This window comes from Ylistrum balloti, unplaced genomic scaffold, assembly GCF_031769215.1.
Source record: "Ylistrum balloti isolate Yb309-2 unplaced genomic scaffold, AGI_CSIRO_Ybal_v1 Utg369728, whole genome shotgun sequence".
Classification (NCBI taxonomy): Eukaryota; Metazoa; Mollusca; class Bivalvia; order Pectinida; family Pectinidae; genus Ylistrum; species Ylistrum balloti.
The window spans coordinates 3,143-147,321 of NW_026781944.1; the positions used below are offsets into that span (position 1 = coordinate 3,143).

At 36.4% G+C, this 144,179-nt stretch overlaps 4 protein-coding genes across 4 annotated transcripts; 2 read left to right on the forward strand and 2 right to left on the reverse strand.

The window, feature by feature from the left end:
- Positions 1 to 3,321: 3,321 nt before the first annotated feature.
- On the reverse strand, positions 3,322 to 40,017 carry LOC132565625 (MAM and LDL-receptor class A domain-containing protein 1-like; the record flags this gene model as incomplete). The annotated part of the gene is made up of 24 exons (XM_060230271.1): positions 39,923 to 40,017; positions 39,658 to 39,733; positions 39,000 to 39,194; positions 38,476 to 38,602; positions 37,951 to 38,067; positions 36,988 to 37,108; positions 26,414 to 26,556; positions 24,040 to 24,150; positions 22,920 to 23,011; positions 22,535 to 22,664; positions 21,995 to 22,218; positions 20,491 to 20,572; positions 19,395 to 19,511; positions 17,959 to 18,053; positions 15,492 to 15,621; positions 10,103 to 10,281; positions 9,901 to 9,979; positions 8,519 to 9,121; positions 7,769 to 7,866; positions 6,140 to 6,269; positions 4,949 to 5,139; positions 4,668 to 4,749; positions 4,060 to 4,173; positions 3,322 to 3,416 (listed from the first exon to the last, which is right to left on the reverse strand). Coding segments are annotated over exons 1-24 (3,426 nt in total), but the record flags the coding sequence as incomplete, so codon positions are not given.
- An 18,674-nt stretch (positions 40,018 to 58,691) lies between these two features.
- LOC132565623 (exostosin-like 3) lies at positions 58,692 to 75,957 on the reverse strand. The gene is made up of 9 exons (XM_060230269.1): positions 75,908 to 75,957; positions 75,383 to 75,492; positions 72,403 to 74,769; positions 71,861 to 71,962; positions 71,583 to 71,737; positions 71,296 to 71,423; positions 67,901 to 68,045; positions 63,534 to 63,662; positions 58,692 to 63,048 (listed from the first exon to the last, which is right to left on the reverse strand). The coding sequence occupies exons 3-9, from the start codon at positions 74,405 to 74,407 to the stop codon at positions 62,839 to 62,841; spliced, it is 2,874 nt and encodes a 957-aa protein (XP_060086252.1). The 5' UTR covers positions 74,408 to 74,769; positions 75,383 to 75,492; positions 75,908 to 75,957; the 3' UTR covers positions 58,692 to 62,838.
- LOC132565624 (ras-related GTP-binding protein C-like) lies at positions 72,412 to 87,315 on the forward strand. The gene is made up of 10 exons (XM_060230270.1): positions 72,412 to 72,490; positions 76,231 to 76,328; positions 78,185 to 78,327; positions 78,838 to 78,932; positions 79,529 to 79,644; positions 79,990 to 80,189; positions 81,798 to 81,912; positions 83,191 to 83,333; positions 83,907 to 84,046; positions 84,484 to 87,315. The coding sequence occupies exons 2-10, from the start codon at positions 76,326 to 76,328 to the stop codon at positions 84,618 to 84,620; spliced, it is 1,092 nt and encodes a 363-aa protein (XP_060086253.1). The 5' UTR covers positions 72,412 to 72,490; positions 76,231 to 76,325; the 3' UTR covers positions 84,621 to 87,315.
- Positions 87,316 to 108,180: 20,865 nt separating this feature from the next.
- LOC132565616 (uncharacterized) lies at positions 108,181 to 122,580 on the forward strand. Its single transcript, XM_060230261.1, is given in 6 exon segments — positions 108,181 to 108,687; positions 109,583 to 109,802; positions 118,246 to 118,305; positions 118,723 to 119,652; positions 120,252 to 120,524; positions 120,527 to 122,580. Coding segments are annotated over 6 exon segments (3,330 nt in total). The 3' UTR covers positions 121,867 to 122,580.
- The last annotated feature ends 21,599 nt before the right edge of the window (positions 122,581 to 144,179 follow it).

Here is a 144,179-nt window from a genome sequence, read left to right on the forward strand (position 1 = left end):
TGTATAAACATGACACTGATAACTCGCCAGTCAAAGTCACGTGATGTGTATACATTGTATAAACATGTCACTGATAACTCCCCAGTCAAAGTCACGTGATGTATATACATTGTATAAAACATGTCACTGATAACTCCCCAGTCAAAGTCACGTGATGCGTATGCATTGTATTAACATGGCACTGCTAACTTCCCAGTCAAAATCACGTGATATATATACATTGTATAAACATGACACTGATAACTCGCCAGTCAAAGTCACGTGATGTGTATACATTGTATAAACATGTCACTGATAACTCCCCAGTCAAAGTCACGTGATGTATATACATTGTATAAAACATGTCACTGATAACTCCCTAGTCAAAGTCACGTGATGCGTATGCATTGTATTAACATGGCACTGCTAACTTCCCAGTCAAAGTCATGTGATATATATACACATTGCATAAACATGACTGATAACTCGCCAGTCAAAGTCACATGATGTATATACATTGTATAAAACATGTCACTGATAACTCGCCAGTCAAAGTCACATGATACATTGTATAAACATGACACCTATAACTCCCCAGTCAAAGTCACGTGATGTGTATACATTGTATTAACATGACACTGATAACTCTCCAGTCAAAGTCACCTGATGTATATACATTGTATAAAACATGTCACTGATAACTCCCCAGTCAAAGTGACGTGATACGTATGCATTGTATTAACATGGCACTGCTAACTTCCCAGTCAAAATCACGTGATATATACATTGTATAAACATGACACTGATAACTCGCCAGTCAAAGTCACATGATACATTGTATAAACATGACACCTATAACTCCCCAGTCAAAGTCACATGATGTATATACATTGTATAAAACATGTCACTGATAACTCCCCAGTCAAAATCACGTGATATATATACATTGTATAAACATGATACTGATAACTCCCCAGTCAAAGTCACGTGATGTATATACATTGTATTAACATGACACTGATAACTCCACAGTCAAAGTCAAGTGATGTGTATACATTGTATAAACATGACACTGATAACTCTCCAATCAAAGTCACGTGATGTGTTTACATTGTATAAACATGTCACTGATAACTCCCCAGTCAAAGTCACGTGATGTATATACATTGTATAAAACATGTCACTGATACTCCCCAGTCAAAGTCACGTGATGCGTATGCATTGTATTAACATGGCACTGCTAACTTCCCAGTCAAAGTCACGTGATGTGTATACATTGTATTAACATGACACCTATAACTCTCCAGTCAAAGTCACGTGATGTATATACATTGTATAAAACATGTCACTGATAACTCCCCAGTCAAAGTGACGTGATGCGTATGCATGGTATTAACATGGCACTGATAACTCCCCAGTCAAAGTCACGTGATGTGTATACATTGTATAAACATGACACTGATAACTCACCAGTCAAAGTCACATGATACATTGTATAAACATGACACCTATAACTCCCCAGTCAAAGTCACGTGATGTATATACATTGTATTAACATGACACTGATAACTCCCCAGTCAAAGTCACGTGATGTGTATACATTGTATAAACATGACACTGATAACTCCCCGGTCAAAGTCACGTGATGTGTTTACATTGTATAAACATGACACTGATAACTCCCCAGTCAAAGTCACGTGATGTGTTTACATTGTATAAACATGACACTGATAACTCCCCAGTCAAAGTCACGTGATGCGTATGCATTGTATTAACATGGCACTGCTAACTTTCCTTTCAAAGTCATGTGATATATATACATTGTATAAACATGACACTGATAACTCCCCAGTCAAAGTCACGTGATGCGTATGCATTGTATTAACATGGCACTGCTAATTCCCAGTCAAAGTCACGTGATATATATACATTGTATAAACATGACACTGATAACTCGCCAGTCAAAGTCACATGATACATTGTATAAACTATAATGTCAAAGTCACATGATGTATATACATTGTATTAACATGACACTGATAACTCCACAGTCAAAGTCAAGTGATGTGTATACATTGTATAAACATGACACTGATAACTCTCCAATCAAAGTCACGTGATGTGTTTACATTGTATAAACATGTCACTGATAACTCCCCAGTCAAAGTCACGTGATGTATATACATTGTATAAAACATGTCACTGATACTCCCCAGTCAAAGTCACGTGATGCGTATGCATTGTATTAACATGGCACTGCTAACTTCCCAGTCAAAGTCACGTGATGTGTATACATTGTATTAACATGACACCTATAACTCTCCAGTCAAAGTCACGTGATGTATATACATTGTATAAAACATGTCACTGATAACTCCCCAGTCAAAGTGACGTGATGCGTATGCATGGTATTAACATGGCACTGCTAACTTCCCAGTCAAAGTCACGTGATATATATACATTGTATAAACATGACACTGATAACTCACCAGTCAAAGTCACATGATACATTGTATAAACATGACACCTATAACTCCCCAGTCAAAGTCACGTGATGTATATACATTGTATTAACATGACACTGATAACTCCCCAGTCAAAGTCACGTGATGTGTATACATTGTATAAACATGACACTGATAACTCCCCGGTCAAAGTCACGTGATGTGTTTACATTGTATAAACATGACACTGATAACTCCCCAGTCAAAGTCACGTGATGTGTTTACATTGTATAAACATGACACTGATAACTCCCCAGTCAAAGTCACGTGATGCGTATGCATTGTATTAACATGGCACTGCTAACTTCCCAGTCAAAGTCATGTGATATATATACATTGTATAAACATGACACTGATAACTCCCCAGTCAAAGTCACGTGATGCGTATGCATTGTATTAACATGGCACTGCTAATTCCCAGTCAAAGTCACGTGATATATATACATTGTATAAACATGACACTGATAACTCGCCAGTCAAAGTCACATGATACATTGTATAAACATGACACCTATAACTCCCCAGTCAAAGTCACATGATGTATATACATTGTATTAACATGACACTGATAACTCCCCAGTCAAAGTCACGTGATGTGTATACATTGTATAAACATGACACTGATAACTCCCCAGTCAAAGTCACGTGATGTGTTTACATTGTATAAACATGTCACTGATAACTCCCCAGTCAAAGTCACGTGATGTGTTTACATTGTATAAACATGACACTGATAACTCCCCAGTCAAAGTCACGTGATGTGTTTACATTGTATAAACATGACACTGATAGTTCCCCAGTCAAAGTCACATGCTACATTGTATAAACATGTACTTACACTGATTACTTCCCAGTCAAAGTCATCATCATCGGCCTGACGTAGGAAACATGGCGCGAATTCCTCAAATGTACAGATGACGTCTTCACCTGGAACTGGAGAAGTTAATTAATTGGTTAGCAACGCTACCGTATTTGTACATTATTAAGCGACATTACCTGATTAGCTAGTTACAAAACCTGTAAGTTAGAAAAATTACCTGGATGGTTAGCAACATAACCTAATTGGTAACCTTATCGGTTAGCAACAATGTTATATTAGGTGGAACGGGGCTGAGAGTAATTAGTCAGGGTCATTGAGAAGTTTTTCGTTCACGTCACAATGCTTACGACGCCATAAAATTATGACGTCACGCAAGAAACCACAGAAACCTTCAGCTAATCACAGATCCACTGGGTCACATTACAAATGAGTAATAACAAATAAAATTACGTCTGTCATTACACTGAAAATAGGATGTTTATATGTGATGACAGAGTCCGTTATCACTTCAGTGAAACCTGTGATAAAAATGAACACAGATTTTAACTTCAGTTAAGAATGTAAGTTGTTGGCAGAGTTGAAAAAGTACTAGACCTACTAATCTACTAAACGCATCATTCATGGTACCTCCGGCCGAGGAAGGTCGACATTATTGTCACCATTAAAAGTTTATCATATTTGCTTTGATCAGGATTTATATTTTGCTCATGAATGATATTCTCATACATCGGTTAAACCTGTGTTGCTATGACATACCGATGTTCTCGCATAATGATCCTGTGTAGCCAGACAAGCAGAGACACTCCGTGTCAAAGTTGGCGTTAACGGTTATACAGAATCCACCATTCCAACAAGGATTTGGAGTACAACCTATGATAGAATAACAAAATAGGTCAAGGATAAGGACGTGAAATAATAAAGGTCAAGGTCACACAGATTCCACAATCGAAACAAGGATTACAATCATAACAGCATAAAGATAAGGTCAGGTACGACACATAAAACACAAAGGTCAAGGTCATACAGTTCCCAACACTTAAACCAGAATCGGAGTTAAGGCATTTGTTGTACATACCAAATGTCATAAATGACTCTTAAAATCATCTGAAGGTCAAGGTCAGCCATGTTTCACATTTACATATGAAAACATCAATGATAAATCAGGAATATAGATAAAGTTTTTAAAGTAAACAAAAAGCCAAATGAGGCAGATATACATACATTTGTAATTATAAATAGCATATTATCCTCTATCAAAAGGCAATAGGTAAGAGTATTCAAGGTGTCACAATTTCACTGCATACTTTCTGAAGTTCGTCAGTAAAATCTCCAGAGCACGACAAAATGTAGGGTAGATCACTTACCACAGGAACCATCAGTTAACAAAATATCATCCAATGCTATATCTCCTTCAGCGCTAGAACCGCGAACAGCCTCAAAAGTGATCTGCAAATATACACATGAAATTATATTATTTGAAAAAAATATCAGTCTCAATCTACTTTTTGTTATTATTTTTTTCTGATTTTAAGCAGAAAATTTAAAGCTGATTGCTTTTCAATAGTTCTCAAAATTTAAGGATATTGAAACATGAAATTTTAATTTTCATATGAAATTAGAATTCATGATCAGTAAAACACGACACCTGTGGATCTGACAATGCTGGTATATCAATAGCTCCTGCTTTCCATCCTGGTCCCTGATCACCAGAACGGACCCAGTCGGCACTTGCTCCAGAAATTGTTGATACAAACAGCTCTCCCATACCAGAACCATACATAGAGTATTTGAATGTGAGGCAGCGGTCGCTTGAAGATGAGGAGCCAAAGGTACCGCCTGTAAACATAATGATATATTTTCTATCTATGGTTTAATTTTTCATGATGTCGTCAAAAGATGTAGTAGCAATAGATGTAGTCATATCATGCGTGTTATTACAAAGAGAGAAGGTTTCTCTACCAATATTTAATGTCCCTGCATTTATTCTTTAACGTGCACCCTTGAAAATAACGAAAAAAAAGAACGCTCGAAAATCACAACATTTCCATTATAAAAATATGTTGTCTCTGCCCTTGGAAAAGTACAGGGAGGAAATATGTAAAAAAAAATACTGTATCTTTAATAAAAATGGCCATCCATTGTGATGATACCGTAGACGTTACAGAGCTCTGATGATTCTGATAATGATTTGCATTCCTTGTGATAACCGTTATGGGGTCGTTTTTATTAATTCTGTACCGCCGTTATTGGTGCGTCGCGTCGTTGGTTTTTCCGCGTCGTCTTCTTAACCACTTGTGCATGTATAAATGTTGTGTACGCATGTCCAGTTTACCTATGTGACGTTATACGTATATGTGTGCCCAGGTATTGTCTCGTTCTTGTTTGATGGTCTTTGTTGGTCATTGGCGGGGATTTAGTGGACAATAGATCTTTCATGGTACAGACGGAAAAATATTGGTACAAGACCATAGGGACCCTTGACCCATTGTCAGGGGTCTTTGTCTTAATCTAGATACAAATAAAGATAAAGTGAAACCGGACAAAAGCGTTCGCCCCTTATTACACCATTATTACAGTTAGATGCCGCGCCCCTGTTAACTTCTATTTTATCCCTGTCAATATCATTCATATATTTGTGCATGTAAAGATGCACAGGCCTTAAACTATGTTTTGTTCACCTGTGAAATAACATGTTATATGCATTTATAATATAACTATATCATAATATTATATTATATTATATTTCAATATAATAATTATAATATTTCTCGTGTGCGTTAATGAAATTGATATTTGTAGTATATGTAGACTATAGGTATAGGGGTTGAAAACTTACTTGATGTAGGGAAGTTAGAAATAAGTCTAGCTCTGTCTCCTTGTTGACGTGGAAATGACGTTTCCGCAAAAATGTAGTTGCTGCCCTTAGCAGCGCCAGCAGGACCAGTGTTTCCTGACGGCGTGCTTCCCTTTAATGATAAAATACAAATGACAAATATCTTAGAAGTTGTGGTGCGGTCGGCAAGAATTCCATGATGACATACTGAGTAGGTGAAGGAACAACAAAACCAGCTAATAATAACTTGATCCATCACATTTGTGAAGTGTATCAGAAAAATATATTTTCCATAGCAATCATAAGTAGAACCCTTAAAAAATACAGTCTTCATTAATCTTCCTTTCAAGAATCTCCATATGTTTCTGTCAACATTTGTTATGGTCGGGTTGCGCAGTGGTAACACACTCATCTTTCACCTAGACGTCTAGGGTTCGATTCACGGAATGGACGTGTGAAGGTATGGGATCATCGGCCCGACCACGTGGGTTTTCCCTGTGTACTCCGGTTAACTCCCACAGAAAGACCTTTCACACGTTTCCATTTGAGCCAAAAAAAGTGATTATTATAGGTTGGAAAAACTTGTTTCACGATTGTTGTAAAATAAATAAAGTTTATATCTTTTATTTGTTAGACATTTTAGAAATCGTGATTATAGGAACAAACTATATATCATCACATCAATTAGAAACAGGGAAGACTGAACACCAGCATAATAGGAACTGAAGTCCATTATCATCTATTTATTCACTAAATCAAGTTACAACCTATGTTCTCAAAATAATAACAGAGTTTTTGAATTTTCTACCCAACCTTCTCGGGTTTGCTCCATCACATAACCAAAGTGTAAGCACCACAATAAAAGGATAGAAAGCACTGCAGGATACGGCTTCTCCGGTACTCAAAATATCTCTTGTTGAAAAGGTGTGCATATCAGTTTTCGATAGAATCATATTTATTTGTGTGTGATTGCTAGGAAAAGGCAAAATTGTGCATAAACACCAGTCTTCTATAGAATCATATTCATTTGTGTGTGATTGCTAGGAAAAGGCAAAATTGTGCATAAATATCAGTCTTCTATAGAATCATATTTATTTGTGTGTGATTGCTAAGAAAAGGCAAAATTGTGCATAAATATCAGTCTTCTATAGAATCATATTTATTTGTGTGTGATTGCTAGGAAAAGGCAAAATTGTGCATAAATATCAGTCTTCTATAGAATCATATCTATTTGTGTGTGATTGCTAGGAAAAGGCAAAATTGTGCATAAACACCAGTCTTCTATAGAATCATATTCATTTGTGTGTGATTGCTAGGAAAAGGCAAAATTGTGCATAAACACCAGTCTTCTATAGAATCATATTCATTTGTGTGTGATTGCTAGGAAAAGGCAAAATTGTGCATAAATATCAGTCTTCTATAGAATCATATTTATTTGTGTGTGATTGCTAGGAAAAGGCAATGTATTCGGTAGACAAAATTGTCATTTCCATTATGTATAACGAATGGGACGATTTCTATTCATTTTCTTTACCGACTTTACATAATATGCAGACGTTTAGATTCACTGTACGCACTACTTTAACTATGATTATATAAATCCACTAATTACTATTAGATATTGTTACTTACCGAACGTGCCGTAAATGTAAAATTAGCTGTTAGATCATTCTCCAAAAAACAGCTACCAGATTCAAAGTCACAGTCAAATACTGGTCCCAGAGTTAATGCTGCAATATCAGGATGAAAATTTCACTGGAGGTAATGTTAAAACATAGAAAAAAACACCTTTAGGTCAACAGAATCCTAATTCAAACTGAAATTCGGCAAAATATGAACAAAAGTAGGTTTTAGATGGAGATTCACAAAAGCGTACAAGGGGAATAAGCAAAGGTAAACGTCTTCTGTTTCATCAAATATTGGTCAATCTAAATAAGTAATGTCACGTTCTCAAATGAGAACAAGGTACACAACAAAGGAACCAACAGACATACTAACGACCATCAAACACATTACACAAGGAAACAACATCATTATGACGATCATATTTTAATTCTCATCAACAGTTTCAGATTTATAAAATTCCCACTGGAATAAAGCTCTCCAATATTGGTTTTACCTTTATTGGGAAATGTTTAATCAAGATACATAAAGTTCAATGTGTGAAAAACAATTTGACTACACACCAAATGACAACTACATATATCGCAAGGGCAAAAATCCACTGTTTAGTAAGGCTCACCATGTACAAATAAGTAACCAGTCGATAAGAAAGCATTACAATGCTTCGTTGGGGTTTTACGTCGAATTGGGAAATTGAACTTTTTTTCAAGCGGAAAACGTAGTTCATTATTACTTAAGATATTTCCATTAACAACATACCGATGGAACAGTTTCTGCCGACAAATCCCAAAATACAGTCACACAAATACTCTAACCCAATCAAGTCATAACATGTTGCACCATTCTGACAAGGATCTGGGTTACAAGGGCCAGGCGGTCCAGTTGTAGTGGGCGTGGTTGTTGTGGTGGGCGTGGTGGTAGTGGTGGGTGTGGTTGTTGTGGTGGGCGTTGTTGTAGTGGTGGGTGTGGTTGTTGTGGTGGGTGTGGTTGTTGTGGTGGGCGTTGTTGTTGTGGTGGGTGTGGTTGTTGTGGTGGGTGTGGTTGTTGTGGTGGGCGTTGTTGTAGTGGTGGGTGTGGTTGTTGTGGTGGGTGTGGTTGTTGTGGTGGGCGTTGTTGTTGTGGTGGGTGTGGTTGTTGTGGTGGGTGTGGTTGTTGTGGTGGGCGTTGTTGTTGTGGTGGGTGTGGTTGTTGTGGTGGGTGTTGTTGTAGTGGTGGGTGTGGTTGTTGTGGTGGGTGTGGTTGTTGTGGTGGGCGTTGTTGTTGTGGTGGGTGTGGTTGTTGTGGTGGGCGTTGTTGTAGTGGTGGGCGTTGTTGTAGTGGTGGGAGTGGTTGTTGTGGACGGTGTAGTTGTACTGCCATCACCTAAATAAAGACAAAACACTGTTAATTATGGGAACACTTTGTACCATGTAAAACCTATCTATACTCAAGTATATACTCTATCAACACGCCATAAACACGATATATTTGCATGATACATAATCATTGACATCCAATAATTATGAAGACAACAAGACAATGCTGATTTGAATTGGCTATTTAACACATTTTTAATAACCTGCAATAAACACAAAAAGGACCTGGTGAAAACCTACTTATTCAACCTTCGTTTCATCTGGCAACAACTGTTTGTTGGTTTTATCGCCCCGAGAACAACTAGGGACATTTTGAGAAAGGGGTTTCCTTGAAGTAGTGGATGACTTCCTCACTGAACATATTTGCGACAGACACGACATCCAAAGCAATCTGACCTGTTTCTAAGCATCCTGAGATACAAACCGTTGTGGGTACGCAATGTCACACAGCGTAACTCGTGTCTTCACATGAGGCTGCGCAGGTGAACGCTCTAACCAAGTGAGATTTCATGGCTCTTTTTGTCTTATAGAGAAATTGGCCCATTCAATGATTAGAAAGCATCCTTCTACACTTGTTTCGATTGAACAAAAATAATAATATGAATATTTTTCTTCTATTTCACACCACCATGTGATATAGGTGTTCTATCATAACCCTAGCATTAACGGTTTCCTTCAATAATATCATATCAACAAGTCATTATATAGTTATTGATATCCATTAATAGATGAGCTAAATTTAATCACTAACATTATTACTCTTCCAAAATATTAAGAATAACTTACATGTGCCGGCCGATAAGGTAATATTGTCCAAACACACATCAGAGGTGAAAGAAGAACCGACGATGCCATGAAGCTCAAGCTGTAAAATAAAAGTTTGTATATGCCAGATAACACTGTAAAATTTAGAGCCAATATTATTACTAGACTTCGGATAAATCTTATAATTCAATACTATAACCGATTGCTTAACATATATACTTACTTTTAATCCAGCTTCCGCTGGAATGTCCACAGTGTGATGGATCCAATTGTTGCCTTGATCACCAGATCGAGTAAACAACACTTCCGGAGTGGCGGTGACGTCACTTTCCTTGTAAATTGTAAATGTTCCCATAGTTGATCCATACATGTGTAGCCAAAACTGCAAGCATTGAGCTTGTTCTGGAAAGAAACCCCACAGATATAGATACAAAACGAAGTAGTGACATATGGTCCACCTAATGGTTAAATATATCCATTTCCTCAGAACTTAGGAAACGTTAAACAGTAATGTTAACGTTTAATTGATATATATATAAACATGTTTTTACATGAATCCTCACCATTATCACCACCACCACCATCATCATCATCATCATCATCATCATCATCATCATCATCATCATCATCATCGCCATCATCATCATCATCATCATCATCATCATCATCATCATCATCATCATCATCATCATCTACATATATAGCGATATAGAGATTATCAATAATATACAGACACTCCTTCTCCAATCTATACACACACAAACAAGTCATACTCACACTCTTTAACCTTACAGTAAGAAATATATAACATATTGAATTTGTATATCAAGATTCGTATCCATGTATTTAAAAATTTGCCATGATGTTCACGTCGAGAATTTCCAGATATATATCTCATTTTGATATTTTGGGACATTGTCACACAATTGAAGGACGACAATTTCTACTAGTGCCCCTCTTGGGCATCAGATTCACGATCTACGTCATCTATTTAAGAAATTCCAGTCTGCCTAACCATAACATCACCACCACGACATCCACAAAAAGAATATTTGAAATGAAATTCCAGTGTGCCTAACCATAACACACCCACCACCACATTCACAAAAGGAATATTTGAAATGCTGTACTGATATACAGCTGGAAATTGCCTACATGATCATAGTGTTAAATTGTCTAATTCATGCATCATAAGATTTTTGTCATATTCAAATTCAGTTTGTTGACCAGTTCAGGTATGTAACATGAGATTATATTTTTAATGATGTTCATATCCAATTTTTTTCTTAAAAATATGTGTTAGTTTATTGCGAATTGAGTCCAATGTACAATTGCAATGTGCTACTTTCAGTAATTCCGAGATTGCTAGTTAGGCATGATATGTTGTATAAATAGTTTGACCTCTTATAGTTAATACTTTTTAGAAATACAAATTAGTGGGCATTACCTTGTAAAATCAATCAATATTATCTACTTGTGTTCGTGCTGGATATGCTATTAAAGAATATGTAATGCCATAAATATGAAAATCATCGTCGATGTATTTGTGCATGAAATTGATAATAATAGTGAGTAATTTTAATCACTCTCTAACTTTATAGTTTTGTTAAAAAACTTTTAAAACAACACCAAAATCAAAATGTTTACTTTTCAAATTACGGTTTGATAATGATATCACAGAAAACACCTTAATGAAAAAATAAAAAAATAAATAAATAAGGTTTCCACACTTTAAAGACCTCTTGTTATTTCCATTGTGAAATGAGTGGCAGTGAATCATAAGTCTGGCTATAATCATGTTCCAGAAGTACACGTGCTATTTATCATACATCTGGCTATAATCATGTTCCAGAAGTACACGTGCTATTTATCATACATCTGGCTATAATCATGTTCCAGAAGTACACGTGTTATTTATCATACATCTGGCTATAATCATGTTCCAGAAGTACACGTGTTATTTATCATACATCTGGCTATAATCATGTTCCAGAAGTACACGTGTTATTTATCATACATCTGGCTATAATCATACATCTGGCTATAATCATGTTCCAGAAGTACACGTGTTATTTATCATACATCTGGCTATAATCATGTTCCAGAAGTACACATGTTATTTATCATACATCTGGCTATAATCATGTTCCAGAAGTACACGTGTTATTTAACATACATCTGGCTATAATCATGTTCCAGAAGTACACGTGTTATTTATCATACATCTGGCTATAATCATGTTCCAGAAGTACACGTGTTATTTATCATACATCTGGCTATAATCATGTTCCAGCAGTACACATGTTATTTATCATACATCTGGCTATAATCATGTTCCAGAAGTACACGTGTTATTTATCATACATCTGGCTATAATCATGTTCCAGAAGTACACGTGTTATTTATCTACATCTGGCTATAATCATGTTCCAGAAGTACACGTGTTATTTATCATACATCTGGCTATAATCATGTTCCAGAAGTACACATGTTATTTATCATACATCTGGCTATAATCATGTTCCAGAAGTACACATGTTATTTATCTACATCTGGCTATAATCATGTTCCAGAAGTACACGTGCTATTTATCATACATCTGGCTATAATCATGTTCCAGAAGTACACATGTTATTTATCTACATCTGGCTATAATCATGTTCCAGAAGTACACATGTTATTTATCATACATCCGGCTATAATCATGTTCCAGAAGTACACATGTTATTTATCTACATCTGGCTATAATCATGTTCCAGAAGTACACGTTATTTATCATACATCTGGCTATAATCATGTTCCAGAAGTACACATGTTATTTATCTACATCTGGCTATAATCATGTTCCAGAAGTACACGTGTTATTTATCATACATCTGGCTATAATCATGTTCCAGAAGTACACGTGTTATTTATCATACATCTGGCTATAATCATGTTCCAGAAGTACACATGTTATTTATCATACATCTGGCTATAATCATGTTCCAGAAGTACACGTGTTATTTATCATACATCTGGCTATAATCATGTTCCAGAAGTACACATGTTATTTATCATACATCTGGCTATAATCATGTTCCAGAAGTACACGTGTTATTTATCATACATCTGGCTATAATCATGTTCCAGAAGTACACATGTTATTTATCATACATCTGGCTATAATCATGTTCCAGAAGTACACATGTTATTTATCTACATCTGGCTATAATCATGTTCCAGAAGTACACGTGTTATTTATCATACATCTGGCTATAATCATGTTCCAGAAGTACACGTTATTTATCATACATCTGGCTATAATCATGTTCCAGAAGTACACGTGTTATTTATCTACATCTGGCTATAATCATGTTCCAGAAGTACACGTGTTATTTATCATACATCTGGCTATAATCATGTTCCAGAAGTACACGTGTTATTTATCATACATCTGGCTATAATCATGTTCCAGAAGTACACGTGTTATTTATCATACATCTGGCTATAATCATGTTCCAGAAGTACACATGTTATTTATCATACATCTGGCTATAATCATGTTCCAGAAGTACACGTGTTATTTATCATACATCTGGCTATAATCATGTTCCAGAAGTACACATGTTATTTATCATACATCTGGCTATAATCATGTTCCAGAAGTACACATGTTATTTATCATACATCTGGCTATAATCATGTTCCAGAAGTACACGTGTTATTTATCATACATCTGGCTATAATCAGTAGTACACGTGTTATTTATCATACATCTGGCTATAATCATGTTCCAGAAGTACACATGTTATTTATCATACATCTGGCTATAATCATGTTCCAGAAGTACACGTGTTATTTATCATACATCTGGCTATAATCATGTTCCAGAAGTACACGTGTTATTTATCTACATCTGGCTATAATCATGTTCCAGAAGTACACGTGTTATTTATCTACATCTGGCTATAATCATGTTCCAGAAGAAGTACCATTTATCATACATCTGGCTATAATCATGTTCCAGAAGTACACGTGTTATTTATCATACATCTGGCTATAATCATGTTCCAGAAGTACACATGTTATTTATCATACATCTGGCTATAATCATGTTCCAGAAGTACACATGTTATTTATCATACATCTGGCTATAATCATGTTCCAGAAGTACACGTGTTATTTATCATACATCTGGCTATAATCATGTTCCAGAAGTACACGTGTTATTTATCATACATCTGGCTATAATCATGTTCCAGAAGTACACGTGTTATTTATCATACATCTGGCTATAATCATGTTCCAGAAGTACACATGTTATTTATCTACATCTGGCTATAATCATGTTCCAGAAGTACACGTGTTATTTATCTACATCTGGCTATAATCATGTTCCAGAAGTACACGTGTTATTTATCTACATCTGGCTATAATCATGTTCCAGAAGTACACGTGCTATTTATCATACATCTGGCTATAAGCATGTTCCAGAAGTACACGTGTTATTTATCTACATCTGGCTATAATCATGTTCCAGAAGTACACGTGCGTGGTATTTATCTACATCTGGCTATAATCATGTTCCAGAAGTACACGTGTTATTTATCATACATCTGGCTATAATCATGTTCCAGAAGTACACGTGTTATTTATCATACATCTGGCTATAATCATGTTCCAGAAGTACACGTGCTATTTATCATACATCTGGCTATAATCATGTTCCAGAAGTACACGTGTTATTTATCTACATCTGGCTATAATCATGTTCCAGAAGTACACGTGTTATTTATCATACATCTGGCTATAATCATGTTCCAGAAGTACACGTGTTATTTATCATACATCTGGCTATAATCATGTTCCAGAAGTACACGTGTTATTTATCATACATCTGGCTATAATCATGTTCCAGAAGTACACATGTTATTTATCATACATCTGGCTATAATCATGTTCCAGAAGTACACATGTTATTTATCATACATCTGGCTATAATCATGTTCCAGAAGTACACGTGTTATTTATCATACATCTGGCTATAATCATGTTCCAGAAGTACACATGTTATTTATCTACATCTGGCTATAATCATGTTCCAGAAGTACACGTGTTATTTATCATACATCTGGCTATAATCATGTTCCAGAAGTACACGTGTTATTTATCATACATCTGGCTATAATCATGTTCCAGAAGTACACATGTTATTTATCATACATCTGGCTATAATCATGTTCCAGAAGTACACATGTTATTTATCATACATCTGGCTATAATCATGTTCCAGAAGTACACGTGTTATTTATCATACATCTGGCTATAATCATGTTCCAGAAGTACACATGTTATTTATCTACATCTGGCTATAATCATGTTCCAGAAGTACACGTGTTATTTATCATACATCTGGCTATAATCATGTTCCAGAAGTACACGTGTTATTTATCATACATCTGGCTATAATCATGTTCCAGAAGTACACGTTTGTATTTTTATTTTGTTACTAAATCTGGTAAGTGATGTAAACAGAAAATAGGAAATACTTGTGTCTTTTTCATATTTTTGTCTTTCTTCTCTGTTGCAACATACATCTACAGATTACAAAGTTTACAAATAAATATTACCTGCGATGTTGAAAGATGTTGTAAGTATGGCTGTGTCTCCTGGGACTCGTGGACTGGACGCCTCGATGTACAGGTAATAATGACCCACTTGGGCAGTGAGAGGACCGGTGTCAAAAGATGGTGTCTCCCCCTACATTAAACAAAGTTACAAATCTACACAAAAGGGAGACAGAACTCTTCATAAGGATGTGAATTGGCCATATGATTTTCTACTTTCTAATAATAGACGCATATTGTTTGATACTTTGTATGATTTAGACGTACATTTTTATAAAGAGACTATCTTATGTGGTGACAGTGGTGCTTACTCCTATGAAACTAATTGTAATATTGTTAAATCTGTTCAAAAGTTTATCAAACAAACAAAGCGTTTTAACAATACCTAATTATGAACTGTTTGTAGTCGGCACTGAATTGATACTGAATTAATATAACATTTATACTATATCTTTTTCTCTTCTTTTCTTTCTATCCTATCATCTCATTTTTCCCTCCTTTTGACAAAATGATTTAAACTTACAATTGTACGTCTGCGAATTACTTATCTTCATATTTATAGTATAAATGTGTCACGTGCAGTATGTTAATTATTTGTAATTTCATTTATGGAGAAGGGTTCATAAGTTGCTAGAACTTGTCTCTGATCCATTTATCTCATACTAATAATAAAATATATTTAAATCAATATAGAAAGATTTTAAAAGTATGTCAAGTTCACGTTCTGCTCTGAGTTTACATAACGTAACAGCTGTGTTATGGACCTTACATGTGCACATAACAAATCCACGGATATGATGTTCACAGCTCACTTGTAAATCCACGGATATGATGTTCTCAGCTCACTTGTAAATCCACGGATATGATGTTCACAGCTCACTTGTTAATCCACGGATATGATGTTCACAGCTCACTTGTAAATCCAGGGATATGATGTTCACTGCTCACTTGTAAATCCAGGGATATGATGTTCACAGCTCACTTGTAAATCCAGGGATATGATGTTCACAGCTCACTTGTAAATCCAAGGATATGATGTTCACAGCTCACTTGTAAATCCAGGGATATTCTTCAGTGCATCTTCCATATAGATAATTACGACGGGTGTGTTTTATAAAACCAGTGAACTATTGCAAAGATATCTGTCATTTTTTATCTCTGGTGAGCTGTGTACAAGTGGTAAAATCATCGAATATTTGCAGTGAAAATATCTCTGTATTAATTTTGAATCAATATTTAAAAATGTCCTCACTCAACGAATCGTTACAAAAATATTGACATTTGTTTTCGTAATGACCAATGCTATATTTGAAAGCCAATGAGAAAACCGGTGTTATTTTCTAGAGATAAAGTAATTTCACTAATTATTATCAGTTTTGTTTCCCCAAATGGTACTAATATTCTGAAAGTGATTCAATACTTTGATTTTTAAACACCTTAGTATTATCTGCAATCGACGAATATGATAAATATGACGTCAGAACTTGGGAAGATATCTCGTCGTCATCGCTAATAACCGATATAAACCGATGTCCTTGACAAAGGTATATTTTTTCCATCCAAGGGATTCACTTGAGAGATAATTTTGTAATGAATGTTTGTCACAGTAAAATATAAATCCTCGTAATTTATCGATTCTTCTCTCTAGATCTGGCAGAATGTGTTTCAGTCCTTTCAAAGCATTTATGTCATATGGTACTGACGAGGAGATGTCTACATTTCAACATAATCTGAATTCGAACTCAAAAGCAACACACGAAAGGTTAAGGTACAAAGAATAGAACTACTAAGAGAATATGCCAATGTGTTCCACATAGTTCCGAAGAATGTCTTCTGCTTCATCAACAACACAAGCTGTATTGATTAACTGATCTTCATTCCTTTGTTTCTGATTTCAGTTTCTACACAAAATGCCGGTTTTGGATCCAATTAGCATACCCTGTTTTGAACATGGCTACGTTGTTAAAAGCATTTATCGGAATCGGGTCATCTGTTATACTGTCTATTCCCCTCTACTACGCAGATATCCATTTGTGCCTGTTTTTTCACATTTCTGAATTCAGTTTTTTTTGTCCTCGAAACAGCCAGGGTTTTATCAAAACGGATTCAAGCATGATTTCAGAGATACAGCGCCACCTGTGAATCCGTTAATTCTTCATGATTGGTAGCATTTTTGCGAATAGAATCTGCACCATGTTGGACAAATTTGAATTTCCAGTTTTCGATGTTTGAGTTTCGCTTAAACTTCACTAATGTATTCGTGTTCTTTTCGCAGTTTTTTGTGGTTAATAGAGAGGCTTATTATTCCTACTAGGGATTAATTGAAGTAATTTATATAACTAGGCATCACTTTGATAAATACACACAGAGGCAAAATTTCACAGACGTTTCTGGTGCAATGTCTTTAGATATGATTATTGGTCGAAAGTGTAATGTAAGTTTAATGGTGCAAGTAATACATAATACTTACAGAAATCCTTGTCCATCCGAAAGTCCCATCGTTAGAATTGCTCAGAAAGCAATCAGTTGCTGTCTCGGCGTCGCATGTCAAAGTTGCACCAGGGACTGGAGGTAAAATGTGTTACAGTGGTTTTACAACTTTAAGAAACTAACAAAACATTCTGTTGTATGTTATATACATTGTGTGTACATAATTCGCTTTTATTTGTATGGAACAAGCCTTCAAAGCAAAATGTCGCAGTCCAATTCAGGTTTGTATTTATTTTTTTTTTTTTTTGCTTTAACTCTCTTGTACTGCAACAGATATTACTGAAATGTAGAGCAAAGTACCAACAAGTGTGTTTAATAACATGTCCGCTTTAGTTTTAATTATAGTACAGTTTTTAAGTCGCACTGGATCAACTGATTTCGACACATTGAACCTGTCAGGGTATTGTACACATTGTTAATTTAAACACGATAATACCATTTGACAAGGAATTTTGCTTTCATGAACATCGTTTTGTTGCCATAATTTTGGAGTTACTTCCCTTGTTTTTAAATTTGTCATTTTTTTTTTTCAGAGATCTCCTTCCTCGGTATTCAATTTATTTCCTCGCACTTTGTTCGTTTTCACAAATTGCATTTTAATCTCGTTCAGACAGTTCTTCTTTCAGATAAGACTGAATTCTTTTATCATCAAACCCATAAAACCATTACCTTAAGCTGCATTGACTGTACAAATGAAAGAGTTAATGTCGTTTGTACTTCTCGGTACTATTTTGTTAAGAGAAACTCTCCATCTATTTTACTTTCACCCATAACACTGGGTAGCCTTTGTTATGGTGACATAAGACTGCGCCTCATTAGTAGCACTATGGTCAGAAGTAATGGTTTCATTTCTTACAGGGATCCAAAGTGGGAGACTGGTTACAATAAAAACAAGCCAAAAGGTATCCAGTGTGCCCTTTTGTCTTTACAGATTGGATTTTTTTCCTAATCTCTTTTCTATTGTTTGTTCTTTATGATATGAAATTTGAACATTCCTCTAAAGAAATAATGATAATTATCTTTAATTGTCAAATCAAGGATTGTCGTCTGTCGACCATTTTGCTTTTCTGACCAATATCACAGGGCATCAAAAAGGGACCAACAGAATCCTGCATATAAAATTTGGAATCAGTTCATCCAGTATGGACATGTATCAAAATGATCCAATATTATTTTAAAACGGCACTTTACTAGATAATGACGTCGCTATCCCACCAAACGTTCCACTTTTGCAGGTAAAATTCTCTTAATGAAATCCGCCGCAATATAAGAAAGCTATAGCTAAAACGCGTGCCGACATTTTGTTTTTAAGTGTGTATGAAAGTGAAATGTCACGTGGGATCCCCACACTGGTATTTGCATAAATTTAGGAATCCTACAATCTCTATGCTGATATACTAGGGTTCAAGTTCTTACCCTGATCCGAACACGTAATCCCTGTGAAGCTTGATTTACATTGGCAGGTGAACGAACCTCCGTTGTTAACACATGTACCACCGTTCAAACAAGGTGAAGAATCACATGGTAATGTCACTGCAAAAAAGGTCGCCAAGGTCATCAGTGGTCAAATAAGAGAGTAATTTGGTAATTAATAAACATGTAATTTGATAAACAACATGCACATACCTTCTACTTCTAATTCGAAAAAAGCAAACGACTACCTGTAATTTTGAGAGATAACAGAGTTTACCTGTAATTTTGAGAAATAAAGAAGAATTTACTTAATATTTTTTTATTATAAATGAAAAAATACCTGTAAGTGTGAGAGGTAAAGGAGAGTTTACCTGTAATTTTGAGAGAGTGAGAAGTCAGAAGGACCTCAAATCATTAGTTATCTAACCGTTCTTTGCATTGCCACCCCTCTACTGATATATCAATAACATTACCATTAAAAACTGATGGGTTTAAGTCTATATTCCTCTCCCTCAAGACGAATTATAAAATATACGCATATTAAAACACACGTACATATATAATAAATTACATAATTCAAGTTATAAAAATAACGATGATAACAAAATTGTCCATTTTCTCCATCTTTTTAGTGTGACATTAATGTATATGTAAATATAATCCTATTTCTGTTCTAACAATATTTAGGAAATTATGATTAAAAAAACCACTTTAGTATCAATAGGTACTACAGAAAAAGCATCGCTTTGTTCATGGTGGTGTACAAATCATACAGTCTATAAGAATATGGTAGGTGTGGTCGGTTAGAGAAAGGCATTGCAACAGATCATATATGAAAATTTCATTCTATGATACACCTGTTGTATGTACAGTATGATACGCCTGTTGTATGTACAGTATGATACACCTGTTGTATACCTTTATGTACAGTATGATACACCTGTTGTATGTACAGTATGATACACCTGTTGTATACCTTTATGTACAGTATGATACACCTGTTGTATGTACAGTATGATACACCTGTTGTATGTACAGTATGATACACCTGTTGTATGTACAGTATGGGGATGAAAGCAGTGTGTCGACTTTTACTTACCACAACCCCCTGGTTGTATACGTAGCAGATCAATGGCAATGTCACTGTTCCAGCTGGGTCCTGTCACGGCCTCAATCATTATCTAAAATAGGTTACCGTGCATTAAATGTTTCAATTTTGTTTAAACAAACTACAAAAATATGTAAATAAACGAAAAATTTGATAATGATAATAGAGGACGCAATACGTATAAACAAACGAAAACATGGATAATAAATTAATTGATTTCAGACTGGGAAATATCGGTAGATTCATTGACGTCACCCCATGTAAATAAAACTTAATTCAATTAATGTCATGTTCTCAAAGTGTGATCGGGGGTAGTTGTCCCAAACACGTTAAATTTCTATATTGCACAAGAAAACGGGAATATGTCATATCTAGAACATAATGACAATATTTTTTATCATTTATTAGTTTATCCAATATATATATAAGTTGCTACTAACCACATGACTTTTATTGTGAAATGTTTTACTCTCAACAAACATCATATACTCTATATTTTTTTTATCAAAATTCTCAATTTTCTTAATGACATTTCAAAATGAGAGGTTTGGAATATCTTTTTAACATCAGTTTTCATAAATCCTGTAATGCCATTTTAAGATTTGAAATGAAAGTCACAAGTTATTAAAAATATGAAAAAATATAAGAATTCTATCTAACTTCCTACTGATTAGCTAGAACTATCTGCTTGTGCGATTTATTAAGGCAAATGATACTTAACTGATTTGACTACCAACATAAATTGAATACCATTCACAAGTTATAATTGTTACACAGACCGTTACATATGTCTCCCAAACTCTCCTTGCTTTCGCAAAATGATGCTAACTGAAAGAGGAAATAATTCTACTCAACAGCCTATCATACTCATGAACAGAGGGGAAGTCATGCATGACTCGGGTAAACCAGTGTCCAGTCAGCAGACTTATAGCAGGCGACACTGGAGAACAGATCGCTTATACACCTACATACTTATCTTCATAGGAAGGGTTGGAAGAGACATACACCATTAACAATATTAAAATTTCAAAGTTTAAACATTTTTGATGGCAATGTTTGTTGTTTGGTAAAAACAAAACTGATTGCATGCACATGTGTGGTCCTTATATGAAACAACTCCTATGTGTGCATTTTCATCAAAATTGGACAACATTTAAATTCACTTCCCCTGCCGGGCGACCATCTTGGATTTTTTGGAAAAAATGTGTCAAACAAATCTTCAATTGGTCATCAATATTCACACATTTCAATCGGACCAACACTTTTCATGTCATAACATGTTATATCTTAACACATTAGAGGCTCTTGATGTCATATTTGATGTCTACACGAAAAAACGAAAGCTTTGAGAATGTGACATTACTTACTTGAATTGACCTCTCTCTCTCTCTCTCTCTCTCTCTCTCTCTCTCTCTCTCTCTCTCTCTCTCTCTCTCTCTCTTTATTTCTCTCCCCCCGTCTCTCTCTCAGTTTCAGTTTTAAGTATTCTGCCTACTTTTAAATTGGTTAATGCTGGAAGCGTCACTTTGGTAGTTTGCCAAACATCTCCGGAATTTCCAGTTTCTGACCAAAGCGTTTGGTCGACGTCTGCAGAAAAATGTTCTTGATCACGTCCATCCTCTCCAAATGGGCTGGAGGTTGTACCTGTAACCCTGACCCTCAACGTGTCCACATTCGGTCCATTCATGTTATACCAAAAAGAGAGACATTTCTCTGACACTGTAAAAACCAGCATGTTTCTTCACGTTATTTGTTGTTTACAAAATTAACATAAATTATAGAAAGTTTCACTTATAAGGATTATCGACAAAAAACAATTAACTTGGCTGTATGTCACTGAGAGAAAAAATACCCACTCAATCGTTTACAAAATATTTCGAAGGATTTGAACTTAATGCATAATTGAAAAATTGAAAAATGATTTCCTATTATTATAAAGTTTTATTTTTCATTTTATTCCAATCATTGACTGAATTTTCACAATTTCAGTGTTGTAGTTTTTATATTAGAGATTTATAACCGAAAGTCATATTACCTGGAAAATTCAGGTTGGATTGCAGTCTGGCGATATCTCCTTGTACTCGTGGGCTGGACATTTCTGCGTATAGATATTGCGTTCCTGAGTAGGCTGCAGACGGACCAGTGCCGACAGATGGCGTGGAACCCTAATATAAAAATGTTATCATACCATTATATAATGTGTTTCAAACTGGCACATTTCTTATTTACAAAGATTGTGATATCAACAAGCCGTTTCGTGTAATTTATTCCATTATAGCAATGTACGGAAGAGTAAGAAAACGTCATCAAACCACAAATATAGGAAGCGATTTTATTTTTAATTGTTGATACTTAAACATTTATCAATCAATTAAAATCAATCATCATCTTTAAAAGCAAAAACATGATTTCTTACTAACCGTATTTATCGTGTAATCGAATTGGTCATCCATAACGTCCACCATGAAACACGATTCACCATGTTCAAAATCACACGTAATGTCCGGATCACCTGTGAATGAAAGGAATACTGTAGCAGGGGGATACTGTAGACATACAGGACAGACTGTTACCGGGGGATACTGTAGACATACAGGACAGACTGTTAGGGGGATACTATAGACATACAGAGTGTTACAGGGGGATACTATAGACATACAGGACAGACTGTTACCGGGGGGATACTGTAGACATACAGGACAGACTGTTACAGGGGGATACTATAGACAGACAGACTGTTACAGGGGGATACTATAGACATACAGGACAGACTGTTACAGGGGGATACAATAGACATACAGGACAGATTGTTACAGGGGGGATACTATAGACATATATACTGTTACAGGGGGATACTATAGACATACAGACTGTTACAGGGGGATACTATAGACATACAGAACAGACTGTTACAGGGGGATACTATAGACATACAGAACAGACTGTTACAGGGGGGATACTATAGACATACATACTGTTACAGGGGGGATACTATAGACATACAGGACAGACTGTTACAGGGGGATACAATAGACATACAGAGTGTTACAGGGGGGATACTATAGACATACAGACTGTTACAGGGGGATACAATAGACATACAGGACAGATTGTTACAGGGGGGATACTATAGACATACAGGACAGACTGTTACAGGGGGAAACAATAGACATACAGGACAGATTGTTACAGGGGGGATACTATAGACATATATACTGTTACAGGGGGATACTATAGACATACAGACTGTTACAGGGGGATACTATAGACATACAGAGTGTTACAGGGGGGATACTATAGACATACAGACTGTTACAGGGGGATACTATAGACATACATGACAGACTGTTACAGGGGGATACTATAGACATACAGTACAGACTGTTACAGGGGGTATACTATAGACATACAGACTGTTACAAGGGGTACGGGGAATACTATAGACAGCCTGACACCGCCGACATATTTTTGGTTTATTCGTTTATAGGAAAACTGTTATTCTGATCATTCAAAGCAATTCATTGCAATTGATATACTTACTAATAAGAGTGTCACAATTAACACCTGTGAAGCCGCTGTCACATGTACATGTGTATGTGCCTCCGGCTCCATCAACGCACGTGCCGTAAACACATGGATTGTTCAGGCAACCTGTCAAGGAAACAGGGTAAGAATGCTAGGTATACAACATCAAATAGCACACGTTTTCTACAGATTCAACAAATGATATAGGAATTAAAAGCCTTTTCAATACAAGAAACAAGGAAAAGACTCACATGTAAACATAATCTAATTCAATTCTAATGACACGACGGCGAAATACAAATAAAATACCGATGTACAAGGAGACTGCTGAATATGTACATAAAGAATAAAACAAGGTGTTAATGAAGAGTGAGCGCCATTTAAATCTTTGTCTATTCAAATAAATACTGTTCGAGTTTCCAAATTGAGAACAATTTACACAGAAACCAGTAGGTATAGTAATGACCATACACGTCCGACTTCATATCGCTCCTACACTATGACGATATCCATCAGAATCTTAATCAACCTGTGTTTATTGAAACCTTGTGTTATCGGTTTGTTCGTCAGTTAATGACAATTTGCACGAAAACTTTGACACATTGAGAACATGTGGCCTTGAATAGCAAATAAACAATGGCAGGTAAACACTATCAGTTTCGGGTGTATTATTATTCTCTTTATTGCCTCCAAAATGAAGAGTACAGAGAGTATAGAACATGGATACAAAACATTTGATAGTATAAATATATTTGCACATTTTGTAAACATACGTGATTGATATTAATCTAAAATCGATCAACTCTTCTTCGCTAATATTGTGGTTAACCTTTCCTCCAATCAATATATGTAGCATTTCGGAGTCTGATAGGGAGTGTAAATATACACTAAACAGTATATCCTTGACATTAATTATACTGCACCATAGTTGATCTCTCAACTCTAAAGTATAGTTACACTGTAGTACTAAATGTGTTATTGGGTCATGATATAGAAACCCACATTTATGACATAATTCCATTTTCGTCAAGTTTCGAATAGTTACTACTATTTTCATTATATATTGTAAACTTTCCCTGTATTGGGGAAACTGAAGCTGGAGCTGATTCCCTTGTTGAGATAACTTCCCTGTCCTTTCTAATTCTGTATAATTTACTGACTCCCTTGTCGAGATAACTTCCCTGTCCTTTCTAATTCTGTATAATTTACTGACTCCCTTGTCGAGATAACTTCCCTGTCCTTTCTAATTCTGTATAATTTACTGACTCCCTTGTTGAGATAACTTCCCTGTCCTTTCTAATTCTGTATAATTTACTGACTCCCTTGTCGAGATAACTTCCCTGTCCTTTCTAATTCTGTATAATTTACTGACTCCCTTGTCGAGACAACTTCCCTGTCCTTTCTAATTCTGTATAATTTACTGACTCCCTTGTCGAGATAACTTCCCTGTCCTTTCTAATTCTGTATAATTTACTGACTCCCTTGTCGAGATAACTTCCCTGTCCTTTCTAATTCTGTATAATTTACTGACTCCCTTGTCGAGATAACTTCCCTGTCCTTTCTAATTCTGTATAATGTACTGACTCCCTTGTCGAGATAACTTCCCCGTCCTTTCTAATTCTGTATAAATTACTGATTCCCTTGTCGAGATAACTTCCCCGTCCTTTCTAATTCTGTATAAATTACTGATTCCCTTGTCGAGACAACTTCCCCGTCCTTTCTAATTCTGTATAATTTACTGACTCCCTTGTCGAGATAACTTCCCTGTCCTTTCTAATTCTGTATAATGTACTGATTCCCTTGTCGAGACAACTTCCCTGTCCTTTCTAATTTTGTATAATGTACTGACTCCCTTGTCGAGACAACTTCCCTGTCCTTTCTAATTCTGTATAATGTACTGACTCCCTTGTCGAGACAACTTCCCTGTCCTTTCTAATTCTGTATAATTTACTGATAACTCCTTGTCCCTTTAATTCTGTATAATTTACTTCCTTGTCCCTTTAATTCTGTATAATTTACTGACTCCCTTGTCGAGATAACTTCCCTGTCCTTTCTAATTCTGTATAATTTACTGACTCCCTTGTCGAGACAACTTCCCTGTCCTTTCTAATTCTGTATAATTTACTGACTCCTTGTCGAGATAACTTCCTTGTCCCTTTAATTCTGTATAATTTACTGACTCCCTTGTCGAGATAACTTCCCTGTCCTTTCTAATTCTGTATAATTTACTGACTCTCTTGTCGAGATAACTTCCCTGTCCTTTCTAATAATTTAATGAAGCCCTTCTCGGGATGACTTCCATGTCTTATTAATTCTGTATTATTTAATGAAGCCATTGTTAAATTATATATCTAAAACATTTACCGAGCCTCTTGCCGGAACAACTAACCTGCCCCCTGACTTTCCACTGTTAAGTTGAATCCTTTACTCGGGGCTCTACCACTGACAAAGTCAGCATCGAAGATGAGCATCATTGTGTTTTTGTTGTCTATTGCTGTCATGTAGGAGAGTCCCTGTATATTTCCGCAGTGTCTGTAAGAATAAACAGCAAGCGTATCAGTGAAACTGATGAGTACTACCAAAAAAACCAACATTAATGGACACAAAATTTTAACAAAGGGCAATAATTCTGTCGTTAAGTGGTTGCATACCCTGAATTGGCTCCACTGCACCTTGTTTTTGAATGACTGATGTATATATCACGTTTTAATATTTTAGTTTAAATGCAGGGAAAGTAATGATACAGACACAAAATTTTAACAAAGGGCAATAATTCAGTTATTAATATTATATTATTAATGGGTTGCAGGCTCTGACATTGGTACTCTGCATACATACTTATGCTATGGACAAGATATTTTGAACAAAAGGCTATAACTCTGTAATTGAGTGGTCGAGGCCACTGAATTTGGTACACAACACATTAGTATGATCAGTGTATACATCAAGTTTCCTTGCTTACTAGTGAGCAAATTTAGGCTACGGACAAGACTTTTTAGCAATGGGCAATAATTGTGTGATTATGTAATTAAGGGATTGCAGGACCTCAATTTGGTACACTGCACATTATCTAAGAACGATCAATGTATACACCAAGTTTCATTACCCTTACTTAACTGTTGACAAAGTCATGCTCCAGACAGGAAAGGACGAACGGACGGACGGGAGCATAAAAATAATGACATATCAATAGAATCTTTATTCAAGCCAAAATATGTTGAAACTAGGGCAAAATATGACCAAGATGTACTGAGAAAGGCTTTTACTATTTCATAGTCGTAACAAGTTTCGTGTATAAAGGACCATAAACGAGCTTTCCTTACATGTCATATTTGTAAAACAAATTCAATCAATCAAATGAAAATCAAACAAAAATGTAAGATTCTGTTTATCAGATAAATTAGACAAAATTGAAAGCTTGTGTTATTTAAGACTGATATGAAATTTATTATCTAGTGCTAAAGTCTTCACCTTATGTAGATATGTCTATTTGATGTAGGTATATTTATCTGATGTAGGTATCTGATGTAGGTATATCTATCTGATATAGGTATCTGATGTGGGTATATCTATCTGATGTAGGTATATCTATCTGATATAGGTATCTGATGTGGGTATATCTATCTGATGTAGGTATCTGATGTAGGTATATTGATCTGATATAGGTATCTGATGTAGGTATAATTATCTGATGTAGGTATCTGATGTAGGTATATCTATCTGATGTAGGTATATCTATCTGATGTAGGTATATCTATCTGATGTAGGTATATCTATCTGATGTAGGTATATCTATCTGATGTAGGTATATCTATCTGATGTAGGTATCTGATGTAGGTATATCTATCTGATGTAGGTATATTTATCTGATGTAGGTATATCTATCTGATGTAGGTATATCTATCTGATGTAGGTATATTTATCTGATGTAGGTATCTGATGTAGGTATCTGATGTAGGTATATTTATCTGATGTAGGTATATCTGTCTGATGTAGGTATATTTATCTGATGTAGGTATATCTATCTGATGTAGGTATATGTGTCTGCTGTAGGTATATCTATCTGATGTAGGTATATCTATCTGATGTAGGTATATCTATCTGATGTAGGTATATTTATCTGATGTAGGTATATGTGTCTGCGGTAGGTATATCTATCTGATGTAGGTATATGTGTCTGCTGTAGGTATATCTATCTGATGTAGGTATATCTATCTGATGTAGGTATCTGATGTAGGTATATTTATCTGATGTAGGTATCTGATGTAGGTATATATCTATCATGTAGGTATATATTCTGATGTAGGTATATATATCTGATGTAGGTATATATATCTGATGTAGGTATATCTGTGTGATGTAGGTATATATATCTGAAGTAGGTATATGTATCTGATGTAGGTATATATATATTCTGATGTAGGTATATATGATGTAGGTATATATATCTGATGTAGGTATATATATCTGATGTAGGTATATATTCTGATGTAGGTATATATCTCCACCCCATATATATTCTGATGTAGGTATATATCACAGCCCACATATATTCTGATGTAGGTATATATCACATTCCATATTTATTCTGCTGTAGGTATATATCACACCCCATATATATTCTGATGTAGGTATATATCACAGCCAATATGTATACTGATGTAGGTATATATCACAGCCCATATATATTCTGATGTAGGTATATATCACAGGTATATATATTCTGATGTAGGTATATATCTGATGTAGGTATATATCTGATGTAGGTATATATCTGATGTATATATATTCTGATGTAGGTATATATCTGATGTAGATACACCCCATATATATTCTATATATGTAGGTATATATCACACCCCATATATATTCTGATTTTGGTATATATATCACACCCCATATATATTCTGATGTAGGTATATATCACACCCCATATATATTCTGATGTAGTATATATATCACACCCCATATATATTCTGATGTAGGTATATATCACACCCCATATATATTCTGATGTAGGTATATATCACAGCCCATATATATTCTGATGTAGGTATATATCTCCACCCCATATATATTCTGATGTAGGTATATATCACAGCCCATATATATTCTGATGTAGGTATATATCACACCCCATATATATTCTGATGTAGGTATATATCACACCCCATATATATTCTGATGTAGGTATATATCTCCACCCCATATATATTCTGATGTAGGTATATATCACAGCCCACATATATTCTGATGTAGGTATATATCACATTCCATATATATTCTGCTGTAGGTATATATATATCACACCCCATATATATACTGATGTAGGTATATATCACACCCCATATATATTCTGATGTAGGTATATATCACACCCCATATATATTCTGATGTAGGTATATATCACACCCCATATATATTCTGATGTAGGTATATATCACAGCCCATATATATTCTGATGTAGGTATATATCACACCCCATATGTATACTGATGAAGGTATATATCACATCCCATATATATTCTGATGTAGGTATATATCACACCCCATATATATTCTGATGTAGGTATATATCACAGCCCATATATATTCTGATGTAGGTATATATCACACCCCATATATATTCTGATGTAGGTATATATCACACCCCATATATATTCTGATGTAGGTATATATCACACCCCATATATATTCTGATGTAGGTATATATCACAGCCCATATATATTCTGATGTAGGTATATATCACACCCCATATATATTCTGATGTAGGTATATATCACAGCCCATATATATTCTGATGTAGATATATATCACACCCCATATATATTCTGATGTAGATATATATCACACCCCATATATATACTGATGTAGGTATATATCACACCCCATATATATTCTGATGTAGGTATATATCTCCACCCCATATATATTCTGATGTAGGTATATATCTCCACCCCATATATATTCTGATGTAGGTATATATCACTCCCCATATATATTCTGATGTAGGTATATATCACACCCCATATATATTCTGATGTAGGTATATATCACACCCCATATATATTCTGATGTAGGTATATATCACAGCCCATATATATTCTGATGTAGGTATATATCACACCCCATATATATTCTGATGTAGGTATATATCACACCCCATATATATTCTGATGTAGGTATATATCACACCCCATATATATTCTGATGTAGGTATATATCACACCCCATATATATTCTGATGTAGGTATATATCACACCCCATATATATTCTGATGTAGGTATATATCACACCCCATATATATTCTGATGTAGGTATATATCACACCCCATATATATTCTGATGTAGGTATATATCACTCCCCATATATATTCTGATGTAGGTATATATCACACCCCATATATATTCTGATGTAGGTATATATCACACCCCATATATATTCTGATGTAGGTATATATCACAGCCCATATATATTCTGATGTAGGTATATATCACACCCCATATATATTCTGATGTAGGTATATATCACACCCCATATATATTCTGATGTAGGTATATATCACACCCCATATATATTCTGATGTAGGTATATATCACAGCCCATATATATTCTGATGTAGATATATATCACACCCCATATATATTCTGATGTAGGTATATATCACACCCCATATATATTCTGATGTAGGTATATATCTCCACCCCATATATATTCTGATGTAGGTATATATCACAGCCCATATATATTCTGATGTAGGTATATATCACACCCCATATATATTCTGATGTAGGTATATATCACACCCCATATATATTCTGATGTAGGTATATATCACACCCCATATATATTCTGATGTAGGTATATATCACACCCCATATATATTCTGATGTAGGTATATATAACACACCCCATATATATTCTGATGTAGGTATATATCACACCCCATATATATTCTGATGTAGGTATATATCACACCCCATATATATTCTGATGTAGGTATATATCACACCCCATATATATTCTGATGTAGGTATATATCACAGCCCATATATATTCTGATGTAGGTATATATCTCCACCTCATATATATTCTGATGTAGGTATATATCTCCACCCCATATATATTCTGATGTAGGTATATATCACAGCCCATATATATTCTGATGTAGGTATATATCTCCACCTCATATATATTCTGATGTAGGTATATATCACACCCCATATATATTCTGATGTAGGTATATATCACACCCCATATATATTCTGATGTAGGTATATATATATCACAGCCCATATATATTCTGATGTGGTATATATGTTGATATATATGTTGGTGTGTGTAGGTATATATCACAGCCCATATATATGGTGTGTTGATGTATTGATGATGTAGGTGTGTTGGTGTGTTTATATATTATCTGATGTAGGTATATTGACCCCATATATGTTCTGATGTAGGTGTATATATGTGTATATGTGTTGGTGTATATATTCTGTGTGTAGGTATGTTGATGTATATGTGTCTGATGTGTATGTTGAGGTATATATCACACCCCATGTGTATGTGTGTAGGTGTGTATGATGTGTTGGTGTGTGGTATGTGTCACATTGATGTGTGGGTGTGTAGGTGTGTTGATGTATTTCTGTGTAGGTGTGTTGGTATATTTCTGATGTAGGTGTGTTGCTGTGCTATATCTTGATGTGTTATATATGTGAGTGTGATATGTGTTGATGTGTTATAGTGTGGATGTGTATGATGTCTTGATGTGTTGGTGTGTTGGTGTGTTTGTGTGTTGATGTGTTATATGTTGATGTGTATGGTGTGTATATGTGTTGATGTGTTATATGCTGATGTGTTATGTATTCTGTGTTGGTGTGTTGATGTGTGATGTGGTGTGTTGATGTGTAGTGTCTGATGTTATGTGTTGGTGTGTTGTGTGGTTGTGTGGGTGTGCTGATGTGCTGATGTGCTGATGTGTTGATGTGTTGATGTGCTGATGTGTTGATGTGTTGATGTGTTGATTTGTGGGTGTGCTGATGTGCTGATGTGTTGATGTGTTGATGTGCTGATGTGTTGATGTGTTGGTGTGTTGATGTGTGGGTGTGTTGGTGTGTGAGTGTGTTGATGTGTTGGTGTGTGGATGTGTGGGTGTGTGGGTGTGTTGGTGTGTTGATGTGTGGGTGTGTTGATGTGTTGGTGTGTTGGTGTGTTGTGTGTGTGTGTTGGTGTGTTGTGTTGTGTGTGATGTGTTGTATGTGTGTGTGTGTGGTGTGTTGATGTGTTGATGTGTTGGTGTTGTGTTGATGTGTGTGTGGTGTGTTGGTGTGTTGGTGTGTTGTGTGTTGATGTGTGTGTTGATGTGTTGTGTGTTATGTGTTGATGTGTTGATGTGTTGATGTGTTGATTTGTGGGTGTGCTGATGTGTTGGTGTGTTGATGTGTTGATTTGTGGGTGTGCTGATGTGTTGGTGTGTTGATGTGTTGATTTGTGGGTGTGCTGATGTGTTGGTGTGTTGATGTGTTGATGTGTTGATGTGTTGGTGTGTTGCTGTGTTGATGTGTTTGTGGGTGTGTGAGTGTGTGTTGATGTGATGTGTGTGTTGGTGTGTTGGTGTGTTGGTGTGTTGATGTGTGTTGATGTGTTGTGTGTGTGTGTGTTGATGTGTTGTGTGTGTGTGTGTGTGTGTTGATGTGTGGTGTGTTGATGTGTTGATGTGTTGTGTGTTGGTGTGTTGATGTGTTGTGTGTTGGTGTGTTGATGTTGGTGTGTGTGTGTTTGTGTTGTGTTGGTGTGTTGATGTGTTGGCGTGTTGGTGTGTGTGTTGTGGTGTGTGTGTGTGTGTGTGTTGGTGTGTTGATGTGTGTGTGTTGATGTGTGTGTGTGTGTGTGATGTGTGTGTGATGTGTGTTGATGTGTGTGTGTTGATGTGTTGATGTGTTGAAGTGTGGCTGTGTTGATGTCTTGATGTGTTGGTGTGTTGGTGTGTTTGTGTGTTGATGTGTTGGTGTGTTGATGTGTGTGTGGTGTGTTGTGTGTTGTGTGTTGTTGTGTTGGTGTGTTGTGTGTTGGTGTGTTGATGTGTGGTGTGTGTTGTGTGTTGGTGTGTGTGTGTTGTGTGTGTGTTGATGTGTTGTGTGTGTGTGTTGTGTTGATGTGTGATGGTGTGTTGATGTGTTGGTGTGTTGATGTGTTGATGTGTGTGTGTGTGTGTGTGTTGATGTGTTGTGTGTTGATGTGTGTGTGTTGTGTTGTGTGTTGGTGTGTTGTGTGTGTTGATGTGTGTTGGTGTGTGTGTTGGTGTGTTGGTGTGTTGGTGTGTGTTGATGTGTGTTGGTGTGTGATGTGTTGTGTGTGTTGTGTTGATGTGTGGGTGTGTGATGATGTGTTGATGTGTTGTGTGTTGATGTGTGGGTGTGTTGATGTGTTGGTGTGTTGATGTGTGTGTGTTGATGTGTGTGTGGTGTGTTGGTGTGTGGTGTGTTGTGTGTTGTGTGTTGATGTGTTGTGTGTGTGTTGTGTGTGATGTGTTGTGTGTTGAGTGTGTGTTGGTGTGTTGTGTGTTGTGTGTTGATGTGTGTTGATGTGTTGGTGTGTGATGTGTGTGTTGGTGTGTGGTGTTGTGTGTTGGTGTGTTGATGTGTTGGTTTGTAGGTGTGTTGAGGTGTTGGTGTGTTGATATGTTGATGTGTTGGTGTGTTGATGTGTTGTGTGTTGTGTGTGATGTGTGTGTGTTGTGTGGTGTGTGTTGTGTGTGTGTGTGTGTTGGTGTGTTGGTGTGTGGTGTGTGTTGGTGTGTTGGTGTGTTGATGTGTTGGTGTGTGTTGTGTGTTGTGTGTTGTGTGTTGTGTTGTTGTGTGTGTGTGTGTGTGTGTTGTGTGTTGATGTGTGGTGTGTTGTGTTGGTGTGTTGATGTGTTGGTGTGTTGTGTGTTGTGTGTGTTGTGTTGTGTGTTGATGTGTTGGTGTGTTGGTGTGTTTTTGTGTTGATGTGTTGTTGTGTGTGTTGGTGTGTTGATGTGTTTGTGTGTTGTGTTGGTGTGTTGATGTGTTGGTGTGTTGTGTGGTTGTGTGGGTGTGTTGCTGTTGTGTTGGTGTGTTTGTGTGTGAGTGTGTTGATGTGTTGGTGTGTGGTTGTGTGGGTGTGTTGGTGTGTTGATGTGTGGGTGTGTTGGTGTGGGTGTGTGGGTGTGTAGATGTGTTGGTGTGTTGTTGTGTGGATGTGTGGGTGTGTAGATGTGTTGGTGTGTTGGTGTGTGGATGTGTGGATGTGTTGATGTGTGGGTGTGTTGATGTGTGGGTGCGTTGATGTGTTGGTGTGTTTGGTGTGTTTGTGTGTTGGTGTGTTGATGTGTTGGTGTGTTGATGTGTTGGTGTGTTGATGTGTTGGTGTTTTGAGTGTGTGGGTGTGTTGATGTGTTGGTGTGTTGGTGTGTGAGTGTGTGGATGTGTTGGTGTGTTGGTGTGTTGATGTGTTGATGTGTTGCTGTGTTGGTGTGTTACTGTGTTGATGTGTTGGTGCCAGAGTGTGTGGATGTGTTGGTGTGTCTATGTGTGGGTGTGTTGGTGTGTTGGTGTGTTGATGTGTTGGTGTGTGAGTGTGTTGGTGTTTTGATGTGTTGGTGTGTTGATGTGTTGGTGTGTTGGTGTGTTGGTGTGTGAGTGTGTTGATGTGTTGGTGTGTGGATGTGTGGGTGTGTTGGTGTGTTGATGTGTTGGTGTGTGAGTGTGTTGGTGTTTTGGTGTATTGGTGTGTTGCTGTGTTGATGTATGAGTATGATGATGTGTTGATGTGTTGAAGTGTGGATGTGTTGATGTCTTGATGTGTTGGTGTGTTGGTGTGTTTGTGTGTTGATGTGTTGGTGTGTTGATGTGTTGGTGTGTTGAGTGTGTGGATGTGTTGATGTGTTGGTGTGTTGGTGTGTTGATGTGTTGGTGTGTTGATGTGTTGGTGTGTTGATGTGTGAGTGTGATGATGTGTTGATGTGTCGAAGTGTGGATGTGTTGATGTGTTAGTGTGTTGTGTTGGTGTGTTGATGTGTGAGTGTGTTGATGTGTTGGTGTGTTGAAGTGTGGATGTGTTGATGTGTTAGTGTGTTGTGTTGGTGTGTTGATGTGTGAGTGTGTTGATGTGTTGGTGTGTTGATGTGTTGGTGTGTTGTTGTGTTGTGTGTTGTTGTGTTGGTGTGTTGTGTTGGTGTGTTGATGTGTGAGTGTGTTGATGTGTTGGTGTGTTGATATGTGAGTGTGTTGATGTGGTGGTGTGTTGATATGTTGATGTGTGGGTGTGTTGATGTGTTGATGTGTTGGTGTGTGGGTGTGTAGATGTGTTGGTGTGTTGTTGTGTGGATGTGTGGGTGTGTAGATGTGTTGGTGTGTTGTGTGGATGTGTGGGTGTGTTGATGTGTTGGTGTGTGGATGTGTAGATGTGTTGATGTGTGGGTGTGTTGATGTGTGGGTGCATTGATGTGTTGGTGTGTTGGTGTGTTTGTGTGTTGGTGTGTTGATGTGTTGGTGTGTTGATGTGTTGGTGTGTTGATGTGTTGGTGTGTTGATGTGTTGGTGTGTTGAGTGTGTGGGTGTGTTGATGTGTTGGTGTGTTGTTGTGTTAATATGTGGGTGTGTTGATGTGTTGGTGTGTTGTTGTGTTGTGTGTTGTTGTGTTGGTGTGTTGTTGTGTTGGTGTGTTGATGTGTGAGTGTGTTGATGTGTTGGTGTGTTGATATGTGAGTGTGTTGATGTGGTGGTGTGTTGATATGTTGGTTTGTCGGTGTGTTGATGTGTTGGTGTGTTGATATGTTGATGTGTGGGTGTGTTGATGTGTTGATGTGTTGGTGTGTGGGTGTGTAGATGTGTTGGTGTGTTGTTGTGTGGATGTGTGGGTGTGTAGATGTGTTGGTGTGTTGTTGTGTGGATGTGTGGGTGTGTTGATGTGTTGGTGTGTGGATGTGTAGATGTGTTGATGTGTGGGTGTGTTGATGTGTGGGTGCGTTGATGTGTCGGTGTGTTGGTGTGTTTGTGTGTTGGTGTGTTGGTGTGTTGATGTGTTGGTGTGTTGAGTGTGTGGGTGTGTTGATGTGTTGGTGTGTTGTTGTGTTAATGTGTGGGTGTGTTGATGTGTTGGTGTGTTGATGTGTTGGTGTGTTGGTGTGATGATGTGTGGGTGTGTGGATGTGTTGGTGCGTTGATGTGTTGGTGTGTTGGTGTGTTGGTGTGTTTGTGTGTTGATGTGTTGGTGTATTGGTGGGTTGATGTGTTTGTTTGGTGGTGTGTTAATGTGTTGATTTGTTGGTGTATTGGTGTGTTGAGTGTGTGGGTGCGTCAAATCACTCGGCATATCCTTCCCTCAAATATATATTGATTACCATGTACACTTTCTGTCCAACACGTAGTTACCAGGGTGATATGAAGTTTATACGTAAGGGAGATAACAGTTATATATTAGTTACACTTATGGCCCGACCCGTAGTTACCAGGGTGATATGAATGAAGTTTATACGTAAGGGAGATAATAATTATATATTAGTTACACTTATGGCCCGACACGTAGTTACTAGGGTGATATGGAGTTAATATGTAAGGGAGATAACCGTTATATCTTAGTTACACTTTCTGTCCGACACGTAGTTACCAGGATGATATGAAGTTTATACGTAAGGGAGATAACCGTTATATCTTAGTTACACTTTCTGTCCGACACGTAGTTACCAGGGTGATATGAAGTTTATACGTAAGGGAGATAATCATTATATATTAGTTACACTTTCTGTCCGACACGTAGTTACCAGGGTGATATGGAGTTTATATGTAAGGGACATAACCATTATATATTAGTTACACTTTCTGTCCGACACGTAGTTACCATGGTGATATGAAGTTTATATGTAAGGGAGATAACCATTATATATTAGTTACACTTCTGTCCCGACACGTAGTTACCAGGGTGATATGGAGTTAATACGTAAGGGAGTTTACCGTTAAATACCAGGTACACTTCTGGCCCGACACGTAGTTGCTTGGGTAGTTTGGGGACAAAATTGTCTGCGGAACTCCGGCGACCAACGTGATATCTCCACCACATCCTGTCAAACAAATAACCCGAAAACACTATCTCAATAAGTACTTAATAGTGATAGATGTTATATAAACACTGTAACTATTTATATGTTGTCAAGGTTACTGTTTTACAATTACTCTAACTATTTATATGTTGTCAAGGTAACTGTTATACAATTACTGTAACTATCTATATGTTGTCAAGGTCAGTGTTATATAAACACTGTAACTATCTATATGTTGTCAAGGTCAATGTTATATAAACACTAACTATCTATATGCTGTCAAGGTCAATATTATATAAACACTGTAACTATCTATATGTTGTTAAAGTCAATGTTATATAAACACTGTAACTATCTATATGTTGTCAGGTCAGTGTTATATAAACACTGTAACTATCTATATGTAGTTAAGGTCAATGTTATATAAACACTGTTACTATTTATAGGCTGTCAAGGTCAATGTTATATAAACACTGTAACTATCTATATGTAGTTAAGGTCAATGTTATATAAACACTGTTACTATTTATAGGCTGTCAAGGTCAGTGTTATATAAACACTGTAACTATCTATATGTAGTTAAGGTCAATGTTATATAAACACTGTTACTATTTATAGGCTGTCAAGGTCAGTGTTATATAAACACTGTAACTATCTATATGTAGTTAAGGTCAATGTTATATAAACACTGTTACTATTTATAGGCTGTCAAGGTCAATGTTATATAAACACTGTAACTATCTATATGTAGTTAAGGTCAATGTTATATAAACACTGTAACTATCTATATGTTGTTAAAGTCAATGTTATATAAACACTGTTACTATTTATATGTAGTTAAGGTCAGTTTGTATGTAGTTTACCTGGATCTGTGATTATAGTTTCACAGTTAGCGCCGGTTACATCCCTTGGACAAACACATTGACAGGTATGATCAAGGAAACCCTTATGTTGACATGTTGGGGAATTCACGCAACTGGCTGTAAAGGACACAAAACGTCACCAAAAAATCAAATCAAATTGGAAATGAATAAAGAAATAAAAAAATAATAACAATAAATACAAAACAAAAATAATAACAAGAGGCCCATGGGCCTTAACGGTCATCTGACATAAAATACAAGATTTCAAATTTTCAACTTATTTCACTTGGATTTAAGAACCAAGGGCAATCAAGGGTCATGGTGGCCATCTTGGATTTCGGACCAACCCGAAATTAGCAAACTTTGATCAGGACCATGTCACAATCATTTCAGGTAAGTTGCAGCTCAATGTCACAGGCAGAACTAGAGAAGAAGCTGAAAATGTAAATTGTTTACGACGTACGACGGACGACGCCGGACAAAAGGCGATCGCAATGAAAACAATAGAGACAGGAAATGACGTACATGTGCACGAGTAAGAATCAGTAACATCCTGTACGTCATAAAAGCTGAGAACTGAAGCGGAGTCAGCCAGAAAATTTAGTCGCGGGTCCAACAGGCGTATTGTCGGTTGGCCGTTGATCGAGAATGCCTGAAAATATAAATATATATCCGTCATTCCATCAGTTTTATATGTAATTGTTTTGTTGTCTTGTTTATATTTACATATAAGTCAAACTTCTGATTGAATCTCCTCTCTCTCTCGCTATCTATCTATCTCTCTCTCTCTTCCCCCTCTCTCTTTCCCCTACTCCTCAATCTCTATCTCTCTCTCCCTCCCTCTCTCTCTCTCCCTCCCCTCCCCTCCCCTCTCTCCCCCTCCTCCTCTCTCTCTATCTCTCTCTCTCTCTCTCTCTTTGATATATCTCCTCTCTCTCTCTCTCTCTCTCTCTCTCTCTCTCTCTCTCTCTCTCTCTCTCTCTCTCTCTCTCTCTCTCTCTCTCTCTCTCAGAAATCATGTTGTCTGCTGAGTTCCCTGATCCACTTACATAAAGAGAATACTGCATGACTGATGCCACATCGTACGGTTTTACATCGTCCGTCGTCATCTTCTGCATGTTAATGTTTCCCTGACCACCGTTCACGTTCGCCCACAAGATTTCCACGTAATTATCACGATCCGTCCTGCTCTGCTCGTGTTGTCCACCCATCGCGTGTAACATCTCGTGTAATGTAATACTGTTCTGTATGGCAAATAAACACACACACATCTCATGTAGATATATACAAAGAGAATGTGCATAACAACACCTGGGCACGTGATCATGTAGATTTATATAGAGAGAGTGAATGACAACACCTGGACACGTGATCATGTATATGTATATATAGAGAGTGCATAACAACACTTGGGCACGTGATTATGTAGATGTATATAGAGAGAGTGAGGTACAAAACCTGGGCACGTGATCATTTAGATATATATAGAAAGAGTAAGTACAACACCTGGGGCACGTGATCATGTTGATGTATATAGAGAGAGTGCATAACAACACCTGGGCACGTGATTATGTAGATGTATATAGAGAGAGTGAGGTACAAAACCTGGGCACGTGATCATTTAGATATATATAGAAAGAGTAAGTACAACACCTGGGGCACGTGATCATGTAGCTATAGAGTACAAGCCAACATATATGAACTCACCGTTACACAATATGGAGCTTGTAGACTGAGATCTTGTCTGCCTTGGAACACTCGTCCAACATAGGAATAACAGCCACTGAGGTAAGCAGATAGAGCAGTAACTAGATAGCAATATGATAAACAGAACATACATTTGTAGCCTGTGTGATACTCAGATAGAGGCTTTAACTTAAATACATAATTTGATCTTATGCTCGATAAAGATTTGTATAATTAACTTAGTGTGTCACTACCGGTAACTATGACGTCACCTCTGTCAATTCACCTGTCACTAAAGATGTACACATAAGACTGATGGCCGAGTTGGGTGGCTAGCGCTGCCGATCTAGGAAGCCACTGTACGCATGTCTTAGTCGCCATTTCCTGAATCGCTCCCAGGATCGTGTTTCTTTGAGACGTAGCTGTTATACACAAAATAACCAATAAGCTAATTTAGATATTCAGTCATTTAATAAAGAATTTCAAATATGACATGCAATTTATTTTTTATATAATTACCATAATGAGTCACTCTGCTTGTGGTCAAAACTTACATTCCCCCAATTTAGCCCTCCCTTCCCGCATTGGGGGCTGGGATGCACTGTTTATACAGAACTCAGTCTTCTTCACCCAAGAATACCTCAGACCTAATTTGGACAATATCCATTTATTCTCCTTAGAAAGTGTAAGTTTTTAAAGAACTTAAAGTTTAACTTTAAACTTAAAGGCTCCCCGAGAACTGAGAACCAATCCTTACACAAACTTTGTGCCATATCTAAGGATTTCTGATGGTGAAATAAGTGTTTAAGGAATTTGCTCTATGTCCCCACTTGGGCCCCATCCCTTCCACCACAGGGGGCTGAAATCCACTGTTTTATACACAAATGATTCTCCTTTACCAAATAATACTTCAGACTACATTTGGGCAAAATCCAATCATTGCTATAGGAGAAGTATGATTTTTAAGAATTTGCCCCATCACCCCTATGGGACCCCATCCCCCCTATGGGGCCCAATCCCTAATGCCCCAGGGATCGATACCTACCATATATACAAAAATTGCTTCTCAGTCATCTAACAATGCTTGAGATCATTTTTGGTAAAAATCCAATCATTTTTACAGGGGGAGTAGAATCTTGAAGAATTTGCTCTATATCCCATATTGGGCCCCGTCCTCAGGCCCCATGGTACTAAGACATGCAATTTGTACAAGATTGATTCCTCTTCACACAAAAAATGCTTCAGGCCAATTTTGGGCAAAATCCGATCATTCCTACTGGAGGAGTAGGATTTTAAATAATTTTGTCTTTTTCTGTTATTGGGCCTCGCCTCTCAGGCCCAAGGGTGCCTGGACCCACCGTTTATAGAGAATTGATACCTTTTCATTCAACAATGTTTCAGAACAAATTTCGCCAAAACACAAACATTTCTACAAAAGTAGTAGGATTTTGAAGGATTTGCTTGATTACCCCTACAGGGCCCCGCCTTCAGGCCCAAGGGGGACGAGACCAACCAATTATACACAATTGCTTCACCCTTACTCCGCAATGCTTCAGATCAAAATTGGGCACACTTTTTTAATCATTCCTACAAGAGAAGTAGTTTTAAACAATTTGCTCCATCACCCCTAATAGGGGCCCTTTCAGGGCCAGGTGAGCTAAACTCATATTAACTTCAAGGAAACACCGACACAATTCATGTATTTTCAAACATCTACAATGGTTTGTGACCACGGCACCGACATGTGCTATTCTACTTAACGTAGTATGGTATAAATAAAACACCAAAAATATAAGCAAAAGTTGTGTAATTTCCGTTCAGTAATTAATGCACCAAATGTATTTTTGAGTTCATTTCTACACGGATAAAATGAATTCTACTCATTTTGCAGAAGAGGGAATACTTTCCTTTTGAACCGCACATTGCTATCTTAATGTGTAAATCACAGTGTTTTTGTCCTGTTTTCTTTATCTTGATGTTAGCCGATACGAGGCAAACGAGAAATGGTTACATAAAGCTGGTCCTGTGACAAGTTGTTTTTTTATCCTTCCTCACGTTTAGCGTTTTTCTGCTCTCTATTTCTTAAGATACTGCTTTTTTCTTGATCGTATTAAAAATTTCGCGGTTTCAGCAAAAGTTAGAACCAAAAGCATGAATGGCTTCACAGAAGTGATCAGACTGATTTTTTCTAAGTTATACCATAAATAATATTTTCAACGATTTTTTTTTCGCAGTTCTTGAAAATATCTAGATATGAATACTCCAAAACTGAAATCATTCGCAGTATGGTAGCGAGGTTACACAGGTACTTACTGAATGAGGTCGATAACTCATAGGGGACGATCGCCTGTTCCCATAAAGGACTAAATATGAAGTTATCCATTCTGCCTTCAGTATCTTGCTACAATTGAACAAAAGAATTGTAAAATTAAATTCAGACCGAATTTCTACTTTACCTCTATATTTAAGGTACAGCGTCCTTCTACTCAGAAATGAACTGAGAAGTTTGTTTCATATAACATGAGTAGGTGGTCCCCAAATAAGGAATTCTCAATACGGAATGTGTTTTTTTACTTTGACTATCTCCCTTCCCTCCCAATCCAGCTTTTGACAAGTATGAAGTCACCCTAGGCCTCGCAATTTAGGTCCCTAGCATCAATAACGAGTTATAGAAGGGTGATGCAGTTGTATGATGTAGCATTACTGACGAGTTATAGAAGGGCAAAACAGCTGTATGATGTAGCATCACTGACGAGTTATAGAAGGGTGATACAGCTGTATGATGTAGCATCACTAACGAGACATAGAAGGGTGATATAGCCGTATGATGTAGCATCACTAACGAGACATAGAACGGTGATATAGCTGTATGATGTAGCATCACTAACGAGACATAGAAGGGTGACATAGCTGTATGATGTAGCATCACTGACGAGTTATAGAAGGGTGATACAGTTTAATTCATTATTTGTCAAAAAATAACATGTAACTGGAGAACGTTACAGTGACGGTCGTGTTCTGGTGTACAGTCGGACTGGAGAACGTTACAGTGACGGTCGTGTTCTGGTGTACAGTCGGACTGGAAAACGTTACAGTGACGGTCGTGTTCTGGTGTACAGTCGGACTGGAGAACGTTACAGTGACGGTCGTGTAAGGGTGTACAGTCGGACTGGAGAACGTTACAGTGACGGTCGTGTTCTGGTGTACAGTCGGACTGGAGAACGTTACAGTGACGGTCGTGTAAGGGTGTACAGTCGGACTGGAGAACGTTACTGTGACGGTCGTGTTCTGGTGTACAGTCGGACTGGAGAACGTTACAGTGACGGTCGTGTTCTGGTGTACAGTCGGACTGGAGAACGTTACAGTGACGGTCGTGTTCTGGTGTACAGTCGGACTGGAGAAAGTTACAGTGACGGTCGTGTAAGGGTGTACAGTCGGACTGGAGAACGTCACAGTGACGGTCTTGTTCGGGTGTACAGTTGGACTGGAAAACGTTACAGTGACGGTCGTGTTCTGGTGTACAGTCTGACTGGAGAACGTTACAGTGACGGTCGTGTTCTGGTGTACAGTCGGACTGGAGAACGTTACAGTGACGGTCGTGTTCTGGTGTACAGTCGGACTGGAGAACGTTACAGTGACGGTCGTGTTCTGGTGTACAGTCGGACTGGAGAACGTTACAGTGACGGTCGTGTTCTGGTGTACAGTCGGACTGGAGAACGTTACAGTGACGGTCGTGTTCTGGTGTACAGTCGGACTTGAGAACGTTACAGTGACGGTCGTGTAAGGGTGTACAGTCGGACTGGAGAACGTCACAGTGACGGTCGTGTTCGGGTGTACAGTTGGACTGGAGAACGTTACAGTGACGGTCGAGTTCGGGTGTACAGTCGGACTGGAGAATGTGGATGTGGACCTTCTTCCTTTTTATGACTATAAAGTTCAATCTCCATTGACCAATTGTCTAATTTACTGTCTAAAGAAAAACATATCACACATCGTTTCGGGCATGAATTTATAAACTCAACAGGTGGAATATAGAAAGGATTTGCGTGCGTGTGTAAATCACAATTTCAGATTTTTCTTAAATCTGAAAATACATGCCAATATAGTTTAGACTTACCAGCTCAGATTCCAGACCTAGTTCGACACTTTGTCTGTGTGTGAGTTTGTGGAAGTCCCTGTTTTGTCCCAGTAGGCTGCTTCTGTGCTTCTCCAGATATTCAGCACCTTCCGCCTGTAACAGGAGTACAACATTACCTTAATTTGTATGTCACAATGATAAATGGTTAAGTCATAACCTACATATGCTGGAATCTCTCCAGACCAAAAACTGAATACGTCGAAAAATTGAAATATATGATATTTGAATAAAATTATCAGAAAGTAAAAAAAAATTAAAAAAAAAAAAAAAAAAAAGATCGTGGATGTAATGGTGAAGGTAGATTCAGGGAGAGGCTGTCCATATTTGATTCTGGAGATATGAAGCGCCCTATACTAGGGGTCTTTTAAAGCATTCTTACCCTGTGTGGTTTCCCGTCATAGTGGATCAACATACTTTCCAATGCAAGAGCCAGTTCGGAGTCTGGGTCGACATCCTGTAATAAAATGCAAAAGTTTATTTCAAAAGTTAAAGAAATGAGGAATGGTGGGAACGCATAATATGAAACACGTTATTTTGGTTAAAACGGCGAAATCCTTTCCCAACAAGCTCGTCCACTCGGAATACCCTCTGCCGCTACCGGTCTTCCCAACGGCAACTAAATCTTCTCTCTCTCACTAACTCATTTTACTCAAAACATTTTCTCAGTCATCTCCTCACATCCCAAATAAATCCGTTTCCGTCCAGCTCTCCAATCCAAACACCCTCTGCTCTTACTGTCCTATCAAACAGCTAAATCTGCTTACACCCAGCTCTTCCTTCCGAACACCCTCTGCTCTTACTGTCCTATCAAACAGCTAAATCTGCTTACACCCAGCTCTTCCTTCCGAACACCCTCTGCTCTTACTGTCCTATCAAACAGCTAAATCTGCTTACACCAAGCTCTTCCATCCAAACACCCTCTGCTCTTACTGTCCTATCAAACAGCTAAATCTGCTTACACCCAGCTCTTCCTTCCGAACACCCTCTGTTCTTACTGTCCTATCAAACAGCTAAATCTGCTTACACCCAGCTCTTCCTTCCGAACACCCTCTGTTCTTACTGTCCTATCACCCAGCTAAATCTGCTTACAGACAGCTCTTCCATCCAAACACCCTCTGTTCTTACTGTCCTATCAAACAGCTAAATCTGCTTACACCCAGCTCTTCCAACCAAACACCCCCTGTTCGTACTGTCCTATCAAACAGCTAAATCTGCTTACACCCAGCTCTTCCTTCCGAACACCCTCTGTTCTTACTGTCCTATCATCCAGCAAAATCTGCTTAAAACCAGCTCTTCCACCAAAACACCCTCTGCTCTTAACTGTCATATCACCCAGCTAAATCTACTTAAACCCAGCTCATATTCTGTAAAGGTTTCGTCCCTGACGCCTCATTTCATAACCTCTCCAACCTAGGTCGTTCCTTCAAAAAGCTTCCCTGTTTTCCCTTTTCATTCCAGACGAATCTACTCCCAACCTACTTGTCCCTTCGAAAAACTTCATTTTAACGTCTCTCTCAATTAAAAGCTCTCATTCTCTCTCATCGCTGTGTAGTCATCTAACGCCCATCTCAACTTTCTGCAATACAATAAAAGTATACAGTATAGGATATGTTGGAGGACTGGTAATTTATATGTATATTGTTTTATATTGTACAATCTTGTGTTGTATATTGTACAATCTTATGTTTTATATTGTACAACCTTGTGTTGTATATTGTACAATCTTGTGTTGTATATTGTACAATCTTGTGTTTTATATGTACAATCTTGTGTGTTATATGTACAATCTTGTGTTTTATAATGTAAAACTTTGTGTTTTACATTCCACAACTTTGTGTTTTATATTGTACAATCTTGTGTTTAATATTGTACAATCTTGTGTTTTATATTGTACAATCTTGTGTTTTATATGTACAATCTTGTGTTTTATATTGTACAATCTTGTGTTTTATATTCCACAATCTTGTGTTGTATATTGTACAATCTTGTGTTGTATATTGTACAATCTTGTGTTTTATATTGTACAATCTTGTGTTTTATATTTTACAACCTTGTGTTGTATATTGTACAATCTTGTGTTTTATATTCCACAACTTTGTGTTTTATATTCCACAATCTTGTGCTTTATATGTACAATCTTGTGTTTTATATTGTACAATCTTGTGTTTTATATTGTACAATCTGATGTTTTATATTGTACAATCTTGTGTTTTATATTGTACAATCTTGTGTTTTATATTCCACAATCTTGTGTTTTATATGTACAATCTTGTGTTTTATATGAACAATCTTGTGTTTTATATGTACAATCTTGTGTTTTATATTCCACAATCTTGTGTTTTATATTTTACAACCTTGTGTTGTATATTGTACAATCTTGTGTTTTATATTCCACAATCTTGTGTTTTATATGTACAATCTTGTGTTTTATATGTACAATCTTGTGTTTTATATTGTACAATCTTGTGTTTTATATTGTATCTTGTGTTTTATATTGTACAATCTTGTGTTTTATATTGTACAATCTTGTGTTTTATATTGTACAATCTTGTGTATATTATATTGTACAATCTTGTGTTTTATATTGTACAATCTTGTGTTTTATATTGTACAATCTTGTGTTTTATATTGTACAATCTTGTGTGTATATTGTACTATATTGTACAATCTTGTGTTTTATATTCCACAATCTTGTGTTTTATATTGTACAATCTTGTGTTTTATATTGTACAATCTTGTGTTTTATATTGTACAATCTTGTGTTTTATATTGTACAATCTTGTGTTTTATATTCCACAATCTTGTGTTTTATATTGTACAATCTTGTGTTGTATATTGTACAATCTTGTGTTGTATATTGTACAATCTTGTGTTGTATATTGTACAATCTTGTGTTTTATATTGTACAATCTTGTGTTTTATATTGTACAATCTTGTGTTGTATATTGTACAATCTTGTGTTTTATATTGTACAATCTTGTGTTTTATATTGTACAATCTTGTGTTGTATATTGTACAATCTTGTGTTTTATATTGTACAATCTTGTGTTTTATATTGTACAATCTTGTGTTTTATATTGTACAATCTTGTGTTTTATATTGTACAATCTTGTGTTTTATATTGTACAATCTTGTGTTGTATACTGTACACTGACTATAATCTGAATGAATTGCATCAATATAAATCCTTAAATATTGCATATGATATTTAAATTTTTCGAAGATAAGTTACAAGAAATTAGAACGTTGTAATAACCTGCCTTTATAAATAAGTTGACTTACCTTTGGGTCAAAGTCTGATGAACTAAGATTGAAAGTTTGGTGATTTGTTGATCGCACCACCCGATCCTGCGGAGACAACAATGTTACAATATAGAGATATTGTTGTTGAGATAACGCACTTACATTGACAAAGGATGCTTTTTATAATATAACAAACTATACCATTGATGATGAAAGAACTGACATTGGCTCAGGGCGTTATCTTGGTAATGTTATCAAGGCTATGGACGTGTTTTGATGTTGTAACAGATATACATCGACAAAAAGCAGAAAGTTGATGTTATAACGAATTTACATCGACAAAAGCAGAAAGTTGATGTTATGACGAATTTACATCGACAAAAGCAGAAAGTTGATGTTATGACGAATTTACATTGACAAAATAGACAGTAGATGTTATAACGAATGTTCATTGACAAAATAGACAGTAGATGTTATAACGAATGTTCATTGACAAAAATAGACAGTAGATGTTATAACGAATGTTCATTGACAAAGATAGACAGTAGATGTTATAACGAATGTTCATTGACATAGACAGTAGATGTTATAACGAATGTTCATTGACAAAAATAGACAGTAGATGTTATAACGAATGTTCATTGACAAAGATAGACAGTAGATGTTATAACGAATGTTCATTGACATAGATAGACAGTAGATGTTATAACGAATGTTCATCGACAAAATAGACAGTAGATGTTATAACGAATGTTCATTGACATAGATAGACAGTAGATGTTATAACGAATGTTCATTGACAAAATAGACAGTTGATGTTATAATGAATGTTCATTGACAAAATAGACAGTAGATGTTATAACGAATGTTCATTGACATAGATAGACAGTAGATGTTATAACGAATGTTCATTGACATAGATAGACAGTAGATGTTATAACGAATGTTCATTGACAAAATAGACAGTTGATGTTATAATGAATGTTCATTGACAAAATAGACAGTAGATGTTATAACGAATGTTCATTGACATAGATAGACAGTAGATGTTATAACGAATGTTCATTGACAAAATAGACAGTTGATGTTATAACGAATGTTCATTGACATAGATAGACAGTAGATGATTAACTTCAATGCATTTTTTGTCTGAATTATTGTGTACCTTGGATTGCAAAGCAGTGTCAGTTGTCTCCCTTTTCCTCCGTTCTTCAGATCGCCCATTGAGTATTTTGATCATTTCCTTTATTCTGTATTTGTTCTCATTATCTGAAAGCAATAATTTAACCTAATTAGAAGTTTGCAACCTCGGTATTGTTGTGCCTCCTCATCGTTGTAGCCTCGTTAAGGATTTTGGCCGTGTTAATAACGGAATCTCGTTATCGTTGTAACCTCGTTAAGGGTTTTGGCCTTGTTAATGACGGGATCTAGTTATCGTTGTAACCTCGTTTAATGTTTTGGCCGTGTTAATGACGGGATCTCGTTATCGTTGTAACCTCGTTTAATGTTTTGGCCGTGTTAATGACGGGATCTCGTTATCGTTGTAACCTCGTTTAATGTTTTGGCCGTGTTAATGACGGAATCTCGTTATCGTTGTTACCTCGTTAAATGTTTTTGCCTTGTTAATGACGGGATCTAGTTATCGTTGTTACCTCGTTTAATGTTTTGGCCGTGTTAATGACGGGATCTCGTTATCGTTGTAACCTCGTTTAATGTTTTGGCTGTGTTAATGACGGAATCTCGTTATCGTTGTTACCTCGTTAAATGTTTTTGCCGTGTTAATGACGGAATCTCGTTATCGTTGTTACCTCGTTTAATGTTTTTGCCTTGTTAATGACGGGATCTAGTTATCGTTGTAACCTCGTTTAATGTTTTGGCTGTGTTAATGACAGAATCTCGTTATCGTTGTTACCTCGTTAAATGTTTTTGCCTTGTTAATGACGGGATCTCGTTATCGTTGTAACCTCGTTAAATGTTTTTGCCGTGTTAATGACGGAATCTCGTTATCGTTGTTACCTCGTTAAATGTTTTTGCCTTGTTAATGACGGGATCTCGTTATCGTTGTAACCTCGTTTAATGTTTTGGCCGTGTTAATGACGGGATCTCGTTATCGTTGTAACCTCGTTTAATGTTTTTGCCTGGTTAATACGTTATCGTTGTAATTTCGATATCCTTGTTATTGACAGAACATTGTTATCGTTGTATCTGTAATTACGTCAATGAAGTGTCCTCATTAAGGTTAGAACCTCGTTTAATGGTGTGATTTGGTAAACCAAACAAATCTTTACAACGAAACCCCATTAATGATGAGATAAAGTCATTATTAGAACCTCGTTAATCTTATAACTTTGTTTAATGCAGAGAACGACGGACCATAAGATTTAACTCAGAACGAAGCTGATTAAGATGGGTCAATCTTAATCTTAAATGCAAAGGGGACAACCTATGTGACCGAAAGTGAATTTTTTGGACGGTAAGCATCCGCTTGGGGTTAGTATTTGTATCTGATCCGTAACATTCATATTTCTACAGTATTCTGGGGACATGTATTTATAGATATCCATAATTTATTTTTGAATATCCATAATCTATTTATTTGTGTATATTCTAAACTCGCTGGGAGACCCTAAAAGGTACTGACGTCATTAATGTTGTTTTTCAAAACGATGTTGTTCGCAGCTAACAAAACAAGGAACAGTCTCGAGATGACCATTGGGCAGCTCATACAATGGTCACTGAACCGTGTAAGGACATACACAAATAGAAACGCCTTATCAGACTCAATCCACGTTTCACTGTAACGGGTTAACAGTGTGATGAACCCCTTGTGACAACAAACCGTCGTGAAACGTATGTAGCTTCGATTGAGACTCTCCATCCCTGTTTCAAGAAATATTCTTACATGTTAATTGAAACATGACCAAGTAGGACAACAACGACAACCGATAGCCATCACATCGTCACGGCCCGGGGACAAACTTACATCAGCAGAATAGTTTGTTATTCTTTCAGTGTGTCCAGTATTTGAACTCTTCAATGTAAGACGTAGAATTCGTTATGCCTTAGGTAGGAAAGATTCCTGTTTAGAGAATTACTTAGGTTAGTCCTTTTAAATTTAATGTCATATTGTTGATCGGGTTACATTGAAATCAACATCAAAGATTATTCCTTTTAGTAAAGCCTTGTTGCTCCGTATCTCGGTGGTCATTGTGACGAAGTTCTGGAAAAGTAGGCTTTTAACATTAAGGAATACCGGAATGTTACAAATGAGCAGTTGAAGGCCGCCATTTAAAGCACGTTGTAATTGCTACCTTCCGGGTTTTGTTTTGATTTTTCACATTAATTCAGCCTTCACTGATATTAAAATTATATACAAGAAATAAACCCTGGTGATACAATTTATTTCCATAGCAACTGTAAATGTTAAAAAAATAATAAACTTGGCTTCGTATTTCTGATATGTCTACTAAATCAAATTTTTGTTAAATATACTGTCAGTTTCAAAATTCATCAACAAATAAATCGATTTGAATTATCGGATGAGGAAGGAAGTACGACAATAGTAAATCAGGGGAGGTAGTACGATAACAGTGAATCAGGGGAGGGAGTACGATAACAGTAAATCAGGGAGCTAGTACCATTACAGTAAATCAGGGAGGGAGTACCATAATAGTAAATCAGGGAGGTAGTACGATAACAGTAAATCAGGGGAGGTAGTACGATAACAGTAAATCAGGGAGCTAGTACCATAACAGTAAATCAGAGAGGGAGTACGATAACAGTAAATCAGGGGAGGTAGTACCATAACAGTAAATCAGGGAGAAAGTACGATAACAGTAAATCAGGGGAGGTAGTACGATAACAGTAAATCAGGGAGGAAGTACGATAACATTAAATCAGGAAGGTAGTACGATAACAGTAAATCAGGAAGGTAGTACGATAACAGTAAATCAGGGAGGTAGTACGATAACAGTAAATCAGGGGAGGTGGTATGATAGCAGTATATCAGGGAGGTAGTACGATAACAGTAAATCAGGGAGGTAGTACGATAACAGTAAATCAGGGGAGGTAGTACGATAACAGTAAATCAGGGAGGGAGTACGATAACAGTAAATCAGGGAGGAGGTAACAATCAGGGAGGTAGTAACAGTACGATAACAGTAAATCAGGGAGGTAGTACGATAACATAAACAGATAACAGTAAATCAGGGAGGGAGATAACAGTAAATCAGGTACGATAACAGTAAATCAGGGAGGAAGTACGATAACAGTAAATCAGGGAGGTAGTACGATAACAGTAAATCAGGGGAGGTAGTACGATAACAGTAAATCAGGGGAGGTAGTACCATAACAGTAAATCAGGGGAGGTAGTACCATAACAGTAAATCAGGGAGGTAGTACGATAACAGTAAATCAGGGGAGGTAGTACGATAACAGTAAATCAGGGAGGTAGTACCATAACAGTAAATCAGGGAGGTAGTACGATAACAGTAAATCAGGGAGGGAGTACGATAACAGTAAATCAGGGAGTGAGTACGATAACAGTAAATCAGGAGGTAGTACGATCACAGTAAATCAGGGAGGTAGTACGATAACAGTAAATCAGGGAGGTAGTGCGATAACAGTAAATCAGGGAGGTAGTACGATAACAGTAAATCAGGGAGGTAGTACGATAACAGTAAATCAGGGAGGTAGTACGATAACAGTAAATCAGGGAGGTAGTACGATAACAGTAAATCAGGGGAGGTAGTACGATAACAGTAAATCAGGGAGGTAGTGCGATAACAGTAAATCAGGGAGTACGATAACAGTAAATAACAGTAACAGTTAATCAGGGAGTAAGTACGATAACAGTAGATCATGGAGTACGATAACAGTAAATCAGGAAGTTAGTACGATAACAGTAAATCATTGAGGGAGTACGATAACAGTAAATCAGGGAGGTAGTACGATAACAGTAAATCAGGGGAGGTAGTGCGATAACAGTAAATCAGGGAGGTAGTACGATAACAGTAAATCAGGAAGCTAGTACCATAACAGTAAATCAAGGAGGGAGTACGATAACAGTAAATCAGGGAGGTAGTACGATAACAGTAAATCAGGGGAGGTAGTACGATAACAGTAAATCAGGGAGGTAGTACGATAACAGTAAATCAGGGAGTACGATAACAGTAAATCAGGGAGATAGTACCATAACAGTAAATCAGTGAGGTAGTACGATAACAGTAAATCAGGGGAGGTAGTACGATAACAGTAAATCAGGGAGGTAGTACCATAACAGGAAATCAGGGAGGTAGTACCATAACAGTAAATCAGGGAGGTAGTACGATAACAGTAAATCAGGGAGTGAGTACGATAACAGTAAATCAGGGAGGTAGTACGATAACAGTAAATAAGGAAGCTAGTACCATAACAGTAAATCAGGGAGGGAGTACGATAACAGTAAATCAGGGAGGTAGTACGATAACAGTAAATCAGGAAGGGAGTACGATAACAGTAAATCAGGGAGGGAGTACGATAACAGTAAATCAGGGGAGGTAGTACGATAACAGTAAATCAGGGGAGGTAGTACCATAACAGTAAATCAGGGAGGGAGTACGATAACAGTAAATCAGGAGGTAGTACGATAACAGTAAATCAGGGGAGGTAGTACGATAACAGTAAATCAGGGAGCTAGTACCATAACAGTAAATCAGGGAGGTAGTACGATAACAGTAAATCAGGGAGGTAGTACGATAACAGTAAATAAGGAAGCTAGTACCATAACAGTAAATCAGGGAGGGAGTACGATAACAGTAAATCAGGGGAGGTAGTACCATAATAACAGTACCATAACAGTAAATCAGGAGGGAGGATAACAGTAAATCATGGTAACAGAGGGAGAGTACGATAACGATAACAGTAAATCAGGGAGGTAGTACGATAACAGTAAATCAGGGAGGTAGTACGATAACAGTAAATCAGGGATAACAGAGGTAGTACGATAACAGTAAATCAGGGAGTAGTACGATAACAGTAAATCAGGGAGGTAGTACGATAACAGTAAATCAGGGGAGTAAAGTACGATAACAGTAAATAAATAGGGGAGGTAGTACCATAACAGTAAATCCGGGGAGGTGGTATGGTAACAGTAAATCAGGGAGTAAGTACGATAACAGTAAATCAGAGAGGTAGTACCATAACAGTAATCAGGGAGTACGATAACAATAAATCAGGGAGGTAGTACCATAACAGGAAATCAGGGGAGGTAGTACAATAACAGTAAATCAGGGGAGGTAGTACGATAACAGTAAATCAGGGAGTGAGTACGATAACAGTAAATCAGGGAGGTAGTACCATAACAGTAAATCAGGGAGGTAGTACCATAACAGTAAATCAGGGGAGGTGGTATGATAACAGTAAATCAGGGAGGTAGTACGATAACAGTAAATCAGGGAGGGAGTACGATAACAGTAAATCAGGGAGTGAGTACGATAACAGTAAATCAGGGAGTGAGTTCGATAACAGTAAATCAGGGAGTGAGTACGATAACAGTAAATCAGGGAGGGAGTACGATAACAGTAAATCAGGGGAGGTAGTACGATAACAGTAAATCAGGGAGGTAGTACGATAACAGTAAATCAGGGAGGGAGTACGATAACAGTAAATCAGGGAGGGGTAGATAACAGAGGGAGTACGATAACATAACAGATAACAGTAAATCAGGGGAGGTAGTACGATAACATTAAATCAGGGGAGGTAGTACGATAACAGTAAATCAGGGAGGGAGTACGATAACAGTAAATCAGGGGAGGTAGTGCGATAACAGTAAATCAGGGAGTGAGTTCGATAACAGTAAATCAGGGAGTGAGTTCGATAACAGTAAATCAGGGGAGTGAGTTCGATAACAGTAAATCAGGGAGGTAGTACGATAACAGTAAATCAGGGAGGGAGTACGATAACAGTAAATCAGGGAGGGAGTACGATAACAGTAAATCAGGGGAGGTAGTGCGATAACAGTAAATCAGGGAGTGAGTACGATAACAGTAAATCAGGGGAGGTAGTACAAGGGAGTGAGTACGATAACAGTAAATCAGGGAGGGAGTACGATAACAGTAAATCAGGGAGGGAGTACGAGAACAGTAAATCAGTGAGGTAGTACGATCTCAGTAAATCAGGGAGTACGATAACATTAAATCAGGGAGTGAGTACGATAACAGTAAATCAGGGAGGGAGTACGATAACAGTAAATCAGGGAGGGAGTACGATAACAGTAAATCAGGGAGGTAGTACCATAACAGTAAATCAGGGGAGGTAGTACGATAACAGTAAATCAGGGAGGTAGTACGATAACAGTAAATCAGGGGAGGTAGTACCATAACAGTAAATCAGGGGAGGTGGTATGATAGCAGTATATCAGGGAGGTAGTACGATAACAGTAAATCAGGGAGGTAGTACGATAACAGTAAATCAGGGAGAAAGTACGATAACAGTAAATCAGGGGAGGTAGTACGATAACAGTAAATCAGGGAGTGAGTTCGATAACAGTAAATCAGGGAGTGAGTTCGATAACAGTAAATCAGAGAGTGAGTACGATAACAGTAAATCAGGGGAGTGAGTACGATAACAGTAAATCAGGTAGTGAGTACGATAACAGTAAATCATTGAGGTAGTACGATCTCAGTAAATCAGGGAGGGAGTACGATCTCAGTAAATCAGGGAGTACGATAACAGTAAATCAGGAAGGGAGTACGATAACAGTAAATCAGGAAGGGAGTACGATAACAGTAAATCAGGAAGGGAGTACGATCACATGAGGAAATTCAGGTCCATTAATTATTAAGCGTAATATCATTCACCATAAAGTTGGTGTGCCAATTTTGTCTTCCGTCCTTTTAGAGTTGTATTCTATACTACATTTAACATTTAAACCTAAACATTTCATCCAATTATCCGTTACCTAACTTCACACCTGGAATATATTGATAGACATGTACAGATGTACGAACAGAAAAATCCACAATATCTTTGGAATAGATAAGGAAGTAAATCTGAAATAACTTATAAACTCTTACGTCATAATGCACCAAAATTATTTCTTCCTTGAAGAAGTCGCCAAAATCCGATAACAAAATCATTATGATAAAACATTGTTTATTTCTACAACGACTTTGAAATAAGCTTATATTAATCGCTCATGTTGGATGGAATCGCGAGAGGTCTTACTGAGAGAGAAAAGCGAAGTAATCGAGGAAAACCCACGTGGTAATTACTTTTTCTTGTCAGATAAAGGAGTCGAACACCGGTCACCTGTGTGAAAAGCAAATGTTAAACCACTGCGCTATGTGATCATGTAAGAATAAAAACGAATCAAATAAAAGAAAAAGGCTTAGATAAAAAAATTCGTTAAATCCCTTACCTTTAACAGTTCGGGACTTCTGAAATCCTTTTCTAGTACCGCTCACATATACAAATATAGAAAAGACAAGGATGATTAATGTTAACTTCATATTGACCACTTGTCTGTAATATCGTGTCGTTCTGGTGACCAGCGCCCGCACTGACAACTAAATTAAGATAGTTACAGTCTATATAATCTGTCAAATAAGCCGGAAGCAAGATGTGGTCAGTGAACGGATAGAAATTACTGATCTATCAGTCCCGTGGCTATATTTCGGTTGAATGGTCAGTTTAAAATCGTGATAAACATTTTATTTCGGACACCCTGACGTCACACTCTCAAAATCTAAACAGAGACAATGTATTTCGTGACACTGTCCCGTGTGTCTTCAGTGTTGGTGTACCCGACCGAGACTATCTCCCAGGTCCCACAGCAATTTCAAAACTACGAAAACAAGAATAGACGAAATTTAGCATCATCATCATATCCGTGTTATACGCCTTCTCAGTCGGATCCGACCCAAGTTGTTTTCAAGGAGGCATAGATATTTTAATTTGATTTTGTTTTGATTTTAACAACTTAATGCAAATAAATATTTACAACAGAATTGGACACAGGTTTTTACAATTTACTTCAAAATACAATGATACAAGCAATAAATTAATAGTGTATTTTCAGCAATATAATCGATAATATCGTGAAATTGACAGGTGGGAGAAGACGTATTAATGATCTTAACTTTGATTTCTTTCCACGGAGGGTCAGTATTTCTGTTGGTCACTATGGCGCGTTACAACGAGTCATGTATATTACGTCAATATTCAGAACGAAAGACTTTTTTTCATCTTTTGTGTTATCTACGCTGAAATACTAAGCAATACTTAGCGAAATTTAAAATAATAAAGTTTGTAAAACGCTATGAAGGCGTATTCAATAATATACCAATATACCAATAAATAAACTTGAGTGCAGTTCTGCAGACAACACGTACACACGTGTCTAGCGACAGAGAATGAACAAATCTGGATACGATTCAATACATAACCATTATGACATCAGTGGTGTCTTTACAACTACATGCCGTACATTCACCTGTTATCCAGAGTGAAAAAAAAATCATGAGAGGGATCGATTGGTCTTTACTTGTCCTTTAAAAGTTGGATTTTTGCTGCTTATCTTTTTCCTTCCTCTGTTTTTAGTAAGAATTACATGACAAAAGTGATAATAACCTTTTAACTGTCAAATCCAAGATGGTGGCTGTCGGCCGATTCGTTTTCCTGGTCAGTCTCAAAATTTAAAGGGCTCAATTAGAGAACAGGGAAACCTACATATACAAATTTGAGAAGAAATAGTGATAGCGTCGGAAGGAAGAAGGACAGACCACTGCGCGTGCCGATTTCAACAGTAGGTCAGTTCACGTTGTCAGTCGATAGCATAAAGGCAAAGTCGAGGATTCTGATCAAAAGAAAATATCGAAGATGCGGGTCAAAGCCAAGGTCGTGGAAAGCGATCAAAGACCAAGGTCATAGGCAGTGAGCAAAGGCCAAGGTCTAGGGTTGGGATTAAAGGCAAAGGTCGTGAGTAGCACTAAAAAGTCTGGGTCGTCGGTAAGGTTAAAAGGCCAAAGATAAGGACAAAGGTCAAGAGTGAAGACGCAAGAAGGAATTAAAGGGTATGGTTGTAAATGAGACGTAATCAAAGGTAAATGTGGAAAGTTATGATCAAAGTGCAAGGTCTCCGCAATGGATCAAATGCCAAGGTCGTTGGTAGAGGTCGTGAATCAAGTTCGTTGCCAAGGAAAAGACAAGGACCTGGATGGAAATAAATGAGTGTCGTCGAAGTCCTTGTATAGAAACAGGACTTATTATTACCATGTACTGACAGAACAGAGACAAGACTTACTATCACCTTGTACTGACAGTATAGAGACAAGAATTACTATCACCCTGTTCTGACAGTACAGAGACAAGACTTACTATCACCCTGTACTGACAGTATAGAGACAAAAATTACTATCACCCTGTACTGACAGTATAGAGACAAGAATTACTATCACCCTGTACTGACAGAACAGAGACAAGACTTACTATAACCTTGTACTGACAGTATAGAGACAAGACTTACTATCACCCTGTGCTGACAGTATAGAGACAAGACTTACTATCATCTTGTACTGACAGTATAGAGACAAGACTTACTATCACCCTGTGCTGACAGAACAGAGACAAGACTTACCATCACCCTGTACTGACAGTATAGAGACAAGAATTACTATCACCTTGTACTGACAGTACAGAGACAAGACTTACCATCACCCTGTACTGGCAGTATAGAGACAAGAATTACTATCACATTGTACTGACAGTATAGAGACAAGACTTACTATCACCCTGTGCTGACAGTACAGAGACAAGACTTACTATCACCCTGTACTGACAGTATAGAGACAAGACTTACTATCACCTTGTGCTGACAGTATATAGACAAGACTTACTATCACCCTGTACTGACAGTATAGAGACAAGACTTACTATAACCTTGTACTGACAGTATAGAGACAAGACTTACTATCATCCTGTACTGACAGTATAGAGACAAGACTTACTATCACCCTGTACTGACAGTACAGAGACAAGACTTACTATCATCTTGTACTGACAGTATAGAGACAAGACTTACTATCACCCTGTTCTGACAGTATAGAGACAAGACTTACTATCACCCTGTTCTGACAGTATAGAGACAAGACTTACTATCACCCTGTACTGACAGTACAGAAACAAGACTTACCATCACCCTGTACTGACAGCATAGAGACAAGAATTACTATCACCTTGCACTGACAGTATAGAGACAAGAATTACTATCATCCTGTGCTGACAGTACAGAGACAAGACTTACTATCACCCTGTACTGACAGTATAGAGACAAGACGTACTATCACCCTGTACTGACAGTATAGAGACAAGAATTACTATCATCCTGTGCTGACAGTACAGAGACAAGACTTACTATCACCCTGTACTGACAGTATAGAGACAAGACTTACTATCACCCTGTACTGACAGTATAGAGACAAGACTTACTTTCACCTTTTACTGACAGTATAGAGACAAGACTTACTATCACCCTGTACTGACAGTATAGAGACAAGACTTACTATCACCCTGTACTGACAGTACAGAGACAAGACTTAGTATCACCCTGTACTGACAGCATAGAGACAAGACTTACTTTCACCTTTTACTGACAGTATAGAGAAAAGACTGGAAGTAAATTAAAAGAAAGATGATATGAATATTTGATGACATTTATTTGAAGCAATCATAAAATACTTTACAATATTTTCACAATACTGCATAAATCTATGACCTTTGTTTCCTGTTTAAATGCTCTTTGTGAAATGTCAATCAAAGGTGATAACAGAAACTGGTATGATGTACATGGATGTAACTCACCTGAATATGACTAAAATGAAATGGACAAATTTCTTAACTGGAACAAGGATGTTGAATTTTCAATAAATAACAAATTCCAAATTTTTACTTTTTTTTTTACAAATAAGACAAATCTAAGGATGTTCTCAGGCGAGAAGTAATATAGAACCTGTATTTCTCATCTGGTTTAGTGTGCTGAATTGTTTCATTAAAACTAAAGGAAACAATTAAAGAGACTTGTATCTTTTAACTTAGTAGACTCCAAAAGGAGTAAAATGCACAATTTATTTAAAGCTGAATCCTTTTCATCCAAGGATTCTTCAGATCTCATTTGGACAAGCAGAATTATTCACATCTATTTCCCCTATTGGGCCCAGCCCTTTCACTGTAGTGGGCCAAAACCCACTATTCATACAAAGTTGATTCCCCTTCAACAAAAGATATTTCAGACCAAATTGGGTAATAATCCATTCATTCCTACAGAAGGAGTAAGATTTTAGGGGATTTCCTAAATTTCTTATATTGGTCCCCACCCTCCCACACCAGGAGGTCAAGACCCAACATTTAAACAAAATTGATTCCCCTTCATCCTTCATCTCCAAGTATGTTTCAGACCAAATTTGGGGAATATTTATTCACGACTACAAAAGGAGAGGGTTTTAAAGAATTTGCTCTGTTTCCCTGACTACGCACTGCCCCCTCCTGCCCCAAGGGGCCAAGATGCACTGTTTAAATAGTACAAATTTCCCTTCGCCTGAGAATGCTTCAGTTCAAATTTAGACAAACTCCAATTATTTCTACAGGAGGGGTAAGGTTTCATAACATTTTCAAGAGGTCCTCCATTGGAACCCGTCCTTCCTGCCATAATGGAGCTGAGACCCATCTTTATTCAAAACTGATTCCACTTCACCAAAGAATATTTCAGACCAAATTCAGTTATAATCCAATTGTTCCCACAGGTGGAGTAGGATTTTACACTATCTTCTCAATTTCATCTTTTAGTCCTCAACCCTCAGGGCTGGTACCAACTGTAATACAATATTTATTTCTTTTCATCAAATAATACTTCAGAGCAAATGTCGGCAATATCCATTAATGCTTAAAGGAAGAATAGGATTTTAAAGAACTTGGGGCCCAGGGGATCAACATCAACCATTTAAATCTAATTCCTTCAACCAAAGATGCTTCTGACCAAATTTGGTAATGTAACAATATGATTGGTGGTTTATAACTTGAAGGAAAAGATGACAGACAACAGACGCTGTGGTATGGCATAAACTCTTCAGTCCTTCAGACCGGGTGAGCTGTAAAAAACAAGAGTGTCAGTAAAACCAATGAGTGCTCCTGAAAACATCTTAATTTGACAAAAAATTTTAACAATTGGTAACAACTAAGTATTTAAGGGGTTTCAGGCACTGAATTTGGTACGTCCTCTTAGTATGAGTAATGCATACACCAAATATACACCCAAGTTTCATTATCTAAGTTTTAATAGAAGCATTTTAAATTATGCATCAGACAAAAACAAAAAAAAAGATGAAATTTACAAAGGGCAACAACTCTGTAATTAAGGAGTTTTAGGCTATGAATTTGATACAATGCACATTTTCTTTGCATGAACAACGAATACACTAATTTTCATTATCCTAGTTTAAATGCAAGCAAAGTTACGGTCGAGACACAAAAAAACACAGAACATAATTACTGAGGGGATGCTGGTCCTTAATTAGGCACACTGCACTTTTTCTTTGCATGACCAATGTATACATCAAGTTTCATGATCCTCAAATAACTGTGGGCAAAGTTATGTTCTGGATACAAAAATTCTAACAAAGGGCCACACCTCTGTAGTTAAGGGTTTGTGGGCTCATTGTACATAGTCTTTGTAGGATCGATGTATACACCAAGTTTCATTATCCTAATCTAAAAGTTATGTCCATGATACAAAATTTTAACAAAGGGCAATAACTCTGTAATTACCATCAGAAGGGATTGAATAACTATGTAATACTTAATAAACAAAGTCATGGCATATTTATATATTATGAGATAAACACTATAACATTACCATAAGGTTATCTATTATAATTTTCTGATAAATCAATATATCATGGTATATGCCAGTAACTACGTTATAAGTTGTAATTTTTATGAATATTCTCCATAACAGATTTTGATATCATAATATTCGTTGTGATATTTTCATTAAATGATATCTTATTGACATTTCAGTAGATAACAGTGGAAAAGAGATGTTCCAGTAAAAAACAGACATCTTTTTCATATCGAAAACTAAAGTGTAAAATCCTTTACAGTGTACAGTACATGACAATGTAAAGCAAAATCCGGTAATACTTCTGTATCTGATAATCAACCATGTCTTTATTTTCAATTCTGCAGAAATGAAAAAAAAAACTGAAATATAAAGAATTCATAGGACTCAGAATTTCTGGTGATTATTTGTTTTAATTAACAATGACAGCGTAATATATTTTTCAATAATTCAATAATTGATTTATATGTAAACAGAGTCAGATATCCTATAATCAGATCAAAAATACCTAACCTAGGTCATAAATTAGACCATACAAAACTATTCTAGGTCATGTATATTAAGTAGACAGTTTAACTAGGTCACATATGAAAATTTGATCATGTATAGAAACTACGAGGTAAGTCACATACGTTTATCTAGGTCACATTTATGCTGGAGTCATATAAAAATCAAAGTGAAAATATCAATACAGGTAAACAAGGTCAGAGAAACACATGATTGTGTATATGGATAAGGTCACACATATGGATAAGGTCACACATATGAATAAGGTCACACACATAGACCAGGTCACACATATGGATAAGGTCACACACATAAACCAGGTCACACATATGAATAAGGTAACAGACATAGACCAGGTCACACATATGGATAAGGTCTCACACATAAACCAGGTCACACATATGAATAAGGTCACACAAATAAACTGCAGTGATGATAAAAGAAATCTTTAATGAGAACTAGTGATGATACAGCTCTCCTATTTTTGACCAAACAGATGGGTGCTTTGAAGTCACTGCATTGAAATTCTCCAATTTTCCTGTTCGGACACAAAGCAAGCTTAGGTTGAATAAGTTTGTTTTCCATCAAATAATTTCCATGTACATTACTGGCTTTCTCTAACTTGGTATATAAAATCAGTTTTGTAAGCGATTCTTAGCAGATAACAGCATAAAATGGTAAAATACCACATAATGCAGCCTATTCACAATGGCGTCGTCTTGTTGTCAAGTTAAACATCAAACTATCTGAAGGTAAAGAGCACACCAATATTTCTTGGACTTTTTTTAACACTGCTTTATTTGATATTTGGAGTCACTTTTCTTTGGTTTTCCTTTAAAAATGTACAAAAAAAAAGTTTAATGGTTTTCAGTTAAATTTCATAAATATTTCTCTTGAATGACATAATGTATCTATATTTTTCACTCGTGAGAAGATTTAGATATTCTGTCATACTTTTGAATTATATAGGATATTAAAGGGGAAACCACTTAATATCATATTCTATATATATCTTAAACTAGGTCATGAATGAGGTTACATACTAAACTAGGTCATGAATATAAGGTCACATATATAAACTAGGTCGTGAATATGAATAAGGTCACATATATAAACTAGGTCGTGAATATGAATAAGGTCACATAAATAAACTAGGTCATGAATATGAAAAATATCATTAACATTACAACTTGTTAACAAACTGGGACGGCTATTGTAGCCATAAAGCATTAAATTCCTGATTTCAAGCTCACCTGTTAGAGAGTTTTCAACATCTTTCCTGAATTAACATTTCAATTACGAAATGCAAATAAGTAATACAATTTTCTGTTTTAAATCCCACAATGTCAGAAAACCATTATATACCACAATGAATCCTGTAGGAAGGGCTACATCACATGGTTCAACTTTATGTGAGCAAAGTTCTCAGGTTACAGATTACAAGTTAAATAAACTTGAAGCACTTTTGTTTGTCATGAGGAAGGCGAGTTTTGAAGAGCACTGAGTCCACCCGATACTGAGTGTATAGCAATGGCATATAACCATATACTTTTACAAAAAAATTAATACACTTGTGGCGTTCATCAAAGTGTGAACTGTCATTAGACAGAGTCCGTGGGCAGCCAGGACAACGAAATGTCCAACGTGAGGTCACCTGTGAAAAACCAAAGTTCAACTGTTATAATTACAAATCTTACATTAAATTATTGTTATACAGATCTAATAAATTTGCATTGTGGTCATAAAAATTGGTTTGCCACAAGAAAATTAAGGTGCCCTAACAAAAAAATGTTGTTTTAAACTGATCCCATTTTCAATAAATCTGTGTTAGTGTGTAAATTGTACACCCAATGATTGTGAGCTACATAGAAATTGATACATAATGCAGAAAATAATCATAAATGTTTAGACAAAGTTGATAACAAAGATGTGCCAAGAAATAAAAGTATGTAGACTTGACTACAAAGGATAATGAGGATCTTGTGGCATTAGAGAACCAACAAAAATGTGAATTTATCTCACAATAAACCCATACCCAGTAATAAGCCCACCCATGTATATTGTAGAAAAGATGCTAATTAAATACGTTGATGATGTTTTCACCCCATTGGAAACCACAAGATAAATAGAGCAATCTACCTTTATCGGCGGTTTCCTTGTGATGTGAGAAACCAAGAAGTTCATGGCAATGTCTTCACAGTTGATAAACTCATCTACTTTATTGCGGATTGCTTGAGGCATGGAGTAGGTGTAGAGATAGGAATAATACTGAAATAGACCATAATGTAGGTGATATCTGAAGTTTAAACAGAAGAAAGATACTGAAACATATTACTGTATTTTACCGCAAATATGCCTCCACACCCAGTTAAAAAAAGACTGTCAAAAGAGGGGAGGGGGCTTATTTGCAGGCAACCCCCCTATTCACGAGATGTACGTGTGTCTGCCATCTTGGATTTTTCATCATAAGGAACGATAACTTGGCCTATCTGTCATCAAAAATAACCCAAAGACGAAAATAGGGCCGATAATTTTATTAACAATATAACAAAATATACTAAATAGCTAATCCTTCGGCCCGAATCCTCCGAATAGGAGAGTCTCGTCATCGGACTCGTCTGAATCAAATAAGATGCTGTGGGCCTGTGTCACATCAAGTTCCTGCTGTAGGACCTCATCGATCTTGCGGAAGTCCATGACGAAGACGGCGTGACATCCTAGACAGTTACAGGCCACACACCTGCCCAGAATACGATGCACATCATCCGTGTTTGGTCCCCACACACGTGTCACTCTTGCGACTTGTCTCCCCTTGGACTGCAGTTGATAACCGGAGACGGCTCGACCCTGAGCGCGTTCCTCAACGAACCAGTCAAACACGGCGTCGTCAATCTTAATGGCCTTGGGTGCTGGGTTAGTGTCAAGCTTCTTCTTCTTGAAGTCTGTTCCTTTTCCATGGCCAAGGAGTTTCTCCAAGTCTCTGTCCCACTGTCTGACGAGTTTCCTGTCGACGGAGAATTCTCGTGTTGTCTGATGGAGATTTCGGCAATTGTCCCGGAACCAGTTGACGATGTCCAACTTCTCCTTTACTGTGTAACGTCTTCGTGTAGCAGGCATGATGATTTGTGTCTTGGTTGGATTTTCACTCTCTATTTAACAGAGACATATATATCACATCTCTGCTATCTAACGACACTGATATGGCTTGGGACTCAACGTGTAAAAGTCTTGTGTTGTTTAAGCGTGTTTTGAGCGAGGCCCTCTCGCTCAGTCGCTGTGATTGTTACCTAATTATCACCAGTTAAAATAACAAAAAAGTGGCCACCTGTAAACACTACAAAAACAAGCCCCTCATAATTACATCTGGCAATTAAATGTAAGTACTGCTTTATCGTCGCGCATGTTGTCTTTTTTTTTTCAAAAAAAAGTGGGGGAAGGGGGGGGAAATTAATTGCAAATACCACCTATTCCTGGCAAATTGGAAAAAGTGGTGGGGGGCTTATTTGCGGTGAAATACGGTATAATGTAGGTCATATCTGAAGTTCAAACAAAGAATGATACTGAAACAGACTATAATGTAGGTCATATCTGAAGTTTAAACATAAGAAAGAAACTGAAACAGACTATAATGTAGATCATATATGAAGTTTAAACAAAGAAAGATACTGAAACAGACTAAAATGTAGCTCATATATGAAGTTTAAAAGAAAGATACTGAAACAGACTATAATGTAGGTCATATCTGAAGTTTAAACATAAGAAAGAAACTGAAACAGACTATAATGTAGATCATATATGAAGTTTAAACAAAGAAAGATACTGAAACAGACTATAATGTAGGTCATATATGAAGTTTAAAAGAAAGATACTGAAACATTTTATAATGTAGACCATATATGAAGTTTAAACACAAGAAAGATACTGAAAAAGACTATAATGTAGGTCAAATATGAGGTTTAAACAAAGAAAGATACTGAAACAGATTATAAAGAAGGTTGCATGTGAAGTATAGAGATTGGAATAGTACTTAAAGGATTTAATGTGTGGCTATTAAATAAAACATAGGTAACCGTGCTTACAATTCGGCTCACTTTTTGGAAGTCGGCAACTTTGAAGTTTGGCTGACATTCAGGTGTGACTAAAGTTGAGTTGGGCTTGACTTTTAGTTGTAGTGAAATTGCAGTGTGGCTGAGACTTGGAGGAGAGGGTGACCTTACTGTGTGGGTGGTGTGGGTGACTTGGAGGAGAGGGTGACCTTACTGTGTGGGTGGTGTGGGTGACTTGGAGGAGAGGGTGACCTTACTGTGTGGGTGGTGTGGGTGACTTGAAGGAGAGGGTGACCTTACTGTGTGGGTGGTGTGGGTGACTGGAAGGAGAGGGTGACCTTACTGTGTGGGTGACTGGAAGGAGAGGGTGAACTTACTGTGTGGGTGGTGTGGGTGACTTGGAGGAGAGGGTGACCTTACTGTGTGGGTGGTGTGGGTGACTTGAAGGAGAGGGTGACCTTACTGTTTGGATGGTGTGGGTGACTTGAAAGAGAGGGTGACCTTACTGTGTGGGTGACTGGAAGGAGAGGGTGACCTTACTGTGTGGGTGGTGTGGGTGACTTGAAGGAGAGGGTGACCTTACTGTGTGGGTGGTGTGGGTGACTTGGAGGAGAGGGTGACCTTACTGTGTGGGTGGTGTGGGTGACTGGAAGGAGAGGGTGACCTTACTGTGTGGGTGGTGTGGGTGACTTGAAGGAGAGGGTGACCTTACTGTGTGGGTGGTGTGGGTGACTGGAAGGAGAGGGTGACCTTACTGTGTGGGTGGTGTGGGTGACTTGAAGGAGAGGGTGACCTTACTGTGTGGGTGGTGTGGGTGACTGGAAGGAGAGGGTGACCTTACTGTGTGGGTGGTGTGGGTGATTTGAAGGAGAGGGTGACCTTACTGTGTGGGTGGTGTAGGTGACTTGAAGGAGAGGGTGACCTTACTATATGGTTAACAAAGAGGTGAGGGCAACTTTACAGTGTGGGTGACTTTGGAATGAGGGTTACTTCGAGGTGAGGGTGACCTTATTGAGTGGGTGACTTTACAGTGTGGTTGATGTAAAGGTGAGGACAACTTTACAGTGTGAGTGACTTTGGAATGAGGGTTACTTGGCCATTAGGGTGACCTTACAGTGTGGGTAACTTGGAGGTGAGGGCGACTTTACAGTGTGAGTGACTTTGGAATGAGGGTTACTTGGCCATTAGGGTGACCTTACAGTGTGGGTAACTTGGAGGTGAGGGCGACTTTACAGTGTGGGTAACTTGATGGTGAGGGTGACTTTACAGTGTGAGTGACTTTGGAATGAGGGTTACTTGGCGGTGAGGGTGACCTTACAGTGTGGGTAACTTGGAGGTGAGGGCGACTTTACAGTGTGGGTAAATTGATGGTGAGGGTGACTTTACAGTGTGAGTGACTTTGGAATGAGGGTAACTTGGCCATTAGGGTGACCTTACAGTTTGGGTAAGTTGGAGGTGAGGGCGACTTTACAGTGTGCGTAACTTGATGGTGAGGGCAACTTTACAGTGTGGGTAACTTGGAGGTGAGGACGACTTTACAGTGTGGGTAATTTGGGGGTGAGGGTGACCTTACAGTGTGGGAACTTGATGGTGAGGGTGACTTTACAGTATGGGTAAGTTGGAGGTGAGGGCGACTTTACAGTGTGCGTAACTTGATGGTGAGGGTGACTTTACAGGGTGGGTAACTTGGAGGTGAGGACGACTTTACAGTGTGGGTAATTTGGGGGTGAGGGTGACCTTACAGGGTGGGAACTTGATGGTGAGGGTGACTTTACAGTGTGGGAACTTGATGGTGAGGGTGACTTTACAGGGTGGGTAACTTGGAGGTGAGGACGACTTTACAGTGTGGGTAATTTGGGGGTGAGGGTGACCTTACAGGGTGGGAACTTGATGGTGAGGGTGACTTTACAGTATGGGTAATTTGGAGGTGAGGGTGACCTTACAGTGAGGGTAACTTGAAGGTGAGGGCGACTTTACAGTGTGGGTAATTTGGAGGTGAGGATGATTTTACAGTGTGAGTGGCATTGGAATGAGGGTTACTTGGCGGTGAGGATGACCTTACAGTGAGGGTAACTTGAAGGTGAGGGTGACCTTACAGTGAGGGTAACTTGAAGGTGAGGGCGACTTTACAGTGTGGGTAATTTGGAGGTGAGGATGATTTTACAGTGTGAGTGGGTTTGGAATGAGGGTTACTTGGCGGTGAGGATGACCTTACAGTGTGGGTAACTTGGAGTTGAGGGTGACCTTACAGTGTTGGTAACTTGGCGGTGAGGGTGACCTTACAGTGTGGGTAACTTGGAGGTGAGGGTGACCTTACAGTGTGGGTAACTTGGAGGTGAGGGCGACTTTATAATGTGGGTAACTTGGAGGTGAGGTTGACTTTAAAAGTTTATATGGCTTTGAGGTTAGGGTGACCTTATGACAACTCCTATTGAGTATGTACAGGTATATTTAACTTACCTTATGAAAGAATGCTGCTCCGGTTAGAACCATTGACAGCTCACAGGAGTAGTTAGAATTGTAGAGCCAGGCGTTGGAGTGTACATCCCAGGCATGGAACCGCCCCGGAAATCCAACAATCCGGTCACGCTCCTCTCTCCATACCCTATAATGTACCTTACATTGTTATTCCATACATGGTGTATCCGCAGACTATTTTGTTGGTAAAATATGAAGTTGTAGTGAAACTTCAGGTATTCAAAGTCACATGATTTAATTTTTTTTTTGTATTCATTATTTTTATTGGATGGCATTTTCTAATGACAAATTACAAACTCGTTCTGACAAAAGACAACATATCTGTAATTTTTCGAGGAAAGTCTTACTTACAACCGTACCAAAAGAAATCAAATAATCAAGATTTGAATCTGCAAACATCTGTCTGACATATAAAGAAAGCTGAATTGCTCTGTTATCCTAAAAGGCCCATTGATTGCTTTATTTTCTGTTACAATATTTATGTTGTATATAACCTCCATGTTTTTCTATCAGTGATCTCTGCGTCTTTTGCTAAAATCTTTTTAGTTTTTGTTATAATCTCTAGGTAAATACAAAAAAAATATAGAGGTAAAAAACATACAGGTAAATACAGAAAAAATATAGAGATTGTAAAGGGATACATAAATACAGAAAAAATATAGAGATCATAAAGGAAAACATACAGGTAAATACAGAAAAAATATAGAGAGTGTAAAGGGAAACATACAGGTAAATACAGAAAAAATATAGAGATTGTAAAGGGAAACATACAGGTAAATACAGAAAAAATATAGAGAGTGTAAAGGGAAACATACAGGTAAATACAGAAAAAATATAGAGATTGTAAAGGGAAACATACAGGTAAATACAGAAAAAATATAGAGATTGTAAAGGAAAACATACAGGTAAATACAGAAAAAATATAGAGAGTGTAAAGGGAAACATACAGGTAAATACAAAAAAAATATAGAGATTGTAAAGGGAAACATACAGGTAAATACAGAAAAAATATAGAGATTGTAAAGGAAAACATACAGGTAAATACAGAAAAAATATAGAGAGTGTAAAGGGAAACATACAGGTAAATACAGAAAAAATATAGAGAATGTAAAGGAAAATATACAGGTAAATACAGAAAAAATATAGAGATTGTAAAGGAAAACATACAGGTACATACAGAAAAAATATAGAGATTGTAAAGGAAAACATACAGGTAAATACAGAAAAAATATAGAGATTGTAAAGGGAAACATACAGGTAAATACAGAAAAAATGTAGAGAGTGTAAAGGAAAACATACAGGTAAATACAGAAAAAATATAGAGAGTGTAAAGGAAAACATACAGGTAAATACAGAAAAAATATAGAGATTGTAAAGGAAAACATACAGGTAAATACAGAAAAAATATAGAGAGTGTAAAGGGAAACATACAGGTAAATACAAAAAAAATATAGAGATTGTAAAGGGAAAAACATACAGGTAAATACAGAAAAAATATAGAGAGTGTAAAGGGAAACATACAGGTAAATACAGGTAAACATACAGGTAAATACAGAAAAAATATAGAGATTGTAAAGGGAAACATACAGGTAAATACAGAAAAAATATAGAGATCATAAAGGAAAACATACAGGTAAATACAGAAAAAATATAGAGATTGTAAAGGGAAACATACAGGTATATACAGAAAAAATATAGAGAGAGAGGTAAATACAGAAAAAATATAGAGATTGTAAAGGGAAACATACAGGTAAATACAGAAAAAATATAGAGAGTGTAAAGGGAACACATACAGGTAAATACAGAAAAAATATAGTAAATACAGAAAAAATATAGAGATTGTAAAGGAAAACATACAGGTAAATACAGAAAAAATATAGAGATTGTAAAGGGAAACATACAGGTAAATACAGAAAAAATATAGAGATAGAGATGTAAAGGAAAACATACAGGTAAATACAGAAAAAATATAGAGAGATTGTAAAGGAAACATACAGGTAAATACAGAAAAAATATAGAGATTGTAAAGGGAAACATACAGGTAAATACAGAAAAAATAAATAGAGATCATAAAGGATACAGGTAAATAAACATACAGGTAAATACAGAAAAAATATAGAGATTGTAAAGGGAAACATACAGGTAAATACAGAAAAAATAAAAGGTAAATACAGAAAAAATATAGAGATCATAAAGGAAAATATACAGGTAAATACAGAAAAAATATAGAGAGTGTAAAGAAAATATAGAGATTGTAAAGGCGGACAGAAAAAATATAGAGAGTGTAAAGGGAAACATACAGGTAAATACAAAAAAAATATAGAGATTGTAAAGGGAAACATACAGGTAAATACAGAAAAAATGTAGAGATTGTAAAGGGTGACATACAGGTAAATACAGAAAAAATATAGAGATCATAAAGGAAAACATACAGGTAAATACAGAAAAAATATAGAGAGTGTAAAGGGAAACATACAGGTAAATACAGAAAAAATATAGAGAGTAAATACAGAAAAAATATAGAGAGTGTAAAGGGAAACATACAGGTAAATACAGAAAAAATATAGAGATTGTAAAGGGAAACATACAGGTAAATACAGAAAAAATATAGAGATCATAAAGGAAAACATACAGGTAAATACAGAAAAAATATAGAGAGTGTAAAGGGAAACATACAGGTAAATACAGAAAAAATATAGAGAGTGTAAAGGGAAACATACAGGTAAATACAGAAAAAATATAGAGATTGTAAAGGGAAACATACAGGTAAATACAGAAAAAATATAGAGAGTGTAAAGGGAAACATACAGGTAAATACAGAAAAAATATAGAGATTGTAAAGGAAAACATACAGGTAAATACAGAAAAAATATAGAGATTGTAAAGTGAAACATAAACATACAGGTAAATACAGAAAAAATGTAGAGATTGTAAAGGGTGACATACAGGTAAATACAGAAAAAATATAGAGATCATAAAGGAAAACATACAGGTAAATACAGAAAAAATATAGAGATTGTAAAGGGAAACATACAGGTAAATACAGAAAAAATATAGAGATTGTAAAGGGAAACATACAGGTAAATACAGAAAAAATATAGAGATCATAAAGGAAAACATACAGGTAAATACAGAAAAAATATAGAGATTGTAAAGGGAAACATACAGGTAAATACAGAAAAAATGTAGAGATCGTATACCTGTATGTCTCTTCTCCTTAAGATTCATGATTTTTTAACTTCTAAAGTGAGGACTATAAAAATATTGCTGTTTTCCAATGCTCTTTCTAGGCAAGTATTTAAATTTCAAGATTAATGCTATATTGATAAGCAAAATTTTAAGTATTGCAAATACCATATCTGTCAAAAACTAATTACCTAAATCCAAATATGATTTCATCATGACGGAGATGGGCATCATCATCTATACTCAAAATGGCCTCTGTTTCTATAGCATCAAAGGGCAAGAAGCGGTTGTTGAGGCTATTTTTGGCAGTTCTGATAACCTGAATGAAACAAAATAAAAAAGAAAAAAAAAAGATACAATTTTTCAATTTGCCATTACTTTCGTATTGTATGTATATATTTTTTAATATATCAATCTAATTTGAAGACATTATTACCTTTACTCTGTGATATACATATTACACACTAAACACACTCACCAATATGGGAACATGTATTTCAGGCCATCTGAGTTCTGGAGAAGGGGCTACTGGGTTATTCCACACAATAAGGACTTTATTGAGGAACGGCAGTCCCTTCAGCCTCTGTATAGCACCAATCAGGACAGCCTCTCGCTCATAGGTCAACATCACAACTGCATCAAAACACATCATTATAAAGAGATGACTATGTAAGGGAGACAATCCATGACTGATTAGGGGAGACAACCCATTAAAGCTCATTAACAACATCTATACTCATATATGAAATGACTTACTTGTAAACTGTTCCCGAGGAATGTTACCTCCTAAGGATTCACTGAATTCCCTTCCAGCTCCCCCTTCACCTTTATTGACCGGCCGGAAGCCATACCCTGACCCTACAATGGACACAAAATTTTCAATACATAACAGGAAATACATAGTAGAACTAAATAAAAAAGCGAACATTATTTGTTGATAACTCGAATGTAGTTGCTTTTTCAACAAGTTAAACTAGGTCAATCAATAATTACATTGTAGCATAAAATATATACATTACAAATATTAATGTTTCAAAACACCAATACATTTAATGAATTTTTAAAATCTCAGTGGGAATAACGGGCATAATTTTTGTCCATAATTCCAGGTTTACTTTCTGATAATTGTCTACACAATAATATTACTATTGATATAATGTACAACATTTTTGTCAACTTAGAACTGTGTATATTTTTCATCTTTGATGCTATGTTTTAACAAGTGTCCTCACTACTAACAAAACCATGTATACTGTTGTATTATACATATTATATATAAATATATGTTGATTTGTTACCTAGGAATTTGGCTTCTGAAGGAAGTATTTCTTCAAATGGCGTGTTTGGGAACATACGTAAAGGATCTCCTGGATGCTGAAACATTTGGTAGGCAACATATTGAGTGAAATTCTGTTTAAATTTGAGGGAGCCAAAAGGATTTTCCAATGGCCCCAGCACCTCATCGGTCTCTGGGTTTGGTTCCGGTCCCTCCAGTTTTAGGGTAAGGAATGTAGTGTTGAAGACACTGGGGGAGGGTACGTCTGGCACTGGTACAGCAGGAATGGTGAGTCTAGTTCGTAGTATGGCTAACACAGTATTGAATATGTTGTAGGATGTACCAAAGTAAGTCTCGTACACAAATCTGCCTTGTCTCCGCATCAGAGCAATATCATTATCTGTATATGTCCTTAAAATGAAATGAACTTCAGCCAAACGAGCCCTCGGAAGAATAATGGCTGCTTTTTTCCAATCTAGGATTTCATCAAACGGTAATTGCATGTAATTGCCTAAAACAACAGGCACTGCCCCATATTTTAAACTCTCATACAAACGAATCTGAAAGACTGCTGTTGATACATAGCTAGTGTTCAATGGTGCAAATATAAGAGCAAATGTTGATTGCACTAGTAAGTCTCGTCGTTCGCTGGCATCCCCACACAAGGCCCACTCACCAATCACTGCACCAGGTACAGGGTTATCACAGGAGAACTGTGTATACTGATCATGATCAGTCGCCTTTTCCATCCCTTTTAAATATTCTACAATAGTTTTTTCAAAGTCTAACTCCTTCTCTTCTTCTTCTCCTTCCTCTATATTATTCACATCATTGATTGATTTTAAGTTACGATTTTGATAATTAACATCATCAGACCCATGACCATTCTCAAACAAATTGTTCAATTCATTAGACTCAATATTCACATTTGAATTCTGATATATCACTGGTTTACTCTGTAAAACACCATTATTATACACACCAACAAATGACAGGAAATATTTCCGTCGGATAGGAGAACACGGTGGAAGATCTTGCCAGATATCTCCGGACACTTTGCCTAAACTGGGTGGGATTAAGACATCAAAATTGGCCCTGTAATTGGTTTCTGTGAAAGCAGTCTGAGCGATGACAGCTCGTCCAGTATTTACGCCACTGAACATGTTGGCATTTCCGGGCTGTCGAAGAATATTCATAATTACATGATTTCTGCCATCTCCATGCCAGTATGGCAAACTATGCAGGGCTTTTTCTAAAGATTTTAAATCAGTGCTTTGAGATTTCGTCTGACCTACAACTGCTACATATATACAGGAAGATGTTGGATCATATGTTCTATACTGATTTTTGCCAAGAATTTCTGATACAGAACTTTCGATAAAAGAATCTATGGTTCCAAAATCTAGAAGTTGTTTTCCAGTGTAAAAATACACAGGGAATCTTGATAGAACAGAACAACGTGAATAGTCAAAACATGAATGCATATGACAAGATACAGAAGATACTGGAGGAACTATGTGAGTATTTGCGTCAGGTCCTAACAGTATTTGTTGAGGAGCTTTTAATATCGGAATGTAACGCTGGTCAAGCTCATCTCTCTCTAGTCGTAGTTGATCCAGACTTAACTGAGTCGTTTTTATATCCTTCTCCAAGTTATCTTTTTCTGCACGTAATTTTTCGATGTCCATGTGATATTTCGATATCTGGGATTGTAATTTCTGACGTTTACTCTCTAAGTCACGTAATTCATTACTAACTGATGTTTTGATCCTGTGTAATTCACTCAACTGTGTTTTCACATCTGTTGTATGAAATGGGTCTTTTCTATCAAGAGGGTTTTTCCGTTTCAGTTTCGGGTCTGGTGTGCCACCATCAACATCACTTGTTATCTTTGAGAGGTAGTAATGGGCTACTAGAGGAGCAGCAATCAAAATAACAAACAGAGTCATGATGAGACGAGAAAGACGTACATGAGTGAGTTTATGAAAAAAGCTATTCCTTTGGTTTACAATACCAGTCACCTCCATTTTGTGTGAGGTTAAAGTCAACACAGCTCTATATACTACATTATTAATGTCTCAGGGATGAAATCACTTGTCACCTTGTGTGTTCCTGTATGTCTCTGTATCATCTCACAAATCCAACCTATCTCCATCCCATGGAAAGTATCCAATGGGACATCAGTAGAGTAAAACATTTCATCCCATGTCTGATTTACACAACAGCAATCTAAACTATTTACTTCCTCTGTGCCTCTGAGACAAGTCTGCAACATGATCCCATCACATAAGTGGGATTGTAGATTCTCATCATATGACTGAAACTGGATCAAATCTCATCATAGAAGTGGAACTACGGGCAGTCATCACAGATCTCAAAGCATATCCTCCTGTGACCAAATAAAGAATACAAATAAATTGTCAAGCACAACAAAAGTATGGCCTGTAACATACTACAAATCACATTCTTTGCTGTATATTTAAGTTATCAGGAAGCTCGGTTGTTCAAAATTATGTTGAATTTTGAATCTATATTTATCTGCTGATGATTAAATCAAGGGAGGAGAACATGCAAGAACAAGGAAAATACACATTCGTGATGAGTACCCAAACCAGGAAACAAACCCAGGTCTCTGGCATGATAATCTACCAACTGAACAGAAGAGACATGCTCTGTCAGCTGAGGGACAGAGACAATATTTAACACTGTATGTAAGTCACATTAACTCACTCCATTTCCACATGTACATATATAAGAGAGTTGATTTTCAATTCTGTATATGTTGTTAACCTAGTTTCTGATTTACATATTAGAATTAATATCATTAGATCTGAGAAGATGCATTGAAACTCTAATTGCAATATGAACTAAAATCTCAGAGGATATACATGTACACACACCCGCGCGCATACACGCACGCACACACACACACACACACACACCCACACACCCACACATATATATATATAATGTTAATACACAAGATGGTGGACTGTACTTACTGGAAAATGAAGATATAAATTCCCTCAAACCATCCTTTCAAATTCAAGGATACTTCCATCAAACCAATCTGCTACATCTGTAGTGGTGTTGCTAGCCGAATGCTTTCATCCTATGAATAAAGTATAACGTTGTCTATTTCACATAAATTTATACGTTTTTTTTTATTTTTAAAGAATTATGCAGTAAAATTTGTACTTGTAAAAAAATAGTTATTTTATCAATGTTATTCATCAGCTTTGATACTCATAATGTTTTCCGTTTCTTTAAATGACTAAACTGTCGCATTCATTTTTAATTCAACAATTCGTCTAATTTTGTCGAGGATTATATTCTCGATTGAACAGCTGTACTGTAAAACCGAACCCATGCCTGTGGCTGTATCAGGGTAAGATCTGATCATCAGCTGCTTCAATGCAGTTGTCTTGTAAAATCATTACGTACAGATGACTGTTGGGTATAAGCTTTTTAAAACGCTGATAAAATTACCAATTATGTACAAAATGGGCTTTCCCTAATAAACTTACACGTTAGGAGTCTTCTGATAAAAAATGTTTCCAAAAATATCTTTTTGGGTCGACGATGTGTTTTCAGCGGAAACTCTTTAAATCTTTCGTGATTCTCTAGACTTTACCATTATAATGTAAATATAATGATGACACGAAAGAAACTCCGAATATAAAAAAAAAACACGACATAATACTTGCAGCTACAATACAAGACCACCATTAATTGTGTGGATTTTTTTATCAGAAGATACATCAACAGTATTTTTCTATTTTTGTCATTCTTAACTGAATTCGTGGAAGGTCTGTTTCACGGTCGGGCAATATTATTTTTTCCATGACAGAAGGGGTCACATGATTTTCCCGGAAGTGTCAGGAACGTGATATCCAAAACAAGGCTAATCAGAAAGTAACAGTTTTGGTGAAGTGATTGACGCACATGGTAAATATGCATTTATCGCATAATGGTTTACACTGTTCCCTGATGTTCTACATCCCGTTAGCCATTTGCTCGATGTTGTTCTGATTGTTTGCATGATGCAGAATTTATATGACTTTGATTCAGTTCAGTATAGTCACATGCCTGTCATAGGATACAGAGATTATTATCTTTCCAATATTTCATTAGTCTCTACGATAACTATAAAATTGTAATTATTCTTTGTGATTATTTCCCTCCGTCGCGGGAAGACCTTGAACACAAAACTCTAAGGACCCAAGTTGGACCATGTTTCGCTTATCAGACTCTGATGGGTTTACGTTGGTGCATGGAACAGTACAGCCCAAACGATGTATCTTATACTTAATGGACTTGTCACAAAAAGTAGTTTTATAATTCGGGATACATTGCTTTATGATCAGGTAACTAAAGCACGGAGCAAAGCAAAAAAATAAATATAAATATCTTTGTAGTAGACTAAAACCATAAACCACTTGAGCAATATTTTTATGGAAACTTAGAATTGTCTTCATAAGATGAAGCTAGTCATTACCAGAGACATATATACGTCTCTGTCATTACCAAACAATTTATTTCCAAGATACTACTGAAAATGCATATCAATGGCTAGTTTTGTTGAACAGAGTTGAAGTAGTTATGTAAGATACAGTTGATGCAAACTATTTACAATCTTGCATTAAACCATAATCACCCAGCTGAAGACACTGGCCTGTACAGGACCCACTTTTCCACCAAAGTTCCAGCTTACACCTGCTATAAAGAAATGTTCTCACAGCACACAGCTAAGTTACAGTTCTAGTGACTGGTATCACTTATTGGCCATGGCAAGCACTCCCAACCCAGACAATTGGGCACTTGTGTATACAGAGTAGGTGTGAACCACCTTGCCTAACACTTTAGGGCAAGAGGATATGTGGGGGTGCCCAAGTCTGGTGATTAAATGGACAGTCAAATACTAATTATCCTGTGACTATAATCAGAGTCTGCCACTTTGAGAAACAAATAATGGTTATAGCTGTCATTCTTTTACATACACAAAGAATTTTTTTACCTGTGAACATTGTATACGTACCTGTCAGTTTTGAACTAACCACCATCTTAGTAAGGTAACATAAAGGAAACAGAAAGTGGAATGAGATCTGAATTTTAGCATATATAGTTAAGAATGTGAAAAAATTGCTAAATGTGTGAGGATAATACTTATTAAAACAATCAATAGGTAATCTTAATTTCATATAACAAGATACCAGAAAGATTCGTGAAAAACAACTTTTAAATGACAAATATCGCATTTTGTAGTATTGAATATAATTTCATTAAGCTGTTTTCTTTTACAAAATTATTGATTATAATCACTATATATAATTATTAAGAAGGATGACAGGATTATAAAAGTTTGACTAAATTTGCATCATAATTTGTTGATGATGTTGTCACTTATTTAAGAATTTCTTGACAAAATAAAGAATGAAGTCCACGTCTTATGACCAGTTTGGGAGTGACCATCAAACTGGGGTCATCCCCGTTTTGGTCACCATGAACCCTTAACAGGTATGGTGGAGGATGAAATGTTAATTGAAGAATGTAGTTCTTGTGAAAAATGAATTGTTTGCATGATAGGGTTCTTCTGACTGAGTTATAAGGAAACTATTAGTAATGTATATGAATCTACAACAGAAAATGTTTGCTATACATTTAAAACCTACAACACTACCACTCCTCAAATAATGGGGACTAATAATGTTGCTCTAATTCATCGACATATATATCATATTATATAATTATGGAAAATTTTGTAAAACCTTTTAATTTTTCTGTGTTTTCCTTTTTTCTTGCAGTCTTCATACTCTGACGATAAGGTGGCAAGCTCCTTTGGCTCGTTTCCAAAGGGCTTTGGCTATGGCCCAGATGAGAATGACACGGAAATACAAGCATCATCATCAGAATACAAACCAAGAATTCTGCTTATGGGGCTAAGAAGGTGAATTGTGAAAATTAATTGATTGAATTAATTGCTGTTGAATGGCATTATATTTGATTTAATCTGATTATACATAACAGGAGAAACGGGTTTAGTCCCCTGTCTTATAAGTGCACTCAATAGTTTATGTAACAAATAACCAACCAAGCCAGTTCTGTAATAACATACTATCTGTGTTTAATGATAGATGTGTATCCAGTTGACCCATAATTAAAGAGGTCAGTCAGTACAAGGTGAAGGTGATATTGTAATGTATTTCACATGACTACAAAATTGAAATATGATAGATATGTGACATTTTGCAAGGCAAGGTTATTTAACACCAGATGCCTTCTTTGGATGTCCTTAGTAAATACTATATCAAAATAAGAAAAATTATTGCCTAATTACCTACCATTTTGTTTTTTGTTTTTTTTTTGCTGACAATAAATAATAATGATATAATTATAAGCATAATTTCTTTAGCTGGATTATATACTGAATGTATCTTTTATCATTTAATTTCTACAGAAGTGGTAAATCTTCCATACAGAAGGTAGTGTTTCACAAAGTGTCACCAAATGAAACCCTCTTCCTAGAAAGTACAAATAAGATCGTTAAAGAAGGTAAGTTTTCAAAACCTAATGATTTTATGTTAACACTTTTTGTGTAAAAACATCAGTTGTACTTTAATATATCATATTTGTTATGTTGAAATTGGAGATAATTTACTGATGTGTGTGATCTATGTAAAATAGGACTTTTTCTGAGGGCTTAATGGGGCAGAATATGGACCCTGATGTCATTTGGATTCATTTCAAGATATGGCCAATGTCTGTCCCTAAATGTACAGTTTACTCTTAAAAAACTTCCTTCCAAAACAATCCATTTTCTTTCCAAAATAAGATATTTATACCCTTTCCCAAATGAGTGAATAATAGTCCTTACTCTTAGATGTAACACTTCAGGCATAAATTTGGATGGATGTGCAGTTATAAAACACTGCAGGTCTCTAAAACTTTGATAAGACTTCTGATAAAAAAAAACAAAAACAAAAATAAAATCAGCAGGTTTATCTTTGGTTCTTACTTACCCTGGTTCAACTGATAAATCAAAGCAAAAATGGACTAGCTTCTAATGCTTCTCATAAGGGTGAATAATTGGTTAAGGATCTTTTGTTAAAGGGAGATAATCATATTTTATGTTTTGTTTATCTCTGCAGATATCACCAATTGCTCATTTGTGAAGTTCCAGGTGTGGGATTTACCAGGCCAGATTGACTTCCATGATTCTATTTATGAAGAATGTGAAGCCATTATATTTGTCATAGATTCACAGGTGTGTAGTCACCTGTTTCTGACATTTATCCCCTGTAGTTTCAAGAGTAATACTCAATCAAAAGATTAATTATCAAATTAGAACCAACAATGTATGTTTGATCAATGAATCTTAACACTTTATGTTTACATGTTGTGCGAGTAATATATATGTTATGTTTGTTACATTTTCTTTATCGAAGATATGGGATGAATATCTAATTGTTGGTTGAATTTAATTGATTTAAACAAAGGTTGAAAATGTATTAATTGATCATGAGGTTTTGGTGTAAGTTTTGTAGAGTTAAAAAGTTACTCAGTATTTGACTGAAGTTGGATTGTATTAACATAAATGATCTCCCCACAGGATGAATACATGGACGCATTGGCCAAACTCAATGCCACTGTATCCAAAGCTCACCGTATCAACCCAGGCATCAAGTTTGAAGTCTTCATCCATAAAGTTGATGGTCTGTCAGATGATCATAAGATTGAAGCCCAGCGGGATATCCATCATAGGGCATCTGATAACCTCGCTGAAGAGGGCCTGGAAAATCTCCACTTAAGGTACACATAAACACGTAGGGTTGAGAAAACATGGAAGAAATTGAATAAACCTAGGTTAAATTCACTTGACACATGTCATCAGACTGAAGTATTGAGTCTTTTCATCAGACTATAGCATTGAGTCATGGCATCAGACTTAGGCATTGAGTCATGTCATCAGACTGGAGCATTGAGTCATGTCATCAGACTATAGCATTGAATCATGTCATCAGACTGAAGCATTGAGTCATGTCATCAGACTATAGCATTGAGTCATGTCATCAGACTGAAGCATTGAGTCATGTCATCATACTGAAGCATTGAGTCATGTCATCAGACTGACGCATTGGGTCATGTCATCAGACTGAAGCATTGAGTCATGTATCAGACTGAAGTATTGAGTCATGTCATCAGACTGAAGTATTGAGTCATGTCATCAGACTGAAGCATTGAGTCATATCATCAGACTGAAGCATTGGGTCATGTCATCAGACTGAAGCATTGATTCATGTCATCAGACTGAAGTATTGAGTCATGTCATCAGACTTAGGTATTGAGTCATATCATCAGACTGAAGTATTGAGTCATGTCATCAGACTGAAGTATTGAGTCATGTCAGCAGACTGTAGCCTGGAGTCATGTCATTAGACTGAGGCATTGAGTTGTGTCATCAGACTGAAGCATTGAGTCATGTCATCAGACTGAAGCATTGAGTCATGTCATCGTACTGAAGCATTGAGTCATGTCATCATACTGAAGCATTGAGCCATGTCATCATACTGAAGCATTGAGTTGTGTCATCAGGCTGAAGCATTGAGTCGTGTCATCAGGCTGAAGCATTGAGTTGTGTCATCAGACTATAGCATTGAGTCATGTCATCAGACTGAAGCCTGGAGTCATGTCATCAGACTGAAGCATTGAGTCTTGTGATCAGACTAAAGCATTGGGTCATGTCATCAGACTGAAGTATTGAGTCATGTCATCAGACTGAAGTATTGAGTCATGTCGTCAGACTGAAGTATTGAGTCATATCATTTGAGTGAAGTATTGAGTCATGTCATCAGACTGAAGCATTGAGTCGTGTCATCAGACTGAAGTATTGAGTCATGTCATTTGAGTGAAGTATTGAGTCATGTCATCAGACTGAAGCATTGAGTCGTGTCATCAGACTGAAGTATTGAGTTGTGTCATCAGACTATAGCATTGAGTCATGTCATCAGATTAGCATTGAGTCATGTCATCAGACTGAAGCATTGAGTCATGTCATCAGACTGAGGCATTGAGTCTTGTTATTTGAGTGGAGTATTGAGTCATATTTTAACATTCATGCAGACCAGATAGTAATGAGAGTCTGTTCAGATACAGCTTAGGACATGTGTAATTAATTATGAGGGGAAAAATAAACTAATTGTTAGATAAAGATATGCTGCATGAAGAGGATATTTTTCACCGCTGTATAGAAGGAGTATTTTAAATATTCTCATGTTTGCATAACCAGACAACAGAAATAATACATTGCATATAATATTGATAGAAGTATTACTTATGGAGAGGCCTTATCACACCATATGTACTATTCTGGATAGGTAGTAGAGACACAATATAACCTACCTTTCCTTTCTTTTTCAGTTTTTATCTTACCAGTATATATGACCACTCCATATTTGAGGCATTTAGCAAAGTTGTACAGAAATTGATTCCCCAACTCCCTGTAATGGAGAACCTGTTAAATATTCTCATTTCTGTAAGTATTTCAAATGACTCTTTAAATATTTGTTTGGTTCATATTTTGCCCTTTTTTTTCTATGAACAACTTGAGTGAATGGATAAGCTAGTATTTTAAATTTTCCTACTTTGCAATCTCCTTGACATTTTCATTGCTATAAGATATGTTTACTAAAAGATTACTGATAATACTACATCGTTCATTTCACTCCAATGATTGTTTACATTACACCCATATTGCAGACAGTTGCTTAAAAGTAACCCTTTTTCTTTCAAAAATGATTTGTTAGCTGTGAATAAGCTTTGAGCAATCATGGCCTGACACATAAAACATTAACACAAAGTCACACATGTGTCTACTCAATAGGGAAGGTTGTTAAAAAATCTTTCATATTTTTCAAAACATTTTTGCTAAAATACATGATAAAGGAATCTTGGATGCGATAGTGTTTCCTTGAAATAGTTGGGTTAATGGAAACAGATGATTTTTTACACCCCTCTCAACAGGTTTGGTCCACATTTTCCCCATAATATAGGGTTTTCCATAATTTTGTTAGTAGTAGGCTGTGTAGTGAAAGTAGGAGGCTGGCCTGCCGTGTACGTGTAGTCGTGTACGGAACATTATTACGGAACTGGATTGGTGTAGGCGTCCAAAAGATCAAAGTAGCCGGTCAAATTGGCCGACAACCGGCTCTTATGGAAAACCCTGATAATATCATAACATCTAGTTATATACTTTATTACAATGGTTATCGATGAATTATAGGGTCAAAGGTCACTTTTACTACTTCCAATGTGGGGAGTTAATTACTGTGGTCAGACTTTCTCCTGTGTATAAATATGTTATTTAAATTGTCTACAAGATGTATGTGATTTTTCATTCCTGTATATAAATACGCTACTTAAATTGTCTACAAGATGTATGTGATTTTTCATTCCTGTATATAAATACGCTACTTAAATTGTCTACAAAATTTCTATGATTTTTCATTCGTGTATATAAATACGCTACTTAAATTGTCTACAAGATGTATGTGATTTTTCATTCCTCTGTATAAATACGCTACTTAAATTGTCTACAAGCCGTATATGATTTTTCATTCCTGTATATAAATACGCTACTTAAATTGTCTACAAGATGTATGTGATTTTTCATTCCTGTATATAAATACCCTACTTAAATTGTCTACAAAATTTCTATGATTTTTCATTCCTCTGTATAAATACGCTACTTAAATTGTCTACAAAATTTATATGATTTTAGTGTGAATTGTTGACATTATTTTTGCTTGAACAGAATTCTGGTATTGAGAAAGCGTTCCTGTTTGATGTGATCAGTAAGATCTACATCGCCACAGATAGTTCACCGGTGGACATGCAGACATATGAAATCTGCTGTGATATGATTGATGTAGTGATAGACATGTCCCATATATATGGGTAAGTAAAAAGGCTCCAAACAATGAATATGTGTTTAATCTAGGTATCAGTGAACATCTCTGTGGTGAAATACATATATAGACATGAGGACATCACTATGGGTATGTCTATATATAGATATGAGGACATTACTATGGGTATATCTATATATAGATATGAGGACATCACTATGGGTATGTCTATATATAGATATGAGGACATCACTATGGTATGTTTATATATAGATATGAGGACACCACTATGGTTAAGCTTTATATCGAGGTGAGAAATCACATCTATTTGGGTATGATTAGTTAGCTGCCATCATCAGATGACAGGCTTTTCAATTTGCTTCTCACCTGTGGTTTGTTGTGCATTTGTCTGTCATGGCAGAGAAGGTATGTGAAGTCTGTAAGGCACTCATTAAAAGGAGATATGAGCTTTCTTTAGGGTACTAATTCTGATATTGGACTGTAGTTAAATTTTCCATGAGAGGAGGAGAGGTGACATATATGTCAGACTGATATTTCTAGTTATATTCTTTATTGACTGTATGAGTAATCAAATATTTCTAAACATTTTTAACTATTATAGTGTAAAAGATGATGCTGCATTTGACACCAAGTCAGCTTCAATAATCAAACTGAACAACGGGACAGTGATGTACTTGAGAGAGGTCAACAGATACCTGGCTCTCGTCTGTATCATGAGGGAGGACAGTTTTGAAAAACAAGGTACTTCATGACTTTATATATTTTGTTTTGTTAGACTCATTATAACAAGCTATTTTCTTTGCCTCATTCACACAAATTAAAATTTTGATCTCTTTCATATGTCTTTTCAACACGTTAAGTTAATATATTCTATTTTTTCTCATTTGAATAACTTTTTCACTTGATTACATTCTAAAAAGCTTAAACACCATGAAGTTTATTTGATTAGTGTTCCAAAATTTATTTTTAGTCGAGTAAAACATTTCATCCCATGTCTGATTTCCACAACAGCAATCTAAACTCTTTACTTCCACTATGCTTCTGAGACAAGTCTGCAACATGATCCCATCACATAAGTGGGACTGTAGATTCTCATCACATTAATGATATCCTATTCAAAGACTACTTTCACTGACAACAACTTCCTGTATAGAAAAAAATATTGTTCTCTTTTTCAGGTGTGATAGATTACAACTTCCTGTGTTTCCGACAAGCTATTCAGGATGTGTTTGAGGTCAAACCTAGTTCTAAACAAGCTGCCATGGCTTTGACCTCTTCCAGTGACTTTCCACAAGCAAATGGGGCCATTAAGTGATTAATGATAGGGTCGGATAACTCTGTTTTTGTAATACATCGAGATGTACAAGTATCCAATTATCAGGGTGTGCATGGCTAAGCAAGGATGAATCTTCTGGGTTCCAAATGGATAGCATGAGGTGTTGAATTAATTGTTAATTAAGTGCTTTATCCATTGTGTATTTATAATGATGGGGATAAATAATGATGTAAATTAAAGATATTAAAAAGGAATATTGATGCAGAGTGCTCTGTATCCATTGTGTATTTATAATGATGGGGATAAATAATAATGTAAATTAAAGATACTAATAAGGAATATTGATGCAGAGTGTTTTATTGGCACTATGTGAAAATACAGACAATATCTGAGTTTTCCTTAATGGGTAAGTGATTACAATATATATGAAATGTTTTCGGCCTCATGTAACCTCAGTATCTCACCTGCCCAAAGGACAAGTGAGTAATGTCATGGTGCTGCATCCTTTGTTTGTCCATCTTTGTCATCTACCTGTTTGGTGTTAACTTTTTGGATGCAAAGCTTTCCAGTTTGTTCAAATGCATAAACTTGACCTACTTTGAAGTTCACAGGGTTTAAATTTGTTGTAATCTTTTAAAAACTTTTTCTCAGTTACAAAGATGCATATGATTGTGGTAAAGTTTGTTATGATATTCTGAATAACCAAGTAGATGATTGGTTTTGCCTATAACATATGATAAAGAACAAATACTGAGGTTGGGATGAGTGTGAAAGTTACCAGAATACACAACACAATTAATGTCTTCTGTTTGTAAGATACAGAACTGGTAAGAGTTAAGGCCCTATAGACCTTTTGTTTTGAATGAGTAGTTTTGATGGTAGATAGCCCCAGTCATATAAAGTCATCTTGTACAAGCGTTTGTGGTTTAAGAGATGTACAGGTCATGTGACTCTATTTTGTATGAGTGGATTTGTTAAGGAGATGTCCAGGTCATGTGACTCTATTTTGTATGAGTGGATTTGTTAAGCAGATATCCAGGTCATGTGACTGTTTTGTATGAGTGGATTTGTTAAGCAGATGTCCAGGTCATGTGACCCTATTTTGTATTGAGTGTATTCATTGTAAGAATTTTCCTTAGTGGATATTTTCACACCTCTGACAGTATATACCCTGCAAAAATCTGTGTTAGATTTTTTCTTTCTAAGCCAGTCTGTCTGTCACCTTCATCTGACATCTGGTGCCATATTTAACATGCTTACACATTTGTTGTGCTAGAGAAAGTTAACAGTGCCTAAATTATTGTTAATTGGCATGCTTTGATGTGAATAACTTAATCCAAATGGCACTCAAGTGAAAACTTTCCAAAGTATACTGAGTAAAGACTGTGCAGTGGATGTATTGATTTGATGCCTTATGAAATGGTTTAGATATCAACAGATTACAAACCTATGTTGCTGTTATCACTTTTATTTTCAAGTCCTTGTAGGTACATTTAACAGTACGGGTTATCGTGAGACCAGTTTATTACAAAGTATATTAAAGTCTTAGCAACATAAATTGGTATAAGATCTTGAGGTGTAATACAACCTCAGATTTTGATGAGTAATTTTTTCTTTCTCCAATAACTTTTAGACTCACACAGGTGAATTTATTTCTGGAATTTTTACATGTATAGTCTTCATTACTTGTATTAATTTTAAGAAGTTATATTTAGATCCATTTCTCAGAAATCATTATATCATGACAGCCATATTTGGTATTTAGTTAGACCTTAGGGCATACTGCATTTAGGACCAAAATAGATATACACTGTCAAAACAAACAATGTCATTTGATGTTTAAACCTGTTGTTTAATCATATTTTTTTCCATATTTTCAAGTCTTAAGTGAATTTAGTGAGTGAAAGATGAGACATTGATTTTGCAAATTTGATGTAATGATCCATCTCTTTACGACATTCATAGTCATATGTATAACAAAGGCAAACAATATTATGCACTGTTGAAATACAGTGCGTTGAATCCTGTCATAGAAAGCTGAGTTCATATTCACTATGAATGCCATATGAAGATTGTTTAATGCTGATAGCTTGTGTTATACACCTTAGGCAGAAATGATTTGTAGGGCCTTATCAATGTTACTTTCATGTAAAGTCACAGCTGTGGTGATGTAAATATAAGGCTATGAATGCCATTGTGTGATTGTCTTATCCCCTCATGACGTACTGGGTATGACATAGAATTTGATTAACAAAACTATTAAGGTTTACCACTGTTAATGAGAACAAATGATTATAGATTTAAAATTCAATTGAATCAATTGAACAGGGTTTCCTTAAATGCAAAATCTAACCAGTTTAATTCATGATAGCATGAATGTTCAAAATGCTTGAGTCAGCTGTTATTTATGTATCTTTTTATACCTATGTTAAAAGTACTTCTATTTCTGGTGATTCTGATCAGAGACATGTGTCTGTGCCTGCTGTTTGTGTGGAATTATTGAGTGATCTGTCACTCAATGTGGTTGATCAATCAATCAATAATTTGTGATATTTTGTTTAAAAAGATTTACCTTGGAAAACATATTAACATTATAATGCACAGATGTTGGGTCTTTGTATGGGGCTACATAATGTACATAATTTGATATGATTATATCAAAGCAAGCTTTAAAAAGATAATATTTTTTTCTTTTTCTCACAGAGATATGAATAAATGCTTAAAACTATAAATATTTCCTATGTTTATTTTATTTCATTAAGGAGACAATGACTATACAGTGGATTTTATCTACATATCAACATTTAACATGGCCATATGCTTTACGTGCATGTAGACATTGTTATGTTTTAATCGTATTTGTTACCCCATTTGTGATATGCTATTTCCTTCTGTGACATGAAGTTGGGTGTATTTGATGTGTGTTTGTATATCTATTGGTGTTATTGTTGTCTATCTGTTGTCATTTGGAAACTTTGCATTGCCTTCTTGGATTGACCACGATTTAGATAGGAAGAAGGGATTGGATGATGTCTATGAAGCAGAAAACACTTAAGCTTCCAGAACACATGGTCTTATTCTCGAGGAATTTTTCAAGTCTCCATGAAAATCTTTCTTTTGCTATTATTTAGTTTTAAGTGAGCTTACGCCATGGTACATGGCTTTTCGATCCATCCAGTGCCAACTTTTCCCTTCAAACAACTTCTCAAATACAAAGAGTTCCAGACAGAGTACTGATCCTGGGCTGTAGCATCCTGGGGTGAAGACTGGCGAGTTGTTCAAACCATTGAATGACTTTTTCTCAATAACCAAAAGGCTCAAGGTATTGACTGGTTTTACTGCATACTGAAACAAAGAGCTACTAAGCATGTTCAAATGAATGACCTTGAATAGGCTTACAATTTTGAAGAAATTAACAAAGACAACATCTTGGTGTCAGAATAGGTGGGTGATTCAGGTCCATTGGACTGCTTGTTCTGTTGTTCCAATATGCCATGATAAATGATATTCACCATACTTATCTAGAAATAAGCCCAGATATGGTATTACCTAATGAACCTTTGGTTTGTAAGCAATGTGGGCTTATTACAGGATAAAACAGTACATCTAACTAAAGAATATGTCATCTTCAAGATCATAGGTCGTGCTGAAGGATAATGAGTTGCTGAGTCTCTGATACTGTATCATGTTGTATCTACTAACCAAGTATATGACCTAGAAAATGGACAAGATCAGGTGTAGTTGTATGTTGGTCTGACAATATGTGTCCTGCTCATTACAAACATTCCACGATTTAAAATGACAATCTTGACTACTATTTGACCAGTTATTTTTAGACATGTGGCAACTTCTGTTTGTTTGTAATCACATTTGTTTCATTATATCAATACATAGTTAATCAGTTGATATAGAAAATTTGACCTTGACTTCTGACCTTGTGATCTCTGTTCAGTTAGTCATTAGGGTACGGCCGACCGCCCGTGACACTGTGTATTGGACATTTTAAGCTACGTTGCCACTGCAATGTAACTGACCGCCCGTGTATTGGACATCTTAAGCTACGTTGTCACTGTGGTACGACTGACCGCTCATGAATCGGACATCTTAAGCTATGTTGTCACTGCAATGTAACAGACCGTCCGTGTATTGGACATCTTAAGCTACGTTGTCACTGCAATGTAACTGACCGTCCGTGTATTGGACATCTTAAGCTACGTTGTCACTGCAATGTAACTGACCGCCCGTGTATTGGACATCTTAAGCTATGTTGTCACTGCAATGTAACAGACCGCCCATGTATTGGACATCTAAAGCTACGTTGTCACTGCAATGTAACTGACCGTCCGTGTATTGGACATCTTAAGCTACGTTGTCATTGGGGTGTAACTGACCATCCATGTATTGGACATCTAAAGTCTCGTTGTCATTGGGGTGTAACCGACCGCCCGTATATTGGATCTAAAGCTACGTTGTCATTGCAATGTAACTGACCGCCCGTGTATTGGACATCTTAAGCTACGTTGTCACTGTGGTACGACTGACCGCTCATGAATCGGACATCAAAAGTTAGGATGTCATTGGGGTGTAACCGATCGCCCGTGTATTGGACATCTTAAGCTACGTTGTCACTGCAATGTAACTGACCGTTCGTGTATTGGACATCTTAAGCTACGTTGTCACTGCAATGTAACTGACCGTACGTGTATTGGACATCTTAAGCTACGTTGTCACTGCAATGTAACTGACCGCCCGTGTATTGGACATCTTAAGCTATGTTGTCACTGCAATGTAACAGACCGCCCATGTATTGGACATCTAAAGCTACGTTGTCACTGCAATGTAACTGACCGTCCGTGTATTGGACATCTTAAGCTACGTTGTCATTGGGGTGTAACTGACCATCCATGTATTGGACATCTAAAGTCACGTTGTCATTGGGGTGTAACCGACCGCCCGTATATTGGATCTAAAGCTACGTTGTCATTGCAATGTAACAGACCGCCCATGTATTGGACATCTAAAGCTACGTTGTCACTGCAATGTAACTGACCGTCCGTGTATTGGACATCTTAAGCTACGTTGTCATTGGGGTGTAAATGACCATCCATGTATTGGACATCTAAAGTCACGTTGTCATTGGGGTGTAACCGACCGCCCGTATATTGGATCTAAAGCTACGTTGTCATTGCAATGTAACTGACCGCCCGTGTATTGGACATCTAAAGCTATGTTGTCACTGTGGTACGACTGACCGCTCATGAATCGGACATCAAAAGTTAGGTTGTCATTGGGGTGTAACCGACCGCCCGTGTATTGGACATCTTCAGCTACGTTGTCATTGGGGTGTAACTGACCATCCATGTATTGGACATCTAAAGTCACGTTGTCATTGGGGTGTAACCGACCACCCGTATATTGGATCTAAAGCTACGTTGTCATTGCAATGTAACTGACCGCCCGTGTATTGGACATCTAAAGCTATGTTGTCACTGTGGTACGACTGACCGCTCATGAATCGGACATCAAAAGTTAGGTTGTCATTGGGGTGTAACCGACCGCCCGTGTATTGGACATCTTAAGCTACGTTGTCACTGTGAACCATTATAAGAATTAATCTTGAACTGAACTTTAAATGAACTATCATAGAGTTGAGCTGACCTTTGAGTTTTGCATGGACCTTTAAATATTGCATCATATTGTTACATAAACCCTGTGGTCAATATACCCTTATATACTAAACAAAAAAAAAAAGAAAGGTAACACTACTTTATTCTGTGATCAATTAATTAACCCCTTCATAAATCCTTACCAATCATGTACGAATAAAGTAATTGATCAATTCTGATAAAAATGCAGTCATGGTTCATTATAAAACTTTGCGTTCAGTTGATTTTATTCGACTGTAAAGGACGTTGGAGTCAATTTCAAAGGTAACACCATTAGTTTGCGAAGTGAACAGCATTGCAGCGTCGTCGCATGGAACTCGTTAACCGGCGGATAATTCGAGGAGAGATGTTGTTCCATTCAGCTTGGGCCAGCTCCTGCAAGTTTGACGGCTGATTTTGACGTTCTCTCACGCGTCGCTCAAGAACGTCCCAGACATACTCAATCGGTGACAAATCATGTGATTTAGATGGCCAATCTAACATCTGTACGTTATTTGCTACAAGAAAGTTCTGCTGACGCGACTGGTGTGCGCTGGTGCGTTATCCTGTTGAAAAATGGCGCCAACGCCATGGCATCTTAAGAATGGCAGAACCACTGGTCTTAAAATTTCGTCCCGATATCGAATGCCGGTTAAATTGCCATTTAACACAACAAGCCTGGTACGAGTCCCCCAACAAATACCACCCCAGACCATTACACTTCTGCCGCCAAAGCGGTCCCGTTCTGCGACATAGCAGTTCGCAAAACGCTCCCCTCGTCGCCTCCACACTCTGCGCCTTCCGTCACCGTGTTGCAGACAAAACCTGGACTCATCTGAAAACAGAACATTGTTCCATTGTCGTAAGGCCCAACGACGGTGAACACGGGTCCAGTTACGCCGATTATTACGGTGACGTCGCAACAAATGCGGTCCAGTGTAGGGACGCCGCGCTTTCAATTGGTAGGCCCTCAACCTGTTGCGGACTGTTTGGGGAGACACACGACGCCCAAACAGTGTCCTTGTAGTCTCTACTGTGGTTACGAATCGATTGCCAAGTGTATCAATCGTATACGACGGTCATCCCTGACGGTCGTTTTACGGGGTCGGCCGCTTCGGGGACGGTCGGATGTTGACCAAGTTTGGCTTAAACGACTTACCAACTGGCAAATTGTCTTAACATTGCAACCAAAATGCCGTGCAACTCGACGGCGAGACTCCCCAGCCTGGATCATGCCTACAGCCCTTTCTCTCTGTACTTGTGTCAGCCGGGGCATAATGATAAAGTTGATAGATAGCAAGATTCGGTAACTTCTAAGTCCTAAGGATCTAAGGAACAGTTGTCAGTTTGAATGTTTATGAAATTCAAGCGAAGATACAAGTTAGTCGCAGAAAACCTCGTGCAGCTCTTTCGCTAATACAGACTTTCACGCTTGAATGATTTTGGTAACCCCCTTGGATTTTGTAATGTGAAACATTACCATTTTCTAATATTGCACAAAGGTCATTTTGTTTTCACTCATTTACAGGTATTCGCCAAGGAAACATGTTTACCTTTCTTTTTTTGTTGAGTATATCTCAAACATCAACGTGATAGAAATGCTTGTCGGTTACGTAGAGTTTAATACCATTAAGTAATTCTTCTGGTCAATTGTATTCATCTGTTAAGATGTTGAATAATATAGGACCGATGTATAAATTCGACAGAGAGCTTGGTCACTCTCAGTCGATACTTGGGGTTGTTACTCAACAGTATACACCCTACACTACATTAATAAAACAACATGAACACCCTACATCGCAGTTTGGATTGTCATTGCCTGAAACATTAACAACTACAAAATCTTCATCTACACTACAAGAGGACATAATAGCTACGTTGTCACTGCAATGTAACTGACCGTCCGTGTATTGGACATCTTAAGCTACGTTGTCACTGCAATGTAACTGACCGTCCGTGTATTGGACATCTTAAGCTACGTTGCCACTGCAATGTAACTGACCGTCCGAGTATTGGACATCTTAAGCTACGTTGTCACTGCAATGTAACTGACCGCCCGTGAATTGGACATCTTAAGCTACGTTGTCACTGTGGTACGACTGACCGCTCATGAATCGGACATCAAAAGTTAGGATGTCATTGGGGTGTAACTGACCATCCATGTATTGGACATCTAAAGTCACGTTGTCATTGTGGTGTAACCGATCGCCCGTGTATTGGACATCGCAAGCTACGTTGTCACTGCAATGTAACTGACCGTCCGTGTATTGCACATCTTAAGCTACGTTGTCATTGGGGTGTAACTGACCGTCCCTGTATTGGACATCTAAAGCTATGTCGTCACTGTGGTACGACTGTACACTTTCTCGCTCTCTCTTTCATGGAAACTAGATACATAAAACTGTGCACCAGAAGAAAAAGGAGTATGGCCCTATAATCGACAGAAAATGTTACCAGATCATCGTTGTATGTTGGAGAGTGTGTTAACTATAACAGTACATCTGCTGACAACATTACGAAATGTCGGAGGATCTGTAGAGCCAACAAGGACATTCTCACTGATGCGTTGTTACAAAGATGGCTGAACAGTATACTAGAGGATCTAACTCTCAATCGGAAACTACTGTCATACGTAATCACGTTAGTGCTGACGATAATATATTCACATCGAAAGCTTTGGCGCTTTTAGGTGTATGTCTAATATTAACCTTCTTTTCCGTCATCATCTTATCTGACGTCATCAATCTTGGCCAGGGAAAGTATAGTTTCAACAAACAAAGGTCTAGCATGTCTCGATACACGGTCACAAAGTCACAGAAACCGGCTGCTCGGAGGCGCATTCATTGAGCGAGTCGCAACGGTTAGATCAACTCTGTGTTTAATTAATATAAAAGACGATACTTTTAACTGGTGTGAAATGACATCTCCTGAACACGAATTACATTGAACACAAGGTTTTTAAATCAATCTGGAACTTGTCGCAGTATTTCACAATTTCTTTATCACGTGACAACATCTCAGTGATACGTATGCTCACATTAGCTAAGAAGAACTCGGATGAAACGATACGTTTTACTTTATATTCCAGCTGTCAGAAATAGGATTTCATGTACACGACTTTAGAAATGTCTTTAGTTCTCATGTCAAGTCAATTGTTATCTGTCAAAAGAGATATGCATTCATCACATTTCTGCCTATTATCCAGTGTATTCAAAAACGTAACATTATTGCGTATGTGTGACAATATTAACATTACGTCATGAAATTGAAAATGGCGAAGGAAAATAACTGAAATTGTTTGTTTTGATAGACGGAAAGTAAAGGAAGACAGAAAATAAAAAGGGTGAAAAGCGTCGTCTAGATGAGAAGATGTTCATGTCCAATGGTAACACCTTCAGTGGCTCCAAAGTCTAGATGAGAAGATGTTCATGTCCAATGATAACACCTTCAGTGGCTCCACAGTCTAGATGAGAAGATGTTCATGTCCAATGGCTCCACAGTCTAGATGAGAAGATGTTCATGTCCAATGATAACACCTTCAGTGGCTCCACAGTCTAGATGAGAAGATGTTCATGTCCAATGGTAACACCTTCAGTGGCTCCAAAGTCTAGATGAGAAGATGTTCATGTCCAATGATAACACCTTCAGTGGCTCCACAGTCTAGATGAGAAGATGTTCATGTCCAATGATAACACCTTCAGTGGCTCCACAGTCTAGATGAGAAGATGTTCATGTCCAATGATAACACCTTCAGTGGCTCCACAGTCTAGATGAGAAGATGTTCATGTCCAATGGTAACACCTTCAGTGGCTCCACAGTCTAGATGAGAAGATGTTCATGTCCAATGGTAACACCTTCAGTGGCTCCACAGTCTAGATGAGAAGGTGTTCATGCCCAATGATAACACCTTTAGTGGCTCCACATCTTCGCTTTTTTGGGCAAGTGACCAAAACATGGACATATCATTTCTATCTCTGTCATATTTTCACTATGGATGATAAGTTATTCTGTCGATAAGTTGAATTCTGACTTCTCTTTAATCAGTAATAACGTATATTTGAAGTCAAAGCGGAACAAGTCCACATTCACGAATATCCATAGGCGCCACATTTAGAAAGTTTTTATCGTATTGCACCGACAACCTATTTTGACGAAAATAGCGAAAACTAGATGGTGGCGAAAATGAGCATACGTTATGTCAAACTCTGATAAGTGTAAGTTTCAATTTTCAGTTTCAGCTTAAGACATTTATTGACACATACATGATAAAGGGATTGGACATCACGGAGAGCGTATTAAAGTCCCCGCCGACACATATCAGTAACACAGTGGTGTTAGACAAAATACAGTAGCATGTAATACAGTCATTAGATGATAACAATGATAAAATATAACACATGGGAGGCAACTCCTATACACCTTAATTAGATTTTGATTAAGTATGATTTTAACACTTAAGACAATATTGGATCACAACAAAAATATTTCTTACGAAAATACACCGAAAAATATTATCAATAGGTTAGATATTTTCACATATTTTAATTTCACCGAAGGAAAAGTATTGAAGATATATTCCTCGTAACAGACTCGACCCTCCTACAAAAAGGGTTAGATACAGCTGTTTGTTCTCAACATAATAAAGGTTTTAAAAATCTTGCTTTATGTCCATAAGTTGGCCCCGCCTCTCTAACCCCCATAAGCCAGAACTCGCACCAATTTGGGACAGAATCAAGATATTTCTCCATAAGTAGAATGATCTCGAAGACTCACCTTTTACACAAAATTTGTTTCACTTCCCATAATATGTTTCAAACCAAATTTAATTAAGTCTGTTCAGTCGTTCATGACTAGTTGTAATTTATAGCAAAAGATGACAGGTGATGGACGACGGACGTTTGGTCGAGGTGAGCTATATGTAAACATTAAACCCCCAGACCTAGAAGACCACAAACTCTTTAATGCTGAATAAATCTTGTAAACGAAAGTTTTTTTTCTTCATGTAATATTTTATAGCATTGGTGCGAGAATGACTGATTATAAAGAAATAGGATAATGGATTAACACTGATTATTTCACCACGTGTTTGCAATGAATTATGGTGGTTGTATTGTAAGGTATTTAACCGTGACTGTAAGATAGCTGCCTCAATTCTTAATCCCTGCACCAACTAGCATTGTGTTAAACACACATTAACCAATAAGATCTCTATGTCACTGTATACAGGAAAGTTTTTGCTGCAGTTCAGCTTTAAGTTAAGGCAAAGTAAAACTGTCAAAAGTTTGAAGTTAAAGCGGAAATATAATTATGTTATTACGCTTTTAAAGCAAATTTCATACCAGGCAATTAGGCAATTATAAATATATTGATGAAAAAAAAACCTCCGCCCAAATGAATGTTTTCAATATACATTCTCCGAGGGATTGTAAATGTACCCGATTCCATATCTATCTGTATAAGTAAGTCAACAAAGCTGACCAAATCCCACTCAGTTGGCAGAGGTAGTCGTCCTGGAGGGCAGGAAGTTAAGGTCAAAACAAGGAATGTCTCCATCAAACTCAAACACTTGGGTCGGTAGTGGAGGGGCTGTATCCCGATTTGCCCACTCTTTAAAATAACATGGGCAGAAGAATGTTGTGAAAAGGATTATAGTCTATGTCATATTAATTTACCTTTGTTTACCTGTGTTTTTACCTTATTTTACCTATGGTCCCCTGTGCCATCTAGCCTATTAAAATGAAAGCTATTCTACTGAGTTTTTAAAAATACATAAAAAAAACATTGCATTTTATTTCTTTATGTTGATATATATGTCACTGAAAATTTTAACAAATTAAAGACTTTTTTCTTAAATATATAAATTTCAATTCATTTTGATTTATTATCATTTACCAGAGGAGGTTAACATTCACTAAAATATTACATTATATCAGAATTAAAGTTTTACATTTTTGATAAATCTGTCTGACTTGCAAATATGTTAAGTCATCATCATTCTTTATTCCTCAAAGCTGAGAGTACAGAAAAAGAAAGTTTAAAGCGAAATGAATAAATTTACATGAAGAAAATGAGTGCTAAAAGCACATTGCAATCAAGGATCACTTTTGATCAATTTTCTGAGCTCAAAATACATTTATATTTCACAGTTCACCAGCATGGAAATAGATTTCCGCTGTTTGATGCAGTAGATAGGCACAGTCCTTTGTAAATTCCTCTGTTATAGAATTACTTTCAAATTCAAATCCCGAAATGTTCCCTCTAAATATTGTCTGGAGCAGGAGTTCTTCTGCAAGGCTGGACATGATCAAATATGGTTGTACACCGTAATAATCCACGACTTTTGTCACGAATGTGTCTCTCAAAATAAATGTACTTGTACATTCTGTGACAAAATGTCTTATTGTGTCGTAAAACGGATTGTTACACAACGTACATGTATTGTACTGTTCTACAGGAACACACGTTAGCATTTTACAAATATAAAGGACTGTCCTTTTGTCGATGTCCGGTGTTTTGAGCATGACATACGGCTTATTATAGGTAGAGTGGACAGATCGAAATCGAACGAATTCGTCATCACTGTTCATTCTCTCGATCAATAAGCGATCTTCGCGTATTTGAATAGCTCATTTAACTAAAAGTTTCCATTGAGCCTTAGACGGGAATTCTGCGCATAGGATATAATACTGTATCCATTCTAATAATTCATATTTGGTTAAGATTGCTAGGATATCAGGGATAAACCCCATTTGCTTTGATTTCGGTCCATCTATATATTTAAGAACTCTACGAATAAAAATACTTTTTGGAATGCTGTTTGGTGAACAATCAACAATACAACGTAAGAAGTACATTTTTCTTTTCTCAATTTCACACTGAATCCTGTGTAGTCCGACTATACTTTCGCACATATCCGATCGAGTGGATGTCCGTAGATTGAGTATATGCTTTACTGCATAGTGTTGGAAAGTTTCGAGCTTTCGGATATCGCATTTAGTTAGATTATTCCATAATTCGCATCCATATAACATCGACGGAAGTATAACTTTCCTGTAGATGCTAATAAGAGTAAGCGGTTTCGTATAAGTACAGTCAGTTCCCATGCGCGTGATTGAGTGTAATATGTTACGGCCTTTCTTACAAGCGTTGTCAACGGCGTCGGCGTTTTTCAGGTTGGAGGACAGAAGTACTCCTAAGTGTACCTCCTTATCGACTATACGAAGTGGGTTGCTATTAATCATCCAATTCAGATTTCTGCATGTACTTCGAAAAGCTACTATGTTGCATTTTGATGCATTAAACTGAAATTTCCATTTTTCAGCATACCTTTGTGTGACATCTAGCATTGTAAGGCCCTAGGGCTAGTAGTAACAAGGGCAACGTCATCAGCTAAACATGGATTGCCACATTCAATGGATTGTACTTTCGTGCCAACGTTAGTAGTCTCCAATTCAATTAGCATATCATTAATATGCAGCAAGTATAGAAATGTCGAGATGATTCCACCTTGTCTGACTGATCTTTGGACCTTGAACCAACGAGATCGGGCACGATTGTAAACTACCGCGCTGTACATGTCCTGATATGCGTTACGCAATATTCTGTACAAATTTCCAGTGACTCCAATCTTGTAAATATACTGTTGTGTTGCACCGTGTCGAAGGCTTTATATGTATCTAAGAATGCTACATAGACTTTGCTGTTCTGTTCTAAATTCTCATATATACACTCACGCAGACTAAATGCTGTAGTTATACAGCTTAAACCTTTCTGAAAACCCTGTTGTTGAGCAGAAGGAAATTCAACGTGGGAATCATGAAGCCAGCGTGATACTCGTTTGCAAATCACTCTTTCCATAAGTTTGTAGAGTACCGGTAGCAAGGAAATCGGTCTATAGTTGTTAGGGTCATTCTTTTTCTTAAAGCCTCCTTTATGAATAGGAACAAGGATTCCTCGTTTCCACGTTTTTGGAATATATCCTGTGGTTCGGATGGAGTTCATTAGTTTTTGGATAACTTCGATGAGGGCTTTTCCTCCAAAGCGAACGTGTTCGTTTGATATCATATCTGCTCCAGGAGCTTTTCCAAGTTTCATCTGCCTGACAGCTGATACGATTTCTTCAAAAGTGAACTTGCTATCAAGATCGTCCTTTACTGCGAATTGCAAATTACAGTCATCGATGATCGTGTTATCTGCATATAATTATTCGTAAAAGTCCGCAAACGTTTCGACTATGCTTTGGGGGTCACGGGCAAGTGTTCCCTCGTAGACAAGTTCCGTGCAAGCATCGAGTGTTTTGTTTTTACGCTTCCGCACAATTCTCCAGAATAATCTAGCATCCACATCCGCTGTCTCGTCTAGCTCGCTATTAACTTGATCTAAATATTTATCGTGTGTTTCTCTATGTAGGTTCCGAAAGACGTTCTTTGCGTTTTTATAGTTCCTGTATGAATCATATTGTAGCCCACGAAGTCTGTTTTCATTAATCCATACCTGTCGGTACCTCAGTGCTGCATTGTGAGCACTTTCCAGCTCTCCTGTCCAATACGGTTTAAGATACCCCCTAAAACGTCGTTTAGGGATAGTTTCATCAGCTGATATTGCCATGCATAAGGTTAACTGTTCATATAATGCATCGATACCAAACTGTGTCGACATGTCATATTCATGAATATTACGTAGCTTATATGCCAAGGTTAGTTGATATGAAATCAGATGATCAACGGTAGCTTTGCTCCACGCAATATGGTCCACGTTATCTTTCGGTTGTATTTTGTGATTTGGAGCGCTGAAATCAAACCCACAAACGATTGGAAGGTGATCCGAAGCGATCTCAATATCGGCACTGTCTGTGATATTACTATGGGATATATTCCTAAGTGTACTATCATCAACAAGAATATAATCTAAAGTAGTTTTGCAAGGTCTAAACGTATACTTTGGCCCTTTGCAAATCGGCAGTGTATTTACGACACACAAGTTCAAATCGTTTATAAGGTCGTTCAATGCACTGACTTTCTGTTTCGCCGTGTAATATTGGGGATTATCTAAGATACGCGCATTAAAGTCACCAGCTATTACAACTTTTCCTCTTAGTGAGTAGAAGGTAAGTATGTCATATAGATACGGCAGAGTGTCTCTATACTCTTTAATGTCATTATCACTTTGCATATATACTCCAAAAAAGTAAACGGATTGCTCGGAAACTGTTGTCATTTTTATAGCAGCAATACGATTGTTAGTAACTTCTTCTAAGGAAGAAATGCAATATCGTAGCGACTTTTTCACCAAAAGCGAAACACCAGTACCATTACTAGAACATTCGACAGTATTGGCGTTAATTGCGTAATAATCAGAGTTTATCGTGTCCAAGAAAGGTAGTGATTTATGACTCAGTTTATGTTCGGTTATAACGGCGATGTCACAGTTCGATTGCTTTAATAGTGTAGACAAACCTTTTGCTGATGAAAACGCTCCTCGAACATTCCATGTAAGTATGGAGAATGCCATTAGGTATAAATATAACGCTGTTTGTAACATTCTGTTTTATCAATATGGATGTGTTTCACTAATGACGGTCGTTGTAGCGCCAGTAATTTTCGGAATCACGGTCGTAATTGCTGTAATAGTCTCCATTGTCATTACGCCATTCGTAATCATCTGTGTTCGGATTACTGAAGTCATTACGTGATTTCCAAGACGAATCGCGATCGGAGTTTTTACGCTCGTCTAGCTTTTCTTGCCATTCTTTGCTGCTGAGCCAAGGTCTGCAAGTTACACTGTTGGGCCAGAAATCTGGAATCTCTACCAAGTACGCATGGGCTGCGGAAACATTGACCTTTGCTGTAAAGGAACCGTTACGCTGTTCGAACATTCGTAAGTCAGTAACTTTTACTCCTTTGTTTCGAATGAATTTGAGAATACCGTTTTTGGTACTTTCAGATCCGATTCCACTTAAATAGTAACGCGCTGTTTGTTTACGATGAACACCAATAAACACGTCTTTGTCCTCTTTGGCGTCGTGATTTAATTTCACTGTCGATGTATTGTTTCTATTTGTTTTTGTTGACCTTGTCCAAATCCCACTCAGTTGGCAGAGGTAGTCGTCCTGGAGGGCAGGAAGTTAAGGTCAAAACAAGGAATGTCTCCATCAAACTCAAACACTTGGGTCGGTAGTGGAGGGGCTGTATCCCGATTTGCCCACTCTTTAAAATAACATGGGCAGCAGAATGTTGTGAAAAGGATTATAGTCTATGTCATATTAATTTACCTTTGTTTACCTGTGTTTTTACCTTATTTTACCTATGGTCCCCTGTGCCATCTAGCCTATTAAAATGAAAGCTATTCTACTGAGTTTTTAAAAATACATAAAAAAAACATTGCATTTTATTTCTTTATGTTGATATATATGTCACTGAAAATTTTAACAAATTAAAGACTTTTTTCTTAAATATATAAATTTCAATTCATTTTGATTTATTATCATTTACCAGAGGAGGTTAACATTCACTAAAATATTACATTATATCAGAATTAAAGTTTTACATTTTTGATAAATCTGTCTGACTTGCAAATATGTTAAGTATATATTAAGGGCCCCATATTAAGTAAATCGATAATAATTCAATTTTAAATAATATTTAAGGATATTAATCATTATGTATTATTAAACAAAATATCAATTAGTATTAATAGTATTCATTTTTTCTTATACCTATACAAATTAATTGATGTTTTCTAAATATGAGCATACTTATATTATTTAATTACCAAAGCCATATAGAAAGCCTATAGAAAACCAATTATAGTCCGTTTCAGATTAACTATAGATTTCACCTGAGTTCCTTTACCTGTGTTTTTACCTGTGTGAGCTATTACCAGAGATTCTACCTGTAGTCTACACTACGTACTTTTCATTACATTTTATTTTATTTTGTTTCACTTATTTTATTTGTTTTGTATTTGAGGTCGATGGCTTGGGTAATTAAATAATATCAGTATAATTTCACCGAATGAAACAAACCTGTACAAGTTACAACTGTTTGGAAGTGTCTCCGTGGGATTATCAGACTACATTGTAAGTACTCGATACAGTAATGACCCATAGTTAAAATTCTGGCAGCCATGAATGACAATTATGATAGATCTGACGCTAACTGTAGTATTGTGTTACAGGAAGGCCTGGATTTTTAAAAGATAACATGCATTTCTCCGTAGCAACAGTTTATACACAAAAAACGTTTATATATTGGGTACCGACAGAGGTCTGTCGGTAGAAACTAAATTAGTTCGCAAAGACGACGTATACACTCCAACAGTGTATAACGATATTCTGTTTGTGAAGACCCCGGATACACTTTACCTGTGTCTAACGACATTCTGTTTGTGAAGACCCCGGGTACACTTTACCTTTGTATAACGACATTTGAGAGTTATGTCTATAGAGTCTCCATATAGACTTGTACTACCTGTGTATAACGACATTTGAGAGTTCTGTCTGTAGAGTATCCGCATAGACTTACTTGTACTACCTGTGTGTAACGACATTCTGTTTAAAATACCCCGGGTACACTTTACCTGTGTATAACGACATTCTGGAGTTTTGTTTGTAAAGACCCTGGTTACACTTTACCTGTGTATAACGACATTCTGTTTGTAAATACCCCGGGCACACTTTACCTGTGTATAACGACATTTTGGAGTTCTGTTTGTAAAGACCCTGGGTACACTTTACCTGTGTATAACGACATTCTGTTTGTGAAGACCCCGGGTACACTTTACCTGTGTATAACGACATTCTGTTTGTAAAGACCCTGGGTACACTTTACCTGTGTATAACGGCATTCTGGAGTTCTGTTTGTAAAGGCTCAATTCAATTCAATTTTATTCAAAGGACCTTACGGTCCATAAGTTTACATATTTAATACAATGATGACATAATATCAAGTACATTGGAGAGAGGACCCACGTACATGTACAAAGTATACAGAAAACAAAAATATATCGGATGTATACATATAAAATAGGATAATATACTGTATGAACTAGTTTAGCAGTTCTTTTCTCTTTTCCAGCGCAGAATGTATATATTTTCCTAAGTTAGTCAATTGCTTTACATTTTCTACACTTAATAGTTGTACTAACTTAAAAACGCTTGGTGACTTATAGTTATACTTTTTTACATATTTTTTTCTGATTTCAGAATAAACTGGACACTGTAAAATAAAATGGAACTCATCTTCAATTTCATCATTCTGGCAACATTCACACATTCTTCTACTTCTTTCAATATTATGAAAACGACCATATTCAATTTTTAGCTGATGTGAAGACAACCTGATTCTAGTTATACACTGTTTATACACATCGTCAATAGGTTTTAAAATGTAATATTGCATGCAGAAATGATCAACAATATGTTTGTATAAACAACCTCTAGAAGAGTTATCAAGTCTTTCTCTCAGTTCCTGTACATAACAATCTTTAAGTCTTTGTTCAATAGTGTTATACTTATTGTTATTTATAGATTCGCTGTTCCAAATGTAAGTTAAACCAAGTTTATCTAGTTCATGTTTAATATTATCTAACCATTCATCATTCATCATCATTCGTTGCTCTAAACACGAGGCCAATATACAATTTTTTGTTACTTTAAGTTTTAACCAATACTTAATGATTTTCAGTTTTCTATTTACAGAATGTGGCAGTCTACCGAGTTCAAAATGTTTAAAAAAAACCGAGTATGTAGTTTTTCTATATTTAATGCTTTGTGGAAGTCCCATACCTCGCATCCATATTCCAATATACTGTTGACATATGTGTCAAAAACGGAACATTTTGTTGTCACATTAAAACTATTCTTATATTTACTATTGCAAATAAAGCTTTCCTTCCTTGGTTAGCTACGTGTTTTGGAAACATTAAGTTTTAATTCCCATTCTAGATTGTAGATATGAAGTGCGTCTAAAAGCTTCTGTAGCGCTTCCGGTGCCTCAGCGATCAATACCGTGTCATCAGCATACATAAGTAAAAATAAGTTAAGTAGGCCAAGCTCAACAGGGGACAATTTTCAGTAATAAATTTCATTTCACAGTCATTTACATATAAACTGTAGAGAATGGGGGACATAATTTCACCTTGAAACAAGCCGATTGTATTTGGGTAATACTCTGAAAGACAGCCACCAAGTTTTATACATGATTTTACATCGTTATACAATGACTGGATAATTTTTAACATTTTTCCTTTTATACCCTGTTTTATCAGTTAAGACCACAAACAACCCCGATCAGTTAAATCGAATGCTTTTGTATAATCTATAAAACACGTGTAATCTTTTTTAAGCTCCGACTACATATTACCTGTATATAACGACCTTCTGGAGTTCTGTATATAAGAACAATCGAGGTTATTTGTCTAAATAAGTGACATTTGTTATTTCGAAGCTCTGACTGTATTATATTTCACAAGCTTGTGCTCGACGACCAAAAAAAAAATCAGAAGACAATCTGTCCGATTATTGTGCATAATTAAGGTTGGTACTCACATCAATTGATTATCAAGTTTGCATCGTTACTAATCTCCATAAACTCCAGATGATAGGATCATTTGTGTTAGCGTAGCGTCATCTAATCATTTTATGTTTTACCGTCATTTATTTCTTTGTATTTGTATCATCTATTTGCGTCATCTTCTTTTGTGTAGGTATATTGCGTCATCTTCTTTTGTGTAAGTGTATTGCGTCATCTTCTTTTGTGTAAGTGTATTGCATCATCTTCTTTTGTGTAAGTGTATTGCATCATCTTCTTTTGAGTAAGTATATTGTGTCATCTTCTTTTGAGTAAGTGTATTGCATCATCTTCTTTTGTGTAAGTGTATTGCATCATCTTCTTTTGAGTAAGTGTATTGCATCATCTTCTTTTGTGTAAGTGTATTGCATCATCTTCTTTTGTGTAAGTGTATTGCATCATCTTCTTTTGTGTAAGTGTATTGCATCATCTTCTTTTGTGTAAGTGTATTGCATCATCTTCTTTTGTGTAAGTGTATTGCATCATCTTCTTTTGTGTAAGTGTATTGCATCATCTTCTTTTGTGTAAGTGTATTGCATCATCTTCTTTTGTGTAAGTGTATTGCATCATCTTCTTTTGTGTAAGTGTATTGCATCATCTTCTTTTGTGTAAGTGTATTGCATCATCTTCTTTTGAGTAAGTGTATTGCATCATCTTCTTTTGAGTAAGTGTATTGCATCATCTTCTTTTGAGTAAGTATATTGTGTCATCTTCTTTTGAGTAAGTGTATTGCATCATCTTTTGTGTAAGTGTATTGCATCATCTTCTTTTGTGTAAGTGTATTGCATCATCTTCTTTTGTGTAAGTGTATTGCATCATCTTCTTTTGTGTAAGTGTATTGCATCATCTTCTTTTGAGTGAGTGTATTGCATCATCTTCTTTTGTGTAAGTGTATTGCATCATCTTCTTTTGTGTAAGTGTATTGCATCATCTTCTTTTGTGTAAGTGTATTGCATCATCTTCTTCTGAGTAAGTGTATTGCATCATCTTCTTTTGTGTAAGTGTATTGCATCATCTTCTTTTGTGTAAGTGTATTGCATCATCTTCTTTTGTGTAAGTGTATTGCATCATCTTCTTTTGTGTAAGTGTATTGCATCATCTTCTTCTGAGTAAGTGTATTGCATCATCTTCTTTTGTGTAAGTGTATTGCATCATCTTCTTTTGTGTAAGTGTATTGCATCATCTTCTTTTGTGTAAGTGTATTGCATCATCTTTTCTGAGTAAGTGTATTGCATCATCTTCTTTTGTGTGAGTGTATTGCATCATCTTCTTTTGTGTAAGTGTTTTGCGTCTAAAAATTATAAGACATGTATTGACTATGTCTATCGTATATACCCAGCAAAACTGGAAATTATTGACACGACAAACTCTACATCAGCCGCTTATCTCGATCTTTTCCTACAACGAAACAAACATGGACAGCTTTCCATCAAGCTGTTTGATAAGCATGATTATTTCCACTCCTGTATACCAGCGACTCTGTATCTCCTTTCCATGGTTTTTACATGTCGCAACTGAATCGATATACAAGGCCCTGTTCTCAATATCACGATTTTCGTGAAATAGTTGTCAACTGACGGACAAACTCGTGACACAAGGTTTCAGAACGTATCCTATTTCTTTGTGTGACATGAACGTGTTTGATGCTAGTTTAACAAATAATGAATACATGTACAATTTACCTGTATATAACGTCGTTCTGGAGTTCTGTCTGTAACGATTCCGTATACATGTACAATTTACCTGTGTATAACGTCGTTCTGGAGTTTTGTCTATAAAGATTCCGTATACATGTACAATTTACCTGTGTATAACGTCGATCTGGTGTTTTGTCTATAAAGATTCCGTATACATGTACACTTTACCTGTGTATAACGTCGTTCTGGATTTTTGTCTATAAAGATTCCGTATACATGTACAATTTACCTGTGTATAACGTCGTTCTGGAGTTCTGTCTTTAAAGATTCCGTATACATGTACAGTTTACCTGTGTATAACGTCGTTCTGGAGTTCTGTCTATAAAGATTCCGTATACATGTACAATTTACCTGTGTATAACGTCGTTCTGGAGTTTTGTCTGTAACGATTCCGTATACATGTACAATTTACCTGTGTAGAACGTCGTTCTGGAGTTTTGTCTGCAACGATTCCGTATACATGTACAATTTACCTGTGTATAACGACAATAATATCGCCAGAGATAAATTCTCTGATATCGTTTATAATCCAGGTAGGTTTACACATCTAATTAAGATATGTCTGGTGTCATTTGTCATCAATTTGAACATTTATTCCTTGCCCAGTCTCAAATCACTCAAGATTACAGGATTATAAGTGTTTGTGTAAGTGTACCATCCTATATTTCTGCTAATGTAACGTGGTCTTGTTTTGTGTACCGTCGTATGGTTTTGTGTACTGTCGTTTTGTTCTGTGTAATTTACTGTTATCTGTGTTCGGTGTTCAGTATTCCCTTTTCTGTGTAAGTGCACCGTCTATTACTTTTGTGCCAGTGGACGTCATTTATTTTCGTGTACGAACCGTCGTCTACTTTTCTGTAAGTGTGTAATGTTATCCATTATTTTGAATATGAAATGAAAGCAGTTTTGTGAACGTACAGACGCCCAACTTTTAGTTATGAATCACTTTCTAAATGTTTCACCAGACTGCCGTCAGTCTTTCAATTCTGTGAGGTTGTAACGACTCCGTGTAGACTTGTGCTACCTGTGTATAACAACATTTGAGAGTTCTGTCAGTTGAGTCTCCGCATAAACTTGTACTACCTGTGTATAACGACATTTGAGAGTTCTGTCTGTACAGTCTCCATATAGACTTGTACTATCTGTGTATTACGACATTTGAGAGTTCTGTCTGTACAGTCTCCGTATAGACATGTACTCTCTGTGTAAAACGACATTTGAGAGTTCTGTCTGTAGAGTCTCCGTATAGACTTGTACTACCTGTGTATAACGATATTTGAGAGTTCTATCTCGGGATAATTGAACCTCTAGGTACGTTCCTGAAATCAGACAGAGGTGTAGTTGGGAAAACTCTGGTTACAGGTAGTAACCAAGTACTGGTAAGATACATGAATCCCTCTTCTGAACCACAAACATTGTATGCAGGAACGACTATTGGACAATACAGTGTGGTAAATCACGTCAAGGTTCTAAGTAGTGTAAAATGTAAGAAAGGAGAGTCTCTTGCATCACATCTATTGGAGTTGCTTGAGAGAAGTAAAGAGTCTCTCTTACCTCAGCAGAAAAGTCAGGTTCGGGAATTGCTTCTAACGTACTCTCCATTATTCGCTGAAATTGATAAGGATCTTGGGCGAACTGACATTATCAGGCATAACATTGATACAGGAGACGCAAGACCGGTGAAGCAACCGTTGCGACGAATGCCTGCACCCATGGCTGACGAAGTTGACAAACAGGTAGATGACCTCTTGGAAAGAGATGTAATTCAGTCATCGACAAGTCCTTGGGCATCAGGTGTAGTGCTCGTTAAGAAGAAGGACGTAACGACACGATTTTGTGTCGACTATCGGCGACTAAATGCATTGACAGTGAAAGATGCGTATCCTTTACCGAGGATCGACCAGTCCTTGGATCAACTTGCTGATTCTACGTGGTTCTCCACTTCAGACCTCTGTTCGGGCTACTGGCAAGTTGAAGTAGATGAGAGCTCTCGGGAAAAGACTGCATTCTCCACAAGGAAGGGTTTGTTTGAGTTCAAATTAATGCCATTCGGGTTGTGCAATGCACCCGCTACATTTGAACGAGTCATGGAGACTATCCTTGGTGGACTACATTGGCAGACCTGTCTAATATATTTGGACGATATCATAGTGATGGGAAAATCATTCGAAGATATGATCAGTAACCTGACACAGGTGTTTGACAAACTACTTTCAGCAGATCTCAAATTAAAGGCCAGAAACTGTTGTTTGTTTCCAAAGCAGGTAGAATTCCTTGGTCACATTGTGTCTGAGGAAGGGTGCTCTACTGACACAAAGAAGATTAAGGCAGTCCACGCATGGCCTGAGCCAGTAACTGGACCAAAGAATGTCAGGAGATATTTTATGAGTTGAAGTGTAAACTGACAAATGCACCAATTCTCGCACATCCCATTTTTACGGACTTATTCATCCTGGACACTGACGCAAGCAACAGTTCAATTGGTGGCATTTTATCTCAAATACAAGACGGGGTTGAAAAACCAATAGCGTACGCAAGTAGAGCACTCACGAAAAGTGAACGAGGGTATTGTGTTACAAGAAAGGAACTTCTTGAGGTTGTCTTCTTTACCAAATACTTCCGGAACTATTTGTACGGGAGACGGTTTCTGCTGCGTACTGATCATAGTTCGCTGCGATGGCTGACCAGCATGAAGGAGCCAGAAGGACAGTTGGCCCGCTGGCTAGAGGTCTTGTCTACGTATGACATGGAAATCCAACGTAGACCTGGAAGGCTCCATGGGAACGCTGATGCGTTAAATAGGATGCATTGTAAATCCCCAGATGTTCACCCAAGCTGTTGTCAGGAATTTGTTGAAACTATTCAAACAGTGAAGCCGTCTAAGTTATCGATAGACAGTACTTACGAACCGGTGACTTTCAGCAAGCTGCAAAAAGAGGATCCTGATTTGTCGGGAGTAATACAAACAGTTGAAACTGGTACTCAATCAAGTTATGCGGAAATCAGCACAAATAATGCCTTTGCCAAACTAATGTATAATCAGTTGAGTTCTCTAGTAATCGAGAATGGTGTGTTGTGTCGGAAATGGACCTGCACTGGGAACAAAAAGGTAAAGGTCCAGGCCGTGGTTCCTAGTAAGGAACGGGTGAAGGTACTTCAGCAGTGTCATGACAGTCGAACAGCCGGTCATCTAGGGGTAACAAAACTCTATCTAAGATAAGACTGAGTTACTACTGGCCGGGAATACAACAAGACGCCCGACGCTACATTGCCGGTTGTGATAATTGCTGTCGTAGGAAGAACCATCAAAAGACAAAGCGTGCTCCTATGCAACTGATACAGGTTGGGTATCCGATGGAACGGATCGCGACAGACATCCTTGGCGAACTTCCGATGACAAGGCAAGGCAATCGGTATATTTTGGTTGTGACCGACTACTACACCAGATGGACAGAAGCCTTCCCTATCCTATGCGCAACATGGAATCTGTTACAGATCATCGTTGAAAAATTGTAGCAAGGTATGGAATACCGAATTCTATACACTCCGACCAAGGAGGTCAGTTTGAAGGAAAACTCTTTACTGAGATGTGCCGACTTTTGGGTATCAACAAGACTCGCACGACACCGTACCACCCGCAATCGGACGGGATGGTCGAGCGTTTTAATAGAACACTCGCTACCATGCTGAGTGCTTACGTAAACGAGTCACACACAGACTGAAACGTGCAGCTTCCATATGTTATGAAGGCCTATCGGTCTGTCGAACATGAAAGCACGGGTTGCACACCAAACAGTCTGATGTTGGGCCGAGAGATCAGCACTCCTCTTGATCTGATGTACGAGATGCCAGTCCCAATAAAAAGCATACCTCAAAATGACTGGGTATGGGTCCTCCAAGAACGAATGGAAAAGGCACATGCGCTTCTCCGAGAAAGCACACAAAATGCTATGCAACGGCAGAAAAAGTATCACGATCGGAAATGTTACTGACAATCATTTGGGCCGAAACTTGCATCATATTGGAAAGGGCCTTTCGATGTTATCGAGAAAATCAACGACGTGAATTACAAAGTCAATTGTGGCCAAAAGAATCAGCCACAAGTCATTCACGTTGACCGCATGCGCTTAAAGAAAAGCCAGCTACTATCCCATGAGAGATCAGACCTTGACGAACCTCTTTCTGATAAATATGAATGTTGCCCCGACACCGAGTCTGCAGACTCATTTAGCGATGATACTGAAAGCGAGGACGAGCATGATTTTCGTATGGGTTGTCCAAAAAGACTTATACGCAAACCATCGAATTTCGGTGACTATGTCATGACCTTGTGCTAAAGTAAACTTGGTTCCCATCGGAGCCCAAGTTGTCTGGGCCATCTGCTAAGCGGTTGTGCGATATAGGTGTACAGACCGAGGGACCCTACACTTGTAAGAGAGTGACTAGGAAAATTGTCACATATAGAGATGGTGACAGGAAGATAAAGGAGGTGGACGAGCAGATCATCATATAATATGTCCATACCTGCAGGGTGCAGAATTTGGGACACTATATCTTTCTTAAAACAGGAATATTGTTGACTTTATTTCATGATCAAGTTGTTGTTTTTTGTGTCGGTTGTTTAAAAAGAATGAAAATAATTTGTTAATGATCATTATGCGGGACGCATAAGTCGGAGGCGTGGGTAATGTAATGGAAATTGAAGTATAAGAGTTATGTCCCTTGAATATGACTTGTAGCTAATTACATATTGGTTAATTTGTTCATCTAATGATTTTTGTCGATTAATACAAATGTTTATAATTCTGTAGTAAGGTATGGAAAGGTATTCTGTACTGTGTTAATATTTCAGTATGCATCATTAATGGTAAATTAAATACCAACGAATGTTACACCTAATGAACATCTTTATACGTGTAAATAGAAATAATGATTGAGATCGCTGTTATTCTGACTGTTGGTGAAGCATTCAAAGATACACAGACGACGAAAGACTTCTTACAAAGAACATAACACAGTTATTTGTAACAGGTGGTGGGTGAAAGTCTGAAATAGTGGCTTTTCCGAAACCGCCTGTCAAGCTGGTGCGAGGGCTGTTTAGTTTTCATCGAAGCTTGGACTTTTGACTGTGTGTAGCTAGCTATAGGGTTAGGTTAGAGCCCGAGCTAGGAACACGAGCAAGGGTTGACTTAGTTGGTAGGACAAACTAGGGCTTAGTCAGGACCGACTAAGTGGTATTGATCGGCGACTAGTTCAGTAGTTGGAACTAGGGTTAGGTGAAGTCACTGGGTGTCGAGCTTGCACTCAAGCTCACATGCTAGTCAGAACAGTCTGTGTCGGGACAGCAGTCCATGTGAATACTATTTCGTTCGTTAGTTTTATTGTTAACTCAGATAGAGTTTGCTGTTACACGCTATATGTATATATCGGCATTTGTTAGCTAGTATCTCTGCAAGGAATCAGATACTTACCCGCCGTAAGTGCTAGGCTGCACGTTACACTTTCAATAGGAAATTATGAACATTTAACATCAAAATTAAGATTGATGAATCCAAGAATGGCTAATTATGTGGAAGAAGAAGAAAACAATATCCAGGGTATACTGAATAGAGTTGAGAACTGACAATAATAATGATCAGAATTAGTTCCTGGCAGTGTGATGTGATATTGGGTCTGATGTATAGAAGCAGTATTGATATGATGTATCACACTGATTGTCCTGATTTCTGGTTCAGCTTATTACTGTGTAGAATCATCTTCAATACTGTTCATTCCATATTTTGTATTTAGTTACAGACATCCTTGGGTAAGAGGATTCAGTTTTATACAAACTAACAATCTACAGGTTTGTTTTAAAAGCACATATCAGTTTTGTAGATTTCCCACGATACATGGTGTCACATTTCTATGTACAATAGTTACTGGGTTAAATCAGATTTGTAGGTTCTCCTTGGTTCATGACGTCACATTTCTATGTACAATAGTTACTGGTCAGATCAGATTTCTAGGTTTCCCTTGGTACATGACGTCACATTCCTATGTGCAATAGTTACTGGTCAGATCAGATTTGTAGGTTCTCCTTGGTTCATGACGTCACATTTCTATGTACAATAGTTACTGGTCAGATCAGATTTCTAGGTTTCCCTTGGTACATGATGTTACATTCCTATGTGCAATAGTTACTGGTCAGATCAGATTTGTAGGTTCTCCTTGGTTCATGACGTCACATTTCTATGTACAATAGTTACTGGTCAGATCAGAGTTCTAGGTTTCCCTTGGTTCATGACGTCACATTTCTATGTACAATAGTTACTGGTCAGATCAGATTTCTAGGTTTCCCTTGGTACATGATGTCACATTCCTATGTGCAATAGTTACTGGTCAGATCAGATTTGTAGGTTCTCCTTGGTTCATGACGTCACATTTCTATGTACAATAGTTACTGGTCAGATCAGATTTCTAGGTTTCCCTTGGTACATGATGTCACATTCCTATGTGCAATAGTTACTGGTCAGATCAGATCTGTAGGTTCTCCTCGGTTCATGATGTCACATTTCTATGTACAATAGTTACTGGTCAGATCAGATTTCTAGGTTCTCCTCGGTTCATGACGTCACATTTCTATGTACAATAGTTACTGGTCAGATCAGATCTGTAGGTTCCCCTTGGTTCATGACGTCACATTTCTATGTACAATAGTTACTGGTCAGATCAGAGTTCTAGGTTTCCCTTGGTACATGATGTCACATTTCTATGTACAATAGTTACTGGTCAGATCAGATTTGTAGGTTCTCCTCGGTTCATGACGTCACATTTCTATGTACAATAGTTACTGGTCAGATCAGATTTCTAGGTTTCCCTTGGTACATGATGTCACATTCCTATGTACAATAGTTACTGGTCAGATCAGATTTCTAGGTTTCCCTTGGTACATGATGTCACATTCCTATGTACAATAGTTACTGGGTTAAATCAGATTTGTAGGTTCTCCTTGGTTCATGACGTCACATTTCTATGTACAATAGTTACTGGTCAGATCAGATTTCTAGGTTCCCCTTGGTACATGATGTCACATTTCTATGTACAATAGTTACTGGTCAGATCAGATTTGTAGGTCCCCCTTGGTACATTATGTCACATTCCTATGTACATTAGTTACTGGTAAGATCAGATTTGTAGGTTCTCCTTGGTACATTATGTCACATTCCTATGTACAATAGTTACTGGTCAGATCAGATTTGTAGATAGCTCTATTTTCAAGTTAGACTTTGTAGTAGGTTGGTATCACTGTATCAGCACTGCACTTGTTTATTGATGTTACCCTCTGACAGGAGGTAAAAGCTAAAGCATAGCATGTGTATAGTCATTGAATTACATGGAAATAATGTAATAATATAAAGTTGAGTTAGACATCTGTTCCATACTGATTGGGTGATGTATTATCTTATATAGTAATATCTACTAGTGTTTTAACTACTGTAGAATATGAATGGAATGACTTCAGACATGTCTTGATCAGCCCAAGTTCCCTTCAGTCCTAACACCAAATATAAGACATTTTGATGGGCAGACGTGTCATGTTGTACAGCCTGTCAACATGTCTGTCTGGCTTGGGGCTCCAGTACAAGTACAAGCCCTAGTAAATATTGATTTTTTATAAAACAGTGTAGTATATAAGATTAAGAATGTAGTTAATACAAGAAAAAGTCAGATATTTTTCTGCGAACATTTTGGATGATTTTAGCTCACCTGGCCTGAAGAGCCAAGTAAGCTGTAAGGATACCATGTTGTCTGGCGTCTGCCAACGTCATATAAATTGCAACCAATCAAAAACAACTAAGCAAATTTGAACCAAATTTGGTCTCAATGATCTTTCGAGGAAGGGGAAATATCATTGTCTAAATGGTGGATCTTACTCCTTTGGGACGGGGCACAATGGGGAAAATCGATAAATTCCTTAAAGAACATTTTTCTTTGGAATTGCAGGATATTACCAAAATTTTGTCAGAAGCATTGCTTGATATTTATTAGCTCACCTGGTCCGAAGGACTGAAGCCATGATACAACATTCCTTTGTCCGCCAATTACTAGAAATTGCTACTAGCCATGAAAGATGCATCATTGACTGACCTGTGTATTAAGGATATTGACTGACCTGTGTATTAAGGATAATTCCTGACCTGTGTATTAAGGATATTGACTGACCTGTGTATTAAGGATATTGACTGACCTGTGTATTAAGGATTATGACTGACCACTGTATTAAGGATATTGACTGACCTGTGTATTAAGGATATTGACTGACCTGTGTATTAAGGATATTGACTGACCTGTGTATTAAGGATATTGACTGACCTGTGTATTAAGGATATTGACTGACCTGTGTATTAAGGATATTGACTGACCTGTGTATTAAGGATAATTCCTGACCTGTGTATTAAGGATATTGACTGACCTGTGTATTAAGGATATTGACTGACCTGTGTATTAAGGATATTGACTGACCTGTGTATTAAGGATATTGACTGACCTGTGTATTAAGGATATTGACTGACCTGTGTATTAAGGATATTGACTGAGTGTATTAAGGATATTGACTGACCCTGTATTAAGGTATTAAGGATATTGACTGACCTGTGTATTAAGGATATTGACTGACCTGTGTATTAAGGATATTGACTGACCTGTGTATTAAGGATATTGACTGACCTGTGTATTAAGGATATTGACTGACCTGTGTATTAAGGATATTGACTGACCTGTGTATTAAGGATATTGACTGACCTGTGTATTAAGGATATTGACTGACCTGTGTATTAAGGATATTGACTGACCTGTGTATTAAGGATATTGACTGACCTGTGTATTAAGGATATTGACTGACCTGTGTATTAAGGATACTGACTGACCTGTGTATTAAGGACTGACTGACCTGTGTATTAAGGATATTGACTGACCTGTGTATTAAGGATATTGACTGACCTGTGTATTAAGGATATTGACTGACCTGTGTATTAAGGATATTGACTGACCTGTGTATTAAGGATATTGACTGACCTGTGTATTAAGGATATTGACTGACCTGTGTATTAAGGATATTGACTGACCTGTGTATTAAGGATATTGACTGACCTGTGTATTAAGGATATTGACTGACCTGTGTATTAAGGATATTGACTGACCTGTGTATTAAGGATATTGACTGACCTGTGTATTAAGGATATTGACTGACCTGTGTATTATGGATAATGACTGACCTGTGTATTAAGGATATTGACTGACCTGTGTATTAAGGATATTGACTGACCTGTGTATTAAGGATATTACACACAAGTACAGGTTAGTGACTGTGTATTAAGGATATGTGACTGACCTGTGTATTAAGGATAGTGACTGACCTGTGTATTAAGGATATTGACTGACCTGTGTATAAAGGATATTGACTGACCTGTGTTATTGTGTGATATATACTACCTGTGAAATGTACACACAAGACTGACCTGTGTATTAAGGATATTGAAATGACACTGTAGTACAGGTTAGTTGTGTGAGTATATACTACATGTGAAATGTACTCAGAAGTACAGGTTAGTTGTGTGAGTATATACTACATGTGAAATGTACTCAGAAGTACAGGTTAGTTGTGTGAGTATATACTACATGTGAAATGTACTCAGAAGTACAGGTTAGTTGTGTGAGTATATACTACATGTGAAATGTACTCAGAAGTACAAGTTAGTTGTGTGAGTATATACTACATGTGAAATGTACACACAAGTACAGGTTAGTTGTTGTGTGAGTATATAGTACATGAAATGTACTGACAGAAGTACAGGTTAGTTGTGTGAGAATATACTACATGTGATTACATGTGAAATGTACACACAAGTACAGGTTAGTTGTGTGAGTATATACTACATGTGAAATGTACACACAAGTACAGGTTAGTTGTGTGAGTATATACTACATGTGAAATGTACACACAAGTACAGGTTAGTTGTGTGAGTATATACTACATGTGAAATGTACACACAAGTACAGGTTAGTTGTGTGAGTATATACTACATGTGAAATGTACACACAAGTACAGGTTAGTTGTGTGAGTATGTAGTACATGTGAAATGTACACACAAGTACAGGTTAGCTGTGTGAGTATGTAGTACATGTGAAATGTACACACGAGTACAGGTTAGTTGTGTGAGTATATACTACATGTGAAATGTACACACAAGTACAGGTTAGTTGTGTGAGTATATACTACATGTGAAATGTACACACAAGTACAGGTTAGTTGTGTGAGTATATACTACATGTGAAATGTACACACAAGTACAGGTTAGTTGTGTGAGTATATACTACATGTGAAATGTACACACAAGTACAGGTTAGTTGTGTGAGTATGTAGTACATGTGAAATGTACACACAAGTACAGGTTAGTTGTGTGAGTATGTAGTACATGTGAAATGTACACACAAGTACAGGTTAGTTGTGTGAGTATATACTACATGTGAAATGTAGACAGAAGTACAGGTTAGTTGTGTGAGTATATACTACATGTGAAATGTACACACAAGTACAGGTTAGTTGTGTGAGTATATACTACATGTGAAATGTACACACAAGTACAGGTTAGTTGTGTGAGTATATACTACATGTGAAATGTACACACAAGTACAGGTTAGTTGTGTGAGTATATACTACATGTGAAATGTACACACAAGTACAGGTTAGTTGTGTGAGTATATACTACATGTGAAATGTATACAGGTTAGTTGTGTGACAAATACTACATGTGAAATGTACACACAAGTACAGGTTAGTTGTGTGAGTATGTAGTACATGTGAAATGTACACACAAGTACAGGTTAGTTGTGTGAGTATGTAGTACATGTGAAATGTACACACAAGTACAGGTTAGTTGTGTGAGTAGTACATGTGAAATGTACACACAGGTACAGGTTAGTTGTGTGAGTATGTAGTACATGTGAAATGTACACACAAGTACAGGTTAGTTGTGTGAGTATATACTACATGTGAAATGTACACAGAAGTACAGGTTAGTTGTGTGAGTATATACTACATGTGAAATGTACACACAAGTACAGGTTAGTTGTGTGAGTATGTAGTACATGTGAAATGTACACACAGTACAGGTTAGCTGTGTGAGTATGTATGTACATGTGAAATGTACACACAAGTACAGGTTAGTTGTGTGAGTATGTATTACATGTGAAATGTACACATAAGTACAAGTTAGTTGTGTAAGTATGTAGTTCATGTTGTTAGTTGTGTGAGTAGTATATGTGAGTACAGGTTGACTGTATATAAGTAAGAAGAAGCTACTTTATGTAAGGTGGAGTTGTGCAGCTAGACAGGTACTTGGTCAGGGAACTATATACATGAACATGGATGACTATTTAAAAGTTGATATAACTGTGTAGACTATTAGGATTATTTTTACAAAATGAATGATATTAGAATTGGTTTGACTAATTAAATGCTTGTATGTTATTTCAGATGATGTGTCTGCAGCGACAGCTTCAACAATCAGCGCAAGTCACACCATGCACACATCTGTTATAATGATATTGAACGGTTCTTTTCTGAATATGATAAACAACCATAATGTAGTGGAGTGTTATCAAAGAATCCAATAGTCAAAGCAGGTTCTAGAAATCTAAGCCTGTAGTCATATTTATTGTTAATTGACCATCTGATGATGGTACTCTCCTCAAAAGTCTTTTCTACTATATATTTTGCTGGTCTAAAGTAGTACCTGTATTAAGGAATTCTTATAGTGTCTGTCCATCAAGAATTGGTCATTAAAGTTTTGGAGTAGTTTCTTATATTTCATATGTAGGTGCCCTTGGTCCCTTCTATTGTATTGTGGAATTTCGGAACGATAAAAATGTCTAAATAATGGCTATCCTGCATGTTGTTATTGCTATTTCTTGAGAAGCACAACTGGATGGATCAGTTTCAAATTTTATTTGTAAGCTTTGGTCACCATCTTGCCTTTAACAGATCCATAAAGTTATTACCACTACCATATCCTCAGATTTAATAAAAGAAAAATAAGAACAAATAAGAGGAAAGAGAGAAAAATGCAACTTTTAAAGATTTAATATCATACTTTGGTGGGGGCTAAGATCCCTCTGGGATCTAGTGTAGACAATTAAAGTTTGTTTTCATTATTGAAAAGTATGAGATGGATCTTTCTCATATTTCATATGGAGGTTCTATTTTGTGACCATATTGCATTTTGTCAGATATAGTTGTTGCTGTTTCTTTATAAAACAAAACACTCTACAAATTGTTATTAAACTTCATTTGTAGGTTGTCCTTTCTTAAGTTTTAGTTGTGATCTAGAAAAACTATTTTGTCGGCTTGCCTTTGTGGTATTGACATTATCATATGATTAATTTACCTGTCAATAAATCATAACATTACGAGCAAATCAGAGAAAAGAAAGGAAAAGATCAAACAAATCAAGATCATATGAAAGTGGAATTTTTAATTCAGACATTTTGATGGACAGATGTCTCATGTTGTTCAGTCTGTTATCATGTCTAAACTCTAGTATTGGAGACGGAGGAAACTTGTATAAATGTGCAAAAAATATGAACATGTGCAAGTTAAGAGAGAAAATGCAACTTTTAAAGACTAAATATCATAAAAAATCATACTTATTAATAATTCAGGTGTTTTAAATTCTGACTACTCCTACTAAATATATGAATATTTATTTTACAGAAATCCATGCTGACTTAAGACCCTTGATAGGTGAGTCGCATCAACTTGACTGGGCACGATGTGAGAAAAGTTACAGCAGATTCCTCAAAACCAGAATCACAACAGAATGCATCATCAATGGAATTATTTGGACACCAAACTATTAAGTTATATTTCTGTTCACAAACGCAAATATCTCAGTACAGTTACTCAGATTTATCCCTATTATAACTAACATCAAATTCTCTCCGTTCCTATAGGTCCTCACAATACACACATTAAACGGGTCGTATTCTGGTGAAAGACATAATTCAATATAAAATAAATTCCAATATAATATCTTGGACTTTGGTAATACAGGAATAAAAATGTTGTATAGAATGTATGTTCATTCAAACTGCCCTTTAAAAGTTACATCTTAACGTATTTAAAGTGCTGTATACTAATAAAGGTTTTTAGTTTATTTTTAATATATATCCTTTCTTTATTTTCTTACAGTTCAAACTATAAACAGGATTAAAACAGAAAAAGAGGAGAAAAAGTTCATGGAGACCAAAGCTTTTCATGACGCACAAGAGAAACTCGGAAAGAACAGAGTCATAATGATCAAGGGTAACACAGGAGACGGCAAGACTTCGACTGCCTTTCAACTCATGGACTGGCTGATCAAGGAGCAGCAATGCAGACAACCTCTTCAGCTTCATAAAATCAAGAAATTAGATAAATTGTCTCCAGACTCGAGTCTGGTTACTTTTATTGATGATATTTTTGGAGAGAGAAATGTTAGAAATACGGATGTAGCTGAGTGGAACAAAAGAATTAATAATGTAAAAACACTGTTTGTAGATCAACAAATGAAGGCCAATTTTTTGCTTGTTACTATTCGTAATGAAATATATAATGATTTGAAAGAGCGATCTTTGAAACCAGTTTTTACCAAAGATAACCTCATTGACATGAGTTCTGACACATACAGGATTTTAGAGGAAAGAAAAGAACTTCTACAAAAATATCTACCAAACAATTATAAATGGGAAGAGAAAGAAATAGAAAGTATTGTAAAATCTGCTTCAAGCATTGGCTTTCCCCAATGCTGCCACCTTTTCTATAACTCTGGGGTATTGCAGGCAAAACGTGGGAAATTTTTTGAGAAACCTTTTGAATTTTTGAATGAAGCATTTTCTAGATTATCAGAATGTTGTGCCATTTTGTTTCTTTTCCTCAATGGAGGGGAGATAAAAGTTAAAGATCTAGACCCAAACAGTGATAAAATCAACAAAACATTGTTAGAGGAATCATTTGATATTAATCTGATTGATGGTGAGGAGGACAGAACCTCATTGACTTACAAGAAAAAAGTAGGATTTGTAAAAGAAAGTTTAGACAGATTGCTAGGATTTTTAGTGGTGAAGGGGATACATTGGTCTGGTGATGAAGTATACAGATTTAATCATGATTCCGTACATGTCACAGTAGCTTTTTTGTATTGGAACAAACACCAGTTGGTTATATACAGAATTGTCCAATGAAAACCAGTTGTTATATACAGAATTGTCCAGTGAACGTCCTCCGAGAGTTTGAGGTTATCTCACAACCTCAAAAACATCCACAGACATGATTGTTATATCATCAGATCATTATACATGTCTGTGTGAACGTCTGCTCTTTTGTGGAGAGTTTGAGTGTGAGGAGTATGTGATGAAATAGATGTATGGAAAGATCAAACCATTTAAAAGTACACAGACTAAAGTGGCCATTGAACATTGATCTATCCTTTCTCTAGATGTATGAGTAAGGGAGATGAGAAAATGTACTTAAGGAAGTTGTTAAATACCTGAATGATGAGAGAAACATGTTAAATCAGCATGATGAGTTGGTTCAAAGAATGTGAGTTTATAGAAAAAAGTTGATAAACTTGTGGCCATTGATTACAGGAGGTGTTGTGGTAAGGGGAGAAAAAGTTGTTAAATATGAAATGAGAAAAACATGACTTGTTAAATATCTGTTAAGAATGTGGTTTATATAAGTAACAGAATGTGGTTTATATCTTCTGAGTGTGGGAGTCAAACCTGACAATGACACAGACTGGTGGCCATTGATTACAGGAAGTGTTTTTCGTGGTGGTAAGGGAGATGTGGATGTACTTAAGGAAGTTGTTAAATACCTGAATGATGAGAAGAAACATGACTTGTTAAATGATGCATGTCGTGCTGGTTCAACAGAATGTGGTTTATATCTTCTGAGTGTGGGAGCCAAACCTGACAATGACACAGACTGGTGGTCATTGATTACAGGAGGTGTTATCGTGGTAAGGGAGATGTGGATGTACTTAAGGAAGTTGTTAAATACCTGAATGATGAGAAGAAACATGACTTGTTAAATAGAGCATGTTGGTCTGGTTCAACAGAATGTGGTTTATATCTTCTGAGTGTGGGAGCCAAACCTGACAATGACACAGACTGGTGGCCATTGATTACAGGAAGTGTTTTTCGTGGTGGTAAGGGAGATGTGGATGTACTTAAGGAAGTTGTTAAATACCTGAATGATGAGATGAAACATGACTTGTTAAATAGAGCATGTCGGTATGGTTCAACAGAATGTGGTTTATATCTTCTGAGTGTGGGAGTCAAACCTGACAATGACACAGACTGGTGGCCATTGATTACAGGAAGTGTTTTTTGTGGTGGTAAGGGAGATGTGGATGTACTTAAGGAAGTTGTTAAATACCTGAATGATGAGAAGAAACATGACTTGTTAAATGATGCATGTTGTACTGGTTCAACAGAATGTGGTTTATATCTTCTGAGTGTGGGAGTCAAACCTGACAATGACACACTGTTGTGTGTGGCGGAGGGAGGGAGTGTGGAATTGTTACGTAAACTACTGCAGTATGACGTCACTATAACAGTGAGGGATGAGTACAACAACAACAATGTACTACATCGGGCGTGTGATTCGGGGAGTGAAGAGATGGTGACTGAGTTGTGTGATAAGTATCCAGACTTGGTACGTGACACTAATAATGATGGACAAACTCCGCTCTATGTCGCGGCAGAAAGCTTTAGAGGAAACTTATCTATATTCCAGACAGTGGAGAGAACTACACTTCAAACCTTGTATAAACAGTGTGGGACAGACGGACATGTTGTACACAGGGATTGTGTGTGGGGTCAGTACATGTCTAACTTAGTGGACAGTAGAGGACGGACTGTATTACATGTGAGTTGTGAGAGGGGAAACAAGGAGATGTGTGTCTATTTATGTGAGCAGTGTCCATCACTGATCACAGCTGTAGACAATGAAGGACGGACTGTATTACATGTGAGTTGTGCGAGGGGAAACAAGGAGATGTGTGTCTATTTATGTGAGAAGTGTCCATCACTGCTCACAGCTGTAGACAACCGTGGCCGTCATTGTCTACATTACATCGCTGAGTCGGACAGACCAGATGTAGACTTGTTCACGAAGTGTGAGACTCGCGTCAAACAACACATAGAATCAACAGGAGGTAAGTATGACATCACAACCATACTTGACGGGGAGGGGAACTCTGTTTTAGACTTGGCAAAGCAAAGGAAAGAGAGATACAGTTGGTTAAACAACAGTTTGTATGATCATCTTATCAAAGTGTTCGGTAAATAAACATGCAGGTATTATATCTATAAAACGTCTTCTGATAATAAGTACAAACCATTAATATCCTTCCTGTTCCCAGTCCAGGTGATGTTCCGTTGTTTTTATGAGGGAAATCTGTCGATAATGATGATTTTCCTGTACGAGTTTGAAGATCGACTTCGCGCTGCGGTAAAATAGGCAGGCGGCGTCTTTGACTAGGTTCGAGTGATTGATGTCAATTTCAGTGGAAATATTCGTACGTGAATGGTATGGCTACGGTCAGGTTTAACCATCAGGGGTGTTCAGGAATTACTAAATTTGTGGTGTTATTTGTTGTTTTTAATTAGAAAAAGTGAACTATGTTGTGTTCTAGAATAAAGAGCTATTTGGAATATTTCGCTATGATGATTCTCCAACAATGAGCAACGTGATAATTCTGTGATAAATCATGTCTGGAGTCTGGATTTTACTGTGGCCTATGAAAACAGTCGCGTTATCTTGAAAATTGATTTAACCATGAGTATTCTAAGAGAAAGATATAATATTTTGAATTTTTTTTTTTTGAGAAATTAAAATACATAAAACCAAAACAAACAGTCGGTGATTATTTTAATGTGTTACCAATAAACACTGAATTATTAACCAGGAAGCTTTTTAGGACTTGGCTTCATTCTGATAAATTCTTCTCTTGGAAATACTTTTTGTAGAACTTCATTAATTGAATACAAATATTTTCAGGTACACAAAACCAAATTATTTTACTGAGCAAACATTAAATTATCTTGTTTTTCAAATAAATTTCTCATAATTTATTGTTGTGGAAATGATGTCTTTTTCCTCAAGTGAATATGTTAAAGGTTATAATCAGAAAGTCAGTGAACTATTCATCAGATATTGCATGTTTGTTTTACTTAGTTTTAAGAAAAGAACTTGAGATTGCTTATTTCCTCCTGACTCCTGTATGTGTTCAGGAATTGTTTATTTTAACAATTTAAGGCCATTTTATTTGATAAAATATGTCTTATTGATGCAAGACTAAATAGGTTGTATATATTATAGAGTACGTTAACATATGTTAATGTTTGTATAAAACATCTATTGTTGTAAACTGAGATTATATTACATGTGTAGGTGTTTTTACTGGGACATCAGATAATACATTTTATCTATATGTTGATGTTTGTATAAAACATCTATTGTTGTAAACTGAGATTATATTACATGTGTAGGTGTTTTTACTGGGACATCAGATAATACATTTTATCTATATGTTGATGTTTGTATAAAACATCTATTGTTGTAAACTGAGATTATATTACATGTGTAGGTGTTTTTACTGGGACATCAGATAATACATTTTATCTATATGTTGATGTTTGTATAAAACATCTATTGTTGTAAACTGAGATTATATTACATGTGTAGGTGTTTTTACTGGGACATCAGATAATACATTTTATCTATATGTTGATGTTTGTATAAAACATCTATTGTTGTAAACTGAGATTATATTACATGTGTAGGTGTTTTTACTGGGACATCAGATAATACATTTTATCTATATGTTGATGTTTGTATAAAACATCTATTGTTGTAAACTGAGATTATATTACATGTGTAGGTGTTTTTACTGGGACATCAGATAATACATTTTATCTATATGTTGATGTTTGTATAAAACATCTATTGTTGTAAACTGAGATTATATTACATGTGTAGGTGTTTTTACTGGGACATCAGATAATACATTTTATCTATATGTTGATGTTTGTATAAAACATCTATTGTTGTAAACTGAGATTATATTACATGTGTAGGTGTTTTTACTGGGACATCAGATAATACATTTTATCTATATGTTGATGTTTGATCTATTGGTTATTATATTACAGTGTATCATTTGATAATTTTTCTGTTCTATAGACAGAACTATTACAATTAGTATCTATTGTTGTAAACTTATTCAAATTATCTGTGTAAAGTATGAAAATTATATCAAAAATCATCTGTGTATAGTACTATACAAGTTAGAATTGAGTGTAGGTGATATCTATTGTCTCAAGGCTCCAGTACTTTTCAGGGATGAAACTTCCCTCTGGTACATATCTACAGAACAATTGTTATAATACACCTGTAGGTGATATCTATTGTCTCAAGGCTCCAGTACTTTTCAGGGATGAAACTTCCCTCTGGTACATCTCTACAGTACAATTGTTATAATACACCTGTAAGTGATATCTATTGTCTCAAGGCTCCGGTACTTTTCAGGGATGGAACTTCCCTCTGGTACATCTCTACAGTACAATTGTTATAATACACCTGTAAGTGATATCTATTGTCTCAAGGCTCTGGTACTTTTCAGGGATGGAACTTCCCTCTGGTACATCTCTACAGTACAATTGTTATAATACACCTGTAGGTGATATCCTTTGTCCCAGGTCTCTGTTATTATATATAGACTTCTACCTATTTTATACATAATCTTGCTGTAATGCATCCTTATGCTGTAATTATACAAAACGAGTATTCATCAGATTGCTACACCCTTGTTATATGGAGACAAATAGTGGATCATGGTGTCAAAAATACTTTTTCAAAGATTTTGCTAAATCTCTATGAAAGGGATTATGCTGAGGGTCTTTATCCTTTCTGTCATACACAAGTCCCTTAACTGACACTTTTCAAACAAATATTCCTCTCTTGACACAGTTTTCTTTTCCATTATTGTCAAGTAACACAATATGGCAAGAATTGTTTATTTGTTGATGTATATGATATGTGAAATGTAATTTATAAACTTAAAATATTATTGTTTGATGTAAATATATAACAATATTATACAGAAAACAATTTGATATTTTGGATTGAGATATAAAGTGTGGTAGGAAAAAGATATCTACAAAAATTAACTTTGTTAACAAATACACAATAGAAATTTGTGAAATAAAATTATCATAATTATACAGACACATGACTTGTATTATTCATTAGCTTTTTATATTAAAGTAGGTTGTGTGTCCTGAGACAATTGTTAACCCCTATTGAAGGGGGTGCTGTCAGTTTATGATATGGTGAAGGATCCACTGGTCACTCAACTGTTATCTTCAAGAAAACTAAACAACTGGATACTGATATTTGGCTAGGAAGTACCTGGGATGAAGTACCACATATGAATGACCTTGACCTACTTTCAAAATAACAAGGGTTTAATATAATATATATATATATATTATTTTTTTCAAATTAAAGATGACACAGGATACTGATTTTTGGTCAGGAAGTTCCAGGGACGAGTTACTACACATTTTCCAACAAATCATCTCAACCAATTTTCAAGGTCACTGAGGTCAAATAGAACATTTATGAATCTTCTCAACTTCAAGACGACAGTGTCCTGGTAAAGTATTCCAGCAGATATTATCTAGAATGAAGCGCTATCAAGTTTCCTAATACAAATGACTTTGACATGTTTTCAAGGTCACCGAGGTCAAATATGAAATATTTGTAAGAATCATTCTTTTATGTTGCAGAAAACCTGGAGTCCTAGTATTTGACAAGTAGACACATGTATCAGAGTACCCTAACTTTCCCCATGATAATTGACCTTGAGCTTTCCTCAAGGTCATCAGGGTAAAATATTTAAAAAATTGTGAGTATGGTCATGGCAAATTACATATGACCCAGGGTAAAGATGTTTGGAAGTAAATGCCAGTGGTGGAGTGCTGTAAATTTTCTTCCTATAAATGACTTTGGCCTATTTTTCTATATCACAGTGGTCAGATGTTATTTTAAGTTTAGTAGACCCAGAGTCCTAGTGTTTTATTGGTTCTTTTGTGGGATGGAGTGCTATGACTTTTCCCTGGTGGATGACCCTGAAATCTTTTCAAGATCTTGTGGTTCAAATGCACAATAATGTAAATTAAAAACAGTTTATAGTCTTTCAAACTTGTAAGCAAGTTCCTGAGATGGAGTTCTACAAAATTTCCTTGATTACTTTCAAGATATCGGGTCACATTTGTTACAAAAAACCCACATATCTCGAAACCCAGAGTATCTAGCGAGTTCATTCTTCATTATATCATAAACATCAGCATGATATCATTTCTGATGTATGTGACTGCATATCGCATTAAATTTATCCAGACAGGCTTCAGTTTGACTAAGTTCTCAGAAATGAACATGAAAGTGAAAGTAGAATTATCTTGCAAATAAAGTTCGGTGATGTGCTATCATATTAATCTGAGAGCGTGTGAACAATATTTCAACTCATTTAATACAGTTGAAAGAGAATGATATTCAACGCGGAAGGGTTTTTCTGGGCACCTTATTCTGACATCAACACGTCATTCCTCATAAACCTCTACATACAGAACACCTCATTCTGACAATAACCACTACATACAGAACTCCTCAGTCTGACATAAACCTCTACATACTGAAACCTCATTCTCACCTCTACATACAGAACACCTCAACATTAACCTGACATTAACCTCACCTCATTCTGACAATAACCTCTACATACAGAACACCTCATTCTGACAATAACCTCTACATACAGAACACCTCATTCTGACATTAACCTCTAAATACAGAACACCTCATTCTGAAATAAACCATTACATACAGAACACCTCATTCTGACATTAACTTCTACATACAGAACACCTCATTCTGACATTAACCTCTACATACAGAACACCTCATTCTGACATTAACCTCTACATACAGAACACCTCATTCTGACATTAACCTCTACATACAGAACACCTCATTCTGTCACAACCTCTACATACAGAACACCTCATTCTGACATTAACCTCTACATACAGAACACCTCATTCTGACAATAACCTCTACATACAGAACACCTCATTCTGACATTAACCTCTACATACAGAACACCTCATTCTGACAATAACCTCTACATACAGAACACCTCATTCTGACATTAACCTCTACATACAGAACACCTCATTCTGACATTAACCTCTACATACAGAACACCTCATTCTGACAATAACCTCTACATACAGAACACCTCATTCTGACATTAACATCTACATACAAAACACCTCATTCTGATATAAACTCATTAATGATATATTCTGGTCATGGAAAAACAGTTGCACATCCATGTTACAAAATGGCTATTGTAGTTACCATGTTGAAATTTTGATCAGACTGAAAAATAACAACACATCATCTCTTTCTTTTCCTTAACAAATCAAACTTCAAACACAGAACATAGTTCTGACTGTTTGTTCTTGGTTAGTTACGTTCGATTTTGGACCAAAGGGAAAAATAAGATTTGGTCAGGACAATCTCGGGATCACTTCATGCATGTTTGATATCATTGCCACTCCCTGATAATGTTTCAGGCCAATTTTGGATGAGATCTACCCAGGCATTCCCAGGTCACGAGGGATCTAACCAACTTTCTGTATATAAGAAACGATAGCCCACCTGAACTAATGTTTCAGACTAAATATGGTAGACATCTACGCAGGCATTCCCAGGTCACGAGGGATCTAATCAACTTTCTGTATATAAGAAACGATAGCCCACCTGAACTAATGTTTCAGACTAAATATGGTAGACATCTACGCAGGCTTTAAGAAGGAGAAGCAAAATATTGTCTCCATTTTGTGTTACTGTCCCAAGTTCCTAGAGGTCTAATCAACTTTCTCATTTCACAATTATTTGCCAATGCCTACTGATTTCAAAATATACTATGGTATTTGATATATTCTGTAGACCTTTCATGACAACTTAGTGTTGTAATAAAATATCAACATGTTATGAGATAGACAAGAGGTCCAAGGGCATTAATGGTCACCTGAGTCACAATGCTTCTTTCAACATGCCACAGAAATGATCATGTGAAGAAAGGTAAGATAACTTTAACTACATTGTACACATAATACAAATGTAAATTGTGCATAAGATCAACTGCTGTCCCATGCTTAGGCTTCTAACCAAGTTTGAATTAAAAGAAATTACACCCAAAATCTTAATCTTCCTCTGTAAAATCTTCCTTCCAGGAACAGTAGAACATCTTTGCAATTTCAGTCAATTTGATCCATGTTTTGACCCCTGATGGTCAGCAGAGGTCACTTATGTACACCTCATCACACTCTCATCTTAAACTAATAATTAGTCAAACACTTTAATCCTGATCAAACAGGCTTTCTGTCCTAATGAAATATAAAAAAATTAATTACATGATGTGATGTAATTGCACTGAAAATAGAAATACACAGGTATACTACTAATGATCTATGTTGACAAAGTGTTTGAATCTGTATCTCAGGTTTAGGATTTGGTACATAAATTCTAAGGAAACAAATATATGCATATATATTCAGACCGTGGGAAATGAAAGAGAAACTATTAAGATGTATGCTGCCAGTATCACCCCAGTTACTGTATATTTCAATTCTCTGTTTAAATTCCTACAATCAGATTAAGCAGGAGTCTTTTGTTGGTGTGAAAACTCTCTCCATGTAGCCATTAAAATGGGTTGGAGTCTTGTACTTGGTCTTATTCTTAAAACCACACCAGTCAAAGGGAGACAACTCTCCACGCCTAAAATACCATCAAAAAAGTACTGTAAATGAACTTATGATGTGAAAGCAAACAGATTTTGCTTTTTCTGAGAATTTTCCAAAATAAAATGGCTCTACTGGACGAAAAAAAGTTAAGCGTCATAAAAATGAAACAACCTTTTCAATGTTTAAAGAAACGTGATAAAACTTGAACGTTTTAAATGTCATGTTTGCTTGGAAGCTACCAAGAGCAAATAACAAGGAGTAACAATACCAGGTGAATCAAAGTGTTACATCATCAGAGTCACAGAGACAAGTCCAGAAATTGATATCAGTGGCTTAGTAGGGAATATGATCTCCAAAATGTCCAAAACGTTACAATATTTTAGCTAAAACATACAAAAATCAAACCTCAGAATTTCCTGAGTATTTATCAGTCATTTATTCACACTAACAGTTCACTAGAGCAGTACAATATAAACTCATGATACACATACATACACCCTTACCAACACATTGGCTGTACATTCAAAAAAGTAAGGGAGCCAATATGGGTAACATATAAATTCCTCTCAGAATATATAATGGTAACAATTTATGACTCTTCACTTATTTTGTCCAGTAAAAATCATGTCAATTATGTAACAAAGGTCATTATTTAAACAAGGAACCTCTGGCTTACTAATATGCTCAATCAATTAAGGTAAAGTTCTCTCCAGCCAAGAAATGTATTGCACCTAGTATTTACCAGGGTTACATATTTCCCTTCCAGGACGGAACTTTTCCTCAAGTATCCAGGAGTTACAAGGAAGTTTATGGAACATGGCTAAGTACTATTCTTGAGTTACTACATCATGTACATGGGCGCCAATAAAACAGATCAAGCTAAAGAGGCGTTCTCTACTGCAGCTAGTTATTTACCAGGATTACATAAACATTATACCAAAGTTAATTAATTTACAGTTGAAGGTGACACCAAGACAACATCTGTCTCCCTATGAATTCCTCAAAGCATGTGGATCTCTTCCTAACTCAGTCCATAGGAGACACAGATTTCTACAATATTCAATCAAAGAACTTCTAAATAAACCTGCAGATTTCAAAATCTTCAAATACCTTGTTGTATTTCAAGTAGATCCAGAACAGATTCTGAAATAACTATCCAGGAAAAAACACAAAAATGTTAATTACATAAAAAGAACAATAACTGTAAAAATTACAAATACACAATATCCCAAGGGAAAATATAAAACAATCTGAAAAAGAGAAGATTCCAGGAAAATCTTTAGAAATTATCCTTCTTAATGTATATTGCATATTTATTCACACAGGCATCACAGACACAACACCATTCCACAAATTACATTGTCTACCTAAAAGTCTAACTGTTCATCAGTCTAAGGGAGATAATCGGCCTCAGGATCACAAATCATCACTACTCTGATTTTGACTTCTATCAGAAAAGACCTCACACAATGAAGTCTCAAGATACTGTGCTGCATACATCATTATATAATTGTAGTAATTAAGTACAAAGGGTGTTAACTGTCTGTTCCCATCATCATACAGTTGGTTTTCAATTCTGGAAAGAGGCCAGACAGCTATTTCTCAATTTATCAAACCCAAATGGTAAAATGAAACTGCTACCGTCCTCAGTGCCTCATGCGTCTTATCTTGTGAAGGCAAGGTGAAACTGTCATCCCTCTCACTATCCTTTACACCACATCCTTATCCAACTCCAGAAAATGTCCCTCCTACTGGGACCAAATCCAGTGACCACAAGCTCTGTTTTCTGTTCTGGTACAGCCAGGATCTATACAGGAGAAAAAGAAATTCATTAAATGTAATCAGGACAATTATGTTAGATATACACTTTTTCATGATTTTAAAAAATATAACTTCCCACAATGATTTTGATGTGAAAAGTCAGTGAATTTTATGACAAGTGATTAAAAAATGTATATCATAGAAATCTTAGAAAAGATTTACCTCTATTTCCCATATTTTACCATGCACCTCTGATCCCAGGGGAGCCAGATTCATAGTTTATATTAAATTAAAAATATTAAATTAAAAAAAAATATTAAATTAAAAACCAAAAGATGCTTCTGAGCAAATTTTGACAAAATACTTTCATCTCAACAGAAGGAGTTTAAAGCTATTACACTTAGTCAAAATTGTTCTGCCTCGACAGGAGAAGATAGGTTTGAAAGGGTTTTGGCAACAATTTCATTTCAATTACAGCAATCTTTTATTTTCCAATAAGAAACATCTAAACATGTCATGCCTATTTAATTTACATACAAATCAGTTTTACAGACAAGCCTATCTAAATGTATGTATATTGTGTATTGTCAACATAATGATATATAACAGCAAACTCTTTATTCATATCTATTCTGTTATCATTTTTTTGAAAGAATAACTATAAAGGGACACATTTATACATTTAATTGTTACACTAAATATTGTGTCCAATAATTACTACATTAATAGAAAAGCCTATATACTAAAGATATGTTAAACTGTAAACTTTGACCTTTAACCTTAACCGATGATCACTAAAATCTAATCAAGTATAGATCTTGGTAGTGTTTAGCTCTGATGGGAATATGAAGTAAAACTCAAGGGGTTCATCAGATATCTTAATTGTATGTAAGTATTTTTATTTGAGAAATAGTGAAGTTGTGACACTTAATCTTAACCGATGACCACCAAAACCTTTGGTAAGGTAATTCTATAATAATCATTATATGAAGTTAAATGAGCCATACTGATTTTTCCTAAAATACATTTTTGCCAGGAATTTTGTTTCTGGGGCCTCAACCCAAAGATATTTAATTATGTCAGTCCTATTTTAGAACTTGGGTTTGTTTTCTTTGAAAACTAACGGAAAGTATTTCCTACATGTGTGATCTGCTTGTAACATTAAAGATCAAACAGAATCATCCAGAGACACAAATATCACAAACAACACACAAACACGTCCAGGTCTGCTCAACTGCAGCAAAGGTCAGCTTGACTCTTTCATTCAATAGGAAAAATAATCAGCCTCAACACCACCTGTACTGAGAAGACAAAGTTTATAAGAGACACTTTTGCAATACTGGCCGGTCCCGTTGCATACCAGTCTGTTACATTCTTTGCAGGCTCTGGGTAGTATAACGTAGTTGTCTGCCCGTCGTGTGAAGCTATAATAAACATGAACAAAATATCATAAACATCCATACTAAGTCATTCCTTAACTAACTATATAATTTACCATCTGATGGTGATGATGTAATGATGATGATGATGATGATGTAAGAATTGGCCATGATGATGATGTAATGATGATAATGATGAGGATGATGTAAGAATTGGCCGTTATGATGATGATGATGATGTAATGATGATGATGATGTAAAAATTGGCCAGGATGATGATGTAATGACGATGATAGATGATGATAATGATGATGATGATGTAAGAATTGGCCATGATGATGATGATGATGATGATGATGTAATGATGATGATGATGGTGGTTAAGATGATAGATGTAAGAATTGGCCAGGATGATGATGATGATGATGATGTAATGATGATGATGGTGATGATGTAATGATGATGATGGTGATGATGATGTAAGAATTGGCCGTTATGATGATGATGATGATGTAATAATAACGATGATGATGATGATGATGATGATGATGATGATGATGATGATGATGATGATGTAAGAATTGGCCATGATGATGATGATGATGATGATGATGATGATGATGATGATGATGGTGATGACGATGATAGATGTAAGAATTGGCCAGGATGATGATGATGTATGATGTATGATGTAATGATGATGATGATGATATAAGAATTGGCCATTATGATGATGATGTAATAATAATGATGATGATGATGATGACGATGATGTAAGAATTGGTCATGATGATGTATAGTTGTATGTGTATGTATGTGTGTACATATGATGATGGTGATATTGATGATGACGCCACTCTTTTTATTAATAATATGTAGAAAGATTTTGTGCACTAATTATATTATGTAATAAATGCTTATGAAAAATAAAACAAATACAAAAAATAATAATAATAATAATCTACCATCAATTCTACCTCCCTTTATAAATAATAAACCTAAGTGTGCATATACCCCTACAATCATATTCAATTCTAGGATGCGTGACCGCTTTCTTGCCAAAACGCACGTATTACCGCTGACGGAGCATGCTTCTTTGGCTCAGTTGGTAGAGCACTGGCTTATCACGCCGGAGACCCGGGTACGATACCTGGTCGGGGCACTCGACAGGAATGTGTCCCTGTTGTTCTACACCGCAACCACATATGCTACTGAGTGGCTTCCGTACTTTTTACATATGCGCGCACTCGAACAAAATTACGTTACTAAGCGAAATATACGCTTAAAGCCAACATAAATCCTAATTACATAATACTCTTAATTATGACATTTAAAACCAGCACACCTGTATACCTGCGAATAGTTACGCTCGAGTGGACACGCATCGATAGATAGATTGGTTACCCGGCAATAGGGACAATTAAAATATGGCACGAAATAGCCAAATAAAACAACAATTTATGAAAGATAGAAAGAATACTTTCCCCAGTCAGATATCCGGGCTTCATCACACACCAATCATGGCCGGGAAAATAATCACAAACAGCTCTGCCAAACAATGGCCACTCGTCTCACCTGTCCAGCCCATGCGCTACCCGTCCTCCTACACGAACACACACACGCACACGTGACCAATTCACTCACCAATAACAAATAGATGTACATGCGTTCGTGACAAAAGCAAGTCATGATATAGTATAAAGGTGTTACCAATGACAATATTTTGGATATTTCTATTGCTAAGACTTTGTAGAAAAGAAAGAGAGTCTGAATGGATAACAGTTCTCATTACTTTGTTTCTTCGAATATATTCAAAGACGAGGTAGATAGCTCGCGTTTCTGCCGAGAATATTGAGGCGTTGTTCGGTAGCCGGTATCCATAGGTTTCATCTTGTGTAACCATGGCCGCGGCAACCTTATCATTATCTTTTGAACCATCAGTATCTAAATGTAGAAATGTTTCATATTTTAACAACAATTTCGAGAAGGATGAGTCTACACCGTCAAGCACATCTCTGTATTTATACAAGACTGTGTCTTTGTCTAGGGGTTGTGTTTCACTTACCTTTAGGATAGGACTGTCAGCATTGCACGTATATATCATCGTTATGAGACCCAAGTCGAGGCATGGTCACACAGGAAGTATTGGTGATGACTGCGTCCTGATTACGTGGAAGTTCCTGTGACTTACCTTAATGTCGACATGTCAGTCGACAGCTCCCCAAGGTATCTAATGTGTGTCCGCTGTATGCAGATAACATTTCACTTGTAGGCTTCAGTTGATCAATGCACTCTAGAGTATCAAATAATGAGTTAGGCAAAACATTGACTTGAGAACCTGTATCAAGTTTGAATTTAACAGGGTTTTTGTGGGTCCTACATGAAGAATGCAGAAAGCTTGATTATCGTTACTGGGGTTTTGATAGTATCAATGAAGAAATCATCATTTGAGTAATCTGAATTATCTTAACTATCTGGCACAGTTTCAACCTCATCAACTTTTGAATCTTTGAAGAAACATTTCTTTGAGAAATAATTGTATATCATTGTATTTCTGACAAAATTGGCATTGTTTTCCCTTTGCTGGGCATTTATCAGATACATGTTGGAATCCGCAACGTCCACATTCAGATTGTCCCGACCATCATTATGATGTCTCGTCACAACGCGATTTTGTCTCTGTATTTGCTGTTTATTCCCAGGATTGTTTGATTTGTGTCCCTTTGAATGTCTGTCCGTCCATTTGTATTCATTAGTTCTGTCACTTCTGTGTTGTCTGTTCGGAACACCTCTCTTCAGACTGTGTACTTCTTGTTGTGCCATAGTTTTTAATTGTTGCGAGTACTCATGTGACTGTGCTAACTGTATCGCCTTGTCCAAAGTCAGTTTTTCTCTTTCATTAATTAGTTTTTTACGTACCTTGTCAGATGAGGTACCAAACACGATTCTGTAACGAATCATCTTGTTGCTATTTGTGTAGGAACAATCTTTGGCTATGACTCTTAATTTTGTCACAAACTTCTCTATTGTTCCTGCACCCTAGACGTCTTTTTTGAACTAATAACGAGCTAAAATTGGGTTTAACTTTGATCAGAAATTACCGCGAGAGGAAATCGTTTCTTTTTGTCAAATCGTCGTTCTGTACAGTGTAATTGCTTGCAGGATCTTTAATTTAAGTGTTTGCAACAGGTGTCGTTGTAGATTGCTTTGTTGAGCAGCAGTATCTATTGACTAATCCCTCCATCACAAAGAAACACGATGTTTAACATAACCCTACTAGTAACAGTTCAAAGGAATATTTCACCGATAATACTTTGACCACTTACACTACCCGATTAGCGCAACCTCTAGACCTCAACGGTTCTTGGGAATCGGTTTAGTCGAAATTTAATATCCTCATTCTTGGTTTAACGTGAATGAAGGCGAACTGTGGTTAGAAATGATCGTCGGCGGTAATGAAAACGTCGCTTCTGTGCAGTTCGATCCCGGAGCATCGACGAAAGCAGGTTATTATCCGACAGTGAAATGCCTACTGGAATATCTGTGGGGAGATAAAGGAATGATAACACACGGCAACATGTTCAGAATTAACGTCGACGACATCGGCAGTAGAGTTACGTTAACGATATCGGCTGACTTACGCATCGTCGAGAGCGAAAGTTAAGCGAAATTGTTAGGTTTCGAGATTAGAAGATTTTCAGAAAGAAAACATACAGGGACTTTAGATAGCAGTCGTCACAGAAATTTAAAGAAATCTCAGACATGACAGACGTTTCGGCCGTTTATCTCGAAACGTGATGATTTCAATTTCCATATTGTGATTTTGTTTCTTTTATGGATAGCAATTTAGAAATATTGCTTTTCTCTATTCGATATGAAGCTAGACTTTGATTCTCATTAGTTTACCTACTGGTTCCGTTGTTTTCTACCTTGTTCTCATTTGAGAAAATAACGTTACTAATTCGGATTTACCAAGGCAGGTGTCGATGAGAAGCAGAAGACGCTTACTCTTCCGGATCATATGGTCTTATTCTCCATGTACTTTTTCGGGATTCCCCGTGCAAATCTTTCTTTTGTTAATATTGTAACTTAGTTTTTATCAGTTTGGATTATGATTACGTTGACATGTTAGTATTTTCTCGTTGATTTATGCAAGATAAAAATACTTGGAAATAATGAAATGATTAAATAAATTCAAATGAGCTTGATGTTTTAATTGTTAGATTATCTAATAAACATGTTTTGTGAAATTGATTTAATTTGGTTCACGTCATCTTTATTTCAACTAAATACAAGTTAATCTTGCTTCAATAATATTACAATCATTGTTATACATATTTAATGAAAACCCAAAAGAGCCTTTCCTTGTCTTAAACTATGTATTTACATAACTGTACTGTCTGAGTTTACGGAATTCATTTTTTGAAACAAAAGCAAAACAAAGGATAAAATATTTTTTTAAAAAATGTGTCATAAATTCATTCACAACTAGACACATGGTAATCTTCCAGATCGCATAAATTTTACCCCAGAGAACAGTAGTGTTAACAAACTCTCTCGAATGATAGTATTAATAATTAATGGTAAAAGAATGCCAATTAAGTGTCTTCTCTCTAACAGGTATGATAACTTAATTAGATACTGACAATAAAATGATATATAGATATAGTCTTTTGATGAAGCCTTATTAATATTGTGTTCGTGAAATAAATATTTGTATCACCAAATGCTTATTTACATGCTAAAATGATTTGATCGATATACAACTCATTTAGGCATGCTCACGTGGGAAATTTCACACTCTTAATACAAAGTGTGATAGAATCCAAAGGAATTCCGAAACGTCAAATTGAAGTACGTTCGGAGCCCACATGTCATTATATAGATCAATGATTAGTGTACTTTAGAGGGGTTTATTTGATGATATGAACTTCTGATACAGTTTTAATTCATCAATGTAGTTGACTGGTATACATCAGCAGCACATTAATCATCATAATCATATTTGAGTCAGACATATCCCTGATGACTACAGCATAAATGTTTTTTTATAAATTATATTTAGGTCAACAATCTATTACACTGACAAATGTAATTGTATTTCCATGTTTACATGTTATGAATTGACATTGAAACGAACCATAATTCATTATGTTTTGTCTTCTTGACGAAAAAGTGAATGTCGTAACCACAGTAAAGTGATTATAAAATTATTTCATTATTTTTCTCCACTTATATATGTAATTACAACTTCATTTATCAAATATATTCCAATATTTATGAACCATATCTTATGAATGTAGATTATTGTATATCGCAGAAGTGGTGAGGCTTAATATTCAATCAACACATTTACACAGGGTCTGCGATAGCTTAGTCAGCCTGAAAGTTGGCTGATATCACAGGATGTGATGATACAAGGCGTGTTATTTGACGCTCACTACCCGTGGCAGTTTATGTTTCCCGGGAAGCTGAGAAACAGACCATTTTGTGCTGACATGGTTGTGTCCTTTCATTTTACTCTAATTGTTCTGGATTGCATGCGATGGACCTCCCATAAGTTGTTCCGTGAGGTAACTAACATCTTAAAAAAATCAACACTTTTACACCTGATGTATTTATCGTAATGCGTTGCGCCATCATTATTATATCAAATAATGCAATGTGTACTCAATAATGACCTGTCACTTCACAACAGTAAATAAAGAGCAGTGAAGTACAAATGAACCGCTGTGTGTGCTGCTTGATTGTCAAAGGCTGATCAAACCATTCGCAATGTTACCTAGGGTCACAGTTGTAGTGGCTGTGATCGAGTTTGACAGTTTGGTGTTACGAAATTTTGGTGTATTAATAGTAAGAGATATTTTTGAGGTAAATAAAAATGACAGACAACCGCTGATAATAAATGACTGTTGATAAATGGTGACCCCTAAAACAGGTCTGTTTGTATATATTAATCATACAACATATGTACGTTGTTCAACTGAACATGTTTATTACATATGTTTGTAGAAGTAATCATTTGTCATAGTCTAAATCAAATAGCTGCTACAATGAAACCAATATACCATTACGGCCACATCATATTTAAGAGCAGTTTGACACGGTCCCAAAGCGCTGAAATGTAACAAACCTCTGACAGCTATTAAACATCTCGCGTGTATTGACCGTGTACCTCTGTCAAGTGTCAGACTAGTTAGTGCTAGTGAGGTGATAAAGGTGCTATTTCGAGGTGATAAAGGTGCTATTTCGAGGTGATAAAGGTGCTATTTCGAGGTGATAAAGGTGCTATTTTGAGGTGATAAAGGTGCTATTTTGATAAAGTTGCTATTTTGGGTAAACCTATTTTAATTTTGACTGTGATTACGATGACAAAAGCAATCATAAAAATGGAATTGTAGGTGATAAAGATTGTACAAAAACACACAAAAGAGTAATGATGTAGATATGTTGAATTTAACTTGTAAACAAAGCCACCTTGATTCGAAATAAGGATGAAAAGGGATTTATGTTGCAAAACTACAGAAAATTAAAATTTGACAAGTTATAACTGATTATCTGTCACTGATGTCAGTATCTATATATAATAATTATAATATGTAACACGTGCTAAAGAGACAGTTATAATGCCCTTGCTATTTTGGTCATCATAATTATGCATATCATTAATCATTAAGATGGCTTGACTTTGTATAAGTAAGTAGGAGGTCAAGGCAATAGGTCTGTAGGATGCTAGGACTTCTCTTTCTTTACCAGGTTTGTGAATAGGTATAACGATGTCACTACAGTCGAACAGTTCTAGGATGATGTCATGAACGCTATCAGGACAATGTTTTAGAATGGTATAAGATAGATTATTTATGCCAGGGAAGGTGCATTCTTGAAATTGAGAACTCTTAAATATTACTGTTCTGAAAATGGGACTGTTTAAACAGTGATTTCTTTACCACCAACTTTAATTGAATTTCTGATGTTGTCTATGCTTTTGCCTTTTTTTGTCGTCTGCATTTTCCCTTAGAATAGGCATTTCTTAAAAGGGAGATGCATTGTATGGCCCTAAGTTTGTTCCATACAGTTTTTGTATGTTTTATCGTTTAATGAGTTACAGAATTTTATTCAATGGTCTTGTTTGGTCTTCTTGATTGTTCTATCAAAATTTATTTTTGGCTATTCTAGCAATTCAAATTAATTTCTGATGGATCATTTACTCTCCCTTCTACGTTTGATACACTATATTATTGTGCAAGCATGTTTCCATTAGATTCTCGGTGTGTATGTCTATGTCTGTGTGTTTTTTATTGAGATATCATTACCAAGCCGTTTGAAATCGTCCCATTTAGATTTAGAAAACATCAAATTCTGAATTATTAAATCTATTTATACATGACGAGTTCCAAAGGGAGAAAAAACGTTGTTTCTTAGGCATTTCGTATGATTTTGAAAGCTGATAGTAACCAAAATATGATGTCATGCGTAAATCGTTGATGAGATCAAATAAAGGAAAACATAAATTACATGTCGTTTGATATAAATCATAGAAATAGGAAGTACAATTTTATTAATAACGATGGTTTTATCCAAATAGGCAGATATATAATTTCTATGTAAACCGTCCTCGTGGACTTGTTTTGTGTGTTTGAGTTGCCTACCTTGTGGAACTCTTGTATTGAAAAAGGGAAAAGTCCTTTATGAAGGATGTTCGTGTTTAGTCGTTTGATTGTAAGTTGCGTGGATCGCTTCCAAGCAAGAGAATTTACCGTTGACTCTTATTCCACGTCACAAAATTCCATGTTTTCACTGATGATATATATGAAAGTATATCAAGAGAAATTGATGTCTGTTTTGGAATTCAATACTTTTATTGTTTTTTTTAAAACAATGAGCCTCCCGTATGTACAGAAGGGAATATGTTCATCATGAACTGTTGCTACTGCACATTTAATCCACCTGGAAATAACATGCGAACTACTGTTTTCAGCACATTTAATATTTATACACACCCTCCAAAGACTCGAAAAAGAACTTGTCACCTGTTGTAAAGAGTTGGTGATATAACTGATTGACTTTTTGAAAGAGCCGGAGAATTTGTTGTAAACAAGTTATACAGATTTTACTTGCGCAGTGCACACCTACTGTGAACAGTATTGATAAATCAGACAATGTGATTGAGTTCACAGTACCATAATGCAACACCACAACAATTTCGATAGAACTGTATGTAATTTGCGTCAATTTCAAGCCAGACAAACACCAAGATTTTGTGTTTTGAGAAGTTAATGATATACGATTGGCCATAAGGTCTAGACTATTTAATGGAAAAACTTGGATATCAAGCATCACTGTTGTTAGTTGATATCGAGCTGACATTCAGTTCAAATATTTTATTTTGATTGAGGCAATTATCTTCTCTTATTTACACTTTGACGGAGTCTAGGGGTTGGGATTGGTTTGTTATTGCCAGTATCAGGTATATTTCTGGTGACAACAGGAGACAAATGTTCTATAGGAAGAAGAACGTTCCGATGTGGGTTCTTTTCCTTCCCTCGTCACTCTCCATCTGTACAACAAATACAGGCATTTTAGATCGTTCTAGCGCAATATACATCATCTTCCCACTTGTGTGACAATTTATGTTTACAGTCGAAGGGCGATTCTTCACGAGTACCCTACCCAGACGGCAACACAGCCTCCATGCACTCGACAATCATATCTGTCCTTCTGTCTTCTCTGTGCTGATGTGGTTTTGCAAGAGAATGGTATGACGTACAGATAAAAATATACGACATTTCATTGGCACATATCTACTAACGTAAAACTGCAAAGAAAAAGTTTGATCTCCGAAATATTTTCCAATGAAATCATAATCAATTGCTTTGCTTAATCAAATATCTACGGCCTCCTAGCTTCATGATATCATCATGTGGTGTGTATTGCTTGTGACGTCACAGTTTTTAAACTCTTGGCCTTTTCCTTTATATTTTGCGCTTTCCTTTTATACACCACACTTTTAAAAGCTGCATTTTGTATTTCTAGTGGCTCCGCTTGAGTATTTTCACTTTATTGGTGATATAGAAACAATTCAGTATTATTTGAAACCTGTTTCGGGAAAACATCTTTTGAAACCATTTGGTATATTTATTGTCAGTATTTCGTTTCTTTATGAACCCGATAGTGATAATGACCGTCAAGAAACCTTTGGAATTGCTTATGGTCTCTGGTCCCCACTTATGAAGTCTATCGCGGTGCTACAGGCTAGGCTTGCTCTAACAAATTCTTGCATATTTGGGAACACAGAAAAAATATACAGATATATATTTGGTGTGTGCTTATCTAGTGACATGTAATTGTCTATTTTTCGATTTGTTAATTCAACCAAGCTCTGTCCAAACCTTACCAATTTTTGTTTTTGAATTGAAATCAATAAACAACTTTAATCGAAAAGCAGAAAAATTATGACAATTATGTTAGTTTTCTTGTATTCTTACGATATTGTTGAAAAGGATCTAACAACTTAATTTCATTATATGACGCCAATCATCGGTTGAAACAGGAAGAGCATAGATAACTTCAGTTTAATGCAATAGCATTCAGCACAAAATCTAAAAATTAAATTATTAGTGTACTACAGTGAAATACAATGTCTGGAGAAGTCGTCTGAGCAGGGACATTCATTGTTCCTTGTTCAAGCATTAAAGGGAAAAAATCGTGTGTTCCCTCTGTGGTTCTGGTGAGAAAAGAAGGAACCACTGACGTCATCTCAATGCTGTATTCCCTTTATGATGGCGTTCAATACAACAAGATCGGCCTGCTGTCACCTAACGCAGTACTACAATTGACCCAAAATTGGCGTTCTGGCACAACTCGTTTAACAATACAATAACCCACATCGATTGGCCCTGTTTTTTCCAAAAAATATATACACAGATTAAAAACATTTGCAACTTGCAGATTGACAATTTCATAAGTTGTAAATAGAAGAATGTGAATGACCACGATCAGCCTGTCAACCGGGGGGCCAGTCTAGAAATTCGCCAATTTGCGGTGAGATCAGAATTCACTGCAGAGCAAATCGATTTGTAATAAACAAGTCACACGGCTGTACGAAACAGTTAAGACATTAAAGACTGAGGATAGATGTACATTGTAACCCCCACTCCATTTACAATCTATTTGATATCGTCCGATTGCTTGAAAACCTAGAATATCACCAATGCAGGGGGTTTTGTACCCTTACTCGAGGGCAACTGGGAGCACTGAGAAATGAGCAGAGCAGAGCGACTTGGTCTGAGTAAACAAGGAGTCAAACGGCTGTGCGATAGAGCAGGCCATGGAATGGAATACTTACAATAGGAACATCGATTGACTATAGGAATAGTAAGCTCTGAATACGCCCGATCGGAAATTGTTTTGAATCCGAACCGGTTGACAAAGTCAGTGACGTCACAGACTTGATGCTCAATGAAATCTAAAGATGGTCTGAGGGAGATAACTCCTACAGTTCATCAGACAAACATTCGTCTATCGTGTAGATTTCACTCACCTCGCTATATATGTGTATATCTATATATATGAATATATTTCATTCCTTTTACTCGTCTATACTATAGGTTTTATTCGTTTTGCTAGTCTATTTCCTTGACATCTAAGTCAGTCTGCTTTAAACGTTTTACCATTACGTTCACTTTCCGGTCAGTTTTTTTCACAAGCTTTGGTAATTCTATTCACTATATTAAGGAAGGTCATAGTTACAAACATACGATAGGCATTGAATAACGGATAATCCAGCCTACTACCGTATATTTCCTGTTTTGCTTAAATCTGACTCCTTTAACAGCACGTAATAACAAGCATTGCTATCAGTCATGGCTAAACTACAACGGTAATGGAATGCTGAATACCCATCATTTCTAAATACGAAGGTTGACAAGTGACCAACAAGATTTCCATAATCTGTACGCTAAGTACTGACATACAAGTTACGTGACGTACCACGGTAAACCAATGTTAAAGAATTGACGCAAAACACGTAAAGATATATATTAAAATGAGCCGTAAAAGATGACAGTAAACTTAATTAAAATATTAAATAAGGGAAAAAAGTGAAAAAATACTCAAAATATAAAAGAATATAACAAAAAGTTGCAAAAAGAAAACGATTAGAATGTGTCAAAACACAAGGAAAATGGAAAATGAATAAAATATCACAAAAAGGAAAAGAAAAAGGAAAATCACATCAAAATAAAAAAAAAATTAAGTGAAAGCTTGAAAATACCAGAAATGAATGAAATGTCAACCAATTAAATTACTGAATAAGCGAATTAAGCCAATTTTGTCAAGATTCGTCCTAATTTGTCAGCATTTTGTCACGATTTGTTAGTATTTTGTCAGTTTGTTACAATTTGTTAGCAATTTGTCAGTTTGTTACGATTTGTTAGTATTTTGTCAGTTTGTTACAATTTGTTAGTATTTTGTCAGTTTGTTACAATTTGTTAGTATTTTGTCAGTTTGTTACAATTTGTTAGCATTTTGTATTTTGTTACGATTTGTTAGTATTTTGTATTTTGTTACAATTTGTTAGTATTTTGTCAGTTTGTTACAATTTGTTAGCATTTTGTATTTTGTTACGATTTGTTAGTATTTTCTATTTTGTTACAATTTGTTAGCATTTTGTTAGTTTGTTACAATTTGTTAGCATTTTGTCAGTTTGTTACAATTTGTTAGCATTTTGTCAGTTTGTTACAATTTGTTAGCATTTTGTCAGTTTGTTACAATTTGTTAGTATTTTATCAGTGTGTTACGATTTGTTAGCCTTTTGTCACTTTGTTACAATTTGTTAGCATTTTGTTAGTTTGTTACAATTTGTTAGCATTTTGTCAGTTTGTTACAATTTGTTAGCATTTTGTCAGTTTGTTACAATTTGTTAGTATTTTGTCAGTTTGTTACAATTTGTTAGTATTTTGTCAGTTTGTTACGATTTGTTAGTATTTTGTCAGTTTGTTACAATTTGTTAGCATTTTGTTAGTTTGTTACGATTTGTTAGCATTTTGTCAGTTTGTTACAATTTGTTAGCATTTTGTCAGTTTGTTACGATTTGTTAGCATTTTGTCACTTTGTTACAATTTGTTAGCATTTTGTTAGTTTGTTACAATTTGTTAGCATTTTGTCTGTTTGTTACAATTTGTTAGTATTTTGTCAGTTTGTTACAATTTGTTAGCATTTTGTCATGATTTGTCATATTTTGTCATTATTTTGTCATGTTTTTGTGGCGAGTTGTGACAGTTTTATTATAATTTGTCACATTTTGTCATACTTTGTCATAATGTTGTTATGATCTTGTCACGCTTTGTACCTACCATTTATATTAGAGAATCACCAGCGTGAGTTAGGTCTACTATATAAGTTAGAGAGTCACCAGTGTGAGTTTGGTCTATTATATATGTCAGAGTGTCACCAATGTGAGTTAGGTCTATTATAGTTAGGACAACATGTGTCTCACATTTATGTTAGAGAGTCACCATTGTGGATTAGTTCTATTATAGTAAGGAAATCATGACCTACCACTTGTTTTAGAGAGTCACCAGTGTGAGTAAGGTCTATGATAGTTAGGAAATCATGACCTACCACTTGTTTTAGAGAGTCACCAGTG

Excerpts from the sequence above, each read along its gene's own strand:
- LOC132565624 (XM_060230270.1), top strand. Across the intron at positions 78,328-78,837 it reads CTGCTTATGGGGCTAAGAAG|AAGTGGTAAATCTTCCATAC; the intron begins GTGAATTGTGAA and ends TAATTTCTACAG. Across the intron at positions 83,334-83,906 it reads GACATGTCCCATATATATGG|TGTAAAAGATGATGCTGCAT; the intron begins GTAAGTAAAAAG and ends TAACTATTATAG.
- LOC132565623 (XM_060230269.1), bottom strand. The coding sequence starts at position 74,407 with ATGGAGGTGACTGGTATTGTAAACCAAAGGAATAGCTTTTTTCATAAA. Across the intron at positions 71,963-72,402 it reads TTCAGAAGCCAAATTCCTAG|GGTCAGGGTATGGCTTCCGG; the intron begins GTAACAAATCAA and ends TGTCCATTGTAG. Across the intron at positions 71,738-71,860 it reads TCCTCGGGAACAGTTTACAA|TTGTGATGTTGACCTATGAG; the intron begins GTAAGTCATTTC and ends GTTTTGATGCAG.